Below are 116948 nucleotides of genomic sequence, written 5' to 3'. Positions count from 1 at the left end.
GAGGGGCTGCTCCTTCCCACGCCTGCCCAGGTGTGGGTGTCGCTCTGGCAGAGAGCGCAGCACAAGCTCGCATCTGGCAGCCTTGGCTTGAGAGGTTGCAGGGTTGCAAGAGATGAGGCTGAGCTTTCCACATCCTCCAGTAGCACTGAGGCATGCGGCTCCCTTTTCCTGGAGCTTCCGTGCACCTCTCAGCTGCCCTGGCTGCAGCCCTGGGGTGGAATTTCGGCTGTTCCCTGCCAGGGACAAGGGCTGATTCCTTCCCCTGAGGCTCTGTATGGGTGTCTTTGTGCTTTTTGGTAACCCTGAAAGCAGTGAGTTGTGGATAGCATTTGCAGCTTGAAATCCTTCTACTGGACAATTTATTTCTTGCTATTTATTTTAGTCCTATATTTATGTGCTCTGTAAAAAAAAAGCACTGTTGCATCAGCAATGTGACCAGATGACACTGTGCCTGGGGGAAATCACCTCTACTGTTTCTGAAAGGAGTAGTTTGACTTTTCACTTCAAATGTGGAGCTCTGAGGGTTAACCCCAGGGGAGTCCAGAGCTGCTGAGTCAAGCAGTGGTAAGGACCCTTCAGTAGCTTTGTTTTAAAGTGTTCAGTCCCTTCTGAAACTGTAAGGCAAGTGACTTATTAGGAAGCACTGATCTTTTTCCTGCTTATTTATTTTTCCATGTATCTACTAGAAATGTTTTTATCCTTTTTTTTTTTTTTTTCAAATAGAGACAAGGAACGAATAGAGACTATTTTTACAATCAAGTCAAGCTTGCAAATGTATGAAGTTCAAATGCTAAACCTTATCTCCAAAACAGCAAGCGTCATTCTCTTTATTCCCTGCTTAACAACTGATTGGCAGGATCACTGGAGTCAGGTTTTGGTGCAGCAGTTTCTGAACTCCCAGCAGACTCATGCCAGCAGCACAGCTTGCTCGTCCAGGACTGCAAGGCATTCTCCAGGGCTGGTGGCACTGTAGTGCACAAACCCAAGGCCTGATCTTGCAGACAGAGGCAAGTGTGTATTTCTGAGTGAAGGGCTTTTATGCAACTATATTCATTTTTCCTCTGCAATATTCCCCAGGTCTCACTTGAGAACTCAAACTGAGAGACAATATTGTGCCCACTGCATGAGAAGGGAAAGGAGAAACTGTTTGTCCACTGCTATTTTGCAAACCATGGAAACAGCAGCTGTCTGGTAGAGCTGGTGAAATGTCATGTGCTGTAACTAACCTCCAGCCTGACTGCTGACTTACCAACGGATTTTTCAATCTCTCATTTCTATCTCGACAGCATCCTTTTAAATAATTAGTTGTGATGAAGTATCAGATTTCAGAAAACAAAACAAAAAAATCATAAACAAATGTCTGTCAAAGGTTGTTTGGGAAGGAACTGGACGTTCTTTGCCCCCCCTGTAGTTTTTTTTCTCTTCCATGTTTGAAATGTTCTTTCAGGCACAGAAAGTTATTTTTCCAGTTATGTGCCAGACCCTCTAACCACACTGGAGTAATATGCCTAAAAATATTACGCTTTTCATAGCTGTGCAATTTTGACAAGTGCTGTATTTATTACAATCATTCATATTTTCTTAACATTTTATTTATTTCCTAAATAAAGCTCGCTAACGTAAAAAAGGCTTGTGTATTATTTTAGCTGTGAAATTGGGAATTGGCTCCGAAAACCCGGAGGTATGATGACAGCAGCTTGCTGCAGGAACAGCTGAGCCACGCTGCAAACCTCCCTCACTCCTGCAGTAGCACCAGGCAGGTTTATTTGCACAGCACGGGGCCAGCTGTGCTGCTGCTGCCCGGTGACCTGGTGACAACCAGCCCTGCTCTGCAGACCCCAGGATGCCAACAGACAACTGAGAGGCACGGCGATGAAGTGGCTCACCTGCAGTCCTGTAGGGAATCTGTGGAAACTTTGGGAACAAACCCTAAAGTCTCTGCTCTGGAAGTTGGTGTGTTTGTACGGAAGGAGTGGCACCCAGCAGACGGGCTTCTGACCTGATGGAAAATTGAACAAAGGGTTGTGAGGACCTCCAGGATGGAGCTGTGTCTTCAGTGTTGACCCATTTAAGTGCTACTCCTCCCAGGAAAGGAGATGGCTCAGACAAATCCCCAGCATCGCCCCAGCCATGCAGAGAGGGGCCGGGAGGCTGCTGCCCCCCTCCTGCCTGTCCAGCCCTTGCCCAGCACGGCTCAAGGCCTCCAGCATCACCCCCATCCCCGGCTGGAGCAGGGCCCTGAGCAGAGCTGGATCTGTCACAGGGAGGTGCATGAGTGGCACCATCAGCCCCGCTGCTCTCAGAGCCTCTGCACCTAGAGCAGAGCAGAGGGAGGAGGCCGCTGATCTCCAGATCACTGCAGATTAAGATAGCGGCCGCTCTGCCTCGTTGCCATGAGAGTGGGAGCTGCTCCACACCTGGGGGAGCTTTCCTCAGCCCTCGCTGCCTCTCCTGTAGGGATTCACTTGGCGGGGGGGCGGCTGCCTCTGTGCTCCGCTCCCACTGGTTTTGTGAAAAGCTTCCCCGCAGAGCGGTTATTGCCCGAAAGTACTCGGGAGGGTTTTCCTCGGGTGTGACAGACGGAGGGGGGGAAACGGTGAAACCGTGGGTGGCTGAGAGCTGGGGAAAGAGAAAGTGCGTGGGAGAGGAGACAGCACGTGTGTGCGGGACAGAAGGCAGCACGTGTGTGCAGGAGAGGAGCTGTGCTTGCAGGGAGGAATTAAAAATGTGCGTGCACGTGCAGGTGGAGGGCTGCAGCCTCCCGAGGGACCCAAAGCCTCCGCGCCTTTGCCTAGCCTGATCCTACCATTAACAGCTCCACTGATTTTGTTCAAATCCTGCAAGCAGCCAGTATTTCACCGACTGTGGGGCCCCCGGTGCCACTCCAGCCAGGAGGTCAGAGCCAACGGGAGCAGTGCAGGAAGGCAGAGGCCTCCCAGCTGGCCGGGCAAATACCCTGGGGAAAGGGCAGGATGCTCCGGGCCCCGTCCCAGCCAGCTCTGGGGATGGTGCAGGCCTGGGTGGCAAAGGCCTGTGAAGGCAGGGAGCCAGTGCCTGGTGCCACTTGGTGCTGTGCAGCGTCCTGGGGACAAGACACAGATGAAGCTTTGCTCGTTTGCAGCAGGTAGGAGCCAGCCTTGCAGGAGGCAGGGGCAAGCTGAGCTGTGAGAGCTTGTGAGAGCGGCACGTTTATTGCACTGTGTGCACACAGCCACCAGTACACCCAGGTCTTCACTCCTTTTCATGTTGTCCCTGGAATAAAACGGGCTTTTGTCTCTTTTTTTTCTTTTTTGGGGGGTGGGAGTGGTATTTTCTGAGCTGAGCTCAGGAACTGCAGACGTGTACATAACATATCTGTGTCAAAATTATGTAACGGCTCCATTAATATAAACCTTGCACAGCTGTAAGAACACTTACAAGCCCTTCACGTCTTATGCAATTGCATGGAAGCACGCAAAGAAAGTTAAGCCTAAAAAAAAAAAAGGATACGGATTAAATTCATGCTAAATAAACAATAAAAAGACATGAAACCCGACGCCTAAATGCTCTTCCTTTTAAAGGCACAGCTGGCATAAAGCAGCTGAACGTCGGATTTAGCTACCCTCCTTCTAATTACAACCATACCTTTGTTTCAGCGTGCCCTTTGGTAGATCTCTTTGCTCGGAGAGGGCTCGAGCGAGCACCGACTCCCCCTGCGCCGCGGCGCGCGAAGCACGGCCGAGCATTACCGTGTCCGTGTGGAATGCGCCGAGCCGCGGAGCCTTCCAAGCACGGGGCTCCGCAGCAGGCTCTGGCGTTCCTGGAACAGCCTCCCCGCTCCTCAGCTCCAGGAACAGCCTCCGGTCCTCAGCTCCGAGGCCGTCAGCCACGCGGCCTTCTCCATAAGGAAGCGGATTCCCCTTTCTGGGACAGCAACTGGAATGGGAGAAATAGCAGGAGTTTGCTAATCCAACAGATTGCTCCTGCTGGGCAAATTGTCTGCTGATTTTTTTGGTCCTCACATGATGAAAAAAAAAAATAGAGTTCTAATGAGCTAAATTAGGATGGTTTGCTCCATGATTAATGGTAAGACTGGCAAAGAGCAGAAGTGCTTGTGTAGCTTTGAGGGTCTAAAATAATCAAGGACAAGGTTTGTAGGGAAAGGTAGTATTTTTTGAATCAACTAATACCAAAAAATATATTATAATAATTAAAAAGACCCACTTTAGCCCTTCGTCAGGACAGAAGCAGAACTTGCAACCTCACACATGGCTGCTTCAAGCTTACTCAGCTTGATTGTGTTGGCCAAGGAGATATTTTGGAGCAAAGGTGGCAGAGACCTGGGAAGTGTTGGCCAACGCTAATTAAGTCAATAGCCTCAAATTATGTTTTTTGTGGCTACTTCTATTTAGCATGAATATGCAATATTTTATCAGCTGAACCTCCAGATGGAAACAGCACCTGGGAATTGTTTCGGGGAGCAAACGAGAGCCAGGCTGGGTCTTGAGGTCTCCGTGTGCTGCAGCCCCGTGCTGCTCGGCTGCAGGAGGCTCCTGGGCAGCTGCAGGCAGCTCACGTCGTTTCTGCAGATCCTATCTCAAAATCAGGCCCGGAGTTCATAGGCAGCTTCGTGTTTGGGTTTCCATTCAATATTCCTCGGCTTCGGTTTCCAAGACTACAAGCCAACATACAACCCCTCCTCCCACTCCTGTTTTCAAAGAAAGAAAAACACTGTGAAAAGAAGCCACCCGATTTCTGGGCAGTTTTCAAAGCGCCCTTGGAAGAAAGGCAGAGCTGGGAGCTGGGAGCTGGGAGCTGGGAGCTGGGAGCTGCTCGCCCCACGCTGCCCCTGTAAACTCCCGGCCGGGACGTGGCTGCAGGAGCCCCTCGGCCCCGGGGGTTTCACCCAAGCGCCTTCCCTGCCTTTGGAAGCGCAGGGTACGATGAAAGGGTTCTGGGGACAAAACGAGGGAGGGGGGGAGTAATTAACCACCAAGGCTTAATTCAAACCACTCTGCAAATGCTGTTTTTGTTTGGAGATCCAATGGCAGGGAAGGAGCCGCAGCGACCTGCCGTGGCGTGAGCCCGGCTCGTCCGAGGGAGGCGGAGGGCTGCTGGGGCTCTGCATGAGCCCAGGCTGTGCTCCCACCTCGGGGCCTCCATTTCTGCAATTTTGCTCCCAGAATTTTGCTGCTTTGCCTTAACCAGCATCGTCCCACCAAGGTCCCCACGGCCCCGACTGTGCAAAAGTGGCCACTCAGCTGTGTCCAAGCCCTGAATTGGGCTCAATGGGGGCAGCACAGCAGAGGCCCCCATGGAGAAACCAGGAGAGATGCTCACGTGTGGCTGGATTGGTGTTTGGAAACAGAGCATCCACCTCAGGTTCCTCTTTTATTCCTGTTCTTTGGGACTTTTGTTAACAGGCAATGTTAACGTGCTCTTTCCACTGGCAGGCCCTGGGCTTGGGGTGCCCTCTCCCAGGATGAAGGGAGCTGCTGCATGCTGGAGGGGGCTTGGTGACATTGTCCCCACTTATTAACGGGGTGAGCGTGACCCAGGGCTCGATGCAGCTGTCACACCACCCACATTTCCAGGACGCTGTGATCATAAACCACGATGGTTGAGGAGCTCATGAGAGGATCCCTGCCCGAGCACCACCGGGAGAGCGGCTGGCAGCACGGCACTGCCCCCCCGTCCCACACCAGCCACTTTTGATCCAAACCAGCCCCAGGCACTGCAGGGAGGTGAGCAGCGGTGTTTGTCCGTGAGCAGGGTTATGGTGCAGGAGTTATTTTAATCCTGCCGTGACTCATGGCGAGCACACCATGACTCACCGCGGAGTTTGGTCGTTGGGCTGTTCTGAAGATGCGTCAGGTTCCCTGTGAAGGCACAGGATGGTGTTTCATGCAGGGAGAATGAGCTGCCAATTTTTTTGGCTGCCTAAAGCTCTGCAAACATGGGCCCAGCCTTGGGCAATTGGGAGTAGGCACGGCACGGCACGGCACAGCACGGCACGGCACGGCACAGCACGGCACAGTGCGGCCAGCGCGGCACAGCACATGGTGCCGCGTGGTTCCTGGCCCCCAGGAGGACAATCCAGGACTATTCAGACTATTTCTGCATTTCTCGGCAAACCCTGAGCAGGGTCCCAGGTGCACTGCAGAAGTCACGTTAGCCACTGCACCCATGTCCAGGAGCTTTAAAACGAACGTGGGCTTCATCGTGCCCCGCGCTCTGACATTGCTCACTGCCCGGGCACTTGGGGGCCTGCAGCGCTGCAGGCAGGATATTTACTTGGGAGGCAACACGGGTTTACTGCTCAAACTTTGGAAATCAGCCACCAGCACTCCTGCAGTGCCCCACATGTGGCAGAACCCCTCAGGTTCGCACAGACGGTGCTGCCTGCCTGCTGGGCCAGGTGCTCGCAGAGCGATGCCGTTGGTTTGTAGGGAAGTTTGAGCTGCAGAAAACCAGCTCTAAGATGACCGAATTGTGCAGAGACCTTCAGGAGGCATCTTAGCACCGTGTGTGACGCGTAGGGGAGCAGCTTGTGTGCGGGGGGAGCTTTTGGCAGGTGTGCAATGAGCCCCGGCGTGGGGAAGCCGCCCTGCGGCACTGCGCGGAGCTCATTGATTACAGCAATAAAATTCGGATCCACTCCGCTCGCGCTTGGCTCTGACCCTAAATCGGGAATCAGCTTCTCTGCTGTCTGAGCAGGCCTGAAAACATTTCTGTTTTGGCAGCGCTCTCCGGCAAATAGCAAATCCTTCAGCCTCCTTCTTGGCACCGGCCGAAGCATTTTTGCAGTGATGGATTTTCTCTGCTGAGATTCAGAGAAAAGCGACCCCCGGTTCCGGGAATCCCGGCAGCACGGGTCGTTCCCTGGCGCGGGCAGAGCAGCGCGGGGGGCACCCCTGCCCACCCCCTGCCCGGGGGGCTCTGGGGGTGCCCCAGGGCCCCCCAGGCGAGTGGGTGCCAGCAGAGGCGCCCCGGTTAGGGGCAGGGGGAGTGGGGACACGGCGGGGTGGCACCTGCGTGGGGCAGCTGCAGGCTCCCCACGGGCTGTGCGTGCACTGGGGGGGTGCCTGCAGCGGGGGGGGGCACCGTGCCATGCTATAGTGTGCCGTGCCGTGCTGAGCTGTGCCATGGTGTGCGATGCCATAGTGTGCCGTGCTATAGTGTGCTGTGCCATGGTGTGCTGAGCCGTGCCGTGCCATGCTGCACTGAGCCGTGCCATGCTGTGCAATGCCAGTGTGCCGTGCTATAGTGTGCTGAGCCGTGCTGTGCCATGCTGTGCTGAGCCGTGCCATGCTGTGCAATGCTATAGTGTCCTGTGCCGTGCCGTGCCGTGCCGTGCCGACCCTCCCGTGCCGAACCGTGCCAGCCCGTGCCGAGCCGTGCCACGCTGCGCTGTGCCATAGCGCGCCGGGCTACGATGCCCCGTGCCGCGCCGCTCCGTGCCCACCCCCCCCAAGCCGTGCCCGTCCACCCCGCGCCGTGCCGAGCCGTGCCAGGCCGAGCCGAGCCCTGGGAGGCGGCGGCGGTGGAGGCGGCCCCGCGCTAATTGCATAATTGGGACGTCAATGCCCGCGGGAAGCGCGGGAAGATGGCGCCCCGCGCCCTGCCCCCGCCGCACGCCGCCGCTCCCCGTTGCGGCCCCGGCGGCCCCCGGGCGGGCGGGCGCTGACCCGGCCCGGCCCGGCCCGACGGCAGAGGGGCGGCGCGGCACCGAGCGGTAAGGGCACGGCTCGGCACGGCTCCGGGATTAATGGGATGGGGGGGGGGAGAGGAGGAGGAGAGCAGCCCCGGCGGGGAGGGAAAGGGGGACGCGGGCGGTGGGAGCGGGAGGGATGCGGGAGGGATGCGGGGGGAGCGGGAGGGATGCGACGGGACGGGAGCGGGAGGGAGCGGGAGGGACGGGACGGGGCTGGACGGGACGCGACGGCGCCGCAGCTCCTTTGAATGAGCCAATGGCGGCTCCTCGCCGCCGCCCGCCGCTCCCCGCCGCCGCCCGGCAGGTGCCGCCGGGGCTGGGGGAGCCTTACGGGGGGGGGGACCGGACGGGGCGGCCCCGAAAACGGCCCCGCGTTGGGTTGGAGCTGGGGCTGGGGGCGCAGCTCGGGACCCCCCGGTTGGGCGCTGACACGCGGCGGGCGGGCGGGGGCAGCTCCGGTCCCCGGGGGGGTCCCCGCGGCTCGGCCGCTGCCGGCGCTGAACGGGTGGCACCGGGACCGCACCCCCGGGGAAGGGAGGGAGGGAAGGGGGGGGGGGGGAAGAGGCTTGGGGCTGGTTTAGGGGTGGCTCAGAGCGGTGCGAGAGGAGCTGCAGGGAGGCGCAGCTGCCGGGCGCAGCCTCTTTGCCTCTTTTTTTTTTTTTTTTTTTTGCTCCAAATCTTTGCGGGGAGCGAAGCCCGGCCGCTGGGTTTCACTTGCAGGTTGGGGCTCCCGGCTCCCCCCCTCCTCCGGCTTGGGGAGCTTGTAAAACTGCAAGGAGACCGTCAAGTAAAAATTCACGTTAAGTTTAAAGCTGCAGATCCCCCAAAGGCACCCTCTGCAGGACGCGCTGCGCTCACGGAGCAGCTCGGGGCTGAGGGCGGTCGGGGTCCCTTTACCCCTGCTGGACAGTGGCGAGGACCGAGGCTGCTCCGGCTGATTTCACGGAAATCACCCGTGGCTCAGCCCAGCTCATCCCTGTTGGCTCTGTGGGCTCCGAGCACTCCCTGCAGGGGCTGAGCCATCCACAGGCTCGGTGCCCACGGGCAGAGCCCCCCGTGGGGCCGAGCACCTTGCCCAGCCGGTGGGTGCCTCGCATGACGGCGCGGTGACGAGCGGCTGCGTCCCCCCCCCAGGCTCTGCTGATGGAGAACAGCAAGCTCAACCCCATCATCCGCGATGTCTACGCGGCCGCTGGCCGTGTCCAGCAAGCGCCGGCCGCCACCTCCGCGCGGAGGGGGGGCAGCTGCAGGGAGCTCATGGTCAAGCTGACGGAGGGGCAGTACGTGCTGTGCCGCTGGACCGATGGGCTCTACTACCTCGGGAAGATCAAAAGGGTAAAAGGGGGTCCTCAGAAGGGGAAAGCGGGGTGCCCAGAAGGGAAAGTGGGCATCCAAAGAGTAGCTGGTGCAACGGCCATGCCGTGGGGTGGGTCACAGGGGTGCTGGCCTGTGCTGCACTGTGTCTTTGGTCATTTGGGAATTTTGGGTTGACATCCCCTGGGTATCACCCCCAAAACCTGCCTTCCCTCAGCTCTCAGTCAGGGCAGTCAGTGGGGAAAGCAGGAAAGTGCTGGAAATGGGAGTGGGGGCTCACCGATTCTCCCTACTCTGTTCCCGCAGGTGAGCGGCTCCAAGCAGAGCTGCCTCGTGACGTTTGAGGACAACTCCAAGTACTGGGTCCTCTGGAAGGACATCCAGCATGGTGAGTGCCGCCCCCTCCTCCCCTGCTGCCGGCATCCCCTTCCCTGCACCCCCAGCCAGTTTTGGAGCAATGTGGGGTGCAGGAGCCTGAGTGCCACAGGCAGTTGTGCAGGGATGTGGCTGTGCCCTGCATCTCTCTGACCCTGCCATCCTTATTCCACAGCCGGCGTCCCCGGGGAGGAGCCCAAGTGCAACGTCTGCCTGGGGAAGACATCGGGGCCTAGGAACGAAATCCTCATCTGCGGGAAGTGCGGGCTGGGTGAGTGCAGGCACATCCCCCTGCTTCTGCTGCATCCCATGCACCGTGGGTCCGGCCAGCCCGGCGGTGCTGATGCTGAGCCCTCCTGTAGGTTACCACCAGCAGTGCCACGTCCCGGTGGCAAGCGGCGGCGAGGGCCCGCTGGGGACACCGTGGTTCTGTCGCCGCTGTATATTCGCCCTGGCCGTGCGGGTGAGTGGGGCTGCCGGGGGTGCTGGCTGCATGTGCTGCCTGCTCTCGGTGGGGCAATGCAGGATGCAGCCTCCCCGAGTGGCCGTGCTGATCCCCATCCCACTCGGTCCTGCAGAAGGGGGGTGCCCTGAAGAAGGGAGCCATCGCCAAGACGCTGCAAGCCGTCAAGATGGTGCTGTCCTACAACCCCGACCTGCTGGAGTGGGACTCCCCGCACCGGACCAACCAGCAGCAGTGCTACTGCTACTGCGGGGGCCCCGGCGAGTAAGCACCCTGCCTGCCGGGAGGGCTGTCCCACGAAATTTAATGTGCAAAAACATTTGCAACAGCCAGATGGGGTCAGGGTGGGGATTTTTCCTCTGAGGGAGAAGTCCCCAGCTGGGGGACCATTCCCTGAGGCTGCCCACCCTGTGTCTGCGATCAGGAGGCACCGTTTGCCTCCACCCCTCTGGCTGCAGACAATGCCAGACTTCAGCTCCCTGGCTGGGGACGCCGGGGTGGTGGCTGCCACTTGTGCTGCCCTCGCTGTCACCCGTCTCCTCTCCCTCCCCAGGTGGTACCTGAAGATGCTGCAGTGCTACCGCTGCCGGCAGTGGTTCCACGAAGCCTGCACCCAGTGCCTCAGCGACCCCATGATGTTCGGAGACCGGTACGTCCTGGGGTCCCGGGGTCCCATCTGCATCTCCCCCATCCAGCTCCAGCACCAAGGCGGGTGCTGCTGCAGCTCCATGCTGGGGCAGGGGGAGAAGGGGTGGCCCCAGCCCTCAAGTCCTGTTCCTCCTGGTCACAGTCACCCTCAGCACCCAGCACCACCCATCCCTAGGCCCCCTTACGTGTGGGGACGATGCCACCGCTCCTTACGTGCTCCATCCCTGCTGTTTTCCAGGTTCTATGTGTTTTTCTGCTCGGTGTGCAACCAGGGACCTGAATACATCAAGCGCCTGCCCTTGAGATGGTAAGGAACAGCCCCGGCTTCTTTGTGATGCTTTGAGGTCCCTGCTGTGGGGTGGCTGTGGGGCACAGGGCTCACTGGTGCCCGGTGCTGCCAAACCCTCGCCTTGGGGCCAGCCCCAATGCCGGGTTTCAGCAGTGCGAGGTCGTGGAGCATCTCCCACACAGCGTGCTCCAAACCTGCTGTGTTGTCTGGGAGCCAAAGCACACGTTTGCCAGAAGATAATTGCAAAAAGCAATTAGGGGACGCGTCATCAAATTTTGTGATTAAATCCCAAGCTCATATGGTACCTTATGCTGCACCTTGGTGGTCCAGAAGCACTTTATAAAAAGTACTGATGGTGCCAGCAGCCCAGCTTTTCCTTGCGGATGCGTTGGTGGTGTGAACGGGCTGTGGGGATGCTGCAGGGAGCGACGCAGGGGAGCAGGCTGGGTGAGGGATGAGGGAAATCCTCCAGGATATGTTGCTTGGCTTTCATTTTTGGAGACGCAAGTGTAAAGTCCCACAGGGGAGGCGGTTTTGTAAACAGTCTGTCTTCATGTGAGTGAGAGCCATCCTGCTCTTGTACTTAACGGCAGCAAGAGTGCGTGGCTGGAGCTTATTAAAACACCAAAAATCTGGGTGTTTGTCCTGGGAGCAGCACGTCCTTGAGCTCCTGGCCTCAGGGAGCTTGCTTTTTGGGAATGTCCCCGTCCCTGAGGCACAGGGGTGCTGTGCTCTGGGCCATCACGCTTCCCACAACTGTGGTCCCGTAATGTTGGGAGTGGGCTGTGGAGGACATTGCACTGGGAGTGGGCTGCTGACCCCTGGCCTTGGTCGCTCCCGCAGGGTGGATGTCGTCCATCTCGCCCTCTACAACCTGGGTGTGCAGAGCAAGAAGAAGTACTTCGACTTCGAGGAGATCCTGGCCTTCGTCAACCACCACTGGGACCCTCTGCAGCTCGGAAAGGTAAATGCCCATGCTTGGGCCGGGCTGGGGGGCAGCAGCATGAGGGAGAGCTGCTGATGGGGTGGCAAGTCAGGGCTGGCTGTCCCCATGGTCAGGGTAATGGGGCCTTCCCTGTGGTGGCCGGGCTCGTGAGGCTGAGGCATGTTGGCCGGCAGGTGACGGGTGACCAAGGGATGGAAAAGGACATGTCCATGTGTCAGTGGGGCTGTGGTGCTGGTAGTCCTGCCCCAATGAGCGTGGGCATCTCTGCAAAAACCTGTCTCATGGCACGGACCTGAAGGAGCCCGCAGCCCTGCTCATCCCTGCAGCACTCGGCGTGGGGAGCTCATGCTCCAAGCTCACTTAATCGACTTTGCGATGGGATTTTCCTGTTTGTGATGTACCTGACAAGCTTCCCAGTCAGGGCTGGAGCTGGGAGCTGTGATAAAAGCGAGGCGTGTTGGACTCTGTTACGCCGCCGGCGTGGGTTTGCTTCCCTCGCTTTCTGCCGAGGCAGCCGGCGTGCGGGTTCCCCCGTCTGTTCGGTTTTTGCATAACGGCTGCAAAAACGCTGAGCCCGGCCTCTCCTCTGCCCCCACAGCTCACCGGCACCCCCGTGTCCGAGCGAGGCCCCCACCTGCTCAACGCCCTCAACAGCTACAAGAGCAGGTGAGCCCTGGGCATGGCCTGGGGGGGAACAGGGCCCGGGGGGGGGGATGCAGGATGCTCCTGTGCACCCTGTTGCAGTCCCCACCCGGGCTGAGGGCTGTTTTCTCCCCAGGTTTCTCTGCGGGAAAGAAATCAAAAAGAAGAAATGCATCTTTCGCCTGCGAATCCGCGTCCCGCCGAACCCCCCCAGCAAGGTGCTGCCGGAGAAAGCCCCGGGCGCGAGCGAGAGCGGCTCCTGCGAGCTGAAGAAGAAAGGAAAGGGCAAATACGTCCACAAAGAGAGGTGAGCGATGAAAGGCGCCCGGGACCCCCACTGTCACGGTCCCACAGCCTCACCCCCCCCTTGCCTTGCAGCCTGCTGCCACGGCAGCTCCAGCAGCAGAAGCGGCGAGCGGCGCGGCGGAAGCGGGCCAAGTTCCTGCTGGAGGACGCCATCCCCAGCGTGAGTCCTGCGATGCCCAACCCTGGGTGGGGAGAGCCCCCGTCCCTCATCCTGGGGCTGTGTGAAGCCCACCGGGTGCTGTAGGGCTGTGGGAGGGAGTGAGGTGGAGGCTGGGTGCTGAGCCCGGGTCCTGGGCCATATTGAGGGTGCTTGTTTTCACGGTGCAGAGTGACTTCACCTCCGCCTGGAGCACGAACCATCACCTGGCCAGCATCTTCGACTTCACACTGGATGAAATTCAGAGCCTGAAGAGGTGAGTGCCGCCGAGCCAGGCTTGAAGCCCAGGCGTGGAGACCCCAGCTGGGTCCCCTGCAGGAGCCTTCCCCTCTGTGGGGTTGGTGCTGGGGCCGACGCTGCCTCCCCTCCCCAGCGCCAGCTCGGGACAGACCTTCCTTTCGGATGTGGACTCCACGGACGCCGCCAGCACCTCAGGCTCTGCCACCACCAGCCTCTCCTACGAGTCCAGGTGAGGGCTGTGCCCGCTCCACCCCCTTTCCAGTGGGGTTCCACAACTGAGGGAGAGGGGAGTGAGGGGCTGTTATCTTTCCCCTGAAGCACCCTGACACCCTCATCCCCTGCCCTGTGCCCCTCTCTTGCAGCCGGAGGACAGTGGGCAGCCGCAAACGCAAGCTGGCCGTGCCGGCCTACGCCTCAGCGGGGGCGAAGCGTCGAGGCGGGGAAGCGGGCGGGCGCCCGGCCGGGGGCACCCCTGAAGGCAGCGAGGCGGCCTGCGGCCCCGAGAGGCCGGACGATGGCATCGACAGCCACACCTTCGAGAGCATCAGCGAGGACGACTCCTCGCTCTCGCACCTCAAGTCGTCCATCAGCAGCTACTTCGGGGCGGCGGGCCGGCTGGTCTGCGGCGAGAAGTACCAGGTGCTGGCGCGGCGGGTGACGCTGGAGGGCAAGGTCCAGTACCTGGTGGAATGGGAAGGCACGACCCCCTACTGAGCCCCCCCGGCCCCGATTCCTCTCCTGGAGCGAACGTTGGAGGTGTGGGGCATGGTGAAACCCCTGGTGCACTGCAGAGGAGGCGGCACTGGCACCACCATGGCCGGGGTGGGCTCAGAGCCCCCCGTGTTTGGGGTCCCGGCTGCCTGGAGCCATGAGGGGTGCAGGCAGCGTCCAAACCTGCCCCCATGCTGTGGGGTGAAACCTGCAGCCTTATTATTGTATTTCATTGACAATTTTTACTTTATTGGCCGTTTATACGCGAAGAGAGACGCTTTCCTGCTTCAGCCTCTGGCCAAGCCAGAGGCACCGCTGCAGCGGCGGGGGAGCGGTGAGCGGCTCTGGTCTTTCCTGGCACAGGGGTGCTGCCCCGGGGCTGTCTGTCATGCAGGCAGGCTTCTTGGGCCTCCCAGTGCATCCCAGTGTTGCCACATCCATGCCTTAAACAGCAGCTTGGAGGGGGTCTGGGTGCCAAGCACCAGCCACCTCCACTGTCATGCTGAGGAGCCCGACGGCCTGTCTCTGCGCCCCCAGGAAATGGTGGGCGACTCTCGCGGCAGCTGTTGCTTGGGGTTTTCCTTCTCATCGTGAATCCATTCGTTTGAGGAATGCGGTTTGTTCTAATTGAGGGGAAGGTGCCCTGTGTCTGCACATGCAGATGTGTGTGGCGGCCCTCATCCCACGGCTCGCACCCTGCCTGACAATCACGTTTTGGAACTGATCAGCCAAAACACACGCGCTTGCCTTAAACCACAGCGGGCACTGCCCGGACTGGAGCCCGAGGCCTTTATTGCTGCAGGAAACCCTGTCCTGCAGGTGCCAAACCAGCAGCCAAACCAAAAAGGCAGAAGAGAAGAGGAGGGGAGGCAGCACCGGGGCACTCCCCCCACACGCTGTTACTGGTGTGGGGTTGGTTCTTGCAACGTGGGTCTCTACTGACGGAGAATGAGCACCCCCTTCTTGTCTAAAGCAATACTGTCATGTTCAGGAGCAAACTGTTGTCTTTTTTTAAAAAAATCTAATATCAGACATACCTGTTAGATTTTTTCTAAGATATTTTTATGTGTATTTAATGTTGCTCTCCTCTCTCCCCCACCACCACTGTGTCTGCCCCACAGTGTGGGTGAGCCGTGTGGTCCTGCTCTGTCTGCACGCCCTGTCCTTGTAGCATCATTGTTTGTATGTGTGCTTTTGTGATCTGCCAGCCAGAGGATGAATCGAAAAGGTTGTCTTATTGAAGAAGTGTTACCTAAACTACTCGCCACGTGGCCGGGTGGTGCACTGTAAAGTTGCAGGGTGAGGTGAGGCATGGGGCGTGAGCTGTCCTGCTGCTTCACCTCCAGTAAAGGCCAAAATCCACCGGTGTGACCAGCACTGGAGAGCAGGTGACGTTTGCAAACCAGAGGCCAAAGCATAGTCCTGGAAAATAGACGGCTGCTTCAGCTACTGCCACAGCAAGGTGGTGCGGGAGGCTGGTGGTTGGATGGGGAGGTGCCCGCAGGGCTCAGGCCAGGCGTGAGCTGCTTCAGCAGCTGTGCTCTGAGCCTGAATACTCAGCACAGCAAGTAAAAGCCTTTTAATTCCCTTCTGATGAGTTACCTGGCATTCTGCTTGGTGGAGAAGCTGCTGGTGCAGCATGTGGCTGGGACACGAGGCTCTGCCCAGCTCCAGCCACAGGACAGTTTGAGCCAAGCAGGGTAAGGCGAGCTTGGGGAGAGGCTGCTGGCACCATCGAGGTCTGCATCCCAGCTCTCAGGGCTGGGATATGCTTCTGGGGAGCCCCTCGTCTTGAGAGGCATCACTGCTAAGCCCCCCATGCCTGGCAGGGATGGTGCAGCTCAGCTGGGTCCCTCCCCATCCTGCCAGCGTTGGTTGCTGGAGGAGCACTTACAGTATTTCCCTTTCACGAGTGCCTATGAAGCCCTTATTATTGTCCGAATTGCTGCCCTGGGGAGGGGCTGGGCGCTGCCAAGAGCCATCCCAAGGCCAAGCAGGTTTATTCCCATGGGATGTGCCAAGGGGACATTGCACACATGGGAGCACCCATGCTGTGGTGGCCCCAGCTCAGCAGCTCCTCCTCTCCCTCTCCTCTCGCAGAGAACTGAATGTGGAGCCTTTAAAAATATTTTTGTTCCAGAATATATTTTGCATTAGTTGTAATAGATATTATAATGACTCTGTGCACCTTCTAAAGATTTATGATTTCAGGTTGCTGCTTGTAATAACCAACTCTTGTTATATCCAAGTTGTAATTAATATGTCTGATGTACAATTAAAAAGTCTCTTTTTTTAACATCACTGGTTCTTTGTGGTACCAGGATTACTGAGTTAGGGCAGCTGGGGGCTGGGGGTCAGTGCTGCTGCTTTCTTCATGTGCTTTGCTCTTTTTTTGCCAGACAAAGTACCCAGCTGGGATCCTGCCGCTCCTGACTTAGCACTGGGAAGTTTCCAGCTCTCAGAGCTCAGACTGTTTACCCTGTCAACTTCTTTCCTGCACCTGCTACCCCGATAGCTGATGGGGCCATGCAAATCCGTGGCCCAACACCTGCAAGGCTCCCTGTACCGCTTCTGTACCACCTGAGATGAGCAGGTCAGAGCCAGCAGAGCATCACCTGGCATCAGGCTGCAGGGAATTGCTGCAGAGCCCCAAGGGACCCTCCTGCCCTGCTCACTGTGGATTTGCACCCGCAAACTGCAACAACTCACGCATCTGTGCAGGTAGAAACACTCCCATTTATTCCTTCCGCTGTCACATAACTGACTTGGTATTGGTTCTTAAGTTGCATCCAATTACGCTACATGAACATCTTTTTACAAGGCTGAACTTGGCCTGGGTGGAAAGCAACCATCCAGGCACAGGTGGGGGATGCAGCCCCTGCAGCTGGGCAATGCCCTGCTCCAGCTGGCACCCGGGTTCCCTGATCTGGCAGCGGCTCAGCAGGAAGGGCACTGTCAGTGTGTGCGCTCACTGGGGCTCCTGGCAAGTGCCTGCAGCCTCTGCTCAAGTTTGCTCTCTGCTTGGATTTTGTCAGACGAGCCAGCAGGCTGGATGACAGCAGGAGAGGGCGTGAGCCAGTGCCTCGCGGGGTGCCTGGCCACATCCTGCTGCCTGCGGGCTGGGGAAGCAGGAGGCAGAGCGGTGCAGATGCTGTGACAGCTGCTGCAGCAGAGCCAGGGAAGGGTCTCAGGCGCCGGCTGCAGGACGCCTGGGGACTGCCAGGCCACGGCCACCACCTGGCTGCTGGGGGCCTGAAATATCCCCGGGTGCTGTGGGGTCTTGATGTGAGCACCTCTGGGTATCCGTGGCTGCGACGCTGCAGCCCCTTGGTGCCCTCCCCTGCTGCCTCCAGGCTCGGTGCTCCCTGCAGCACAGTGTCAGGCCAAGGAGGGGACATTTCAAGTGCAAATAAAACTCCCAGTCCCAAGTTTCTGTGCCGTAGCAAACCCACAGGGATACAAGCTGCCTCCCTGCGTGTGCCTGCACAGGGACACCAGTGGGACAAAGCACATTTTGTCTCATCTCCCTGAAAGCAGGCTGGCTTCTGCACTCTTCCTTTAATCCCGTGGGACGTTTTCTTCTATCCATTTGAGGTAGAGAGGGTTTCCTTGGTCAATAGGCAGGCTGATGACTTCGGGAATTTCAAAGGGATGGATGGATCTGAAGTGGAACCAGATGCAGAGAAGAGTCACGGACCCATCCCCGTGGCAGGAACAGCCCCGCGCTGGCTCACAGGCGCAGGAAGCAGAGGTCTCTGCTCGCAGCGGCGCGTGTCAGCCGTGCCCCACGCGCCCCACCAACTTCAAAGCACTCGCCTTTCCTTTTTGCCATGTGAGAATTTTGTTTTGAGTTTGGGGTTTACCACAGCCAACAGCTGACTGCCAGGGGCCCTGGCTGTGCTCGGCGCTGGGGAGGGCAGGAAGGCTGCCGGGAGGCAGCCGGGCAGTGACCTGCGTGAGCAGAAGCTTGGTTGGAGCCCAGTAGCTGATACTCCTGCAAACCCGGTCTGAGCTGATGCAGTGTCTGGGTTTTTAGGGCTCACAGGGTACATCCTGCAGCACTTGAAACCCTCCTAGGTGGGACCTGGCTCAAGGAGCCTGAATCCCAAACCCCAAGCATGAGCTGGCAGTGTACCTTAGATGGAAACCCCGTGCTCCCCAGACCCAGAGCCTCACCTGACGTAGTTGGACAATTCACCTATTTTGGATGTCCTTGTTTTCACTAGCTGCAGAGAATAAGAGAAAAAAAAAATTAATTTGCCGTACCCACAGTGGAGTGATTGGGATCCCTAAGAGCAATCCCAAATCTCAGGCAGATTGGTGCCACCCTCCCCAAAACACCCTGTAGCTCCTTTTGGCTTTTGGCTTGGGCTCTCTAGGATGTGTTTTTTTATGAGATAAGGAATTGTCACTTACCAGCAGTATTTCTGTGGATTCTTCCAGTTCCCCTTTCCAGAAATACCTGTATTTAAAAGAGAAGAATAACCAGTGAATACAGCTATAGGTGCAGCCATGCTGATCCCCCTGGGGGGTTCAGTTTCCCTGCTTGGTGCTATCTGCACATATCCCCTAAAAATCTGCTGTCCTTGTGACTGAGCCACCCTTGCTGTGCCAGGTTAAGGTTGCTGGGGTCAGCAGGACAAGGCAAGGTGAGGGGCTGGGACTGGAGCCAGGGACTGCGATGTGGGCATCTGGCTCCCTTTGTCCAGCAGGGCCAGATCAAGAGTGCTCCTACTGGCTGTTTTGGGGCTTTGCTCCTTAACCTCTCTAAAACAAGGGCAATCCCTTTGCACGGGTGGCTGGGGATACCTAAGGTGCCTGGCTAGCTTTATTCTGAGGTAAAAGATACCATTCTTCCTTCCTGAAGGTGCTGCTTAATATCGCAAAAGCCTTTATGGTCCCTATCCTAGCTTCTTTTTAGGTTGTCTACAAACAGGAGCTGCGTCCTCAGGACCACAAATCACCCTACTGGATCTCTGTAGCTAAGTAACCAAGAAATAAATGGTCCCTGATGGCAGTCAGAGCATCTGTGCTCCTTAATAAGCTCAGTGCACTCCTCACGGGTGAGGAACATCTCAGCCACCCCAACAACCACCAGAACATGTGCTTCCATGCCCCGGGAGCCTCAGGGGCCCTCCTCCTCTTCCTCCTCCCCAGCAGCCCGGGGTTGCCTCCTCCTTTGGGAATCCCCAGCCCGACTTACAAGGCCGAGCTCTTCGGCAGGATGTTCACGTAGGCAGCCAGTCTCTTGTCCATGATGCCCCTGGGTGAAACAGGAGGGAGTCAGTGCCTGCCCCCGGCCGTGACAGCCGGGGCTGGGATGGAAGCTGAGGGGTTTGTCTCCCAGCCACGTATATATGTCAAGCTGTGCTTCTTCCTCGCAGAGCGAACTAAATGTGGAACTTGTTGATTTAACAACATCAAGGGTTTTCTACCCAAAATGTCCTAGAAATCCGAAGCCTAAATAAACTCCTTCCCCCGTGCTTCCTCCTTTAGTTGTGGGCTGATTTGTTATTGCAGAGCTGCTTGGCCTGCCAGCAGAAGTGGTATTTAAGTGATTAAATAGTATTGAAGCAAACTCGGGGTGGAATTTTGGAAGAACTAGGTCAAATGTTGCATTTGCTGACCGCAACAATGTCTGGGCCCTTCTGTCGGTGGTGGCAGCCTCGTCCCTCCTGCAGGCGCCTCTTACAGGCTCTGTGCTGGTGCCTTCACCTTTCTTTAACACTGGCCTTGCTGGGAACTGTTCTGTACCGAGGGCTTGAACTGTGCAAACGCTGAACTATTGAATGATCTTGAACTGCAGAGAAGATGATAATTATTAGATATGGGAAGGCTTGATTCAACACCCTGCAAAAATTAACCCTGAGTGAGCTAAAGAATCGAACCCATTCTGTTTAACTGCTGCTTCAATCCTTACACCCAGGTTATGATACAGGCTGAAGGTGATGGCAAAACAAAGTATAAGAAATCTTAGCTTTCAAAAAGACAGCCTGAACTGTAAAAACGACAGACTCGGTCAGTGGCGAGTGTGCTGCAGGAGACGAGCAGAAGACAGCCCGGCGGGGTGCTAATGTGCAGTTGCATCATGTATTGTAATCTGGCCTCTGACCCAGAAGGAAGGCTGGGCTCTTGTCTGAACGTGTATTAGCTCCTTGCACATTGGTGTTAGTGGCCTGCCCTCTCTGTCCTTTTGCAGCACTTCATACCTCGCCCAGGTGAGCCTGTGAGGCACAGGGAGGCAGCGGGAGCAGCCCTGGAGCTGTGAGGAAGCAGCTCTTCTCATGGCTCTTACACAGCCTTGCCACCACAGCAGTGACTCTGGTCACGATAATGATCTTTGGGGTCTCGAGTGGTCTCCAGAATTGCCCTCCTGGTCTGTGGCTGCCAGCTGTTGTGGCAGGGAGGCTCCGGGGAAGGGGCAGCGTGGCCGGTGGATGGATGAACCCTTGGCGGTGCTGACACCACAAGAGGAATCCTACAGCAGCACAATCAGAAAGTCACAGGATGGGTAAGTCCCTGGCAGTGCTCCAAACCCAGCAGCACCCTGAGACACCTGGGGAGGGGACCAGTGAGCTCCCTGGTGCATGGCCACAGCTCAATTACCCCTTGGATTTAATGTCAAAGCTCGGCAAGGTGGAGCTGGGTGTCCCTCTGCTGAGGGGCCGCGGAGGAGGACAGCTGTCCCCGCAGGCCTGGGTTGTTTGCTCTAACCACGTGTAGCCTGCACGAGTCATTTAATGCTTGTAAAGCATCTTGAGTTAATCTGTGGACCAACAAACTGCAGCAGCACACAGGGAGATATCCCCGCTGCGCTTATCATGTCAGACACATGGCGCAAATCACTTTGTTTTGCCATCTGCAACTTCCAAGCCACTTGAGCGCAGGAGCCTTTTCGATTTGGGTGAGTGCCTCCTAATTACTTCTGCTTTGCCCCCAATAAATGGTGATCTTAACCGATATCTTGAACTTTGTTCCAGCAAGCTGAGCGGAAACGAGCAGCCACCATGGTAACGGGAAACACTGTAAGAAGCTGAACGTGGTCTGTGGAAAACGTCTGCATAATAGATGGTATCTTTGGGTTGGGTACTTAATGCGTGTTTCTTTGTCCCTGCCTGACTAAACTACGGGCTCTGAAATGAGACAGATGAAATATTAATAAGCAGAAAAGACAAGAAAAAAGATACACACAAGTCTGAGGCAGAGCCAGAGGCTCACAGGCTGCTCAGGTGTTAGATGAGCTACGTGAGATGCAAGAGGCTGCACCATCCAGCCTGGAGGGGCCAACTTCTCACAGCGGGCACAGGGGAGAGGCTGGATCTCCTGGGTGGGCTAGGGCTCTCTTCTGAGGATTTTAAGTTATCTCATCCAGATAAACTGGGTTGGAGATGGTGCAAATGAACAAGCCAGGTGCTGAATTTTACCTATAGTTAGTCTGTTTTCACAAACCCTGAACTTTTCCTTAAAACCAGCAGACAATTTCCTTGCAGTCTGATCCTTCAAAGTAATTGCTCCTCCACTGAGCAACATGAAAGAAGAATAGACATGACAGTACCAGGAAACAGGTGGGTGGGAAAATGAGCGTAGAAGCCCTGTGTCATCTTTTACAAATGTTACTCATTCCTACAAATTCCAGAACAAAAGAAGAACTACTCCACCAGTAAAAATGCAACCAGAGTACATAAATCTCAGCAATGGGGTGTGATTTATTTCCTCTCCCTTCCCTGCAGGATAATGATCAAAGAGTGGAAAACTTTTGCAAAGCTGTTAAGATTAAACATTTTCAGGAACTGAGGGATCTTTTCAGCAGTCACGTACAGTTACTCGTTTTTCAGAAGACATCCAGCAGTACAAATATAATTCTAGTTGAATTTCTTAATACAGTTAAAGTATTTAAGGTGACACAAAATCCCTTTCAGTAGCCGGTCAGCTCCTGAACGGCTGCTTGGGAACGGTCAGCTATTACAGAAGACGGAGAGAGTTTTTGGCAAGCAGGAGCGCAGCAGGAAAAACAGCTCACAGGAGGTGTCGCAGGAAACTTAATGGTCCATCATAAACATTTCCCCAGTCAACACAGTTTCAGTAATTTGAACAAACCATCTATTGAGTCAGGGACTGACGGCTATGTGGAAAAACTGCATGCAAAACATCGTGCAATGCATGTGATACACTGAAAGAGGGAAAAAAAAATCAAGGTAAAGCCCTCATTCCTTGAAGTTTGTTTGGTGAGCAGCATGCAGACTTTCAGGTGGTATCTCACAAGTGCCTGCTCTGTGTTTTCTGTGGACCACTTCTGCTTTTATTTATTTGTATGTTAGTGCACAGTGCTTTATGGCTCTCCATAAACACTTATTCTGGAATTTGTTAATTGTGTTGTTTAGAGAAGAAGGAAGATTATAGCACATCAGAGAACATGGGGCTGGGGCTTCATCCGAGGACCCAGAGATTTAGGGACATGGCTTTAAAACTGATCTTGAAAATGAAAGGCAATGGAATAAATTAAGAATTAGCTTGATGTGTTACTTAGCACTGACTTCAGAGGTAATTATCAGCTTGCTTTTAGAAAGCACAGCTCTTGTTAAGTGGATATGTGATACAGAGAGAGAAAATGAAAGGGAGTATAGGAGAAAAGGAGCACTTTTCGGGCAGAAATGTGAAACCCCTAAACCAGCAGAGAAGTGCAGCTCCTCTCAAGGGACAAGGAAAAGCTTTATTCCACAAAAAGCTACTTTCGAATAATTCAAGCAGACAAGCAGGGGAAATTTCTCTGTACCTTGCAATGTCCTTGGCAATCTGCTCGTTGAGACAGTTGATGAAGGCAATGGAGTGGGTCCCAGAGATGTAGCTGCCAGTGATGGCAGCGTGCATCTGGAGAGCAAGACTTCTCAGCACTGGATACATCAGTAAAGACAGAGTCATCACCTAAAATGCAAAACATGAGTGCTGGTGTAAAGTAAATTGTTGCATTTCCTAAAAATAAGCATTTACCTTACCTCTGGCTCAAAAGAAGCTTCCAGTCTTCTTTCTTTCAACATTACAGTAATGCTCATTGAAATTTAAGTGAAAACATACGGAGAGATTTATTCCCCTACAATGGGGCCAATCTAATACTGTGCCACGCTGCCTCTGTTAAACTGTGGTTCTGTTTCAAAAAGGAGCGAGAGGGGAACCACACGAGGCTTGGCTCCCACACCAGGCTCATCTACTTTCCTGCTCAGGACACATCCCGCAGCCATCTGCTTGCTGTACGTCCAGGGTGAAGCACATTGGGTCCTCTGGGAAAGAGGGGGGACAGAACCTCAGCCTTGCTGGGGATGTGGAAAGAGGAAAGCAGTATTTCCAGGAGAGGTGGGAGTCTGGATAATAGATTCTGTGCAGGCCCTGGAGAGCTTTAGTCCTTTCCTGCAAACCCAGAACAATTACTGCATTCTGCTGACAGATGCTTCACAGTCCACCCAGGCTATCATGCAGCCCTCGCGTAGCAGGCAAGGGAGGGCAGGACTTAAATGTAGGTTTAAAGTTCATTTCATCTTAATTAACAGATAAGAATAGTACAGTCAAATTCAATCCTTTCAGGCACAGAAATCCTAATTGACACAGCCAGAGCCTGTAGGGCTGCAGAAACAGTACTGCTCTTTCTGTGTACTGCCAGTACAGGGGCAACAAGTTGTTTTGCTGTACATCACATCCCATTCCTGGCAAGCCCCTTGGCTGCTCTTTCTACTCACATGCCACAGACACGGTCACACAGAGATGGAATACATAAATTATCTTGGCCGGGACGTTGCTGAAATAGCAAGGTTAATTTGGTGTGCTGAGTAACAGCAAAAGGATGGGTGCCTGCGCGCTGGGTTGCAGCACTCGCTGTCGCTGCACAGCTGCTCTTCTCTTTGTCTCTTGTCTTGTTTTTTAAATAAACAGCATCTGGCCCTTAGTCAACGACAATGATGAAAAGGTTTTGATCAGACTAAGAAGACACTTTTTTTTTCTTCCCCTTATTTCCACCCTCTGAAAAAACTCGCATTACAGGGCTAATGTCAGAGATTTTTTTTCTTTCAAGATTGAATTAAAAAAAACCCCTCTCTTGTCACCGCAAAGACTGGAAGTCTTTTCTGTTTGTAAAATGACCGATGCTCTTTATTAGTTGTCTCCTCTTTTTCAATCCATTTGAGGCAATACTCTTTATTATCACAAGGTTTCTCATAATAATTTTTAGAGCTTCTTTTGTGTTCTTTTTTTCCACTAAGCCGTTTTACAAGTACTGCGCAACAAATCCCAGAACCCACTCAGAGAGTTACAAGCCAGACAGAGATATGCTGGTGTATCTACTTTTCCAGATTAGGATGTAATCATGTTCTCTGCTTAGGAAAAAAATCTGACCCGTTCAGCATGGCAATCAGTAATCTTCTTGGAAAGATGAGTGTGCATGTGACGAGGAAATCCCCTTGAACATTTGCATTGAATAGAAGTATAACAGTGAGCACCCGCTTGGTTTTTTGTTTGTTGGTGTTTTGTTGTTATTTGTTTTCTGGAAAGAAAGATTACAGCACTATTTGATTCTTTTCTCGGAATAGTTGTATTTGCCAAGGGATGGTGCAAAAGTGAAGGATGGAAACTTCAGGATTCCCACCTGATTAAACCAGATATACTCATGACTGCCAAGAGGTTAAAGCGAACAAAGCTGACAAATCCACCGTGCGATTGTATTTTCACTGAAAAGCACTGACTGGCACAATGACAGCCGAGTTTACAGAGACGAAGATTTTTGCAAGATTTATTTGTTTTGGCTTTAGCGAACCACAAACAGCTCCGGGGACCAAAACCACCAGGTTAGGGCTTTCCCTAAACGCCTCTAGCTTGGACGAGACACTGTACAAAAAAAAAAAAAAAGAAAAAAAGAAAAAACAAACCAAACCAAACCCGCCCCAAACAACACCGCAGCTGGTGGCAACCTCCAGACTCCCTCAGCACGAGTGGAAACAAACCCAAAATTCTCTTTGAGACAACGCCTTCGCCCCTTCCCCTCCGTGCACCCCCAGGCTCCGGCTGCAACCCCCCCCGGCTGCCCCCGTTCCCCGCCCGGGCTCCCACTTACCAGCAGCACCGTGCCGCGGCCCGGCCGGGGGCAGCCCTGGGCGGCGGGCAGGGGGCAGCGCTGGCTCAGAGCCTCCATCGGCCCGGCCGGGAGGGAGCCGCGGCCCCGCCGAGCCTCCTCCACCTGCTCTGCCCGGCCCGGGGCCGCTGCCCGGAGGGGGGGAGCCCGGCCATGGCTCCTCCTCCGCGGCCGGCGGGCGGCTGCTGCCCGGCGGGGCTGGGGCACGGAGCGGCCACCCCCCCACACACCCCCCCTTGCCTTCATCCTGCCGGCCCCCGGGGGGGTTTTGTGATTCTGGGGGTGTTTGCTTGGGGTTTGGGGTTGTGCTTTTTTATGGGGTTGTTGGCTTTGGGTTTTGCTTTATGTTTTTTTTCTTTTTTTTTTTTTGGGGGGGGGGTTGCTTTTTGGGTTGGTTGCTTTGGGTTTTGCTTAATGGTTTTTTGGGGGTTTGACTTTTGGGGTTTTGTTTTGTTTTCCCTCAAACTTATTTTGTTTGTTTGTTTGTTTGTTTGTTTATTTATTTATTTTTGAGACTTAATATTCTCGGCGCTTTGCATCCTTTGGGCATGAAACTGTTTTGGCGTTTTATTTTGTTTTCCCTCAAACTTATTTTGTTTATTTAATTATTATTTATTTATTTATCTGTTTATTTATTTATTTGTTTGTTTGTTTATTTTTGAGACTTAACATTCTCAGCACTTTGCATCCTTTGGGCATGAAACTGACAGAAAGCGTTTTATTTTGCTTGCCCTCAAACTTATTTTGTTTATTTATTTATTTATTAATTATTATTTATTTATTTTTTTTTGAGACTTAACACTCTCGGCGCTTTTGCATCCTTTGGGCATGAAACCGACAGAAAGCCGGGACCTTACCCCGACCTGACACCACTTGAACACCACTCCCACCAGCGGGGGGGGGGGCTGCCATCTACCCCCCGTACATTACCCCCTGTCCCCCAGGGTGCCTACTCTCCTCCTCAGCCCCCCGAGGGGGGTCCCAGCCCTAACCCCGGCAGCACCGAGCCCCCCACACTCGGGGCCGGGCCGTCTCCTAGCAACGCCCCCAGCGCAGCCGCCCAATGGCCGCGGGGCGGGTGGCGGCCGCCATTTTGTTTCCGGCGGCGGTGGCGGACGCGAGAGAAGCCCTTAGCAACGGCGCGCGCGGTTGCCAGGGGAGGCGGCTGCGGCGGCTGTGGCGGGCCCCGGGGCGGCGCGGCCAAGATGGCGGAGGCGGTGGCGGAGCTGCTGGAGCGGGCGGCGAGGCGGGGGGCGCCTCTGGAGGAGCTGCGAGCCCTCCGTTTGGCCCTGCAGGCCGTGCCGCCCGCCGCCCTGCGTGCCCGCCTCAGCGACGACCACCTGGGAGCGCTCTTCGGCCTCCTCAGCGTCAACGACCGGTGAGCGGCCCGGCCTAGGCCTGTTGCTGTCGTGCCCTGCTGCCTCCCCTGTCCCCCTTCCCCTGCTCCCTCAGCGCCTCTTTCATGTCCTCTGTCCCCTTCCCTGCCCCCCTCCGCGGTGGCACGGACGAGGAGGTGGTGCTGAAGGCGCCGTGGGTTTCTCTGTCCCGCCCAGGGAGCAGGTTTCTACGTGTGTTTCCATCCTGGAGAGGCTCCTGCAGGCCCTGGACCCGCTCTACGTGATCCAGAACCTGAAAGAAGAGCTGCAGAAAGGGCTTTTCCACCCCGACGACTCTGTGAAAATTCTCACCATATCTCAGGTACAGGTTTTGCTCCAGGGTGTTGCAGAGCTGCGTGGTGGGCCAGGCTAGGTTTGTCCCAATCTGTTACTGGTGTTTTGTGGCCTAAATTGTGACTAAAACACTACGTCGTGTGTTATCTGGGGGCTTGTGCTCTTATACATGGTTTTGGATAGTTACTGTGCGTTATGTCAGTATATAATGCTTCATGGTATATCTATTAAACATAATATTTGAAGCTGTGTCTTGACAGAAGTAACTTGTAACTGAGTCTTCTGTTTGTTGTGTGCTGTCATGTGTTCTGGGTTACGCATTCTAAGCCAGCGCTGACAGCAGGTGCTGTAAGAACTAAATGTAGCAGCGTTTTAATATTCAGGATGCTTGGAGCAGCATCAAACACTGGGGAGGAAGGGAGGAAAAGGCTTAACTGAGTTCATATTTGTTGTGTTGTGTTGAAAGAACAGAAGTGTGTAATGGTGTGCTTTGGGATGGAGCTCTGGTGGTTTCAGGTCCAGCCCTCAGCTTACAGCAGGCTGCTCAGGGTGTTGTCCAGCTGAGTTCTGGGTGTTTCCAAAAATGGTGATTCCATCTGACCGGGTAGCTATTCTAGTGCTGGCATGTCTGTGTGGAAAAACTTTGTTTTGGTGTAATTCAACATCATTGCTTAATATTGCCCTTAGATTGGGAGGATTGTTGAAAATTCAGATGCTGTTAGAGAAATTCTCAACAGTCCTGAGCTGTTACGGCAAATAATAAATTGCATTGGTGGAGAGAAAATAGCAGTGGCTAAAGAGGTAAGCATGGCTTTCTTTTTTTTTCTTCCTTTACAAATTAATGTAGACAGGGCATAGGATGCTTTTTCTACTGTTACTGAAACAGCAGCCTTTGCTCTCCTTTAAAAGGAGAGATCATGTGGCTTGAAAGATGATGTTGTAATCATGTAGGTGGCTTAAGCCCAGGAGTTTCTTAAATGTGATTTAAAAAACTTTACTCAATCCTGTTATCTTCCAGTAGCTGTTGATGCAAAGATGAACTTAGAGGTCTGCATCTGATGCCAGAGGCTTGTATCACAGTTACTATAACTAGCCCTTGTCAGCAATATGAAAACTTTAATTGAAAAGTGAAGGAAAACTAAAATTGTAGATGTTTAACATGGTTTAGTATCTTCAAAAGAACACTGAAACTGTCTGATTGTTCTGGATTTTCTTCCCTTTGTGTTATTCTTGTAGTAAGCTACTGTTTTTGTTTGCAGGCCATCAAATCTCTCTCAAGAATAGCGCAGACACAAGAGGGCTTAGAGGCTTTATTTGTGAGCAGTTTGTTGAGCGACTTGAAAAATGTCATGGCAACGAATGATGTTGTTCGATACAGAGTGTATGAGGTAGGAACGAGATCGATGTTATCCTTTTGAATGAAGTTGTCATTCAAAAAAGTTCTCTTTGACTGTGGTTTTGAATTAGTCTGGCTTTTGCAACATGCTTTTAACTTAGCATTCATCACTTTTTAACTGCTTCACAGCGTTTTCTTCATGTCTGTGCTTTGTCGAGACTAGAAGAGAGCAGGAAGGGTACTGCACTGTTGGTCTTCAAGTAATGTCAGAACTTCTCTTTCTCAGTTTATGGTAGGAGGGTGTGAAGAACTGTTTACATCTTTTATTTTGTAACTTGTAGTGCTTAGAACATCGGAGGGGCGACACAATGACTAGCGATGCAATTAAATGCTTGCCTCTCTGAAAGTGAGGGTAAAATACCATCTGTGATCTCATTACCACTGGAGGTATAGAGCTGTTGAAAGCTCAGAAGGGGGAAGAGGCAAGATACTAAGCATGTTGATCTAGATATGTATGACAAAAAGAAATAATACAGTTCAGCTGTTCTAGAGCTTAATGAACATAGCAGTGACGATGCCTTGAAGACAGTTTAATAGAATCAAATGTCAACTCGGAATGCTGTATGAGCCTGTTTCAGACAAACATTTAGATAAATAAAGAATTTCATGTTTTCATAATTTAGTATTTAAATAATCTGTATTTTAAGATGCATTTGGTCGTTATTGTAAATTGTTACCATTATAATATTTTTATAAACCAGCCTTTTTTCCCCCGGTGTTTTTATTTAGTTAATTGTTGAGATTTCTTCAGTGTCAGCAGACTCGCTCAGTTATTGTGCAAACAGTGGATTGATATCAGACTTAATTGGAGAGCTGACTGGAGATGATGTACTGGTCAGGTATGTTACAGCGAGTTTGAGATTTCCCTAACTGCTAAACAGTGACGTTTGGTCTTATTTTAAATAATTCTTCAGACACAGTTGTGTTCGTTTCTCATTAAACCCTTTAAATTTGAGAACCAGGATGAAATTTCCTTGATATACTGTGGTAGTTGTAATGTTGGGTTGCAATGTAAATACTCCTGGAAAGTTGTCTGTCTTTACATATATCATCAGAAAGCAGAGAGAGCTTGGATGAGTATTTCACAGCTGTGGTTTTGTTTTTGTTCTTTGGTTGGTTGTTTTTTTGTAAGGGTAGAAAAACTTTGTATGCTTTCTTGATCTCTCTGTACTTCAAAAATCTGTCTGAAGGAGGTCAAACGAATTTTTTGTCTATTTCAGAGCTACGTGCATAGAGATGGTGACCTCGCTGGCCCATACTCCGCATGGACGTCAGTACCTTGCTCAACAAGGAGTTATTGATAAAATTTCAAACATCATCATCGGTGCAGAGTCTGATCCTTTCTCAAGCTTCTACTTACCAGGTTACATCATGCATTTCTTATTTCCATTGGTTATTGCTTGTATTCATTAGTATGTTAAATGGGGAGGACTACCAAGCCTGTTCTGGAGGCTCATGAATGTTTGAGTAGTAGAACACATGTTGGGCATGCACAGCGTGCTGAAGGACAGTCTAATACACGAATCATTCATTTAGAGTGGGTAGCAAAGGTAAGATCTGGAGGGACTGTACCAGAGGTTTGAGGTTTGTCTTCTTGTAGAGGTTTTTTAAGAAGACAGAAGTTGCATCATGAATTAAGTAGCTTTTAAAAGATGAATACATCTTGTCATAGAAAAACTGTACTCACCTGGACTGTGCAAAGACTGTGTCCAAGTTGTGATGCTGTCTTTTGTAGTCTTAAGCTTCTTTTGGCTTGTTCTTAGTTCCTTTCACAGTGTTAATAGCATTTAATAGTGAATCAATTAACAATTAAATACAGTTATAAGTGAATAAGTCTTATGTTCATATATAGTTAATTTTGACATTCTTACGTTGTTACTCCACTCTGAATACTTTTGTTTTCTCTTTTTCTATCAGGTTTCGTTAAATTTTTTGGGAATCTGGCGGTTGTAGATAGCCCACAGCAGATCTGTGAACGATACCCTATCTTTATGGAAAAAGTCTTTGAAATGGCAGAAAGTCACGATCCAACCATGATTGGAGTGGCTGTGGACACATTGGGAATCCTGGGATCGACTGTAGAAGGCAAACAGGTTTTACAGAAAACTAGTTAGTATGATTTTTTTATTTTTTTAACAAAATAGTCTCAGTGTATCATACAAGAGCAAGCTGATAATGGTGTAATGGTGAGAAAAGAACTGAAAAACATTTGTCTAATAATCAAGGGGGTCTCTTCGAATAGCTGTGGTGTAGCAGATAAGATGTCTTCTAATGGTCTTGCCAGGCATGGCAGTCTTCATGCGTAGCAGGGAGAATTCTGGTATCACAAGTGCGATTCAAGTTACTCCTTTCCAGTGAAGTGCATCATATGAATCATCAGCAGTCTTGTAATTTTAGCTTCCTTTGTTTCTACTTTTGGAATGGCCTTTTCACAGGGTTAGAAATGTAATGGCACATTCCTTACAGGCTGCATTTATTTTCTTAATATAAAACGGTTCAGAGGATTCAAAGCAGGTGATAATTTTTTTGTTGTTTGGTTTTTCTGATTGTCCAAAGTGAAAAACTTTTAAGTGAAAATGTGTGAGCATATAACTATTGCAGATTTGTAGAATGAGATTGGACATATCTTAATCACAAATATACTAGGGTGTGTACTTCCCAAGATGACTCAATTATCTGTGACAAATAACTTCCTTTCTGACAGTCTTTGGATAGTCTAGAGAATGACCGTAAAGCTTTGTATTCATCTACTGTAGGTCTGTATGAAGTAAAGAGAATCTTTATTCTTTTTATTGTAGTGGGTCAAAAGCAATCCTTTCTCAGGTTTTATGTACAACCTTTATATACTCTTTCTACCAGTTAATGTAGTATAAAGTGACTGATATAATGTACTTTTTTCTAAAGTATATCTGAATTACTTAGAACTCTTTTGTTTATTTTTTCTTTTCCCCAAAGGAAGCAGATTTCAAAATTTGTTAAACAAAATAGGGCACCAGGCAAAGAATGCCCCTACAGAGCTACGACTTCGATGTTTGGATGCCATTTCATCTCTTCTTTACTTGCCTGTATGTTTTTGTTTGTTTTTTGTTTTTAAAATCTGTAAGAATGAAATAATTGTGCATATCGTTAGCCGTGTGAAAGCTTTCTGCAACATTTAGCTTAGGTAGTAGTGGCAGCTTTCTAATACTGTGAGTCACTAACTTCACGGTCTTGAAGTTCCCTGGTTTGTTTGTTTGCCTAAAGTTTGAGTTTGTAAGAGACCACATGTTATGAAATATATTTATAAAACTTGAGGTCAAGACATTGTTAGCAATGTAATGAGAATAAATAGCTTAATATTCTCGTGCTTTAAAGGCAGACTGCTCTGACTGTTCTTTAGATTCATGACCTAGCTGTAATAATGGAGCTCTAAGTGAGCAGTTTGTATCTTACCTTACTGTACTCCAGCACAGCACTTCTCTCATGTATTAAAATCAATTAATTTAATTCTGTCATCCAAGCTAAATGAAATGTAGATAGCTATTTCTTCATTCTTGAAAATATGTTGAAAACAAAGTATTTCAGTTTATTTTGCTGGTGGTTTGTTTTAAATAACTTCTTAAATCTTTGAGCATGTACTCAAAACTTGAAATTTGTTTGTAATCCTAACCAAACTCTTCCTTTTCTGTACATTTTTCTGATGTATGTAGCCAGAGCAGCAGACAGAAGACCTTCTAAGAATGACTGAATCATGGTTCACATCCTTGTCTAGCCAGCCACTGGAACTCTTCAGGAGTATCAGTACTCAGCCGTTCCCTGATCTCCACTGTGGGGCTTTAAGAGTATTTACTGTAAGTTTCTTTGCTTTTAAAGATCAGATAGTGAATTGTACTCAGCCTCGCATTTTTCAGTGGCGGTCACATGTTGTGTATTTTTTTTTTGTTTGTTTGTTTTGAAGTCCTGAAGCAGCCAGAAATAATGTCATTTGCATTCACCATTTAAATAATGGGTCGTGTGTGCAGTGCTTATTTTCTTATAAACTTTAATAAGTGCTATACTGTAGGTCACTGCTTTGATAATTTACTTAAAACATTAAAGAGAAGCACTGCACTGTGCTTGGTTTCCAGTGATAAATACTGCTGCTTGTATGGTGGTTGCAGAATTACAGTGTAGAATGAATATCCCACTTCATTTTTTTTCCGTTCTTTGACTTTTATCTTAACAGCCTTCTGTGTAACAGGTTTTTGGGTGTTTTCTAAAATGAGGTGTTCTTCCCCCTCTTTTTGTCTTTGCATATAGGCTATTGCAAATCAACCATGGGCGCAGAAGTTGATGCTGAACAGTCCAGGGTTTGTGGAATACGTCGTAGACAGATCTGTGGAACCTGATAAAGCTTCGAAGGATGCCAAGTATGAACTGGTTAAGGCCCTTGTAAACTCCAAAACAATTGCGGAAATCTTTGGAAATCAGAATTACTTGAGGCTTAGGGCTTACTTGCGTGAAGGCCCCTATTATGCTAAGGCAGTTTCTACTACAGCTGTGGAAGGAGCAGAATAATACCACTGATGTTCCCCTTCTTACAAACCATGTTACTGAAATCGATATTAAGATGTAAGGTGTAAAGGCTCTCCACACGGGAGTCATCTTAGATTGTCTCTTTAAAGGAACACGAAGCACTTTGACTCTGTTTGAAATGAGTCATGAGAGCAAATCAAAACCTGTAGGGCACAGTGTAATTTTCCACAGAATCTCATGGCAGAAATTCTCTGGGTACTGTCCTGAGACAAGTAAACAAGGTAAGCATTCTATCAACTGCTGGCTGTTTTATTTTGCAGAAATTATCAGTGTTTACTTAAAAACTGTTATTGGGTTTGGAGTTCCTATCATGTTTTCTCAGTAGATCACAGTTGAATTAAAAAAAAAAAAAAAAAAAAGCCAAAAAACCTTGAGGTTTGTAACCTCCAATGCTGCCATGGTTTCTCTTTTTAAAAAATTTTATTATTACTTTTTTCTATCTGCTGAAGTTGGTCCTTGCATAGAAAACACTTTAGCTAGATTTAGGTCTGCCAGAAGCTCAGGTGGTAAGCAAAAGCTAGTAATATTCTGTCCACATGAGGGAGTACAAACTGGCTTCTCTTCTCTCATCAACTTGCTGGATTTAAGTCTTGTTTGAATAAGTCCTAAATATTGTTTACATTTTATACTGAGGATTACAAAAAACAAACAAACAAAAAAAACACTTAGCCCTTTTAAAAACAAGTGAAAGCAAACTCTAGTGTATAAAACCAAATTGGGAGCTTTGTGTCATTAGCTGTCACTTTTCAGCAAGTAAACTGAGCTGCCAAAGGAGCATGAGCTACAAATCTACTTCAGAACCAAATCTTAAACAGTTTACACTTTTTTATCAAAGATGATTTTTTAATTTAAGTGTTATATATAAAAAAAAAAGTACCAATTTTATTTACCTGAGTTGGAATCAAATGGGTAAGAACATTAAAGCTTTCATGTTTAAAGGCATGAACTGAATTAGGAGGCTATAAATGTAGTACCTCGTGAGGCTTTGTCTTCTCTGAAGATGCTCAGCTAGCACGTGGGTGAGGTACAGGACTAGCCGGACCACTGGTCACTTTACTGACTTGTGATGTGCTGGTCTGTAAACAAAGACCACAATGTACTTTATACGAAAGGTTTATATTGTTTTTGCTGAGAATGTAAGACACAAATCTGGGGATAAGTTGCGGGGAGCATAATAAAACATGAATTCACTACTTTGGGGCTTGCTTTAGTAGTGTGTTAAGTCGGGTATGCCTCTATGGGAAGTACTTGCCCTGTGTCCCTGCTCTGCCAAGTGAAATGGGATGATTTAGTCATGCAGTGACCCCTTTATTGCTTGTAGTAGCTTCGGGATGCAGCAGAGGTGATAGCATTGCCCACAGAAAAATTGCTGGCAAGGAATTGAAGTGGGCTCAGAGAAGCAGGGTAGTTGGAGAAAATCTGTTGATGTTTAATAAACTATCTGAATGCAGGTGATCTGCTTTGTTGCTTGTGACCTAATATGTACAAAAAGTTGTCATCCAACGTTATACCGCTGCTCACACTTTCATTCTAAATATGCATAATAAACATCTGCTAGTGGAAACGGCAGTATGCAGTGTCTCGTTTGTGAACTAAGGGAGCAGAGAAATTCAATGAATCTCAGCATCCAGAAAAACATGGAAGTGCTAAAAAGGAAATGGAAAGGATATAGAAATCCTTGGTTTGCACTTTTACTGGGCAGTTCAACTTGGTTATTTTGGGGTGGCTTTGTGTGCAGGTAGCTCTGTATGAGCTGTATGCTAAAATCTCAGCAAAAGAAACCAATATAAGCCTTTTCTGCAGTTCATGAGTCTCTTCTGTGCGTGTTCTCAGTAGTTGCTTACAAAAGCTACTATGTGCCAAGTCTTTAACATCTGTTTTGCATGGTACATGTGCCAAATAAAATATTTTAAAATACACAAAGGTGCCAAACAAGGGGATTTTTATGGATGCACATGCACTTTTTGTTGAGTTCAGACTCTTACCCCTTGTTATCCACGTGTATTCATTATATGTGAATACATTCCATCCATAGCCATATGGTTTACGTGGTGTCAGTGGTGTATCTTGTACACAAAGGAAAACTCAATTGCATGCCCCTCTGCGTAACACGATGGGGGGGATAATTAAGGCAAAAGCAGAAATGGAATGATGGAGAATGAGGATTGAGGTAATGTGGTAAACTGGGTGAATTTGATTTAAAATCAAGCAAAAAACCACCGCCAACAACAAAAAATCAACTAATCAGTTGACCCTGGTTAACAAGCAGCATAACTTGATATTTAAGAACTGTGGAGTTTTGGGGCCCACATCTGATTCTTTCCATCACACCGGAAAGAGCAGATGGGATCCTCGAAGGTAAGTGTGTGCCTCTTTCCGTGTGTGTCTGTCACAATTCTAGCACATCTGTCCAGCTAATCTTTTGGCTTCTGAAGGAGCTGCTATGGAAGAGTTAATCTGGAGGATGCAGGCATGGGTGGGGTTGTGCTCTCTGACTTGTTCCTAATTTAGGGAGTTTTTACATTTTTAATGAGCTTGGTGTCAGCAGCCCACTGGTGAATTTGTTCTGACTTCATGGCTGACCCCATTCTCCAGCACAACTTTATGGCATGGAGATGGTTGTGCCAGTGTCTTTCTGATGCTGGGTGTGACAAGTACAGGACTGTTTCACAGGTAAGTCAGATTTCTGGTCCAGAACCTTCCCAGGCTGTTTACCTTAGCAATTCCCATGATAATTCAATGTTTGTTGCCTCTCTAAGATGTTCTGCGGTGTCACTGGTACTGCAAAACGGGCTGTTCAGAAATAGCTCCCTTACCTTGGGTGAAGAAATTCCCCTTTGTTACTAAATAGTGTGGAAACAGGCGATGCTTAACTCACTTGAATCTGATCAAAATACAGGAAGAGTTGTGGGTTCAAGTAGAGACCTTCAAATATCTGGAAAACACACTACAGACCACGTTTCTTGGAATACTCTTTACTTACATGCATGCACTGGTATGTACAGGTGTAAGTAGAATACAAACAATTCTGCTACTGTAACACTACAGCATTTGAGAACTCATTTGCTGTTGAAGAGAAAAAAGCTAGCTTGAAGAGGAAATTATTACTGACTATGTACAGGGGAAAATGGCTGGTGGAAGAAAATGCAGACCTCCTTCACAAAAGTTAAATTTTAATCAGCGAAATGAAGAGCCTCATTTTTTATTCTATCCAAGTTAAACTGTTTGAATTTATCAATATAGGTCAAAACCTTGCAGGACACTAGGCTGTAGTATGTTTCCAGTAGCGAGCAATCTTCCCCATCGTTTGTTTCCTTCCAGTCTTTAAATAACTCATCCTCTTTCACATTGGAAGAGGTAAAAATGAATTTATAGCAGCATCGATTGTAGCTGATGTGCTTTTCCCCAGAGAAGCGAGAGCTGTGAATGGGAGTGATGCCAGCTTTCTTAGCGCAGATTCCAACAAAGATATCAGGGGGCATTGAAATCGGCACCTCCTTGGCGGCCACGTACACCTTCCGAACGACGTCCTGGGACATGACAAACGCTCTCCTGTCGCAGTAATCTGGGTAAAACTCCTCTGAGTATCGATGGATGGGAACAAAGCCAGGGCTTTGAGGCGCTCTGTCAGGCACTCTTTGATGAATGACCCTCCCGGTGTAGACGTCCTCCAGCTGTGTTAAGCTGAGCAGGTATCCGGCCAGACTTGGAATACCGACAAACATTTCTTCATCTGTTTTAAGAATATACCTCGCGTGAGGACAGAAAGTTACTGTCCACTCCACAATCATCAACATCTTCTGCGTCTGTGCCTCGGGCGAATCGATGAAGCTGCCTTCAATAATGTCTCTGTGCTTTTGAGACTCTTCATCGATCTCCAGCTGGGCTGCTACTGAAGTTGGCTTTCCTAAAGCAAACAAAGTAAGGACAGCGTAACCTCTGGTGTCTGTCACGTTGCCCCATGTCTGCCTGATCACGTTGCGCCTTGTCCTGTTTTCTGGGCTGCTGCAGACGAGAACCAGCAAAAATATCTCTTGGTCTGAGCATGCTGCTGCACTGCTGATGGTGTAAGACTTGGAGAGATTGGCCTTCAGAGGGTCCATATCCAGCTTCCTGGCCTTCTCCCTGATTTCGAGAGTCTTTGCATCAGTGTAAGAGAGAGGTAATGACCGCAGGAAGTATTCCTCCAGTAAATCTGCTCCGAAAAGCAGCATGTGGAAAAGCAAGACGTTAAACAGAATGAAGCACCACTGGTGAGTCCGGAGCCTGCAGAGAGTCAGCTGGGGAAGAAAAGACACAGGCACTGAATGCTCTTGCTACTAGCCTGGAAAGGCTTTTATTTTATAACACCGTTAGAATACATTTTATAGTACATTGAGGCAAAATGGAACCGTGACATTTAGATTTGTACATGTACTAAGTGTAAGGCTTTTTACCTCCTAAAAACCCGACCAGCCCTACTTGTGGTGCAGTGAGATCTCAAGCTGAGAACATTAACATGCTGTAGCTTAAATGGCTCATCCCTGCACATCCACCTGGGGAAATACCGAGGAGTAACTGACTGCTCTAATGCTTTCTGGGTGGTTTTAGCCTGTTACTGAAGGCCTGAGCTCCTAGTGAGGACCTGTAAGGACAGTCTACATCCTCAGATGAGAGCCTTGGCACTGGGTCTGACAGCACCTTGTGAGACCTGGCAGGGCAAGAGGGGAAAGGGGAAGCTGTGGCCCCGTAGTGATGGAGCAGGACTGAGCCCATCTCTGCCCAACACCGACCCCGACCCTCCTGCTCCTTGGGTGCTGCTGGTTCAGCTGAGCCCCCTCTCACAGACCCCAAGGAGGGATTTTGCTGAGACCCCTGCACCGCCAGGCTCCAGCTCAGCCTCGTGCCATCATGCACAGCCACATAGGCACAAGACTGTGTGTTTGCTGCTCCCCTTCCCCTTACACAAACAGCAGCTGCGAGCCCAACCTCATGGAGAGGAGGGAGCCCAAAGCAGACGCCCAGTAGATGCCTTACAGCGAGGCTGTGCCCAAGCCCCAGCACTCACCTGCATGGCCGTGGGGAGCCCTGCGTGCGGTGGGCTCCACGTTCCCCTCGGAGGCAGCTTCTCCTCGGCAGCAGCGTGTATCTGGGGCTGCAGGATTGAGTTACCGCCCGAACCCGCACACGGCGGCTTCCACCTCGCCTGCCTGCGGGGAGGAAAGATGATCCTGGGGGCGATCGTGTTGCAGCTGCATGAAGCACAAAGCAAGCGAAGCCCGAGCTGTTGCCTTTATTAACTCCCAGCCTTTAAGTGGGGCTTGCGGTAAAGTCTGAGGAGTAACAAACTGAAGCCACTGCTGGGGCCACCTTGGTAAAAACAAGTCCCTTGGCTGCGTTGAGCTGCGTTAGGTCTGGCAGTTGGTTGCTGTTTGCCTGGGTTTTTGTTTTTCACAGCTGGGCTGTGTTCCTGTTGGTTCCTCACCCCCGTGCTGGGTGCTCTGCCCCTCCCCAGGCAGAGATTTGGCACACAAAAGCTGCTGTAGGATGAGGTCGGTCTATCCTGGAGCTGGGAGCACCCTGTTGGTGGTGGGGTGACCGTGCAGGGGGCTGGAAGGGCTCCCTCTGGACATAGGGGATGCCCTGGGCACTTTGGGGTTTGGGTGCTGCTGGGCCAGGCTCTGCAGTGTCCTGGGGGCAGTCTGAGAGGGGTGGGGGAAAGGGATTTTCCCTGTGCTGGGGTTCTCGGGAGTCAGGGAAAAGCAGGGCATCATTTGATGCCAGTGTTTTTCAGTGGGTCCCATGGAGCAAGGCACGAAGCAGGAGCTGTGCACGAGGAGCTGATGGTGTGCAGCTGGGGATGCGTCTTGAGGGCCCATGGCTTGGAGACTGGGGATGTTTTGGTGTCCCCCACCCTCCTGCCTCCTCCAGCACCCATTTACCAGAGTGGGAGTGTGAACCCTAGCAAGATGACTGCGTTGTCTTTTCCTTTGCTTTCTGCCCACCCATATTCTGCCCTGACTAAAGGTATTTGTGCTCTGGTGGTGGCTGCACGTCCTGGTACAGAGCTGTGATGACCGCCCCCAGAGGGACCTCGGGTGGCGGCCTAGGCCGTGCCGCAGCCTCTGTGTGTTGACGTTGGCTCGGCCACGGCCTTCACTGGGGCTTACTGGGCTGGGGAGCCGCGGGGGACTGGAAGTGCTGGTGTGGGAGGTGCCAAAGACACCACAAACAGGACGGAGGTGTCAGCGGGGGGAGCTGATTTTGGCAGCAGCTCCGCGAGGCCTAACGCCTGCAGAGCACCGAGGGGTGCACGGGGCGGGAGGGTCCCCAGCAGCTGTGTGGGGAGGGCTGGGGGGGAGCAGGCGGGTGGCAGCCTCTTTCTGGAGCGGAAAGATCATTATTTTTTAATTTTAAAGAGATTTCGCACAGGCAAGGGTGTGTTTCAGTTTGTGAATCCCAGGTTGAAGGGGTGCAAGGAGGGTGTGCTGCTGCTGTGGTTGTCTGCAGCCATGGGCTTTGTGAGACCCAGGGTGTGCTGCTCTGACCTTCACACCATCCCTAAAACATCCCTGGGGGAGCCAGCACCAGGTGAATGTCCCCAGGAGAGGGAGAAGAGCTCGGACTTCTCGCTTGGGTGACCAAAGGTTTCCCCCTCCACCCCTCCAACTACTCCTGGCAGCAAAATTTTCTCTTTGTGGGCAAGGAAAATCTCGTCTTCTTGGGCAGCTGATGCAGCCATAGCAGGGAGGTTCACCGTGCCCCTCTGAAGAATAGCCCAAACACAGCACATGTGCCCCAACCAGAGCTTTAGGATCTCCAAAAACTGGGAAACCTCCTTTCATGTAGGCTGTGTGTCAGCTGGGCTACAGCTTTGTCTGGACGAGCCTCGAAATCACTGCAGTCCTCTGAGAAGTTGTGCTTTGAAGCTTGGCAAGCTGTCAGCAGGGGAAGTGTCAGTTAAATGTGTTCTCTGAAATAAAAAGCTAATAGGGAAATATTTTTCATGTATAATAATATAGCACTGTAGCCCCAGATACACATTCTGAGAAAAAAAAAAAAATCCTCCTTTGAAGATGCTCTGTCTCCAGCTAAACTGTTTAATAAGTAAATAATACTAGTATTTGAAACCACTTCCATGAAAAATATTGGCCTTCCCAATTGTGCGTTTCTAAAATAACAATGAGACCCACATGTGTATCAGCCCTGTTGCAATTTCACGCAGCGTGATGCTTGCAGTACATCTGAAGTCATTGCTTTTGCATGGCTTTGTGGTGGCAGCAGTAATTTCACATAGTCACGTACTCATGTGCATACAAAATATATGCATACAAAATAGACATGTACTTACATTATCCAACCAAAGCTGTTCCATGAGGTTCAGCTGATAAATTTTATCCACAGAGCCTGGTGGGGTCACATTGGGAGAGGTCTGAGGACCAGCGTTGAGCTCTGGGGGTCCCATAACTGGTCTGGGTGCCACAAGGGCTGTCAGCTTTGTAGGGTTTGATGGGGAAAAATCAATATGCCTTTAGAAACCCAGGGTTTGGGCAAGTGTAACATATGGTGTTTTAAAACGCAGTGGTTTCTTTATCAGCCTATCTTGCTTTCCAAGTTGCTGAAGTCAAACATGTTCAGGGAAAACCTTGCTCCCTGAGAGATTCATGAGCTTGCAGGAGAAGTGGGAATTCAGGATCCCTGCAGGGGCTGAGCTTGGGTTGGTCTGGGTAAAATATTTTGTTCATGCATCTTCACTTAAACCCTAGGAAATCTTGTGGGTGTAAATAAGGGAAATGACCAGAAAAATGGTTTTTCTTGAGGCACAGGGTTGTAGCTTGTTTCTTGTAAGAGATTTTCACGTTTTCCTTATTTTATATCCAAGGGAACCTCATAACAGGAGCAGGGATGCACTGACAGCACTGTAGACAACTTGACCTATCTGAATGGCAAGCATTTAGAGCAAAGGGTGGCTGGGATTTGGGTTTGATGTTTGAGAGGACAGGACCACGGGCTCCCGAAATACGGGAGGTCAGAGCCCAGCGCGTGCCCGTTCCTTGTCCCACTGCAGGGCGCCCGGTGTGACGTGCTGCAGGGAGCAGCCGTGCCCACAGATTCCTGAAACGCCTTTCTGAGTCTCCTGGCTTCCCTCCTGGTGCTCGAACATTTGGGAAGGGGGAGCAAAGCCCATTCTGCTGCTTCTCTGCCTGAGTCTGCTTCTTGAGCATGCGAAGGCTTTGGATGACGCACAGTTCTTGAGTGATAGTGCAGGCGAGGGAGGGCAGACAGAGATTTTTTGGGGGAAAATCAATGAAAACTGGATTTCAAACACACATTTGTTCAAATATGAGAACCCAGGCTCTATCTGTCACATGTCCTCACGTAGTCACTCTGTGCCATGTGCTGCCCTTCCCTGCAGAGCCATCAACCCACCTGCCATCCACCCAAAACCTTCCCCAAAACCAATTTGATTCATACAGGCAGGCTTTAAGCCCTCCGCTTGGCTGATCTGGCTCCAGAGACATGCCAGATCCTGTGTGTGTGAGCCATGTGTAGGCAGGCTGCTCTTCTCAGCCTCCTTCCACAATTTTCACAGGGAACCAGAAGTTTCTGCCCTGTCTTCCCCCTGCTCTGGTGCAGGGTGCTGGGGAGAGGGGACAAGGATGTCTGTGCCTGGAGGGGCTGCCAGGAGCCGCCTGAGCCTGAGCCTGTCCTCTGCTTGCTGCTGAGCCAGGGTTTCCCTCTGCTTTCTGGCACCCAGGTTAACATCCCATGTGCTGCAGGTGGCACTGGTTCCTCCTGGACTAAAATTAATAGAATAAAGGGGGAAAAATACAAAGCTTCCATGTGTAATGCAAAAAGGAGCTGAGAGCAAGGTCCCATGTGTGTGTTTGTGGCAAGGAGAGAGAAGGATGCAGCCTTGGGTGGTGCTGAGCCCCCAAAGACAGCAGTTTGGGACACCCGTGGCAGGACATGTTCCCCTTGCTGGGACCATTCCCCTGAGCTGGTGCCCAGCCAGATTTTTGTGTCTTTTGCTGTGTTTCACCAGTGCACGCAGAGCAGATAGCGCAAGGGGCTGGAAAGGGACATGTCTGGTTTCTAATAACAGCATCAGTTGCAATAAATAACAGAAGACAATTGTTTTGGTCTTAGTCACCTAATAGCAATGTTTTTGCTTAAAGATATGATTCAGATCCTGCAAGCAATGCTTTACCCTAAATTCTCCATGAAGCTTGGGAGGTGATGGAAGAGAAGGTTTACAGAAATACTCTTAGCGTGCATTTCATTTGTTTTTTGATATTTAATGTTCCTTAGGGTGTTAAATGGAGGCAGAAAACTTAAAACAACAAACCAGAGTGCTGACATATTAGACAAATAGATCGGCCACTCCTGGCGTACAAATGAGGGTGTCTTTTTTCCTATGCAATGGCTCAGTTGTCTGCATTAAAAACATGTTTTATAGCCAAGTTCCTAGCATTCATTCTTTCTTTGCATACATCAGTCTTGGAATTACAGAGCTCCATCTTTTTGTATGTGTATGTTTGATTATTACTTTTCGAGTTTAATGACAGCTTTGACAGCCAGCTACCACTATATTCTTTGATAAAGACAGCTCAAAACCCTCTGTGCATTCTCTAAGTGCTACAGTCGGCATCAGCAATACGGGGCTAAATGTAAGCTGGATCGAGAGAGCATTAGCTTGTGAAAAATGTCGAGCTGGGGGCTGCAGGGCTCCCAGCCCCTTGGCTGCGCTGGTTGTCTTTCTGCCAAGATGTCAACTTGTCAGAAAAGTCACCTATTTTGCTGTAGAGCAGAAGTTTTCCACTTGTTGCCGATTTTCACAGCACGCCACGCCAGTTCCACCTTCCCCTTCCATTCCCTGAAGTTAGAGACGCACTGAATTCATCCCTGGCGAATCCAGGTTTCATGTGAAATTTGCATGAGATGTGAAACATCTGAAACATTTGGAGCCTTGAATGAAGCTTGGCTTTGGCTGGGTTCGGCCCACGCTCTGACAGTGTTTGCAGTGAGGAACAAGCTGGGCTGCGTGGTCCGTGTCTGCGCGGGTGCTCTGCAGCTGCAGCGGTGCTGGCAGCGTCGGGGTCTTCATTCCACGTGTGCCGTACCCAAAAATGCAAAGTGAGGGGGCTGAATGCAGGCTCCTGGGGCTCAGGCCATGCCCCAGTGCTTCCTCTTTGTATCCTGCAGTGCCTGCGTGGTGCTGGATGGTGCCTGCTGTGTGGAAACGGGGGTGCCCCGGGGATGGGGATGGAGCTGCAGCCCCCCAGCCGTGGCCAAGTGCCCTCCGGGTGGGGGTTATCAGGAAATTTGGGCACATCAGGGCACCCTCTGACAAGATATTTATTTGGCTCCGGAGCACCGAGGCATGCCGGACTTCGTTAATTCATTCTTCAGAAAATGACTTTCTCTCCTTCGTGCCTCTGACTCATCCCCGCCGCCGCCTCCCACAGATTTATTTATTGCTCCTCCAGACACAAAGCGCCAGAGCCGGGCCCCTCCCTGGGCAGCCAGACCGGGGGGCTGTGCCCCCCTGTGCCCCCCTGTGCTTTGGGGAGGGGATGCCGTGGAGGGGCCTTTAATGAGCAGTGGTGGCGTTACCCACGGCTGCTGGGAAGGTGCAAGCTTGATCCCAGGGCACTGCGAGCTGGGAGCTGAACGCGTTTCCAAAGAGAAGGGAATCTTACTGCCATTAACCTCAGGGAAGTGCTGGTGGAGGGGAAGGGCAGCGTCTGAGTGGCACTGCTGAGAGCTGGGGAGCGGAGAGCCAAAACCAAACGCTGCCCAGCGGCGGGGGAAAGGCTGCAGGGAGGAGCAGGAGCGCTCAGTGAGCCTTTCCACAACGCAAAGGAAGAGGTGCTCTGTGGCAGCGTGGCTTCAGGGGAGAAAATATGGGGAAAGCAGGCTCCCGAGGCTGTGGGATGCCCTCGGGGTTCAGCTCAGTGAGCTCCAGCCCACATGGAGAGCGAAGGGGTCCCTGTGCGCACCGGGCTGGGGTTTCCACGCAGTGGCCACAGCATCCCCAAGCCCAGGAGCATGGGTTGGGGGCAGCTGGTGCCCGTTTGTTGGGATGGCTGCCGTTCGTTGTGCCAACTGTAATTAAAACGTCCAGGCAAAGTGGGGAAACCTTCGAGCTGAAAGCAATCCGTGCCTGAGCAAGGAGAGCTTCCTGCTAGCTGTTTGCTTCCTCTGTGTGCCCAGACACCGCCGAGATGTGACTCCTGGAGCTCACAGACGGCTTCAGGCCAGGGCAGGACGTCCTCTTCCACTCCCACCACCAGCCTGGCTGTCCCCGCTGCCCACATCTCGTCCGGACATCCTGTGCTCAGCACCCAGGCTGCTGCCTCTGCCTTGGCTCAGGCTGGGAGCACGAAGTCCTTCTCTCCCCCTCTCCCTTCAGCCTGTGCAGGTGGGTGCTTGGTGCTGACCGTACACACCCCCAGGAGGGTTTTCTTCCTTTAAACTCCCAATTTGGAAGCAATGGGGACAGTATTTTGGTTTTATTCCTTTAACTCCAGGCTGAGAAATGATTTGTTCCGGAGGCTCCCCTTGCACCCCCTCAGCATGAGGAGCCCGGAGTGGGGGTGCTGGGAGCAGTGCTGGGGCTGGGGGCACCCCAAGCAGCCAGGTGCCCCCCAGGGACAGGCGGTGGTGGCAGTGGTGTCCCAGCAGCACGTGGCCTCCACTCATGGACACAGCTCCTTGCAGACGTGGCTCTGGACCTGCCTTGCTGCTTGGGCTGCAGCACTCAGGTGGGGATGGGTTTCCTCTTCTGGCTCTTTCTCGTTCATTTTTTTTTCACTTCTTTTCCCTTACAATCCCCACCCCCACCGTAACGTTTTAAATAATTCCTCCTCCACGCCTGTGTTATCACCTCGCATGTCAATACGCCGCTGTGCCACCCGCCCCCTCTCCTCGCAGAGCTGCACATTAACATTTTGCACCCGATAATGCGAGGCAATTAGTGAATGAAGAATAACTTTCCTTCTTAAAAGCATGATGGGCCGGGAAGCATCACATGGAAGGATCGCACAGGCAGCATTAATTGCTTTTCTCTCAAATGCCTCCTAGTGTAGGAGAGCCCATATGGAGCGAGAGGAGGAGGAAGGCACGCTGCAAGAGAAACAAAGTCTCCGGGCCTGGCGAGATGCGTAAACCCCGAAGCATCTGAGCGGGCTCACCTGGAGCTGGGGGCTGCAGCGAGGGGGCTCCGTGTGCTGCCACATCCCCAGCTGGTGGCTGCCACCCCTCGGGGCACGGCGTGTTCCTGGCTGGTGTCACCCTCCCCTGGGTCTGATCTATCTGGCTGTTGGCATTTGGGGTGAGTGCGGGAAGAGGAGCATGGAGAGAGAAGGAGGAGTTTTTCTTTGCGAGGGTTTATTTTGGAATAAACAATGCTTGGTTTTGGGCACCTGGTCACCTCCGCAGGTTGGTCCCACAGCAAGCACCCCAACTGCATTACATCACGGGCCCTGGGAGAGGAATAAAGCAAGAAACCAACACAGCTGAGTGTGCCTGGGCTGGGGCAGAGCTGCTCCCCTGCCCACGGGGGCTGGCTGGGCCATGGCACGGTGCGTGGCACCGCACCACGCATGGCACAGAATCACACAGGACCGAGCACCCAAGGGACAGAAGGCTCTCCGGGCTCCCTTTAACCCTTTCCCTGTGGCTCCCGGCTCGTTTCCAAGCCCTTCTCGACCCGGGGGCGGCTCCGTGTTATTGCAGCGGGGCCCCCCCGGGGAGATCAGTGCCCGGCCGCCCAGCACGGCTCAGCACGGCCGGGGCCGGCCGCGTGCTTCCAGCGCGCAGCACAAATATTGACGCGGCTCTCGGGGCCAAAAAAATAAAAAAGACAACGAACCATAAAAAAAAAAAACAAAAAACACCACGCAGCCCCCAAACACCCCCCGGGCGCGGCCGGCAGGTGGCGGCGCGGTGCAGCCGTGCCAAGCAGAACCGAGCTGATCCGTGCCGAGCAGAGCAGAGCAGAGCAGTGCCAAACCGAGCCGTGCCGAGCCGAGCCCCCACGCTTCAAACAAGCCCCCTCCGAGCCGCTCCCACCCCCCGGCCGCCTCCTCCTTTTTATTTTTTTATTTTTTTTTTTTTCTCCCTCCCTTCCTCCATCCATCCCTCCCGGGCCCCGAGATGCGGAGCTCCCGCGGGCTGCGGCGGCGCCGGGGCTCGCCGTGATGGGCGGCGGGCACCGGGAGCGGCACCGGGAGCGGCACCGGGAGCGGCACCGGGAGCGGCACCGGGAGCGCGCCGGTGCCTGCGGCCGTGCCGTGGGCAGCGCGGGGCGCCCATGCCCTGCTCCGAGCCGCTGCGCCCATGCCGCTCGCGGGCGAGGAGCGGAGCCTGCCCGGCAGCTACCGGCCGGCCGAGGGGAGGGCGGCCGGAGGGGCTGCGGGGTGCTCCGAGTGCTACACCAACAGCACCTTCCTCTACGACGATGGCAGCGCCCACAGGTGGGGCCGGGGGCGGCGGGGTCGGGAGGGGATGGGGAAGGGGATGGGGAAGGGATGGGACAGGGGAAGGGGAAGGAAAAGGGAAAGAGAAAGGGAAGGGAAATGGGAAGAGAAAGGGAAAATGAAGGGGAAGAGGAAGGAAAAAGGAAGGGGAAGAGAAAGAGAATGGAGAGTGGAAGGAATAAGGGGAAGGGGAAAGGAAGGGGTAGAAAAAGGGAAGGGAGAGGGGAAGGAAAAAGGGAAGGGAAAGAGAAGGGGGCACCGCCGGGACCCCTCAGGGCTCCGGCAGGCCCTCTCCCCACTGTGATCCCATGAAAGTTTGTGCGGGACACCTTCAGCCCCTACCCTCCCACCCCACATCCCCCCTCTGGGTGCCATCACACCAGGAAGGGGGCAGTGGGAGGCCCGGAGCCCCCCGTCACTGCTGCCCCGTATGGAGGGGCCCCAAGGTGCTGCAGGCTGGGCACAGATTTGGGGGAGCTGCCTCGGCTAAGCCCTGAACTGAGCCCGGGTCGATGCCTGCAGAAGGGTCACATCTTGGCCATGCTCTGGCCCCGTGTGGTCCTTGGCCAAGTTATGGGGTGCAGGGCCCCCCAGTGTGCCCAGGAGGAGCCTGTCTTGTTCCTGGGCAGGGGCAGACACTCGTCTTACAAGGGGACGTGTGTTTGTTGCTGGAGTCTCCCAGCTTTTCCCGATAACTCCGTTATATTCTCATCAGTCTGATTGCATTTACTGGTGCAGCTCTTCTGACTGCCACACTCAGCCAATGTCAGCTTCCCCGAGCAAATCAAGTGTGTGCATCGGTTCGCTCTTGGCAGACAAGGACCTTGGCTGGGTTTGTGCCCAGGGCTGGACGACTCTGGTGTTGGTTTTTTTGTTTGTTTGTTTTGTTTTTATGTTGACATCTCCCTCTGATTGGGGCAGACCATCTTTTATTCCTGAAGGACTAGACAGAAACAGACGGAGCAGGGTAGTCAGTGAACTCTCTAACTTCAGAACATTGCTGCTGGCTGGGTAATCAGTAAAGTCCTTGAGTTGCTGGGGGTGAGCCCCCCAACACTTCTCCCCCTGCTGTCCTCTCCGCAGAGGTGTCCGATGCAGCCCAGGCACTGCAGAGCCTCAGGACCGGGACCACCCAACTCCCCAAAGCACCACTTGGATGTCCGTCTGTCTGTCTGCTGGGGGCCTTGGGTGTGCCGGGACAGCCACGGGGCCGTGGTACCTTCAGCTAAACCTGTTTCTTCATTTTGCACCTGTACTCGGTGTGTTTGCAGACATGATGTGCTCGATGAGGTTCCCGAAGGTGTCCGTGGGTGCGCAGAGAGCAGTCAGGGGAGGCGGCTGCTGGGGGCCAATGACCCGGGACAGCCACGAGCTCAGCCAGCAGAGCTGTTGCTCCTTTCTACTTGTTCTGCAATACTGCTCGGTGGAATTTATCCTCATCTAACACAACAAAATCCTCGTCCAAAGGTCCTCCCCTCTGCCTTTTTCAAGCTGAAGAGAAGAGCTCGGGTTTTTAATTATGATTACGCAGCTCCATGTGTTTCTAACCCCCCTCTGGCTCTGAAGAGGTTGAAATGCCATTGCTTTCCGCGGCTCCTCTCGCCTGCTTGCTGGGCACAGCCCTTTGCTGCCCTTCCAGAGGTACCAAACGAGCTGCCTCGAGCCCGCAGGACTCGGCAGTTTCCTGCGGCTGCCCGTTTCCCAGGCTCGGTGCAGTCCGGATCTCTAACGTAGGCTTTCAGTGCTGAAGGAGAAGGAAACATTCCCTGTAAACAGTGCAAAGAGAAATGTGCTGGAGCAACAAGCACCATCCCGCCCGCTGGGTGGTCCGGGGGCCCTCTATCTGCTCTGCTGCTTGGCTTCCCCCTGGGGCTGGGGGCGCGCATCACTGTGCTGGGTGCTCGCCTGTGCCGGAGCGAGACCTTCCTCCTCGCCTCCTGGGGCTTCTCCTCTGTCCAGCTGAGGTTACACTCTAGGACCCCTTTATGGGTTCCTGGCCCCGCTCTGTGTGGCTTTGGGGTGGGGGCAGATGAGCGGACCCAGCACCAGAGGTGTGTGCAAGGGATGTGATGTGAGAGCCGGGTAGAGCTGAGAGGCAAAGATGTGTAGCACGTTAAATGTGCCTTCTGCCTAACGTTCGTGTTCAAGGGGATGTCAGCTGGGCTGGCCCCATTAAAATGGGTTGATGCCTCTGTTGTCCCCTTGCTCTGCAAATCTAGGGGTGACTTGGGAGCTGGTGGAGAGAAACTCCATCTCCTCGGTCACCGGAGTGTGCAGGTGTGGGTGTAAGTGTCCGTGTGCTCTCTGCTGGTCCTTGTTGGAAGGGGACAATCGTCCTGGAAGCTGTCGGAAAGCAAGGGGTTAACCATAAAAGCACTTAAAGGACTGTTTGGAGAACAAATACACATTTCTGGCACTTAGGGTACACATAGCCTAAATTTTACTTTCCTACCTCATGGGAAACATGGGTAAATGTTTGTACAAGGAGCTAGGCTGTCACTTAGGGGAATACAGGATTTCCCCCTGGCCAGAAGCTCTGCTTCCTCCGCCTTGCCCATGTAAGGGCACTCTGGCAAGGAGCAGTGATGGATGAGAGGCCATATGGAAGGGCTCACGCGAAAATACCCTGCACAAGCGAGGGGGCCTGCGAGCGAAGCAGACGTGCAAGAGCAGACGCGGCTTTTCCACCCGCTGCCTCCCGTCACCATGGCTTGTTTCAGAAGAAAAAGGCGAACCGAGAAGACACGTGTGGCGGTACCTGGAGAAGCTGTTTAGGAGCATCGCGGCCGTGCCTCAGACGTACGTGGCTTTTCTTGTGTCTGGTTTTGCAGCCTCCTCCAGGAGCGCTGTCTGTGCGCCGCCCGTCCCGTGCCGGCTGGGCACCTCGCCACGGCCTTGGGATCCGATCCCAACGGGATCCGCAGGGCACGGCGGCACCGGTGCGAGCCCTGGAGAGGCTGAAGCTGGGGGCTGGAGAGCTGCAGATGGGGAGGGGCATTTGTGTCACTGGTGTGGCACCATGGGACCAGTCCCTGCACCATGGGGTGCGCTTCACCGCTGGGTTTGTTCGCTCCAAAGGCTTCTCAGGGGCTGTGGTGGCTGCCCCCGTTATGGGGCAACGTGTCGGTCCTTTACGCATCCACTGTGCCTCTCTGCTTGCTGCTGCCCTGGCTCCCGGGTGTCCTGGGTGGAAAGAGGCAGCCGCTTTCTGCTCCGTGCTCATGGAGGGGGCTTGGTCTCAACGGGGGCTGTGCTGCAGCGGGGTCTGCCCCCAGTCCCACCGGGCTGGCAGCCAGGATCGTGCTCGCTGTCCTGGCAGTCGCGGCCAGGCTGAAAGCAAAAACAAAGCGGCAGCAAACACCGCCTGGAGGCATCGCCTGCCTCTCTGGCAAGAGCCTCTGCTGGGGCCAGGCCAGCCGGGTGCCCGCTGTCCTTGGCTCTCCAGGGCTTCGTCTCGATGCGAGGGCTGGTCCGAGTCCATGAGGGATGTGAATGCAACAGAAAGACATCGACTAAAACTGGGTTCGGGCTCAATGTGCACACTCCTCTGGGCACAGGATGGCTCTCCCATGGCTTTTTCTGCTCCACGCTGGGTCTGTCGAGTGACCTGGCTCGGTTCAGCGGAGGAGTGGTGCCCGTAGCAGGCAGCCTGCAGCTCTCTTTCCACTTCCTGGAAATGAGTGGCAAGATGCTTCCTTGGCAGGGCTCGCGCTGAACCAGACTCTGTAGCTAATCAATGACCAGCTCTGCCAGGCTAGATTACCAGCTTAGACATTTATCAGCTTCCAAAAAGCCAACCTCGTGGATTGCAACAACCGTTGTGGCTGTGGGGATCTTGGCCTCCCTGTTCCAGGAGAAATTGCAATAGGGAGCCATAAAACTCCAGGGCCAAACACCACGTATTTTCAGTGTTTATCTAGCAGAGATAAGAAGGAATTCTGCTCTTGTTTTCCTCAGCTGCCTAGGACGGGGCAGCACGCAGGAGCCTGAAGTCCAGGGCTGGGCACGTCTGTCAGCAGGTGGTGCTGCTAAAACCATCCTGCAGCACCCGACCATCATTGGAGAAGGGTTTCTGAAATGTCCTTGCTGTTGCATTTAATTAGAAAATGCCATTGGGGTCTAGCATGGCTGTGTCACCCTTCGCTGGAGGGCAGCAAAGTAGGTCATCGCCTGTGCTCAAGGCTTTTTCTGCTCTGCAGAAATATGTGCAGCATCTATTTGGATCCTCCCAGCTCTCCAACAGAGACCTCTTCCTGACCTCCACGCATGGTTCCCAAGTGCCGCACTCAATTTGTTTTGGAGCCTTGTTAATATTTCTCTTGCGGCCGTGCCAAACTGTGCCGGACTGTGGAACAGCTCATTCATTCTTCTTGTGAATAAAAACAGACAAGTGGCCGTGCTAGGGTGAACCCAGGTGCCTCTGGCCCTGTGGCTGGTGGCAGGCACTCGGGGCAAGCACAGCACAGCCCCCAGTTGTGCTGCTGGGGCTGGGACCGTGTCCCATAGCTGTGCTGAGCCACAGGGATGGATAACTCCCTGGGGACCTGCCTGGTCCCTCTTAAACCTATTACTTTCTGCCTTCACCAGAGGATGTGGCTTCTCTGAAGAGGTTGATCTGTGAAAGCTCGCTGCTTGAGCTGCTTTCTGCTTGAGCCCTGCTGCCCTGTAATTGCCCAGGGCTCCTGCAGCTCCAGTGATGTGCTCCTTGGTCGCTCTGTCTGATCTCACCTCCCTTTCATCGCGTCTCTTTCCAGGCTTAAGGCTCCTCCTGATCTATTTAGTCTCTCCTTGTACCAAGTGCTTTACATCCCCGTAGTCAGCTCTGTTGCCCTTCTCTGTGCCACATCATCTCTGAGGAGGGGAACCAGAACCGTGCGTGGCTCAGTGCGGGTTTGCCTGCAGCCCAACAGCCTCTGCTCGGGTTCTGCTCCTCTCCTCCGACCACCACTGCCAGGCAGCTGCTGACTCTGTGACATTCTCTGCAGTGACTTTGGTCTTTTCTGGCTGCTAATTTGCAGACCTTTTAGTGCCTGTGCAGGAATATGTTACCCCCCTTCCTCCCCATTTGGGATCAGTTGGCATTTACTGATGCTAATTTTCGTTGTTATTTTATCGTCAGGTCACACAGTACTGTAAGATCCTCCTGCAGCTCTTCACAGTCAGGTCCAGGCTTGGCCATTCTGGGTAATTTGGATTCCTCGCCATCACTTCTGAATTCGCGGAATAGCAGCGAGCCTTGTGGGACCCCACAAACAACGTTTGCTTCATGTTGCCCTCCTGTTTGTTTCCCGTCTCCTAATCCAGGAGATATCCCCCCCTTCGCCCCATCACAGCCCTGGTCTGGCAGGCAGGTTGACAAGCCTGCCTCTTGGGGTTTATTCCTGTAAGCCTTTGTATCCCCGAGCAATGTGCAGAGACTCTTCCTCCTCCCACGCCTCTCTATTATTTTCTGCTCTCAGTAAAAGGGAGCGTTCTGCAGGGGTCTGGAGTGCCGAGAAGTTTCTTCTCTGTGCTTTGTTCCTGGCTGCTTAGAGCGGAGGGGAGGATTTTCCCAGCAGATCATTAGCAAGAATTAGCAGTGTCCTGATTTTGCAGCCTTTTTTTTTTTTTTTTTTTTTTGAATATGAGCCTGAAAAGTGTTGGGCACTGGCAGATTTGGGAGGGCATGTAAGAGCTGGGAGCAGAAGGGCGAGCGAGAGGATCCTGTGCTGTGGGATACCAGGTGTGCCGTCAGTTCCTGGGAATAACGATGCTGGGGATTAACGAGCTCGGCCTGGAGGGGCTCTCCTTGCTCATCCTGATGGCAGCCGGGAGCAGGTAGCTTTCTCCTGCCTGCAGCCAGGCATCTACAGAGATGAGGCTTTTGGCTGGCTCCCAAGGTGGGGTGGATGAAATCGGTCCCAGGTAAGCTCCGCGTGGGGATGGGAAGCCCCAGGAAAAATTAATAAATAAATAAATAAATAAAAAATTGGGGCAACAGCACGAGGGCAAAGGACTATCAAGGCTCTGTCAAGGCTCAGTTTGGCTGGAGGAAAGCTTTTCTGCACCCCAGGCTGGAGGGAGGAGGTCTGCCTGTGTCGTGCAAAGGGGCGTGCTGGTGCCTGCGATGGAGCAGTAGGGTCTGTGGGGGATGAGAAGTGTTTGCATGGGAGAGCTGAGACCCACTCGGCCTTCTGGCCTTCCTCGCAGTGTCAGCAGCTGGAGCAGGGTCCCCAGGGGCAGCTGCTGGGTGATGTGGGAAGGGTGACACGGGAAGGGACACAGCACAGCGAGGCTGGGTGGCCGAGGAGCACTCAGGCTGCAGAGCCTGGGCCAGGAGCGTGCCTGCAGCCAGAAGGGTTTTCAGGGCATCCGAAAAGACCTGAAACCTTAGAAAAAGGGGGACAGAGACCTGTGGGCGAGGCTCCTTGTGGCATCTCCAGCTCGTGGACAGATGGGCTGCCCCGGGGCTGGGCACTGAGCGTGGCTGCATTGAGAAAAGCGACAGCTAAAGGAGGTGAGCAGAGGAGCCGCTGAGGTGTGGGGGCTTGTGGTGGTGTCGGTAGGAATTATATCCCCTCCTCACACAGGGAATAGTAGAGGGTCGGCTAAGTGGCTCCAGGAACAGAGCCGGGGGCTGTGACGAGTGCATTGCTGTCTTTTTAGTTTAATAATCTGTTTCGGTTTAATTTTTTGTGGTTTGGTGTGAATTGTGAGCCTGTTGTCCCTGCCCGTGGCAGCACCCTGTTGTCGAAGGCCTGGTGATTTCAGGGAGCCTGGGGTGCAGGCCTCAGAAATCCCCCCAGTGACACCGAGGGGCCTCGTGGCATGGGATCGTGAGGGAGGGATCGCTTCTTACTCCCAGCAGCATCTGTCCTTGTTGCTGGGCTTCTTGAACTCTGGGAGTGATTCTACTTTTGGATGAACTTGCACGTGCTGCCAGGCCACCTTGCAGGCCCAACATCATAAAGGACGAAGGCTCCGGTCCTTGCTGGGAAGGGCTGAACTCGGGGAATCCTGCTCTTCAGCAGCAGCGTGCGAGGGGAAAATCCACTCTAATGGCGAAATCCATAAATAGCCCCAGAGATCACCGGGTCAGCAGCTTCCCGGCAGGGTTAGCGACCTCAGCTCGCAGGCTGGGAGCATTTTGGGTCTGTCCTTCCTGCACAGGCTGTGGTGCCGGGAAGGGCTGGGCAGGACAGGCGGCCATGGGCTGGGACTGTCCTGGCCTAGGCCGTTTGTGTCTGGGGGGCTTCATCCCCCCAGATATTAGCTGTAACTAGATGCATGTCACAATTTGGAACCTGTTTCTGTGCCTCGGTCTTGCACCACTGGTGTGGCAGCCCCAGGCCAGGCTGGCAGAGGAGGGAGCTGGTCTGTGCCCAGGGCACGCGGCCTCTGCTCCCCTCCTCCTTCCCCCCAACATTATTTTGGCTCCTGGGGCATCAGCCCAACGTGTTTACCTCTACCAGTGGCAATCACTGCTGGTGAAAAGGCCTGGGCCAGGGGAGCTTGGTGCTGGGTTGTGCCACTGGTGTGCCCGATGGGACAAGGGGGTGACAAACCTCCTCGGCGGGGCTTCAGCTGCGGGGAGTTTCACCCTGTGGTACAAACTGTACGTGTGCATCAGGCCAGAAGGGAACGGGGATATGTGGCACTGAATTGCTAATACGGGGTTGTCTAATAAGAAAAACGACTCTGGACCTGGAAGGTACAATTTATACTTTTATCTTCTAGAAAATAGCATTGCCAGCGGGGAGAACGCTTGCGGAGTTGTGCACTGACTCACGCTTCCTGTTAGTTTTCAAAGTGAAATACACAAAATGCTAAATTTTCTGCAAGGCCTGTGGAGCTAAATTGCCTCCGCTTGTTGAAAGCGAAGCAATAGATGGATTCGTCAGAGGTCTGAGCGGTTTTATGTAGAAGTTTTGAGCAACTGCAGCCCCTGCCATGGGCAGTGTGGCTGTTCAGGGAGATGCAAATGTGGGTGCAGGAGTTAAATTTGGGGACCGAGCACTTCACATCTTGCATGTGTGTGTGGGGATGTTCTGCACCTGCTGTACCCACTGAGCATGGCCTGGGACAAGGCTGCCAAAAGCAGCTGGAACAGTGGCATGGGCATTATGAGGGGCCTATTTGTATCCTTTGGAGCGCTTAAAACTCTTTTTGAACCAAGAAGTGTGACCATCCTACAAGCAACAAGAAGCTGATAAAAATTGAATGACCTGGAAGCTGTTTGCTTGTAGACACAGAAATGTTTTATGAAGAAAATGGTCTTATTGAGGCAAACAGATCCCCTCTCACCTTTTCCTGATTCCCTATCTCTGTGTCAAGCTGAGGGCTGTAGTGCCTGGGTCCCCAGTGCCGGTCGTTTGAGCTCTTTTTCATGTGTGGTCGTGGAGTAGCACTGCAAGCTCACCAGTTCATCACTGCTGCCCCCACGCTTGGTCTGTGGGGTTGCCCTCAATGAATGCTCCTTTGGAGTGGTGTTTCACGAGGCTGTGCTGGGGCAGGCTCCATTTGTGCATCCTGCAGCACTTTCGTTCCTCGTGGATTATTTTTAAGGCTGGGAGGCATTCTGATTGCAGTCGCTTACCTCTTGGTTACGAGACTTGTGCTTAGAAGACAGAAGAGATATTTAAAATGTGTTTTTTTGGGAGAAAAAACATGTCGTGTGCGTGCTCTTCCCCAGCATGGCCCCTTGCAAAGGGCACTCAGCTCCTGGCCAAGAGAGCGGTGCCCACGCGTGCCCAGCTCCGGAGGCTGTGCCTGCTCCCCACGCACTCGGCCATTAGGAGACCCCACAGGGATGTCACTCAGAAGGAAAAAAAAAAATAGAAAAGAAAAGAAGGGGTAATGACAACTGTAACCCGGTAACCATAAGAGCTGTGGGAGGAGAAGCAAATAAATGATGATTATATATATTTTAATAAATATAGAAAACGAAAGGGCAGAATTTCCTGCAGGGCTCTGTTCGCAGGCAGCAGCTGATGGGATCAGGGCTGGGCGTGGGCCAGGAGCTTGGAGACCCACATGCTCTTGTGGGACCTCACTCTTCTTGCTGTGGGGGAAGAGAAGGGGATGGGACTCACCTTCTGGAGGGGGAGCTCAGGGCCCAGAGAGCTCCTGCTCCGAGGGTGAGAGATGGCACGGGCTGGCTGCCAAGCGTGTCCTGCGCAGCATGCAAGGAAGCATCAGAGGAACTTGGGTTGTGTCCATCCTCATCATTGACGTATACACTCAAAAATAGTGGTAAAATCCTAAAACGCACTGCAACAAGCTACCAGCCTGTGGGGTGTCCTCTGAGGCAAGGCTGTCTCTGGGTGATAAGGACCAGAACCGTGTCTGATGAGCTCTGCAGGGCAGGCACTGACGCTGGGTGCAGGTGGGTGCCTGGGCTCTTGCTGCTCTCCTGCGTGTGTCTTCAGTTTCTGGGGACCATGCTGCCAGCAGCAAAGCTTTCCTGTATGCCCTCTGGGGAAATAAAGCAAGGGAAGAAGGAAAGAGGTCGTTACAAGCCCATGCATGAGGACGCTTACCAAAGAAAACCAAGGCTGGTGCAGCTCTGCGACCTGGTGGAGCATCCTGCAAGGGGCAGTTGTGTTGCTGAAATGGCCCTGTGACTGCGTCAGGCTGCAGTTCAGTGGTAGAAGAGAGCGACGGCGAGGTTTCAGGTGGCTCACGCTCAGCTTGATCCCAGCTTCTGTGTTCCCAAGGCGCAGAGCAGGAGGGTGTCCCCCTCGCAGCGCGCTGCTTGCTGCGGGGAGCCGGCCAAGCTGGGGGAGAGACGGTGTGGTAGCGATGAAGTGGAATAGTGTTGAGGTTTCCATATGCTGATTACAGCGTGCATTTTTAGTTGTACGTGGCTCTGGAGGAAGGAAGGAAAGGCAAGATAAAAATAAAGCTGCAGTCCTGTATTTAGCTATAAACCACTTTGGGATTTTTTATTTTTTTTCCAGTAGTATTTGAAGACTATGCAATAAGCAAGCTTGTTCATGAATTTTTTATTTTATACCACTATTGCTTGGAAGAACTGTCTGTGTTGCTGTGGCATTTCTATAGCTCAGAATCCCAGTGTTTGGGCGGAGAGGAGGGTTGCAAATTCTCTGTACCGATGTAAGGAAATCTGGGTGCACTGCAGTAGCACTTTTTTTCATGAAACGTTGATTTGCAGCACATCTTAAAGTCAGTGTGTAGGAAAGATGTCTTTATCAAATAGGTGCATGTGATATTTGTCTTACCAAACCTCCATCTGAAGCCAGAATAAAGAAATGTGCCAAACTTTAAAAATTCTGAATGATTCTGTACGTGAGAATAAAAAAGGAATGTATGCAAAATGTAGGTGTTACTGTGGATGTGAGAACAAACTCCGATGCAAATACACAGCAGAAATTGTGTTTCCAAAGATACTGTATCGCTGGATTTTATTACAATTTCTTAGAAGCAATAAAGTACATTGGCAAATATTTGCTTTGCTTCATGAATTTGATGCATGGTCTGAGGCCAAAGGAGATGGATTAATTTGGTTTAAAAGGAGTGATGTTAGAGAAAAAAATCAAACAAAGGCTTGACATTTGAAGAGGATGGCCGTGCACAGGTAAGGGTGCCCTGAGCTTCCAGTGGGTGCGGGGTCACGGCAGCCCTGCCTACCCTCACCCTACCCACACCAGGAAGGACGCGATGGCAGCGCTGCGTAAAGGTGCCCTTTCCACATGGCAGTCAGTGCGTCCAGAGCTGAGCAGCCTTAGCTTTGTGCCTTTCCTCCGGGAAAGGAAGCAACATGCTCACTCCTTTAAGCAGGCACCTAATAATCAAAGGCGATTGCTGTGTGTAACAATCCACTTCAGATGCAAATACAATTGCCCACGGCTGGAGTCAGCACCTGGCTCTCCATTTTAAAGCATGCAGGATAATAAGTATATAAGTATGCAAGTATAATGATGATTTTTCTTATTTATTCTTATTTTTTCTCTCCTTGAAAGTGCAAGTTTAGGTTGCTGTCCTGGCCTCACAGCAACAAGTCTCAGCTGGACCTGCACTCTTCTAGGGGTGCCCTGGTGAAAGAAGGCTTTTGGCATAACTATGGTTGGGCTCTAAGAGGAAAGACTTAATTGTGGCTTTGTGATTAGATTAGCGTTAGATCCTCTTTTGCAGCGTGAGCTAGAGATGGACAGCTAACTTCTGTGCTTGTATCAATTGATCCAGAGGGAGTCCTTGAGTTGACAGGAATTTGGTCTGATTTCTCTTATAGACCAAGTTTCGGATCAATTTTTATCTTAGAATAACCTCCATGAAGCCCAAGGCCCTGCACGGATGCATTACTCAGCACCGAGCCTCGGCTGCAGTGTGCATATGGTAGCTAAAAGGAACTGAAAAGCTCTGGGGGTGTAGAATTAAGTAGCAAAAAACCTAGTGAAAATCATCTGAAGTGCTGGGAGCGAGCTGCACTGTCTTCTGGGGCTGTGTTCAGCAGAAATATTGCATGCTGGTTGCTCTTCCAGAAAGTTACAACCAGCAGCTGCTCAGCACTTCGGAGCCTCGTCAGCTGGGGAGTTACATACGGGGCTGAGTTGTCAGAGGTAGGAGAAGATCTGGGGAGCCTCAGATCTCTGCAGCCTGCAGCAAGAAGTTAGATGTCTGCTTGTTGATAATCTACTGTCAAGCTATTTGAAGCTTTTTTCTTTTTCTTTTTTTTTCTCCCCTGTATGAGCTTGTGCGCTATGTGCTGGAGGCCAAGGGAAGGTGGTAGGAGCGAGTCTTAGAGAGGCTTAGGGTGAGCCCCTTGGAAGTGCCCCTGGCAGGAGTTGGACCCTTTCAGCTGTTTGCATACCTCTCACTTCAAGCCTATGTGTGAGGGCAAAGAATTGTCTTGCTGCAGATGTGCCACATTCCCTCTTTGAGCTCTCCCCCTCCATCCTGCTTTCCACAAAGGGCTGTGAAACTGGAGTGACTCTCATGGTGCAGATTAATTTGAAATTGAAGTCAGGACCCAGAGGCTCGGGACCAGGGATCTTGCTTTGTGTGCCTGCACGTTGGCTCTCCAGGATTCAATGGCTTTGTTGCCTTGTGAAATGAGCTTAACTCCCATCAGCTCTAATTGGCAGCCCTAGATGGCATGGGGAGCGGTGCAGTACCCATGTTTGGTGAGTGTGGTTTGACAAAGGAGAACCAAGACGAGCCCTTAGCATCTCGAATGCCAGTCTGGGAGCTGGCTGAGCTTCGCCTCTCTGCCGTGTGGCAGGAACAGGCTGCGTGTAGGTGACCGTACAAAGCCCTCTTTGTCTGAACCACCGCTTTGGATCTCTCCCAGGCTCCGCGATCCCCCGCACCTCTGATCAGAGGCGTGAGCACGCCGAGGGACGGGTGATAGATCCTCTCGGCCATGACACTTGGCGGCTGGACAGATGACTGAGTCATCAGCCTTCGCGGTTTCTCATTTAATAGCGGGACTGTCCGGATGATTTAAGTGCCGGCAGGCTGGGGAGGAGGTTGTGCTTCTGCTCCCGGCACAGCCGGGGAGCCGTCTCCTTGTCTCTCCACCATCCTTACTTTTTTTTTTTTTCCTTGGGTGGTGGGGAGGGGGTTGAGCGGAGGGGGAGGATCCGGCTTTGGCTCTCAGCTGTAGAGCTCCCCTGCGAGCTCTTTTATTTCCCCTTGCCATTTCCAGGGGCTCCTCTCCTTGCGCTGCCCTGCGCAGCGAGCAGAGCCGAGCAGGGGGGGGGGGGGAGGCCCGAGCTTTGCCCCCTCCCCACTCCCGAAGCCGGCGGAGCCCCACGGGCGCCCCCATGCCCCCGGGGGGGGCGCTCTGCCGGGGGGGCGCCGCCGCCGGCCCCGCAATGTAAATGCACGGGCGGTGCGTGCGGGGCTGCGGGGGGGTGGGAGGAGGTACCGGGAGGGGGGGGGGGGGGGGGACGGGCAGGGCAGGGCCGGGCAGGGCAGGGCAGGGAGCCCCCCCCCCCACCCCAAACCCAATCTCACCGCCGCTGCCCCCTCGTCTCCCGCAGGCTTTCGTCGCCCGGCGGCTGCGGGGGCCGCAGGAGCGGGCTGATCCTGGACATCGCCGCCCTGAAGATGACGGAGCTGGAGTCCGAGGTGCTGCCCCTGCCGCCCCGCTACCGCTTCCGCGACCTGCTGCTGGGCGACCAGTCCTTCCAGAGCGACGACAGGTTCGGGGGGCTCGGCCACGGACCGGGGGGGGGGACACGGACCCGGAGGGGACGCCTGTACCGGGTGGAGGACGAGTACCCGGAGGGGGACGCACGTCCCCGGGGGGGACATGAGCACCCCGGAGGGGGGACACACATACCTGGGGGGGTCACATACCATTGGGGGGGACACGACCCAGGTACCCGGGTGGGGACACACGATCCTGGGGCCAGGGGTCGCCCCCCGGGCCCCGCAGAGCTCTCCGCGGTGCTGAGCGCGCCGGGTGCGGAGCTCTCCGCGGTGCTGGGCGCGGGGCTCTCCGCGGTGCTGGGGGTGGGCGCCGGGTGGCGTTGGGTACATCGGGGTGCTGGGGTGGGTTTGGGGGAGCCGGGGGGCAGGAGGAGGAGGAGGGTGGGCCTGTGGGCTCGTCCCGGGAAGCTGGCGCTGCGGTGTGCGTGGGCACGGCGCGGGTGGGGGGCACGGGGAGCGCGGGGGTATGTTGGGCACTGGGAGTTGTGGGGGTACTGGGGAAGTGGATGTGGAGACTTGAGGGTCTGTCGGGCAGTCTGCTGTCCCTGGGAGTCCTGATAAGGGATGGCGAGGATGAAAGGGGTTGCTTTCCGGGAGGTGGATAGCGTACAGATGGCGAGGTGAGGGGCTGGGGAAACTCCCCGTTAAGCCGTGTGCATGAGTGCGTACGTTTATTTCAGAAGTAAAGCTCAGCCAGCCTGTTCTCAGAGGCTGTCTTTGCGGCAGGGAATGCCGATAGGAGCAGATTGACTTGAAAGAGCTGCTGTGGATGTGGCACAACTCTCCCTTTCTTGGGCTGTCTAGGGAAATGGGCTTTGTGGCTTGAGCACCAAGCCTGCTGTTCCTTCCTGGCTGGCGGGGGCTTATTACTGGGTTGACTGAGCTAAAGCGAGGGGAAGAATGTCATGAGAGGCAAGTGAATTCCATAAGAGGAGCAATTACATGGAGAACAAGAAGAATAACTGTCCTTTCAAGTCTGTTCATATGATAAAATTCAAGGAGCTACACTGCCAGTGGGGAATCAAAAAGATTGTCATCATTTTCCATCAACTGATTGCACGATGTGACCAGGGAGAGCTGTTGAAAATCCCTCTTCCAGTGCTGCTGAGTTAGCTTTTGGGTAGCTGCTGTGTATTTGGTAGACCTGAAACAAAGCTTTTGTGCGTCTGTGTTAAAAGGTAGTCTGATTAGTTCATGCATAAATGTCAGACAAAATATATATATGAATTTGGGTTTGAGAATGTGGGATTTACAAATGTTCTAGATAAGCATTCCTAACTTTTATAGCTGCATAAAAATCGGTCTTTCTCAAAAATGAGTCTGTGATCCTTATGTTTTTAAAGCCCAAATTTCCCTACCAGGCATTTAAACATTAATATAGTCTTCTGGTATCAAGTGACAGGTTGTTTGGAAATTCTTGCTGTAGAAAATATCTGAATTTCAGAATGGTTACGATACGGATCATTAGAATAAGTTTGAAGTTCAGCATTTCAGTAGTTTTCATATGTAAGTATTTTAATGGAACAGAAGTGCAGAAAATAGCAATTATAGATTGTGTTTCTTCAGTGTTTCACTGTCATAACCCTTATTTTCCTTTTCATCTAGATTTCAATGTTTCTGATTCAGAATCTCTTTAATTTTGTTGTGGAGATACTCTGGGCTATTTTGGCAAATTCATTAGCCTTGTTTCTCAAGGTGTCTTTGTTTCACCGCCTTTGTGGGCTGTTATGTTTAGCTGTTTGGCTTTCCCTTCATTTAGAAAATAACAACTTCACAACGTGTTTGGGAGTGCAAATCTAGGAGCACACCTCTGCTGTTTGCATGTGGGCTTCTTGACCCCACTGGGAGTTTGGGGAGCCTCTGCTGAGGGTTTTTGGCAGTGTCACTGCTCGACCTCCGTTTCTGTCCAAGTCCATAGTGGTTCTGGGCCTTAGAGGTGAAGCAAAGTCTCCAGAGTAGCTGTCACTGTTAGGTTAATCTGTTCCAAACCAACTGGATCAGTAGCTGATTTAGGCCAGCAGAAGAAAAGCAGACAGCCTTTTAGGCTATGCTGTGCTTATAAATACCGAGCAGCTCGGAGATGTGCTTTGAAGTGCTTTGCTACAGCACTGAGATGACTGTGGTATATTTATTAATCCATCCTCATCAGAGAGGATGCTGAGGAGACACCAACCCTGATCCGAGGTAAAAAGAATGAGGTAATGCTGGAGCTTGAGGAGATTGCTGGAGCTTGATGAGAGCTTGCTGGAACAAGTGGGCAATTAGAGAGATGTGGTGTGGCAGGAGGAGAGATCGTGTCCAGACAACCCACAGAACTGAAAGAACTAATCAGTGAATAGGCAGGTGGAAAACACGGTGCCTATTTTACTTCTATTTTTGGACCGCGAAAGGTGAAGATAGTCAATCTAACCAAGTAAGGTTTATCCTTCGGCAGGTAGACCGATTGACGTGAAAATTAAAATAATACTTTAAGCGTTGTGTGGAGGATGTTAATAAATCAGCCGGGAAACAACTAGGAAAAGACCGTCTAGAGGAGCAGTGGGGGAGGTAAGTGGATTTGTGCAATGGGGAGTGAAAAGCCTAATGACAAGCAAATCTAGAATTACCAAATGGAAACGCTCCTTCCAACGTCGTCTTATTCGTGTTTGGAGCTCGCTGCCGCGAGGCATCTGGAAGAGTTGGGGCTTGGCTGTGTTTAAATGCAGTGCAGCTGTATTTAAATGCTGCGCTTGGCATTTTTGCAAGGCAGGTCATTTAGTTTATAGAAACAGGATTAACTGCCATTCAGCTCTACGTTTCCAGAGGATACAAACTGCTGTCTCGAGGCAGAAATCTGACTAATAGGGACTGGGAGGTATTTTCTCTGGGGAGACTTCTCTTTGGGAACACAGGAGCTGCCTCACTCGCCTTTTCCCAGCCCTGTCTAGTTCAGAAGTTTCTTCCTTTCATTTTGGAAGGTTCTGTCAATGTCAAAGATAAAGAGATTGGTTCTCCTCTGGGATGGCAGTGCTGCGTGTCTTATCTCACTCGTGTTTTGCTGTCGTGAAAGTCAATCAGAGCCACTGGAATAGAGCAGCGAAGGCAGAGCTTGCGGTGTCGGGCCTGTACCAAAACGAAGGTGAAGAACCAGGGGAACAAATCCTGCTTTCACCTGGCTACCCTTTCACCCACTTGGCACACAACTCTTCGGATTATGGGAATCCTCTGTGCTGTGGAAACCCTGTGTGTGTAGGGGCAAGGCCAAGGGCTGCTGGTGGAAGGGAGAAGGAGCTGAAGGTAGGATCCCACCAGGGCTGCAAGGAGGGCTTCTGTTCCGAGGTGATCCCGGTGTTTGCTGATTAAAGGCAGCTGAGAAAGCACATTTCTGCTGAATTGATAAATATTGTTTCATACTGCAAGCTGTGGCATCCCTTTGATCTTTGCTGCCCTGACTACAGCAGTTTTTGATCTCTTGTGTTCTCTTTTCTTGGGCAGTGTTGACAACTGGGTTGGGGCATGCTTAAAAAAAAAAAAAAGCCCATAAATAAAATTAAACTATCTCAGAGCAGCACCATTAGGAACTTATTGTTGCCTAATTTAAATAGTCTGAATACTTTCCAGAAAATCGTCATCATCACAAGCCACAGTCCTATTTACAGTAGCAAGAATTAATGGATATCACTTTGATTAAGTGCATTTTCTGAGACTAATTATCAGCAAAGAACCATTTTCATGGGTGAGAAAGCTTGGAAGAGCTGCTCGTGCAGAAGAATTCAGCAACATCTCTATAAAATTTTTAACGTCTCTTTTTCAAATCAAAGATTTTTCATATGTTGCATAACCAGGAAAAGAGAAGGTTTTAGCAACTAGGGCGAATTCTTTTAAATTTCTGCTTCCAAGTTAGATAGATTTTGAAAGCTTCTCCCTCTGTTAAGAGGTGGCAGGTTGGATTATACATGGCAAAAGCAAGCAGTAGTGCTGAAATACCAGACTTGTAGGATATTATACTTGTAGTTTCATGCTAACATGCCCAAAGTGACATCCTCATCGGATGCATCATTACATTAATGAAAATGAGCCCAGTTCGGTGTCTTTCTGTCAGGTTTCCTGAATATATCTGCAGCTGAATCCTCACTTCATTGCCATTTGATTTAATGGGTAATTTCTCTCATTTTATTTGGCAGATGTGGATCGTAATTGAAAAATCTCCATTTGCGTCCAAAAGCTAAAGACATTTATTTCTGTGATGGTGAGGTAATGGTCAATATTTTAGGTTTTGGCCTGCAGTGTCAGCTCAGGCTGTACTGGCTGTACTAAGAGGTAACACTTTTGGCTTGGATTTAGGAGATCCACCTCTGCTGCCCCTCTCCGACACAAAACTCCTCTGGCTGAGGCTCTCCATTTGCCAGAAATGTGGTCACTTGCTTGAGAAAGAAAGATTTATTGCCTAGTAGCCAGGTCCACCAATAAGTCACTGTTAAGACCCTATTTTCCACCAGCCCTGTGTGCAGAATCTCACCAGGGGTGACTCAGTCTCACTTGTGACGCCCGAGCCCTGCTCCAAATTGAGTAATAAATAACTGGGGAAGATGCTGGGATCCAAAACCGAGATGTGCAAGTGCCTGTGTGACCACTCGGATTGAATTGCATCTTCTCTGCTTTTGCCACCTGGCAAAGGAAAATCAAAGCCCGTATTAATGGGATTAAGCTGTTTTCCTGAGTCAATGCTTTGTCAGGAAGCCTTGGCCTGGTGGTGCTCGGGAAAGTACGGGCTCCTGGAAGCTCAGGCAGCCTGCGGCCCTAACACCCCTCCCCGAGCCAGCCCCTAGTGCCTTCCCAGAAAGGGCTGGGCGGGTGGTGAAGCTGTTTCCAGAGAAAATGCCAACGTGCCATCATGCCTGCACCCAAGTGCATTGCCATGGGGTCCTCAGCCCGGCTGCTGGTGGGCTGTGTGGGAGGGCAGAGTGTGTTGGGAGCCTGGGGCGGCTTTATAAAACAGATCTGGCTTTCCCTCTGTTTGTAGATTATTGTTTTTTTTTATGATATATGTCTTTCTTAATTGCGGTTTGCTTTTTCAGTTGTTCTGCAAGGCCGTAGTGATGGTTCCTAATGGGGTGTCTTAACTGATGTGGTGCTCAGGGTTTTTTTTGAACTGAGGTTTCCTTGTACCCATTGATGTGCCGCTGAGTATTCATCTTAAGGCGAGAACCCCTGGACATCAGCAGGAATATTAGTAAAGTTATGAAAGTAATAGAGGAAGGGAAGAAACGCACTTCTCTTACAATTATATCTATTATTTTATAAACAAAATGTCATTACTCTTTTCAGGGATATTGCTTTTCCTGTCAGCAGCGGGCCCTTGCTGGCAATAAAAGCGAGCGCGCACAGCAGCCTGGTGGAATGAGCGGAGGTGTCCCCGGGGTGATGCAGTGCGTACAGCTGGGCCGCGATGAGAGGGAAGCACAACATTGATTTTCAGTTATTTAGCACAACTTAACACTAAGGGCTCCAATTTCCATCCCTCCCTGGTGTATTTTCTCCGGCTTAGTTACTTTCAGCTTGGTTTCCGTCCAATTTGTTGGGAGCGTGGGGAGCAGAGCGCCCTGGGGGCGGCTGGGCTGGGCTGGGTGGCACGGTGCGGGCAGTGTCACCATGGATAAGGATCCATCCCCCAGCTCCCACTGTGTGCTGGAGCAGAGGGGAAGAGCAGGGACCTGGGCACGCAGGATAAAGAACCACGCTGACAAAAGGAGGGTTTTTTGCTCCTTTTGACGAGTTTTTAGGGCAGAATCGCCTTTCTGCTTGCTGCTCCTGGGCACGGCTTGGCAGCCACTTGAGCGTGCTGGTACAGAGCAGAAATCACACAGAAGCCAGTGAAAGAAGCTTGGCTGTGTGTAAGATCTCGGCACAGATCTACGTGGGACCTGGCTCCCTTTTGCACCAGGGAAGCATCAAGAATATGAGTCTGTGCCCGTGGATCTGGCCACGCAATGATGCTGTTTGTCATCGCAGCAAACCCTCTGCCTGCAGGAATTAACGGGAGGGCTGCGCCGGCTTTGGGGAGGTTGGGAGGTCAGAGCGAGACCGTGGCTGTCACATCTGCTGCAGTGACAGCACGAGAAACAGCTTGGCAGCTCTAGCTGTAATTGCAGAGAATGCATTACGGTTTTTTTCTGCTGTGTTTTCCCACCACTTGAAGTCACAGTTGCATCCTTGCTCCCGAGGGAAATAATTCACTGCCATTCTGAAGGTGGTGCTCGTGCCTTTTCCTCTGCACCGCCTGCTCGGGGAGACGGGTGCTGGAGCCACGGCCTCCTGCAGCCAGCCCGGCCCCTCTCGAAGACCTCTGCGTGGTCACAGTAAAACGATCACGAGCAGATCCTAAATAAATCGGTCAGAAAATCCCCGTGTAAGGCAGCATCTCAGAAACCTCATTTTGCGCAGCACACAGGTTTAGAGAGAAAAAAGGGACCGCAGTTTGAACTCTCTCCTTCCGAGACGTTCCACTCAGGGTTAATTTTATAGTCTACTATTTTCAGCTCTGCTTATCAACAGGGAAGTGAACACATTGCCTGCCGAAACCCTGCAGCTAGTGCAGATTTCCTTGCCATGCTGCATTTGCCTCTGCTCCGTTGGCACCAGCTTGGATCTGTAGCAAGAACTACGGGTATTAACGTGCAAAGAAAATGCTTCACGTTCCTCGTTCCTGGCGGCTGAGTTAATGGGTTGTGCAGGCACCGTACAAATGTGTCACCAGGTAGTTGTGAAGCCGTGCTGGCTGCACTTGGCACAGGAGGGCTTGGCAGTGCTGAGCAATTTGAGGCTGAGCAGCACCAGCCCAGGAGCCACTGGATCCAGAGGTTTCTTCTGGCATCGTTTTGTTACCGGCTGGATTACGCTGGTAGGAGATAACTTATCTCACATTCCTGCTCATCTGTCAGAGGGTTTGGAGTTAAGGATATACAGGTGCCTCTCACTTTGTATAAAAAATGATGTTGAGCTTTGTGTGCTGTCATTCCTGTCTTTTTGGGAGCATTTAGCTGCTGTTACAGCAAACACAAGCTGCCTGTGTTACCACAGGGGGCTGATCAGAGCCCAGCCAGCACGAGAACATTGCTCCTGTGGGGCTGACCTCCCTGGGGAGGCAGCACCTTGGTGTCCCCGTCCCAGCACCTTGCTTCGTGTCCTCACATCTCCCCTGTACAGCTGGGGGAGGAGGCTCCCTGGGCTGCAGGTCCCCTGGGTGCATTTCAGCATCACCCCCTCGGTGTTTCTAGGTGATAAATACTCGGTAATGAAGGAGTTGGTGGTGACAGAGTTGAAATACGGGGCTTAAGCGTTGGAAGGGCAGATAGGCTGTGAACCTGAGTGCTTGACTAGAGGATTAAAGTAAAAAAAGGGCATGATCTCCCAGTCTCTGACTCAGAAAACCTCTCCTTCAAGCAGGTAGCCTGTGATACAGGATCAAGCAATGCTCTGCACCGGTTACGTTACCTTTCAAGCATCCTGAAGCATTATTTTCTGTTCTGAAGATTACCTCAGACCATTCATTGTGGGTGACAGATGTGCCCCGCAAGGGCCATCTGCAACTTTCTGGAAGAGCTGCAGGAGCTCGGGGTCACTTTGCGCCCTCGGGCTCGCTGTGGGGCCTCTGGTGCACGGTCAGTGCTGGTGTCCTGCAGGAAGGCAGAGCACACCGCCCGGCTCCCCTTCCATCAGCTTGCTTTGGGAGGTGTCCTGGGGCCGTGGGGTTTCACCGACAAACAGGACACAGAGCTGGTGTTTTACGCTGCTTTTCCTTGCCTATTTTTTGCAGCCGTTGTGTGGGTGTGCAAGTGTGCGCCCGTGGTGTGCAAGAGCCGTGGCTCGGAGAGCTCAGGGCCAGGCGAGGGCACGGCTGCAGGGAGGAGAAGTGCAGGAGGCTGGGGTCAGCGGAGAGCCTAGGTACCAAAGAATTGATTTGCTTCAAGGGTGAAAGAATTAAGTCTGGTGAGAGAGGGGGAGCACGCAGCTGGCTGTCAACTCAGCAAGGCAGAAAAGGGAGGAAGCTGCTTTGGGTGGCAGGGGGGCTCCTGTGTCACAAATGACTTTTGCTGCTGTTCTTTCATAACACCGTGGCAGAGCCCTCTTGAGGACAATGCAAACACGGCTCCTGTCGGACTGAGCTCCCCGGGCCCCCCGGTAAAACTCTGATTTTGTTATTCTCTCCGGAACACCTCAGTCATCTGTCTTCTAGCTTCTGGCTGCGGCTTGGCACACAGCTGGCAGCAGGGGGTTGAATTCGCTGTCTGTGGCGTGCAGGGGGAGCCTGGTGCTGGTGTCGTCCTGGCTGTGGTTGCTGAAGCTCTTGGAGTTAAGCGTGGAAGTGGAGCTTGTGCTCCCCCTTCCTCCTGTGCCTCCTGCTTTCCTTCACGCGTTGGGTATTTGTTCTAGACGGCTGTGATGGGAGCCCCGGTGCTGTCCCTGTAACACTGATAAGATGCTGCCTGTCACAATAGTAGGAGTTAAAAAAAAAATAAATCATTTTTAGGTTGGGTTAAACCCTCCCATCTTCTGTGACTCAAGATCCTGGGAATTCAAAGAAAGACTGAAGCCGCTGGGAATTCAGTCGCGTTGGATTTTCTTTAAGCAGACGCTGTTTGAGTGAGGATTTCACCTGTGTGCGTGCTGTGATGCTCTGCTGGCACTGCTGCCACGTGTGGCTGTTACCCGCGGTGCCACACGTCGACGGCCCCGGCTTTGAGGTGCCCTGGGGCAGGGATCCGCGGGGGCGCACAGGGAGCGACTGTGCTCCAGCGGCTGCGCTTGGATCAGTGACTGCGCCTCCTGCAACCCACGCAGGCTCGAGCAGGAGCAGGATTATTGCTCGGCGCACGTAGCAGCTACCTTCAGGCAGGGAGTGATTGCTGTCTGGGCTGTGAGTTTCCCTTCGGAGCCGCGGGTAGGTCGGTTGCAGAGCTGTTCTGCACGGCTCACGTCCGTCCCCTGGCTCTGGTGGTGGCTGTTAGAAAAGTCATTGCTTTTATCAGTCCTTGCTGCGCTCCGTTCCTGACCTCGGGTCGATGCAGGAGGGGTTGATTTGGGAGCAGGGCTTCAGGATGCTGTGCTGCTGCTGCCAAGCAGGAGGTGCAGCTCCCCGGTGGCAGGAGCTGCCGAGGAGAACGTCCCCCCTGTCGAGGAGAGGAGCGTTTCTGGGGAGCAGGTGGTGAAGATGCTCAGCAAATGTCAGCTTGAGACCTTGCCATTCTGTGGGCAGGAGTGACATCGCTGAGAAATGTGCTATCCTGTCATAAAGCAGCAAAAAAAATAAAAAAATAAAAAAAATCAAACAGCTCAATGTTTACGAGGAAGGGAGGCCTTTGCCAGAAGCGGCTGTTTTTCCACCCCTGGGACTGGTGGAGCGAGCGCTTCACGTGGGAGCCCCGCTCCAGCAGGCAGCGGGCAGGACACAACATATCAGTGGCCACACCAGGCACCAGCCCCTCGCCATGGGGACAGCTCCTCTCCTTGTTTTTTCTTGCTCCCAGCTTCATCCAGCTCCGTCCTTGGTGCAGGAGGCAGCTGAGGCTCGGGTGGCGCTGCCGCTGGTGGCTGACACCAATGTGAGACCTGTGGCTTCCCGTGGGGCAGCTGGCGGCTCGCACCTTCGAGGAAGGCTCTCGGCACGAGATCTTTGGCTTTTAGGACATCAGCATCAGGCCAAGATGTGCTGTCGTACTTTTGAACGCCGTAATAAATCACCACGAGCTATTTAATTGGAAATTAGCCCTCTCGCTGCACACAGCATGCTACTCGGTGTGTGTGTCAGAAATCTTAAACAGAAAGCTCTCCTGTGGACAGATGCTAAATACATTTTTCTCAAAGCTAAAATGCTTTCTACACTGTCTAAAACTTCTCCTTTCAGGCCGGCTCTGGGTGTGATTGCGGGACTGGGGCAGGGGAGAGCTGCACAGCCCGAAAGAAACTCATCCACCCCGTGTCCACGTGTCAAAGTGTGAAGTGTGTAATTGCCTCTGGGCTAATAGCTCCGTATGGGAGTATTGCTTGAAAAATTTCTAATTTAATAAAACGGGTAGTAATTGGTTATTAGAAGAGAGCTTAATTGAAATAATTGCAATGCGTGCTAGTGTACTAATTTAGCTTGGTATTTATAATGCACAGTCACATTGTTTGCTCAGGGCTAGAGGAAAGGGTATTAGGAGGTGCTCATATTTCTCAGCAAGAAGTTACAGCTGGTCCCTGGAAAGACATTTATTCGGTGAAGCTATTTAGTCACTGTTCCCAGGCTTGGGTTCTGAAGACGGGCTCGCTTCATTACAGCTTGATGCAATTACGCCCACGCTGTTGGGAGTGGAGGCCTCCTCTGACACTTCAGTTCCCACTTCGGATGACTTTGGGTTGGTCTTTCCAGTCATCCGGAGCAGCGCCGCCTCTCCGGCACGGTGACATACGCTTCCTGACACGCTCACACAGGCGTGCATGAGTGTGCTCGCCCACCCGCCGGCATGCAAGCAGGAAAGGGGCCGCTTGCCTTTGCTGTGCACCTTCTCATCCCCAGGTTCGTCACTGCCTACACACGTGCCTTCGGTTCCAGTTCGCTAAATTGGCACCGCGAGGTTTCCCCGTGCAGAGAAAGGATTTGGAGAATCCCTCTGGGCTGGGCTGATGCCTCGTGCTGCTGTCACGGAGCTGTTGTGCGGGTGTTTCTGAGAGCTGGGAAGCTCTGCTGTAGGAGCTGACGGCCTGCTGGGTCACCAAAAGTGCTGCGTGGCGGAGGGACGGTGGCACAAAGAGCCGTGAGGTCTCATGAGCCTCAGCCACAGCTGGCATCCAACGATTGCTCCTCTTTGTCTTTCTCCAAAGTGCTTTTAACGCTCAATATTGTCACTTCGCTCGGACTTCCCACAGCATCTGCACTTAGACCGGCCTGGTGCTGATGGAGAGGTTTATTGCCAGCAGCCATTGGGCTAAAATTGAGAGGAAAAACAATTTCTGGCCTGCTCTTGTTATGGTCTCTAATGGGAGATATTTCTTTCTTACTAGGAACTTTGCTTGTAAATGCATTTTAATGCCGGATGCAATGCTTTGTGGCTATGAAACGTTCAGAGCTGCCTTCCAGGGTCAAAAGTGGTGGTACGAAGATTTCGGCTCACGGACGTGCACAGAGCACATTGCGTATGTGTGAAGGACAGGCGCTTCCCGATGGCGTGAGATAAAAACAGAAAAACAAAAAGCTGTGAAAAAGAGCAAAGCCCAACTATCAAATCCTTGAGAAAACTGAAGCCAACGGGTTGGATTTGATACCCAGGGCCATTCCGATGGCTCGTGGCAGGGATGACAGGCACGGAGCTGGGGTGTGCAGGCTGCAGCAGCAGGACGCTGCCAAGGGATGCTCACGCTGCCCGTGCTGGGGCTGCAGAGCTGGTGCTCAGCTTTGGGATGAGGCAGAAATCCTTCCTGGCATTTGCACCGTGCCCCATGGGGTTGGTTAGGTGCATCCAGGGAGATCCTTTTCACAGAGAGGCTGTTCCGCCTCTGTGCTGTACAGGGAAGTGTCGTCGTCTCCTGTGATGTGCGTTTTTTTTTCCAGAGCTGGGGATGCGCTGTGCTGCAGGCAGGCAATTCCAGCTTAGGATTTAAGGCACAAATTGTGTTCAGCGTGTAACTTCGCTGAAGCAAATGGCACCACGCCACGCAAGGATTTGCCCTGCCGAATACTGCTGCTCCCATCCCCACGGATCGCTTTGCTGCCTGGTTCTGTGCGCGGCTGAGATCGCAGGGACCGTCCTCCGGAGCCAGTGGAGCGGAACACGGCCCCGCCGGGCTTTTGGGGAGGGAGGAGGCAAAGGAGGGCCCTTTGGCTCTGCTGCAGGGGAATCTTTGGAATGAGGGTAGAATGAGATGAAACGCATGTTTGGATGAGTCCCATGCCCTTTGCCGGCACCGCGGGTGCTTTTTGGTGTGCCCATGTTCGCTTCTAATGATGTAAGAGAGCACAGCGGGTGCTGCTGCTGGTCGGGTGCGTTAGTGAGCGTGGGAGGGCACGGAAATCGGCTTTGGGACCTGGTGGCTGCTTTCCTTGAGCAATTTTTAGGAGTTTTAACTATTAAGACACCTTCTGAAGCCTTTTTCCTCGCTAAGCTGCTCTGTTTCTCACTGCCAGGTCTTAGGGAGAGAAGGGAGAACAACTGAACTGGCTGGTTCAGATATTAACAAATTCATGGTATAATTTAATCTTGATCACATTAAACAAACTTAACGATCAGAGAGTTTCTCACTTGCTTTAATGGACTCATTTCCAGATGATGAGGCTGCGAGATGAGAGACGTATGTTGTCGATGTCTGTTTATTAAACAGCTTTTCTTCCTGAAAGCTTCTGCCTGGCGAGAACGAGTGTAAGCGGAGGGACGCTGAGAAATAACAGCTTGCAGCTCTCTGTGGAGACACTGTTTAAAAAATTGGGGTCTGTTGCTTTTTATTGACGTGTGTCCTTATACGAGATATGAGAATAGGCCAAGACTTTTACCTTTTTACATGGTTCTTATGGCCAAGCAGCACACAGGGAATGTTTCTTCTCCTTTGCATGTCCTGGTGCTGATCCCTTCTTTAGGCTGTGGGTGTGAATAAATAGATCCTGTTTGTGTCCCCGGTGGTACCTGGGCACAGCACGAGCCCTGACATTGCACATCGCCTGGGCGTTGAGTGATGCCTGGCTCATGGCAGAGCTCAGCTGCAGCGCGCTGTTTGGTGGGAAGCAGAACTTCCTCACTGAATTTAAAATAAGAAATGTACTTGGAGGTCAATGGTCTGGTACAAACCCTGTTCTTGTCCTTCCCACACAGCCCGATGAGGCTGTCAGAAACTCCACAGAGTTCATGCCTCATTTCTGCAGCGCATCCTGAATCTGTTTTCGTAGGGACTTGCAGTTTTCTCTACCTTATGTAATGTATTAGAAAAATGAGCGGTGACAGATACTGGAAATATATGGTGAATGGTACGTCAAATGATCCAGCAGCCCTGGGGACAGAGGAAGTTTTTATTACCGTGAGACACAGCTGGCAGAGCTGATGGAGAGTCCCAAGGCCTAAGTTTCTCCTTTGAAGATTCATCTTTTAAAAAAGAAAAAAAAAAAACTTTAAGGAAGGCTTCTAGGTACTAAAATTCTCCGCATTTTAAGCAGAACCTTGGAGCCATTTCCTCAGTAAATAGTGTTTTGCAGTTTAAAGGTCATTTCATTAGAATTTTAATAGTTTAATTACAAAGTTTCTGGGCATTCTGTGTTTGCGAGGCATCCTCTGCTTCACGGGGAAAAGGCACCGCATGAATTCTCGGGGTAACAAACACCAACAGTGCAAAGTTCGTTAGGGTGGCAGGCAACGGGTTGCAGCTGATGGCAGGCAGTGCAGGGGGAGCGGGTCTGCAGCTACCGTGCCGCCCGTGCCATGCGGGGATCGCTCTCCACGAGCACCACCGTGCAGCCCCGATGGTGTCGGCTCCGTCACTGCTCCCATTAAACCCTGAGAGGTTGGCAGCAGCCTTGTTACGTGCTCTCCTGGAAAAGGAACTCAGCCGTGCCGGGTTGCTCTGCACTAGCCGGAGAGGTTTTCATGCTTTGCTTGCAGATATATATTTAGATTTTACCCCAGGGCTTTTAATTTCCTCACTGACTCCAGCAGCTGTGACGAGTATACAGATACGTGCCCCTTTTCCCCTGGCCGTTTTAACCTGGCATCAGCTTTGTCAAGAAAATTCGGAAGAGATCACAAGGCCCTGTCAGGCTCCAGGGCCTCATTGCTCCGCTCCTGAGCATGTAAAATGCACCAAGAAACAGGAACCCAGTGCCAGAGGCATCACGGCTTGGTAGGGATATTTATTCAGCATCTCTTCACGTCTGCTCTATTTCTTCCTCCGAACGGCTCCGCCGAGCAGTCCCGAGTTAACATGCTGGTTTTGCAGCTTTCATGCTCGTCGCTGACGAGCCACACTTAGGGAGGTAAAAATGGCTTTGTAAAGGCTGCGATGACAGTTTTGGGATTCGGCACACGCGGCGCTCACGTCCCTGCTGTTATGTAAGGCCTGGCTCTGCGGGCACCACAGCCGGAGGCACCAGGGACCCCCCAGCCCCTGGCACGGAGCCGCGGAGCCCGGCTGCACAGTGCTGGGCACTGCCAGAGCCCTGGGCACCCAAAGGAGATGCTCTCCCCTGTTGGACCCATGGACATTTGGGGATTGTTAGCGCTGGAAATGTTAATGTGGAGAAGTGGGGAAGAGAAGTGAAATCAAAGGCTCTTCTGCAATCAGCCACACCGTCCCCCTCTGGGCTTGCAGCCTGCCTGCCAGCCCTGCGCGCGTTTTCTTGCTGTACGTAATTTTCCCATCCGTATCCAGCAGCCAGGCTCTTCAAAGGCTTCCTTCTATTTCCAGCCCTCTCGCTGCTGCTAAAGATGCTTCCCTCCATTTTTGAAGTGTTATTCCCCGAAACCACAGCACTCCAGTTTATCCCAGAAGTCTCCCATCTCCTCCAAGCAGACCCCGCCAGGCGGAGAGCCCCTGCTTGAAGCTGCTCCCGGGGCTCTGCAGTCGCCTCGGCTGGTTGCTCTGCCAGGATTAAATGGGGAGAGAGAGCAAGAAAAGAGCATCCTGCACAGTCACACAAATCTCCTGTGCTCCTGTGAGTGTCCGGTGTCTGCTGCGGTACCGAAGGCTCGGGCAGCTGCCAGGGGATGTGGTGGATGGTGGCAACGCAGCTGCTCCGGGCTCTCTGGTCGGGCTCTTTTGGGTACCCCCCTTACCAAATCCCAGTCCTAGTGGGGGCTGATCCCCTGGCACAGCATGGGTAAGGGGCTTACAGCTTATCCTGGCACTGTCCATTCTGCCCCAGGAGAGGCTGCTGAAGGCAGCGGGGTCTTGTCGCACGGCTGGCGCTTTTGGCAGTACCGCCGAGCTGTGCTGCCCTCCCGGCAGCCGCTGCGACGCCCGAAATCCCTGGGGTTTTATGAACTTCTCCTGAAATGCTTCTAATGACAGTTTAATAATAACACTTAGCGCTCTGAACAGAGCTTCTCAGGCTGGGTACTTAAACGCTTTGCTGAGAAGGGTAAGGGCCATTATCCCCCATACTCGCAGAGGGGGGAGTAGCTGGATTTTATTTGTGAGAATAATTAGAACAAGTGGAAGTAATCAACTTTTCATGTGAATGGCGTTGCTTTTAAAAAGACAAACGTCAGGAAGGAGTCCTGGATACAAAGGGGAGCTCGCAGTGGTGTAGATCCGTCCAGCTGCTTCTCAGGGAACTTCTCGGGGTCCTGTTGTGCGCAGGAATTAACCCTGCCAAGGCAGTGCCTGGAGGGACCAGAAGCTGGTGGAGATGGCTGCGAGACCGGGCACACCCCGATTGCTTGCTTGTGCTTTAGGGGTTGGTGTGCACGTGCTGCAGACAGAGCTGCTTTGCCCCAGTCCCTGTGAGCGTTGCTGCCCTGCACCTTGCCTCTCCGGTTGCTCCAAGCCCAGCTTGAAGTCCCTGGCACTGAACGTCCTCGTGTGGGGAGCAGTGACACTGAAATAATTGCTGGCTTCTTAGCTGGAGGGCTCAAAGAGGCCAAAATCTCTGAGCAAGCTCCTGGGAAGTTTTTTTTTTTTTTTTTTCCCCCTTCTCTCCCCTGCCCTGAATCCCACCCCAGCCCTGGTCAGAGTTCAGGCTTGCAGGGGCCTGGCTCGCTGCTCTGTGCTTGTGCCGAACCCAGGAGAGCCGAGGCTTGTTTTGGCTGGGGCCTCTCGGTGTGACAGTAATGCAAATGGAGAATAATAATGCCTCTGTGCACAGCGAGCACAGGGGGACAGTCATTGAAATGCTTTCTCCTGCTGCGTGCAGCCCATTGCCGGATCTCTTTATGAGGCTGCCAAGACACGGGGTCACTGCAAAGAAAGGCAAAGTCCTGGGAAACCCCCCCAGAACCTCTGGCAATCTGCTGCTCGGGAAGAGAGGGAGGGTTGGGAGCTGCCGTGTGCTAGGTGTGGGGCTTCACATGTGCTTAGCTGCAAACCATGTCCTAGGTGCATTGAATTGCCAAGTGCCGTGGTGGCCTCGTCCCCAGCACCCCTTTGGCATCCCTGGGTGCTGTCTCGGAGCCTCCAGCCATCTCCTGCCTTTCCCCCAGCCCCTGCAGAGAGGGTCGGGTTGTTTCTCTCCTGAACCCAGTGCTTGTGGTGTGCTCCTCGCCCAGAAGGACCTGCTGGCTCCCCACAGCAGCTGGGTGCTGGGCTCCTGCTCCATGGTGTGCCGGGCGGGCTTCCTCACCTCACTGATAGGGGAAGTGGAGAGAGGTTTTCAGGTCGATCCAGGATCAATATAGGCTTTATTTTCTAAGCCTGGTTATCAATAGACAAGCACATCCTCGCTGTTCAGGGAAGATTCCCAAGCATCTCCTGCATATTTTAATCTCTCTGCAATTCTGGAGCAATCAATGTATTGATACCATATTCTCAACTGTAAAAGGAACCGAGGCTCTTTGGCTTCAGCCCTGTCATTAACCACAACTCCACCTACCGTTGGATGGTCAAAAAGATGGGCAGGAGGATCTGGCTTGGTTGGAAAAGAATTTCTTGGGCCAGCGCTGCACGTGGTGAGCAGCTCGGGTGCCCCCGGGGAGCCTCTGGGCTCACTGCCCGCAGCGCGGCACTGGGAGGATGAGAAGCGCTGGCACCCCACGGAGATGGAAGGGATGCGTCCCACGCAGAGAAAGAAAAGGGAGCATCAACACATTTTATTTTTTTTTTCTTTTTGACAAATTTGTCGTTTTAACTGAAATGAATGTCAGAGGAAAAAGATATTCTAGCGAGGAAGCCAAACCTCAGCCTTCTGCAATTTTAATTTCCCTTTGGAAAAGAGAGAAAAAAATAAAAAAAAGGTAAATAAAAAAAAAATCTTTAAGTCTCCTGAAAAATACTGACATTTGCAGCCAGCTCAGTTGGAGAGAGGTGCCTGTGCCGGTGTTTAGCAGCTCTTCTTTGTGCCTCTCCACGCCAGGCTGGCTGCAGGAGCCTCGTGGAGCCGCTGGCTTTGCAGGGCTGTGCACTAACCTTGGCAACCTTGAGGCATTGGCAGGTTTTGAAATGCTGTTTGCAAAATGCATTGTGGAAATGTAGGGCATTCCCCGGTGACTAACGGGCGGATCCGGCCCGGGTTCGCTTCTTGAAAAACACTTCAGCAAATGGGTTGGCCAGGGGAAATCTGTAACGTTTGTCAGGTATTAGTGGTGCTCTGAAGTTTACCAAAATGCTAATGTCGTGCTGTTAAACTTGCAGGGCCCTTGATATTTAGGTAGCGCTGCATCTGCTGAAGATGTTGTGGTGGTTAAAATTTTGTGGGACCTTGCTTTTCCTCGGGGTTGTGGCACGAAGCGGTGACGGCTGCACTGCGAGGGGGCAGGATGTGGCCTGGTGCAGAGCTGGGCAGCCTGGGCCAGCAGGGGTGGTCCTGGGGCAGCACCCAGAGCTCCCCAGAACCTGGGGGTTTGCTAATGATCCCATAACGAACCTTAATGAGTCTTCATTTCCCTGTAGTCCTGCTGGCACAGCAGCCCCTTGCATGGGGCGATAGGTGCTGGTGTTTCTCCGGTGTGGTGCTGCAAGGCTGAGCATGGGGGTTTTGTAGCAAAATGTGCACCCCTACACGAGCCAGTTACCTCGTGTGGTTTTCTGAAGTCTTCCTGCATGGAGTCTCTGCCTTTCAGGGCAAATTCTCAAGGTTTTTAAAGGTATTAAATTGGCTTTTCTTACAGAAGGCTGTCACGCTAACACTTTGGGGTTCTGTCTCAGCATAACGGGTTTATTTGCCAGAAGAATTTGGGGAAAAAAAAAGAAAAAAAAAAGAAAAAAAAAAGAAAAAAAAGAACCACCTTCTCATTTCATCAGCTTCTTACAATAAGCTAGATCATGCTTTATTATTAATACGTTGAATCGGTGCGTAAAAGGAGTTTTGGCAGTTGGGACTGAAAGCTACCTAGATAAAAGGGAAATATCTAATGAGACAGTTGCTGTGGATTCAATTAAGACTAAGGAAAAATCTGCTGCTTTTTTTTTTTTTTAAATCCTATCTTAAGAAATATTATTATGACTGCAACTGCTGCTGAGCAATTCCGAGCCATTTCCCTAGACCCTGGCGCAGCAGTGGGCTCTGCATAATGCAGGCCCCGGAATGAGAGCTCAGCAGTTTGTAATGGGTTCTCAAACGAAAACGAAACGCTGGCTTCCTGGCTTGCAGCCAGACATTTGGCACTCGTTTAGCCGGGCAAATATTTCTGGGCCAGGGGAATTCTGGTTCGGCCCGTGAAGTTGCTGGGGCTGTGTTTCGGTGGCTTCCCTTCCCCGTGGTCCCGTGTTTGGGGGTGTCCTTTGCCTTCTCACACCGTGTGCTTTGGGCTACGTCTTACAGCCACTGCTCTTTCTAGGAACATGCAACTTCCCAGCAAGAACGGGCATTCTGGACGCCGCTCGTTATATATTGAGTGCTGCCTTTTGGCTGTTGCTTTGCCCGAATTCTGGGTAAGCATCCATCAGCCATAAACCGGCATCAGCAGCACAGGGGACCTGCAATTAGTCTTCAGCATCTTTTGCTGAGTAACAGACCTTCGCTTTCCGAGCTGCAGCACTCAGTGCGAGCCCTTCCCCTCTCACAGACGGCATCGTGCTCCACCAGCGACCTGGCAGCCGAGTGCTTCTTTGCTTTTTTCCCTTGCCAGCAGCTTCGTGTGCTGCAGCCTGAAGAACAGCGCACAGCCCTGACCTGCTCTGGAGGACCTGGCAGCCTCCAGGAGGTTTCCTCAGTTTTGGGTGGCCTCTTTCCTGCCTCAGAAGGGAAGAAGCCGGTCAGAACAGCAGCCCCGTGTCCTGTTTCTTGTGACCCTGCCTTGGATCTCTCCTTTCTCTCCTGTTTCTTGTGTCTTGGCTCACGCTAAGTGCTTAACGGAAGAGGTGTCTTCAGGTAGAGGCTCCCACAGGCAGGAGCTGAGTTTCTCAAGGGGCTCGGCTGCGTGCTTTTTGTCACCTCCTGTACAACAAAAGTGTGACAGGAGGGCTTCAGTTTTCTGCTCAAATTCCCCAAGCCTTTCCCTAATAATTCCTCTTTATCCCCAGTGCCGCTGCTTGATGGCATTAGCGCCAGGGTTAGAAATTCAGCATAAGCCACTTTTCCCATCAAACCTCGATGCTGAACGTCTTATTCCTCTGGTGCAGAGCAGAACCAACAGGTCGTTGCCTGTAGGAGAGGAATTGTCCCCCAGCCCCAGCCCCTGGCCCTTCTTGGCCAGGAGGGCACGAAGCAGAGGACGCAGTGTGGGGCAGGGCAGGGGCTGGGGGGCTGAAGCAAGCCCCGAGGCAGGCAGGAACGGCTCAGTGAGGACCTGGGCGCATTGATCTGATGAATCATTTTGAGGCAAAAGGAGAAATTAAATGTGTGCTGAAAGCTGGCACATCAGTAAATGGGTTGCGGTTTTTTTATCCATTTTACATTTCAAGATGCTGAAATAAAACACGTCTTACGGAGAAATCCCATTAAGAAATTACTTGCCGAGTAGGCAAATGTGGGTTTTGTTAACAGGAGGCAGGGACCTGGTTTCTCTTCCCCACCAGCCTGGGACTGCCTCCGTGTCCCGGGACGAGGCCCCTCGAGGCACTGGCAGTGGGGAGGGGAGCAGCCAGCAGAGCCTGGGCTCGATGGGCCCCTGGCACGGCAGAGGAAGGAGGTGGCCGGATGGTTTTGGGATGCTCCATGGGGTGGTTTTGGGGCTCTCCATGGGCGGTGTTGGGGTGCTTCTGTCCGTGGTGCCGTGGCACTGTCCCCATGAGCTCCGGCACTACTGAGGCCAGCTGGAAGATGCCCCCATAGCGGGAGCAGCGATGGGCTGGTGGCACCCCCAGAAAGAGGACGAGATGCAGCCCCAAATGGGGGGACCTGATGGATTTATCCCCTGCCTGGGGCTCCCCTGGCCATGAAGATTTCCCTGCTCTGTTTGATGTCTTGAGAAATGGGGCTTCTGGGGAGGGAAGGCTGGGCTGTCCTGGCACAGCACCCTGCTGGGGTCTACTTGAACACCTCCAGGTGGGCGCAGGGGGTGCCCACTGCCTGCTCAGAGGGACGCAGCAGTGGGTTCCCCCCTCTCAGCTCACCACGGGTACGTTTAGGAGGAGCCTTGCTCTGCTGCTTGGCGTCTGCGAGCCAAGCACACTGCGTCTGTTCCCTGGCATCCCGTCCACCCTGCTCTTTACACAGAGGGATAAGATAAAATAGCTTCCTCCCCCTCGTGTCGCTACTGAAAAAACAGGGATGGGGAAAAAATAATCCCTCGTCCCCTGCCCTGCTGGTGGTGATAGGAGTAAAGCAATCATCTGTTTTTTAAAGGAGGCTGCCAAGGCAATTGCATTATTCACCGAACAAAGCCATTTCAGAGCTTTCTGCATTGTGAGCCTTTCCCCGGTCCTTTCGCACCGAATTGGTTGCAGCAGCAAGGCCGGGGAGTTTGCCTGGACTCCCCTCACTACCAAAATAAATGCCCAGGGCAGGATTGTTCCACTGGGCTGCTGCGAGTGGGGAGAGGGAAGGAGGAAGGAGATGGTACGTGCCGCCGGCTCTGAACTGAATGCGGTGAGGATTGCGATGTACGGGAGAGTTCAGGGGGGAAAGAGGAGGGAGTCTCGGAGCAGCCGAGGCTCGCAGGATGGCGAGAGCCAAGCTGAAGAATTCCCCTTCCGAGAGCAACTCGCACGTGAAAACCGTCCCACCGGCAACCACCGAGGATGGCCACGGGGTGAGCCCCTTGTTACCGGCTCGGAGGATGGGATCCCTGGGGAGCGATGTCGGACAAAGGTATTGCAGGACTGCAGTGGTGCGTGGGTGTTTTTTTTTGGGGGGGGGGAGGCAGCAGGGTTTATCTTTTGAATAAGGGGAAAAAAGGATTAGTGCCACCGGGGGCTGGAGGGGTGGCAGATGAAATCCTTCTGCGAGAGATGTTAAAGAGCCACAGGGGCTCTGAAGTTGGATTATGAAATGGGGAGCTGGGGCAGAGGAAAGCCAGTTCCTTTACATTTTTTATAAGTGTTCCATGTTTTTTTTAATATGCCATAAGCATGTGTGAATGGCAGCCCCAAGACTGTAGGGCTGCTACCTGACACTGTTAACTTGTACTGCACCTTCCCTGTGCGGTACAAGGCTGAAGCTTATTGACACTGCCTACAGCACAGCACGCACTGTGCAGGAGCACCATGTTTGCAGTTGGGAGAAAAGATGCTCGATCCCCCTTCCGAGGAATAATTTATTTACAACTGGGAAAAAAAAAAAAAAAAAAAAAGCTACCGTAGGAAATGCTGCAGCCTCTTTCTGCAAGCACACATCTGATATGTACAGGCAGAAACGTGCTGTTTTTTAGGAGGATAAAAACGATGTACATTGCACAGTGTTTCAGAAGAAGCTGGGTCCCCTCGTTACAACGAGGATGCATATATCAGCAATTCAGTTCTCGTTCTGTTTATTTTTATTTTTTATTTTTATTTTTTTTTTCCCATCTCTCCAGCATTTCAGCCCATCCATGCTCTCTTCCCTCTCAGCAAAAATCGCCTCACCTGTGGTTGTGTGCTGTGTATCTCCCAGGATGTGATTTCGGTGCTGTTTCTAGCTCTGGTTTCCAGTGCAAATTAGCACAGTAGGGAGGCTCCTGCTCACAGTGGATTTTACTTGCTTGGCGTTAGGCTGGAAGGAATTAACTGCCTGGGCTGCAGCATCCTCCCGGAGCCCCGTGGTGGGCTGGCAGAGGTAGCAGCAAGCAAGGATTAGGAGGTGCAGCCCCTGGGGAGGGGGCGCGGGCAGGGTTGGCGGCGTGTCCGACCCCCTGGTGCCGTGATGGGCCTGGTGCCTGCTTTGGCACTGGGCCTGGGAAGCAGAGTCCTGCTGTGCCCACAGTGCTCCGAGTGCAGGGCTCTGCCTGGGCATGATGTGCCAGCTCTCCAGATGGCACCGGCGCTGATTTTGGGGTGGGCTTGTTGCCTCCTGACTTGGTGAGGCTGAGGCTGGCGCGTCCAAAAGCTGCGATCGTAAGGGAGGCTGCAGCCGCGTGTCGTGCGGGTACATGGGAACCACGTCCCTGATTTTGGGGGGTGTCATCGTGCTTCGACAGGCAATTTCCGTCTGTGCTCCCAGGGGTGCCTTCGCTGGTTTTGTGCCCTCCTTCCAAATGGCACAGACAGCTCACCCACCCGGCTCGGAGCCGTGCTGCTGGCACCATGCGCTCCCGGCACCCCTGCAGGCGCTGCGATGTGCCCCTCAGCACCGTGCCAGGCCTCTCAAACCCAGATGTGCCAGGGCTGGGACAAGGCTCATTCCTGCAGCTGGGGGACTTGTATGAAATCATCCCAACCCCTGTTAATCAGCTGCAGTTAAACATAGGGATTCCTGCCCAGGGCTTCATAAAGACCCAGCGTTGACCCCAGGTCCCTGGGTTTCCCTGGAAGTCACGGGTTTTGCTGCAGTCCTGTAGCAAGGAGCTGGTGGTGCTGGGGACAGTCCTGGCAAGAGGTTTCGAAGTTGATGGCAACACTTCTGTGCTCCTCTGGCAGCCGGCTGAGCCCAAATTCCTTGACTGCTGAGCTCTCCAGCGCTGCTCCTTGGTAATCAAGTTGGCTGTTATGAGCGAGGTTTGTGCACTCGTATGGCACTGCGTATGCAGGCAACAAAGGGAAGAAGATTGCTTCTGAAATTATGAATACGTCTGAGACGCTTCGTCTCCTCCAAAGCCAGACAGAAGCAGCGTTACCGAGTTAGCAGGAATTGTTGCTGGGAGTTGGGGCTGAAATTGCACGGTGGCGGTGGGAGAAGATGTGGGTTCCAGGATGTTCCCGGGGATGCAGAGCAGCTTTCCAGACAGCTGAAGCCAGGGAATTTTATTCTCACCTACTTTATTTGCCTCTTGTTCTGTCTCTTAGTCACTGCAGCGCCTCGAAGCTTTTAGGGGTTCTCGGTCACAACAAGAGAAAAGGATTTGGGAAGGGATCGGGGAGCAGAGCGCTCCATGGCCCCACACATTGCGCACGGTGAGGCCACCAAAGGGCGCACGGGGCTGGCCCGGGGGGACCAGTGCGAGCAGGCTGGGGCTGGCCAGGCAGCTCTGGGAGAGGTGGCTTCATTCCCAAATGAGATGGGGCTGGTGCTGGGGGGAACTTGGAGAGGGTGGGACAAAATCACAGGGAAGCCAAATTCTCCGCTGTGCTCTCCGTAGGGCGCTGCTGCGGTGCTGCAGGCTGAGGGCTCTGTTTCTGGGAGGCAGCTGCTGGCAGGCGTGAGGATCTGTAAATCTCCGTGCTCAGATCTCATTCTGTGGGCTGTTGATCTCTCTGTATCACCGGACGTGTGGACTTTTTTTTTTTTTTTTTTTTTTAATATTTTTACAAGATAATTGTGTCCTGTTTATGCAGCTCTGCTGGGAAGTAGGGGAAATCCTGGCCACTATGCATCCTGGGGCAAACTGATATTCTTAAGGGACTGTAAACACACCCGTAACGGCTCCGGGTTTGAGGATCTGCCCAAAAAGCTGGCAGGGCCAGGGGCTGGCAGTGGTCCTCCTGTCCTGGATGGTGCGGAGGTTGGGCACAGAGCTCCACAGAGCTTTGGCGTGCCCCAGGGTGAGCTCTCCGGGCGCTCTGAGCATTGCAGGAGCACGCTGCAGGAGTCCTGAACTCAGGCTGCAGGAGCACGAGGTGCTGTTGTTTGAAACCGAATGAAGATGCTAAGGTTTGGGGGAGAAAATGAGAACTAGTTCAGGTTGGAAGGGGCGGCAGGAGCTCTGCGCCCCAGCCCGCTGCCAGGGGATGAAGGCTGAGGTTGGATCAGGTTGCTCAGGACCGATCCAGCCGAGTTTTGGAACCCTCCCAGGACGGAGCTTTCTCAGCCTCCCTGCCTGCCCATCGCAGTGCTTAATCACTCCGCGGGCGAATATTTTTTCTTTATATCTAGTCAGAATTTCCCTTGCTGCGTCTCGAGACTGCTCCCTCCCGTCCTTTCCGCACGCGGAGAGGAGTCTGGCTGCCTCTCGCCCCGCCGGGGAGCTGAAGGCAGCAATTAGCTCCTTCCCTCACCTCTCCTCTGCAGGCTCCGCGGTCCCACCGCCCCCAGCCTCTCCTCGTCTGGCGGTTGTGGTATTTTTGGCACCGAGAAGTGGGGCTTCGCTTCAGCCATGGTACAGGGAACTGAGCAGCAGCCCGGCGAGGAATAGCAGCACGCTGGTGGGAGAGTTTAACCAAGGCTTCTTGGATGCAGAGCGAGAAAACCTCCCAGACGGGTTTGAAAATGTAATTCCTGAGCAATCGATGCGTGGTCTCCCGGGGGGCTGCCAGGCGTTGACAAACAGCTCGTGCTGGGTGTGTGTTTGTCGCCTGATGCCCAGACACGAGCAGAGCTGTGGAAGGGCTCGGTTGGGCTGCTGGGACCATGAAAACCTCCCCATTTAACAGCCGGGTTGCTCGGCGATGGTCTCCATGGCAGGTCTCAGGAACAAGCGCCGGGTGCAAGTTTCACCTGCAGCTTGTGTGTTGCCAGGCTGAACCCCCCTGGGGGAGGACAAGGAGCCAAAAGCGATATTTTTCCAAATTTCTTTTGGCTTTGCTTTAATAAAAGCCTGTGTTGTTTGTGCACCAGCTTCAGGTGAGGTGATTCTGGGGAGAAGGGCTGGCTGCAGAGGGGATGGAGGGTCCTGCCCGGGGCTTGCCCACCTCTGAGGTCCCTCCTTGGTTCATCTGCTGGTGCTCTTTTGGATTTGGCCCCCAGAAAGGAGCTCTCAGGGGGCTGTGCTGGCGGGTCTGTGTGTCTGCCTATGTCTGGCTGTTTGAGCACTGCCTTTGCCATGGCAAAAATTTGCCCCCCGCCAGCCCCAGCTCTCCGCTACCAGGGCTGAGCCCCACTTCTCAGAACCTTCTACCAGAAAAAGAGCAATGCTGGGGCAGGAGGCACCCAGACGGTGTGCTCAGCAGAGTGTTTTTGCATCTGTGCTGGGCACAGCTCCTGCCCTGCTCCTCTGGGGGCTGGGACCGGCGGTGCCAGGCGGTGCGGGCGGCGCTGAGATGTGCCCCCGCAGCGCTGGGTGTGCAGAAAGCCGGAGTGCTGCAGGCTGTGCTGCTGCGAGCTGTCACGGAGGCGACCTGAAAAAAAAGCCTGGCTGGCTCCCTAGGGTTTTGCCTGGGAATCTGGGAGGGATTTGCCCTAAATGGGAGTGGTGGGGATGTCCCACAGGGCTGAGCATGGGGCATCTCCGCAGCCTGCCCCGGCACAGTGAGCGCACCGGGGGTGTTCTCCATCTGGGGTCTGCCTCGTGTCCAGCATCCTGGGGATCCCACAGCACCTCTTCATGCTTGGGTTGTTCTCCTGTGCACTGCTGGGATGCTCTGCTGGGGGTTGTGCATGGCAAAGCAGGGCAAGGGGCTGGGATGCGCCCAGCATAGGGACTGGAGGGGCTTGTTGTGGGCCCCCCTCTCCAACTTGGAGACTGTTGTTGTAAGGAGCTGGTTTGTTTTGCTTGAGCATCTCCTTCCTCCAAGGGGCAGGTGATTGCTCTGCCACCCCAGCAGCGTGGCACTGAATGGGCTCCAGCAGAAATGGGTGAGGTGCCCGATACCTTAGATCCCGAGCAGCACCGGGCTGTGAGCACGCTGTTGGTCCTGGAGGAGAGGCAGCAGCCCCAGGTCCCAGCTGGTGGCACAGGGAGCTGCCAGCAGTCGTGCTGAGCAGAGGAATCGTAAACACAGCCTGCGACTGTTGCTGGCTCAAGCCAGGTGGGTTTGGGGCTGCCTGGTTCCTGCCCTCACCCCAGAGATGCTCCGTGGTGGTGCTCGCCATCTCTGCTTGGTCCCCAAGTCCTCATGTCCTGCCCAGGGCTGAGCTCCCGGCTCCGTCCTGCAGGGTTTGGATGTGTTTCAGTCTGTGTCTGTGCTCCCCGTCCCTGCAGGTCCTGCTGGGTTCCTCGTTCCTGCTCCTCCTGCAAGGTGCCGTGCCCTATATAGGCACCGAGATGTGGATGCAGTGCCAAGCCTAAGGACGCCCACGCTCGAAACGTGCGCTTGGGTTTTTGCCCTGTTTATTTTTGGTCCCTTGTCCCCCGTCAGGGCCCGGCAGGGTGTGGGGGCAGAGCATTGCTGTGGAGGAGGAGGCTGAGCTGCTCGGTGTGGTGTGAGCGAGCAGGACAGACCCTGAGCCTCACCACGGGAGCATCCCTGCGGGCGGCACAAGCTGTCCCCACTGCCAGCCCTATTGCAGGTGGCACAGGGCTGCAGCAAGCAGGGACCCGTGGAGCTGGGGTGCAGCACTGCCTCCCCAGAGCTCAGCAGGGCCACAGGGACCCACTCAGCCCATCAAGGAAGGCAGGGAGACGTGCATTAAAAGCCGCCTCCGCCTCTCAGGGCTGCTTTGCCCAGTGGGCTTGGCACACGGGCGAGCCAAGCATTTCTGCAAGGTCAGGGCTGGCAGTGCCAGCAGATGCTGGGCACCTTCTGCAAGTGGCTCGTAATTCAGTCCCCATCCCAGCCCCCGGGCTCTGAGCACGCTGTGAGCCACGGATCCACCAGGGCTGCTCCGTCCCATCCCGCACGTGTTGGTGGCCAGACGCGTGCCTGCTCCGCTCGCTTCTCCCTTCCTCTTTCTCACTCTTTCTCCCCCTCTTTGCTTTCCTTTTTCGTCTCCTCCCATCTGTCCTTCTCACATCGGGCTATTTTTGTGGATTGGTTTCTCACTGTCAGTATGGTAAGAGCCGTGGTGCATCTCCTGTCTCAGAGCATGCACAGCGCTTTGGGAAGCCTTCCCCAGCGGTTACCTCGTGTGGTTCACTTTAGTCCCCCTGCCTTGCCCCGTCCCCTCCCCAGGAGGACAGCCCTGTCCAGGCTGGGAGTTTCCTTAGCTCCTGACCTCGAGATGCCTCCGAGCCTGGCAGGTGATAACTGAGCAGCCTGAATCTGAGTGCGGTGCTGGCGGGTGATCACTGGTGCCCTGGGGTCATCCGGGTCCCCCTAGTCGAGGCAGGGACTCTTTGCTTGACAATGATGGGAAATTCACAACCAGAAGTGAACTTGCAATACCCATCGTTTACCAAAATACCTCCCAGAAAGCTGCAAGATGGCAGAGGATGCGCTGGGAACTGGCTGGGGGGGAAGAGACCTGAGCGAGCTGAGCGCAGGCACCGCGTGTGCCTGGCAAAGCTGCGCCTTTCCCCCATCTCCTCCATCTTCAAGCACCGTACACACAACGTAGGTATTTATCCCCAAATTACCTGCATGAGGCAGGGGACCCGAATGCCTCCACGTTCCCTGGAGGTGCCGCAGCCTCGGGTGTGCAGCTGGAGCAGGACAGTGCCGAGCAGCTGCGGTGCGGCGTGGGCAGGCGGGTGCCTGCTCGCTCCTGTACACAAGCACGGTTCCTCGCTTGCCTTTGTTCTAATAATAAACGTGCCGCTGTCTCTTCCCCTCCCAAAGCCCTGCCCTCTGCGAGGGGCTGCAGCTCCAGGAGCAGATGACAGAGCTGTCTGCGGCAGCGAAGTTCCTTTCTTTGCTCTGCCTCTGCTCTCTGCTGGCACTGCAGGGAGCCGGGGCTGAGCACCCTGCTACCCAGCCAGGGATTGTCGGGTTACGGGCAGGAGGGGTGCAGCGATGCTCAGGAAGGCTGATACGGAGGAAATAAACAGGTGAACTCAAAGCAGGCTGTTTAAAACCCATTAAAACCTATTAAAATACAGCCTGCAGAAGCAGTGCTGTGCCCTGTGGGTCCCCCTGTCCATCCTCCCTGCAGAAAGTGGGCCCGGCCCTCCCGCAGTAAGCTGAGCCCGCCAACTTTTTGTTAAGTTTTTGGTGTCTGGAAAACAACCCTTCTTCAGGTGAGAATTGGAGTGGGGTTTAGTTTTCCTTACAAATTATTTTCTGTATTTTCTCAGCAATTAGACGGGTTTTGTGAATTCAGGTGCCTGGGGGGAAGATGGAAAGTTTCAGCACAACACCTCGGGGTTGCCTCTTCCCTCTGTGAGCCGGGCAGGTGCTGCTCGGGAGCCTTCGTCCCCTGCCATGGGGAGCGGGGTCTGGAGCAACCCCCCCTTTGTGCCAGCTTCTCACCGTCCAGCTGCCAGCTGCCGGCAAAAGGAGAATTAGGAGAAAATCAATTAATTTGCTGTTTCTTGCCCACAATGTGGCTGCAAGGCATGGACACATCCTGTGCAAAACCCAACGTGTGCCAGGGGGCTGGGGCAGCCCCTGCTGCTGCGTTAATCCGATTTTATGCGAGGGGAGCGGGGCTGGCTGGGCGCCTTCCTGCGCTCTCCTCGCCTCCGCTCTGCAGCTGGAGGAGCTCGGGGATGTTTGTCCCCAAACCTGGGGTCCATCAGTGCTGGGATGGGTGTGGGTGAGAAGCTGCAGGGCAGGGAGTGGGGCTGTGGGGGGCCAGGTCTGCATCCTGGGGGCATGGGGGGGCTGCTCTGCTCTTGCTGTGTCTGGTGAGGGAGGGCTCCAGCCTCACACCTCGGCTTCTCGCTGTGCCTGCTCGGACATCCTCAAACCCTCTCGGGGCAGCAGTCGCACAGATAACAAAGGCAGAACAGCAAACTCAATACATGGCAGGGAGGCTTCTCTGTTAGCTGGATAGCTGGGGAGTGAATTAGCTGTCTGTTGGGCTCGCATTTTAATTGAAATGAGGATTTATTGCTTTTATATTGTTTGGACTCTACTAGAGCGCTGCGGGCTCATAAAGCGTGAGGAGAAATGAAAGAAATCCTCCCCAGGCTGGATCTGCCCCTTTTTCTTTGCTGGTATCGCCTACTTGTCCTGATCGGGTTAAACAAGGCTGCCTCCCCCAAAAGGCAGGAGGGCACTGGCTGTGCGGGGGCTCCCACAGGGTCGCATCCATCCCCTATTGATAGGGGATCATTTTGGCACAGGGGATTCTTTCCTTCGCAGCTGTATTGCCCAGCACCATGCTGCTGTGTGTTATTTCGGTCCAGGGAAGGGTTCTTGCCATGGATGGCAGCGGGGCAGTGCTGTGTGGGGCTGTGGGGCTGCTCCCCAGCTTGGGGGGGAATTTCCTTCAGCTGAGGTGGGCTCTGCTGGGACCCTCAGGGACATCGCACGGCGTGAAGCTGGAACCTTCTGCAGCACCCCATGCTCCTGCCCATCTTTATACTCTCTCCCACCATGCCATCGACACCCCATGTCACCATCATCTTTCCTTTGTGTTCTTTTATTTTCGTTTATTTTCCTTTTTATCATCACCAACCGTGAGCACAAGCTCAGCTCCCTGAAGGTGCGCAGGGATCCCACGGTGCCAGGCGCCCGGCAGCACCCCGAGCGGCACCTTCCCGAATGGAAAATCTTTGCACAAAGTGTGAAATTGATTCGAGGCAGAGCAGAGGCTCATCAAAGAAAACCCAAAGAGCACAAGTAAAGGTTTTTATTTGCAGAGCTGAGCCCGTAGAAGAGCCGGGCACCCACAAAGCCACCCGAGCATCCCCGGGTGCCCGAGGTGGGACCCTGGGGTGACCCCGAGCAGTCCCAGGGCTCGGTGCCAGCTTTCCCTGGCGCTGCCTGGCCACCGTGCCATTTGTTGGACACTGACCTCGCCCCTTGTGATGCTCTCGCCCCGTAGGCCCCACGCCGAGGATTTCAGCGTGGATTCCTCCTTCTCACAGTAAGTGCCGTGCATGCCTGCATGTCGTGTCGGGAGCGGCGCGAGCAGGACGTGCTGCCATGAGCGGTGCTCGGGGTGCTCCAGGCTGCCCCAGCTCCTTCCTTGGCTGCTCCTGGCACCGAGGGTCACGGGCAGCGCCTGCAGAGCTTCCTGAAACCGAAATGGGTCACACCACGGGGAGCAATATCTGCTCGGCTCCTTCCTGGGGCAGGAGTGATATCTTGGCAGCAAACTGGTGATTGCCCATTAGCGATGAGCTCCGTGCGCAGACTCTAATTAAACAATCCAGATTCATCAGCAGAAGCAATTATCGGAGCAGATTCCTGAGTGTCAATCTCCAATGTTGCAAAACAAATAGGGCAAACAAAGCGCAGCATGTTATTCTGTTGCATCTTCTCTTTCTGAATTTTCATATTTTATTTTATTTTTTATTATTGAGAGCAACAGTGTGGCTGCGGGGCAGTGCAGGGCTGGGTTCCCCGTGTGGTCGATGCAGGGACGAGTGTGTCCCTGCCTGGGCTCGTGCTGCCCACGTGTGAGGAGGAAAATCCCTTCCTCACCACCTGCAGCTATCACACCTCGAGGCTGCAAACTCGGCCTGAGGCTGAGCGCCACAGGTGCTGCATGGAGCTGGAGAGGAACCGCAGCATCCTCCAGGGCACGACGAGCCGGTCAGCTCCTGCAGCACAAAGCTCCCTCTTCCCCAGCAGCCTCCCCAGTGAACGGCAAGGAGGAAAATAAGTTCAGCAGCAGATTTCTGCTCTGTTGGTACAGATTTTCCTGCAGCATGGGCAGGGCCTGAGCCATTCTGCCTGGTGGCACGGAGACATTTGTGGAGCTGGTGAATGGGGCCGTGATGGGTGGCTGGGAGGACCAGCCCCACGAGGCGCAGCTGCCCTTGCTGGTGGGCAGCCCCTTTCCAAAAGCAGCTGCTTGGAGCCTGCTTTTTACCAGAATCTTAACAAATCTGTAGTGTTCCCTGTTGGAGCCAGGGTGGCATTACCCAAGCTGTGTTTAATTTGCCGCGGAGAGGTTGGCAATATCGCCTCATTCCCTTGGGCACAAGGCACAAATCTGTAATAATACAGGAGATACCTTGTGGGTTTTTTTCCTCGGTTTATTCCCATGGTAAACAGAGAAAATTCTGAGGAAGCCACTGCACAACAGAGCCCACAGGGCTCCGTTTCGAAGCCGCTGCCTTGCCTGCTCCCGGGGCTGAGCTGTGCGGGCGGTGCGGAGCCGCGACACCCCCTCCTCCCAGCAATTGTTCAATTAGTGCTGACGGAGCGCGGGGGCAGCCTGCGGCGCGCATCTCGCTCTGGCAGGCGCCCAGGTGCTGTAATTGCACCTGATGCATGCACCCGACGTGCACGCAGACGTGCGCCCATCTCCCCTCCGCTGTCCCCAGCAGCTCCCTGTGGTGGCTCCCGGTGTCCCCACGTGTGCTGGTCACCTCCTCCCTCATCCTGAGACGTTCCCTGGGTGTATGGTGCTCCCCAGACAGCTGTAGGAGCAGGGATTGGAGATGCAGAGAGCTGCTGCTACCTCTTCCTCTCTTTCAAGAGCCACGTTTATTCCACGACACATTCACTGCAAAATATTTTCATCCTCGTGAAACAGAACCAAAGCATCCCATGCACGTAAACCCCTCCTCGGGGAGCAGCGGCGAGATTTTGGGCAGCACCCAGGCGGTGCTGGGCGCTGGGTCCCTGCTGGGTGCCGCTCCCGGAGCCGTCTCAGTTTTCAGGCAGCTGTCAGCCACGGGGCTGGAGAGGAGCCGCTGCGCCCACCGTGCCCCCCCGGGCCTCATGGGGACGAGGAGCTCGGGGTACGGCCGCGGCCCCCCAGGGTGAGCCCCGGTTTGGAGCTGCGCTTGTCGCCGTCACGGGTGGGTTGGTGGTGGGGTACGGGGTGTGTGGGGCCTGGGGGGGGTGTGGGTGGGGGCTGGCAGCTGGCCGGGCTCCTCCTTGCCTGTTGTAACGCTGTTGAACAGGGCTGTGCCCGTTTCGGTCTCGTACCCTGCGCTTTTCAGAAGAAATTATTGTGTCTTTTTTTTCAGGAGCTCATCGCCTTAGAACAAATTGTCTCTAATCTTAGATTAATAAAGCACAGTAAATAACCGGGCGAAGAAAATGAAATTGCTCAGGCATTATGGAGTGCATAATAGCAGTAATTACACTGCCAAGCGAGGGCTTGTAACCAAACTTGTACCTCGATGCTTATCGGGGCGGCTGGCGGGGCTGAGCTGCTGCCGCCCCCCCAGGGCATGGCCCCGCAGAGCTGCCGGGTGCTGGGAGGGCACGATCTGGTGCAAACCCTGCAGATGGGGGTCCTGGGGGGCTGGGGATCCTCACTGGGTGCTGTGGGCATGGGGGCTCTGGGGAGAGTGGCTTGGGTGAGCCGGGCAGTGGGGATGCTGAATTGGGGCTGCGAGCAGCGTGGTAGCGCAGCCGGGGTGTGCCATGGGCACGCTGATTTTTATTTTAAACTGAATTCTTGATAGTGAAATTAGAGGATGTGCTCTAAAGGATCGGATCTATTAGGTCCCTATCTGGAAGCGGGATCTGTTGTGCTTTCCTGTGACTGCTGCCCAGTAAAGCCACCACTCGCTCGCCATGGGTGGGACTCAGCCAGTGCCCACCCCAGCCCCACACTGGGGCTGCCCCATGGCAGCAGCCAGCACCCACCTCCCCCCAGGGCCATTTCAGCTGCTTTCCCAGTACTCCTTCTCCCCATTGCCTTGTGGTTCTTACTGGAGGTGTACGGCAACTTCACCGTCAAAGGCAGATCTCTCCTAATCATTCACTTCTTTTATCCACCAGCGTTTATATTCACAGTCCTGCTTTGGGCTGCAGGACTAACTGGCTGGCTGCCCCCAGGGATTTGTGCTGCTTATGGCAGGGAGATGAGCGGTGTCCCCGAGGTCCCCCCACGCTGGGCATTTTGGGGTTTTTAACACGGAGAAGGAGCAATTACCTTGGCGGGTGGCATTGCAAGCTGCCTGATTTATGCCCTGGCACAGCCGAATTATTTGCAAAGTCTGGCTTTGGAAAAGGTTAATGTTAACGTGTTTGAGCTGTGCTTGCAAAGTTCCTCATCCCTCCCTGCCAGCCCCTGAGGTTCTGCTGCCATCCCATCCTGGCCGTGCGGGGTGCAGGCGTTGGGGTTTGCGTTGCTTCGGGGCCAGAGGGACACATTTGGCAACTGAAAGTTTGATAACTCTTATAAAACATTATCCCAACTATCATGCCTGAGGCGATGGTTTTCTCTCCATGTGCTTGCTTTTTGTACATAAGAAGCTTGTAAAGTACAAGCCTGCCTCTCCAACCTGACGAGCAGCTCTCGAAGGGATGCCACGTTCCTGTGGGCACAGCTGGGTGCTAAATGCCGGCATCACAGCACAGGGTCCAAATATTGGGGGCTCCTGAGCCTTCCCCAGCTCCCTGCCCGCCCAGCTCGGTGTTCACACACGGTGAAGGTTTGTTTTCCCGTCTACCACATGATCCTGGCAGCTGCTGCCCCATAAATCACGTCCTTGGGGCCGTGTTTGGCTGCAGCCCGTGCCACGTGGGCACAGGGACTGCGGAGGAGGAAGGCACGGGGCAGGGAATTCGGGGTCTGACACCGTGGTTTGGTGCCCATGGTCTGCGCCTCGCCTGGCAATGCGCCTTGGTGACCTCCAAGCAGTTAAAAAATAGTAATTATAGCAGTGTTTCAGGGGCTTAGAAAATAGAGTGAGAGAGGGGAAATTGCTAAATCTTGGCACTTGACCCCGTTATTAGCGGTGGCACTGAAGAATGGGCCCTGTCCTGCCGGGAACCTAAAGCAGAGCATCGGGCTGCACTGAGCAGGCAGTGTGCCTTATAGCCCTGCCCACGGGAACGATTTGGGGCTGGATTCTGGTTTTGGGTGTACAAGATGGAGCTGGAGGGGGGGGATGTGTCTGGGATGGGAGCGGCTGTGCCCAGTGGGGCTGGGACGAGCGGGGTTGGCTTGGTCCCTCGTTCCTCCTGGTTCAGACCCTGTCTGGGAGAAGCCCCCGGTGGTGGCTGTCCCTCACCTCACCCCAGTGCCACCAGCCACCGAGGGATGCTCAGGGCTGGCTGGCAGCTCCTGGCTTCTTCTGGAACGGCCAAATGCGGTTTCTTAGCAACAGGGGGAATTTTCCTCCTTTTTGATCAGATTTGGTTCTTAACAGCTTCGCTGCCGAGTGTTGCTCCGGCACGGGTAAGGCTGACGTGTGGGACATGGCCCTGGCTGGCTGCAGCCCTGCGAGCGGGCAGGGGGACGGAGCTGGGGGGATACAGCCAGGGGGAGAGCAGCATCCCAGGGGGTGCAGAGAGCTGCACGGTGCACATTAGGGGAGGTGTTCGCCCCCCAGGCTCTAGCTTGGTGCACCTGAATGAGAGCAGAGCCCTTCACCCAAGCTGGAGCCATGCCATGGGGCACTGGGATGCCACCAGTGGGTGCTGGGTTGCCCTGGGGGCAATGGGGCTGCTGGGGATGGCTCCGGGGAGATCCAGCTTGCAGGGGCCAGGGCTGGGTGCTGGGGTCCTGCCCATGCCCCCCGCACTGACCGTCCCCACGGGTGCTGTCCCCGCAGGGTGCAGGTGGAGTTCTACGTGAATGAGAACACCTTCAAGGAGCGCCTGAAGCTCTTCTTCATCAAAAACCAGCGGTCGAGTGAGTGATCCCTGCTCGTGTGGCAGTGGGGACGAGAAACCATTGCCATCTGCTGGCAGCCGGCCCCGTCCGGCCTTGGTGCTGAGCCAGGATTTGGTGCCCAGCCTGGGGCTGTTGCCACCCCCTGCCCTGTCCCCAGCTGGAGTTGGGCACCCCCATGGCCCCTCAAAACCCCTCACCCTCCCTTCGGCCCCGCAGATGAGCTGCCCCTTGACTAATGCTGTTGGAAGCTGTTTTCTCATCAGCTGTCCGGAGGGAGCCCGCTCGTTAATTCATAAGCCCACATTTTCCTTTCCTCCCTGCATCCTGCCGGCTCGTTAAAATGCTGGAGCGTGGCACAACAGGGTGCCCACGGGGAAGTTTTTAATGAAAATGTGATGAATTCCTCACTTGCACTTTGAGTAATAACCCGATCAGCTGGCTGGGGAGGGAGAGCGGATGGAGAGGCTTTGCTCGGCGCCCCTCCTGCACGCTGCCCGCAGCCCAGCGAGGGGGCTCTGCCCATCCCGTGCTCTTCTGTGTCTGCTCCTTTTCTGCACCTGCTGTGCCATGGGGCCATGCCATGGAGCTGTGCCATGGGGCCATGCCATGGGGTGCTGCCTTGCCCACGCCGTGCCCCCTGTGCCACAGGTCTGAGGATTCGCCTCTTCAATTTCTCGCTGAAGCTGCTCACCTGCCTGCTCTACATCGTCCGTGTCCTGCTCGACAACCCGGAGGAGGGCATAGGCTGGTGAGTGCCACCCCACCTGTGGCCAGGGCTCTGAAACCGGGGGCGCACAGCCCAGGCACACAGCGCATTGCCAGGCAGGTGTTTTCTGGATGCCGACGCCCTTGAAGACACACACGTCTGCTAAATCCCATTTAAGTGTTAGGGAATGAAATGCGTTTTGCCAGTCAGATCCCCGAGGTGACGGATGATTCCATCTAGCAGCTCTGCTCCGGGTTTCGGCAGAGCCCTGTTTTTAATATGTCCTTGCTTTGTTTATCTCACATGCAGATTTTTATTTTTATTTTTTTCAAAGGGCTAGGGTGCTCTATGAGAATTAGCAGTTTGATTTTCTCTGTGTAAAGGTTGCAGACGGCCAAGGACATTTGCACTGCCCACAAGTGGTTGCGACTCCGTGAGAATTAAGAGCGACACGGGCAGGCAGCCTGGTGAGGTTTAATGCAGCTGCAATTTGGGGACACCCCCCCGTTAGTTGGGGGACATCAGCCCCTTTGGGTGTGCACATGGTAAAGCTGATGCTGGCCTGTGGGAGCGCATCCCTTGCCAGCAGGCAGGGTGACTGAAGTGTTTAATACTGCTCGGGCGAGGTAGGGTCCTGCAAAAACCACCAGGATGGGCACCAGCACGAGCCTGACCCCATAGGGTGTTGTTTGAGGGCCTCTCCCAGTATCAGGACAGATTGGAGATGCCATCCCCTGAGCTGGGGAGCCAAAGCTTGCACCCCTTGTCTGTCCTTCTGTCCCTCCACTGTCCCACTGACTGCTCTCCCCGGGTTTCTGTTTCTGTTCCAGCTGGGAATGCGAAAAGCAGAACTACACAGTCTTCAACCAGTCCACGAAGATAAACTGGTGAGCTGTGGGATGCTCGTGGCGCTGGGTCTGGCTCTGCTGTGACAGCGGGGACGCAGCGGTGGGCGCGGAGCCTCCCAGTGAGGAGGGGGCTGGAATGGGCTGGGGGCACTGGTGGGACAGGAGCTGAGCTGGGTGGGCTCACAGGAGCTCAGGGACTGTCAGACCCGGCTTCAGGCTCTGCATGGAGCAATGCCAGTAATGAGCCCGCCTTAGATGAAGTCAGAGATGGCCTCGGGCTGGCAGGCAGTGAGGAGTAAAGGCGCTGCTAATTAGGCTACGGTTCGGATCCATCTGCTGTGTTCTTTGCAGGTCACATATCTTCTGGGTGGATAGAAAGCTGCCGCTGTGGGCTGTTCAGGTGAGTTCCCGGCCACGTGGAGGTAACGGTGCTGGGTGCCCACCGACGCACCAGACGGGTGCAGGAAAACCGAGCGGGGAGGCTGAGGCTGAGGTGTGCAGGAGCACACCCCGAGCAGTGCCTGCTGTCTGTCTCCGCAGGTCAGCATAGCTCTGATCAGCTTCCTGGAGACCATGCTGCTCATCTATCTCAGCTACAAGGTGAGCACCACGCTGGGAGGCTGCGGTCACTGTGGCCATTTGTCCTCCGTGCGCCTGTCCCGCTGCTGCCAGTGGGCGCTGCCCCAGGGGATGGGGGTGTGCTGGCTCCCTGAGCTGGCCAAAGGCTGGGACTTTAGCAAACAGCATCTCCTCACAGTCCTCGGGAGGGTTTTTGCATGTTTTGTGTGGCTGGTGGAGATATTTCTCTGGCTTGGGCCCATCTGTGGCTGATTCTCATCCCTGGGGGCAGAAAAGGTTCAGCTCCGGCATCCCCCACATTGTTTGAATCAGAGGTTTGTGTTTGTTGCTGCCTCAGTCCTTACACAAAGCGTTGCTGTCCCCAGCTTTTGTCAGGGACAGCCACTGACAGAGGTGCCACCCATCTGGGAAAAAAATGGGTGTTTTGGGAAGTTTTGTCTGGCACCAGCACCATGACTGCCAAGCAAAGCGCAGCATCATCCTGCCTGCGCTAGCATCCTTCGCACGTCTAGCAGGGGCCGGGGCACTGGGAGCGTCTTAATTGGCCTTTGGCATGCTTTCAAGCTTTTTAATTAATTGTTGTTACTTTTAATTCCTCAGGGGAACATCTGGGAACAGATTTTCCGCATTTCGTTCATCCTGGAGATGATCAACACAGTGCCCTTCATTATCACGGTGTGTATTCCCCGGGGTCGCTTAAAGCAGCTTTAAGTTTAATACACACTGCGGTTTTGGTGGTGAAATATAGAAAAGCAGGTGCCTGGCCAAGAGTATTTACAGCTGGCAGTTATTTTTGGTAAAGAACTCCATTGCTCCGAGTCCTTTGCAAGTCAGCCTGTGAGAAACTCTTGCTTTTCTAGATATTCTGGCCTCCTCTGCGGAATTTGTTCATCCCCGTTTTTCTGAACTGCTGGCTTGCCAAGTACGCCCTGGAAAACATGATAGTAAGTGACCAGACACATCCCTCCCGGGCATCCCAGCTCCTCTGCCATAGGAACTAAAAGGCTGCTGTGCCACAACCCGGCACTGAGGTGCCCGAGGGCAGATTTTGGGCAGGTTTTCAGGTGCTGGGATGAAGTTTGTGGGGTTGAGGCTTGGCTGGCCGCCTCCTGGTGAGGCTGGGCTGCGGGTCGGGTCCCTTTGGTGTGTGAGCAGGGGATGCCCACCCCTCCACATGCCCCTGGTCCCATGGCACAGCTCAGCCCTGGGCTGACCATCGTGGCTTTGTGCAGAAATGCCCGACCCTGCCAAGGGTTTCATGTTTCTGGAGCCTGCGGGCAGCTGCAGGGGCTGTGGCTGTGCTGCTGCTGAGGCTCCTGTCCCGTCCCCAGAACGACCTGCACCGAGCCATCCAGCGGACACAGTCGGCGATGTTCAACCAGGTGCTCATCCTGATCTGCACCCTGCTCTGTCTCGTTTTCACGGGGTGAGTGTCACTGAACCCCCGCCACCATGCCCCTGGGCAGCTCATTTGTAGGCCCAGCTGATTAACAGGGCCCTTACCCTGTGCTCAGCCAACAGCAGGGGCAGGTTTCCGAAAGGAGCCCTGCTCCAGGTGGGTGCTTAGCTCTAAATCAGGCTTCTGGGGCTTTCCTCCCATCCCCTCGGTCTGGATTTGAAGCATATAATACCAATTCAGTTGCTGAGAGGACAGGAAATGAAGCTTTGGGGCTCGTGAGTCCCTGTCAGTGAAGGCAATCTTCTCAGCTGAGTGCTCGAGGGCCCTGTGCTTTCCCCCTGCAGCACCTGTGGCATCCAGCATTTGGAAAGAGCAGGTGAGAAGCTCTCCCTCTTCAAGTCCTTCTACTTCTGCATCGTCACCTTTTCCACGGTGGGCTACGGAGACGTGACACCAAAGATCTGGCCTTCCCAGCTCCTCGTCGTCATCATGATCTGCGTCGCCCTGGTCGTGCTGCCGCTGCAGGTCAGAGCCAGGGCCGGGGAGGCAGGACAGAGACCCTGGGCTGGACACGGGGACGTTCCCCACGTCCCCAGGGCCCCTCCAGCTGCCTGCTGCCTTCAGCCACCCCACAGACCGTGTCTGGGAGGCAGCAAAGCACCGCGGCCTGCCTCCCCGCCCTGCTGCTGGGACATCAGCACCCTGCTTTTGCTTGCAGTTCGAGGAGCTCGTCTACCTGTGGATGGAGCGACAGAAATCAGGAGGCAACTACAGCCGTCACCGGGCCCAGACGGAGAAGCACGTCGTGCTGTGTGTCAGCTCCCTCAAAATCGACCTCCTCATGGATTTCCTCAACGAGTTCTACGCCCACCCGCGCCTGCAGGTCAGGGCCGGGCCTGTGCTCGTGCTCACGGCTTCTGTGTTTTGCCCGTGCTGGGTTTCAGTGGTTTTGGGCATGGCCAGGCCGCACCAGCTGAGCACAACGAGCCTCTCTTTCAGGACTACTACGTGGTGATACTGTGCCCCACAGAGATGGACATCCAGGTGCGGCGGGTCCTGCAGATCCCGCTGTGGTCGCAGAGGGTCATCTACCTCCAGGGCTCCGCGCTGAAGGACCAGGACCTCATGAGAGCCAAGTGAGCAGCGGGACGGGGGGGGATTGCAGGCAGCCACTGGGGGGTACAGGGCTAGGGCCAAAACACTGCTGCTGGGGATGCTTGGCTGCTGCCTGTGCTGCCCACTAATCCCTAAACATGAACTATTCCTCGGGGGGATGCAGGACGGCTGCAAGCACGGTGTAATTCAGCCACACGCGTCCCCAGCAGTGTCACCGGCTGGGTGACGATGGCCACGCTGACATCTCTGCGGGCGCCCCGGGTGGTGCCTGCAGGCTCCCGGCGTGGCCGGGCTGGGTGGTGCACGGGCGCTGCTCTCTGTTTGCAGGATGGACAACGGGGAAGCCTGCTTCATCCTCAGCAGCCGCAACGAGGTGGACCGCACAGCGGCGGTAAGCTGCTTTGTAGCTTGTCCTAGCCGTGGAAGCGCTGGGGGAAATAAGCAGCCAGGAGCTAGCCCGGGCTTTGCTCTTCTCTTAGGACCACCAGACCATCCTGAGAGCATGGGCTGTGAAAGATTTTGCTCCAAACTGCCCTCTCTATGTTCAGATCTTAAAGCCGGAGAACAAGTTTCATGTAAAGTTTGCCGGTGAGTCTAGGGGGCTGTCCTCCACAAGCTGGATCTTTTCGGGAGCAGTTGATGTTTCTGGGGGTGATCCCATGTCTTCAGAGCCCGTGAGGGGTGGGTTTGCAGGTCAGGGGTTCAGAGTGGAGGAGGGAGGGAGGTGTATGTAGGGAGTGCCGTGGGTCCCCATCCCGTCTGGAGGGCCAGCATGTTCCCCTGTCCCCTTCCACCACCACAGTGTGCCCTCCAGACCCCAGCACCTCTCTGCCCTCCTTGGCATGTCCCAGGGCACCGTGATTTGCTTGGGTTTGCCACCCTGAAATCTCCAGGCAACACAAGCAGAGGCACCCGGTGCCCTAGCCCTAACCCCCTAGCCCTAGCCCTAGCCCTAACGCTAACCCCCTAACCCTAACTCTAACCCCCTAACCCTAACCCCCTAGCCCTAGCCCTACCCCTTCTCCTACCCCTACCCCTACCTCTACCCCTAAACTCTTCTTCCTTGCAGATCACGTTGTCTGCGAGGAGGAGTGCAAGTACGCCATGCTGGCTCTCAACTGTGTCTGCCCCGCCACCTCCACGCTCATCACGCTGCTGGTGCACACCTCCCGCGGCCAGTGAGTGCTGCCCACGTAGGGTGGGGGGACTGGGCACCCATGGCACAGGCAGCACCCTGTCTGCGCCCCCGGGGCTCCTGTCCTGGCAAAACACTGCCCGAGTTGCAGCCCGGAGTCTTTTCCTTCCAGCCAGCAATTACTGGTGGGAGGTACTGGGGGCACTGCCTTCGGCGGCAGCCCGGGGCACACAGCCTGGTTGTTCCCGTGCAGATTGCCTTGCTGGAGGCCAGGAATAAAACATCTTGTTTGTATTGAGCTGATCCCGCTGGCAGGAAGCTTGATTTACCAACCGCGAGGCTGGAGCCTGCAGGTTGTTCTGTGGGGCTGTACAAAGTGCAGCTGGAAGCAGCTAGGTGGGCCCTGGCGCGGGCCCCTTGCCCCTCAGCAGAGCCAGGACTTGCTGTGCTTTGTTAAAATGAAATCACAGCCTCCCAAAACATCCTTCCCAGAGCTTCTCGCCCCATGCTCTGAGCTGTTTGCCAACACTGGCTCTCAGCCCTGCCTCCGCCGCTCCCCTGGGAGCCCTCATTAAATAAAAAGGCACTTAAAGTCGGAGATCTAAATGAGCTCAGCCTCGGCCTGCAAGCGCTGACAGCTCATCGCCGCCACCTCCCCGCTGTTGGACCCGGTGGCAGCTGCTGCACCCCTGGGTGCTCTGGCTCTGGCTGTGGCCCCGTCCCGGCACACGTCTCTGTGCTTGCAGGGAGGGCCAGGAGTCCCCAGAGCAGTGGCAGAGGATGTACGGGCGCTGCTCAGGCAATGAGGTCTACCACATCCGCATGGGCGACAGCAAGTTCTTCATGGAGTACGAGGGGAAGAGCTTCACCTACGCCGCCTTCCACGCACACAAAAAGTGAGGACTGGGGGGCAGCGGGCAGAGCTGGGGTCAGGGAGAAGGTGCTGGGAGCAGCACTGGGGCTGGAGGGTGCTTTGAGGTCCCTTCTGCAGGGACGAGGCCCTTGGAGGGTTTTTTCTCTGGCTTTGAACGCCCGCACCATGCTCCCCTCGCAGGTACGGTGTCTGCCTGATCGGCATCCGCAGGGAGGAGAACAAGAGCATCCTGCTGAACCCCGGCCCGCGGCACATCATGGCCGCGTCCGACACCTGTTTCTACATCAACATCACCAAGGAGGAGAACTCTGCCTTCATCTTCAAGCAGGAGGAGAAGCAGAAGAAGAAGGGCTTTGCGGGCAGGGGCACCTACGACGGCCCATCCCGCCTGCCCGTGCACAGCATCATCGCCAGCATGGGTGAGTCCATGGGGCCCCCTTCTCCACCCCCTCCCAGATCACCCCATCAGCAAAACACACACAGGTCCCTGCTCCTCGTGTCCTGGGTGCTCTCAGCAAGCCCAAAAGTCACCATCAGAGCTCGTGATATCCATTACCATTAAGGATATTTGCAGCAATCCCCCGCCTCCTGGCTGGAAGAATGAATGCTGTTGGCCTCCTCCTAAAACATGTTTATGATTCACAACCAGCGTGGTTTGCTCTGCAGCGAGTGGTGCAGTTTCCCAAATAAAAAACGCCATGAGTCATTGCTCCCAGCCTGCAGCTGGGAAGACCAAGTTGTGGGGTTGTCCGGAGAGGCTGCGCTGCAGTAGCACATTGTACTTCAGGCAAATAATTCATGCATTTATATTCATGAGCAGCAATTTGCATGATTATCCCACAGCAAGCCGCAGAGCGCTTTGCTGAGCAGCGCTCGTCAATGTTCTCATTAGGTGGCTTGTTTGGCTTGTTCGCAGAGGGACTTTTTCAGAAAGTGCAATGAGAGAGAAATTGCCCAAGGGCGAGCGGGTCCAGCCCCACGGCTGCAGGGGGAGGAGGGCACCCAGCCCCATGCTTGGCTTGCTGTGGAGCTCCTGGCTTTCACACCCATCTGAAAATAACTATTTGGTGAAGATTTAGAAGACAGCTCTGGCTGGGGTTTCCAACTGAGGCCAAAACCTTGATGGCCATGATTAAAACTCCATAAATACATCTGGTTTTTAGGAGGTGCTGGAGCAGGGGGTCATCCAGCTTCTCTGGTCCATGTTGAAGGTCTTGGGCGGGTGCAGTGCGTGGTCCCCCCAGGGCTGACGGGCTGGATGCTGTGCTGTCTCAGCTCCCTTCCCCTTCTCATAGAGCGCGCTGTGCTTCCCTCCCCGCCGCGTCCAGGTACAGTGGCCATGGACCTGCAGAACACCGAGTGCCGCCCCGCCAACAGCAGCAAGCTGGCGCTGCCGGCGGAGAATGGCTCGGGCACCCGGCGGCCCAGCATCGCGCCCGTCCTCGAGCTGGCCGACACCTCGTCCCTGCTGCCCTGCGACCTGCTCAGCGACCAGTCGGAGGATGAGATGACGCAGTCGGATGAGGAGGGCTCGGCGGTGGTGGAGTGAGTTGCCCGCATTCGGTCGCGCCGTCCCTTGTTGCAGAGTGGCACGGACGCCTTTTAATTCGTGCCCATCTTTAAGTGAAAATTGCTGCTTCTGGTTAATCAGAAATGCACATTACGATTTCTTAAGAGTTGTTAACCAAAACCAAATCTAAAAATGGGCCGTGAGGTTTTTGCTTCCTTGTATGGCTTAGCGTCCCCCTCCTCTCCTGCAGCTCTCTGTCCTGTCTCCCTTGAGCCAGGCTCCTACTTGCTGTGTTCTCTGCCTGTGCTGGGAACGTTGCCTATTTGCAATCTCAGGACCCTTTGCATAACAAAAATCGTTCCTAAGTACATGTTTTTTTTGGACATTTCTGTCTGATACAGGAAACTTTTGCAAAACATTTGCCACTGATGTGTTTGAGTCCTGGGTCTGTGACTCTAAAGGTTTTTCCAAAGGTCTGAGTGCTGTATGCACAGAAAACTCTCCCCGTGTCCTTATAGTTCTGCAATTTCTGCTGCAGGTACGTGAAAGGCTACCCACCGAACTCCCCCTACATCGGGAGCTCGCCGACCCTGTGCCACCTTTTACCCGAGAAGGCCCCGTTCTGCTGCCTGAGGCTGGACAAGGTGAGCGGCAGCGCTGGGGCCGAGGCGGGTGATGGCCGGGGGCTGCCACGGGTCCCCGAGCTGCCTCCCCTCCCTGCAGGGCTGCAAGCACAACAGCTTCGAAGATGCCAAGGCCTATGGGTTTAAGAACAAGCTGATCATCGTGTCGGCAGAGACCGCAGGGAACGGGCTGTATAACTTCATCGTCCCCCTTCGTGCCTACTACCGGTCCCGCAAAGAGTTAAACCCGATTGTGTTGCTTCTGGACAACAAGCAAGTACTTCTCCGCAGATGCTTCCCATTGCACCGAGCCCTCCCCTGTATTAATGGGGGCATTTCACACCGCGTGGGGATGGGGCAGTAGGGGAGGGGAAGCAGCGGCACCGCCAGGGTGCCCCTCAGCTGGTGGTGGGGATGCGGCTGTGCGCAGCTCCATGGAGCTGCTGACCCCCTTGCTTTCTGTTGCTCTCCCTGCAGGCCAGAGCACCACTTTCTGGAAGCCATCTGCTGTTTCCCCATGGTTTACTACATGGAAGGCACGATCGATAAGTAGGTGTTTCTGCCCGTGGCCGTTGTTAATTGTGTTGCTGTCTAAAGGCACCGCGTTCACCCAGTCCTGACACCCGCATGCCAGGGGGGCAGATGTGCCCCCAGCCCCTCGCCCTCCCATCCCATGGGTCGGCTGCCATAGGGCTGACCCCGCCGTGGGCTTTTCGGGTTGTGGAGCGAGGCTGGTAGCTGGGTGCTGGTGGCGAGGAGGCGGCTGGGTGCGCGTCGCAGCGCGCTGCCTCCCTGTGTCCTTCCCAAGGGCTGACCCCGCGCTCTTCTCTTTGGGGACTGCCCAGCCTGGACAGCTTGCTGCAGTGCGGCATCATCTACGCCGACAACCTGGTGGTGGTGGACAAGGAGAGCACGATGAGCGCGGAGGAGGACTACATGGCCGATGCCAAGACGATCGTCAACGTCCAGACCATGTTCAGGTGGGGTGGGCAGCCACGGCCGAGCCCAGGGGGTGCAGGTGCTGCGGGGAGAGGTCACAGCAGCACTGGGAAAACACAAATCTATCCCACTAGGTCTGATCTCAGGAGGGCACGGGGGAGGTTTGGGTTTTTTGGGTTTTCCTCGGGCTGTGCACACAGGCAGCCCCTCGCTTCTGAGGCGGCCGCTGGACCACAGGTCTCTTCCCATCGCAGGCTCTTCCCCAGCCTCAGCATCATCACGGAGCTGACCCACCCGTCCAACATGAGGTTCATGCAGTTCAGAGCGAAGGACAGTTACTCCTTAGCCCTTTCCAAGCTAGAAAAGGTAAGGGAAGGCTTTCGCTTCCTGGGAAGGCAGTGCTGGGCGCAGGGACGCTGAGCAGTGGCCTCTGGGCTCCTCCTTCAGCTCAGTGACTGTGCTGAGGGCTTCTGGCAAGGGGGAAATTCCCCTAAACCGCACCCTGAGGCACCTGAAAGCACCACATCCAGCCTGTGTCCAAAAAAAAACAAACCGATGATGATGTCTCACACGTTTCCATGGAGAAAATCCCTCTTTCACCCAGCGTGAGGGATGCTTCCCTGCCTCCCTGCTGGCACCCCCAGAGTCACTCAGCTGGTGCCCACCCATTCGCACTGCGCGTGGGGGAGGCTGCGGGGTTTTGCTTTGCTTAATACCCCGGGAGGATGGGAACAAAATCCCACCAAGGGTGCTCCCCAGACCCTTTCTGCTTCCAGAAAGAGCGCGAGAACGGCTCCAACCTGGCCTTCATGTTCCGCTTGCCCTTCGCGGCCGGCCGGGTCTTCAGCATCAGCATGCTGGACACGCTGCTCTACCAGGTGAGCGCCGCGGGAGCTCGGCGGCGGGGGACAGCGCGTCCCCCAAAGTGCCCCTGCAAACTTTTTCCCCGTCTTCCTGCCCAAACGTCTCCCCGCAGTCGTTCGTGAAGGACTACATGATCACCATCACCAGGCTGCTGCTGGGCCTCGACACCACGCCGGGCTCCGGATACCTCTGCGCGGTAGGCACCAAGGCTGCATGCAGTGGGGGCTGTGAGAACGTGGATATAGGGGGGTCCCCTTCTGGGGCAGCAGGGAGAGAGGCAAAATTGAGCAGAATGGGGCAGAATGGGGCAGCTCATCGCTCCTGGCATCGCGTGTGGGCAATCTCAGGGCTCCCACAGCCCCAAAATCACCTCTGAGCCGTGTCCCAAGCCCCACAGCCGTACGTCCTCCTTTCGGACGGGAGCTGCCCCTGATGTTTTTGGGGCTTCCTTTCGGGTCTGGCTTCCTTCAGGGGAAGCCCAGAGGTGGCCCCAGGCGCTGATGCTGTTTGTGCTCTGCTGCTCAGATGAAGATCACGGAGGACGACCTGTGGATCCGGACGTACGGCCGCCTCTTCCAGAAGCTCTGCTCCTCCAGCGCGGAGATTCCCATCGGCATCTACCGCACGGAGTCGCACATGTTCGCCACCTCTGAGGCAAGGGGCAGTGGGCGCAGGAAGGGGCTGGGGGTGTTTCCATCCCCATCCACAACTCGGGGGCATTTCCTGGCTCCTGGGGCCAGCTCGGTGCAAATGCTCATAGCTGGGAGAGATGCTCCTCAAAGAGGTGCCTGCAGGCAAGCAGGGATTGCTTTATCAGCAATCCAGCGCATCACGTCATTAAATTCCCAGGGGCCAGGGGATGCTGCACAGCAGGGATTCACATTTCCTGTGCTGACCCATCTTTCCCCTCTTTTTTCCCCAATTGCAGCCCCACGACATCAGAGCGCAGGTGAGTACCATTTGCTCCCAGTCTTCGGGCATTAGGTTGGTGGTGGGGAATTCCCTTGGGATTATCAGCTCTGCCAGGCCCCCCCCAACACAGGCACTGCTCCGTGGGTGGTTTTGGGGCTGGTTTGTGTGCACCTGGAGCCCCCCCTCGCCTTGAGCCCCTCCTGCAGCTCCGGCACGGCCCCGGCAGCCGGGAGGTGTAATTACGCAGCACGGGGAGCAGGAGCGAGCCTGGCCCCGCTGTGAATACCTTTGGTTTTGAGCTTTGTAGAAGCAGCTGCAGGGAGCTGAACGCTGACATTTAATTAAATGTGATCCTGTTCGTTCTTAGAGGTGCTTTAATCCACTTTATTCGAAAATTAGTGCTTACCAGCGGGGCTTTCTGTCTCAGATGTGGCAGCGCATCTGCTGCAAGATGTCGGAGAGGAAGACGAGGGCAATTCTGCCACTTGGGCAGCCAAGGGAGAATTGTGCTAGCAGATACCAGGCGCCCGTTATGCCCCATGGCCGATGGTGTTCTGGAGAGCTTACCCCAAATCTGCTGCCCAGGCAGCTTTAGCAGCATGGAGATGATGTGCTGGAGGAGCATGGAGGTGGGATCCCAGCCCACCAGAGATGTCCTACCCTGTCGGAGACAGGACTGGCTCTTCTTACATGGCCAGGGTGCCACAAAGCAGCCGTTCCTGAGGCAGGCTCCGTCCCTAGGACGGGTCCCATGGTGCGGGGTGGGCCGGGAGGCAGCAGCCCCCAAATGTGCCCCTGGGTGCTCCGTCACCCTGCTTCCCCCCGTCACCTGCCGGGCTTCCAGTCACAGATCTCCATCAATGTTGAGGACTGCGAGGACACGAAGGACGTGAAGGAGCACTGGGGCATCAAGACGAGCCACCACAGGAACTCGTGCTCCAGCGACCAGTCCGAGCACCCGCTGCTGCGGCGCAAGAGCATGCAGTGGGCGCGCCGGCTGAGCAGGAAGGGCAACAAACACTCCAGCAAGACGGCCGAGTGGATCAGCCAGCAGCGCCTCAGCCTGTACCGGCGCTCGGAGAGGCAGGAGCTGTCGGAGCTGGTCAAAAACCGCATGAAGCACCTGGGCCTGCCCACCACCGGGTACGGTAAGTGCCGCTCGGTCGCGCTTCCCCGCAGCGGCGCGCCCCGTGGGCTCTGCAGGTAATCCAACGTGCCCAAGCCCTGTGGATGGGACCGGGGCCGTCTCCATTTGCAGTCCCGTCCCTTGGGGTGGGCGAGCTTCTGGTCAGCCCTCCTCCTGCACTCCCAGCGCTGCTCCAGGCAGCGATCACCATTCCTGGGACAGCCCCAGTGGGGCTATGAGCCACTGGATGGATGGGGGGGACACCGGGCACCAGGTTGGCTCAGCATTTGTCCTGGTAGAAATGGCATTAAGGAGACTCCAAACCCACTGCCCTCAATTCAGCAAAACCCGAGGGTCTCGCCCCGTAGCGCTTCAGGGAGAGGTGACCCCCACCATGGGCTGGTGCAAGGCCCCCAGTGTGGGTGTGAGCTCGGCCTCCTTCACCAAATGTCCGCAGCGGGGATTTCGGTAGCGGCAGGGCCGAGGGCTTTGCTTCATTGCGTGTGACCGCAGTGTGTGTGTGTCGCTGTGCGTGCGGCTTCGTGGTGTCGTCAGCGCTCAGGGACCCTCTGTGCGGCCGCCTTCCTCGTGGGGTCTGCCCCCCAGCACCGCTGCTGGAGCCTGTCTGCCTCCCCGGGAGGAGGGGGGAAATCCCCGGCCCCCGGTCCCGACGAAGCCCTCACCCCGCGGCTTTCTTGGTTCGTTTCGTCCTCTCTTTTTTCCTTTGAGACCATCCTGTGCTGCTGCCTGTCTGCTCCATGCTGGACGAGCTTCCATCGCCACGGCCAGGCCCCCCGCGCACGGCGCCGACCCCGGGGCCAAACCCTGGGGTTTTGCTGCTGGCTGATCCTCGCAGCCCGCAGGCCGTGAGGGTGGGGAGAGGAAACGTGAACGACCGCGGGGCTCTGCAGGCTGGGTGCTGGGTGCTGGGTGCTGGGCACTGGGTGCTGAGCGCTGGGTGCTGAGCGCTGGGTGCTGAGCGCTGGGTGCTGGGCACTGGGTGCCTCCCCGCCCCAGGGGAGCAGTGGGGACAGGTGGGTGCAGCTCGCAGCGTAGCATTCGCCTCTTTTTGTCCCCATCTGGTCCCCGAAAGCTCCCGCGGCTCATCCCGGGAGCCCCCCAGCTCCCTTCAGGGCTCTGCTTCAGGGCCTGCAGCACGGCTGATGGCACTCGCTGCCCGAAACGCTGCCCCGGCCCTGCAGGGAGCACGGCAGGGAAGGGCCGATGGTGGGGATGGGAAGCTCCCCGGCCACCCCAGGACAGCGCAGGGACACAGCGTGTCCCCTGCCAGCCTGGACACCGTGGCGTTTTGGAAGAACACCTTGCTGTGCCTGCTCCCCCCCTGCCTTGGTCTTTTTGCTCATTTAATTGCTGAAGTGCAGGAGCTCGTCTCTAATATTTGCCGAATCATGGCTTGCTGACCTCTCTCTCTCTCTCTGTTTATGTCTGTGCCTTTCCCTGTATGTTCTGTAGAGGATGTAGCAAATTTAACAGCCAGTGATGTGATGAATCGGGTAAACCTGGGATATTTGCAAGGTAATGCTCTTTCCCTGGGAGTCACGCGTGACTCACGGCGTACAGCGTCCAACAAGATCATGCCAGCTAAGCCCAATCCACACCCTTGCCGTTTTTCACCTTAGATATTCGAGCCTTTCACGCACTCAGTTGTTGGGTGGAGGTGGAAAACCAGAGACCGTCCTGCAGCCGCGGGGTGGACGCAAGGCTCTGTGAAGTCAGGAGACAAACAGCACGACTTCCCTAGCCCAATTCATGCAAGGAGCCCGCTGCTGTCTCTAACAGCCGCCTCCTCGCAGTGCTCTGCGAGTTGGTGTTGATCTGTAAAATCAGAGGCATTTCTAGGAGGGGATTTTGGGCTCCTGGTGGGCAAACCAGCGCCACGTGCGCTGGGGATGGAGCGGGACGGCAGAGTGCGGCCGCTCGCCCCCGTGCTGCCTGCATCTCACTGCGAGCTCCATGGCTCTGTAGGGTTTGGAAAGCCCTGCTTCATCCCAGGTTTGTGTTTGGGAGAACGCCGAGTTTGGCAGCCCGTAGGTCCCAGCAGTTGCCCCGGGCCCAGCTCGGGGCTGGGAGGGAAGGGTCGTGGGGCAGCCGTGCGGTCCCAGCCCTGCCGCGGGCGGCTCGGCGCTGCGGGGCTCGTGCTCGGCACACGGCTTCACACAGCGGGGCTCAGGAGAGCCTAGAGGTCAGCCACAGCCCAATTGATCCATGTTTTAGGCTTCGCTAGCCCATGCTTAAGGTGAAAAGTTGGCATTTTCCTACCAACCGTGTCCATCACCAGAGAACCAGCCCAGCCGTGGCTCATGGAAGCCCCGCGCCAACTCGGTATATTGCCAGCTGCTCTGCGGAGCTCACACCTCGCTGCTTTTCCCCCCCTCCCTCGGCAGCGTTTTGGCTCCGTGAGCCACGCTGCGGGGTCCTGGCACCGGGAGCCCACCCGGGAGCCACCCCCACCAGCACCCGTCTGCAGCGGGCGCGTCGCTAGCGTGGGAGCAGGAGCTGCAGATCCCCCCCTCCCCAAAATCCTACCTGAGGGTGCCGATGGGCTGAGCCCTGCCTGGGTGCAGGGGACACTGTGGCAATATACGTGGTGGGTTTGGCAGCGCTGCATGGGGGTGGGGGGGGGGCAGGACAAGGTGCTTCCATGGCGCAGGAGAACCTGCGGTGCCCTGGGGACCCCCGTCACGGTGCACCCCGCGGGTCCCGCGCTCTGTGTGCGCCCCAGCGTCGCCATTCCCCATCCCTGCCTCGCTGTAAGGCTGAGCACTGGCACGGCCGAGGGCTCTCAGCGGTGGTGGGACCGGGGAGAGCAGCAAAAAGTGGCCCCTGGGGAGGGGGTGAGCAGCAAAAAGCAGAAGGGGGGGGTCCATGAAGGGGGACCCTTCCCATTTCCCCTGCCTGCCCCGTGCTGGAGGTTTCGGCCTGGGCTCAATCCTTGCCCACCGTGCACCACCAAGCAGGTGCCCCGTGGAGCTCGATGTGTCCCATTGCCCCCCAAGTGCTGTTCGGGGAGGGGGGGGGGTCATGCAGAGCCACCCGTGCCAGTGTCCCGGTGAGCAGCCTTGCAGCGAGCCCGTGTCCCGCCGCGCTCATCCCGCCTCCCCAGCACCCGTCTGTCCCCTGCCATCCCCTTCGTCCTGTCCATCGCACGCCCTCGCTGTGCTCCCGCTGCTACTTGTGTCCCCTGCCCCTCCCTGCTGCCTGCTCCCCCCCCTTCCCCATGATCTTGTTTGGTAGCGAAGGGCCCCGCGTGCTCGGGCTGGCGTCGCGGCGGCTCCGTGCCTTAGGGCCATCCCCAAAGGGGACACACGGCGGCCGTGTCCCCCGGGCAGGAGCAGGGAGCGATGGCTGAGCTTAGTGCTGTTGCTGGAGGGTGACAAATTCAGCAGTTCAGCGAGGGAAGGAGGTGGCAAACCGTTGTCGTGGCCCTGGGGTGGGGGGGGGGGTGCTTGGAGGTGACCCCCGTGGGCAGGTGCTTGGAGGCGTCGTGCTGTACCTAACGCGGCAGAACTAACATTTTTCCTTTCTTTGCACTAAAACAAGGTAAGACACCTTTATTTATTTCTCCTGGGGCGGGATTTTTTAAGTGAAGAGTCTGCGAGTCCCCTGGCTGGGGAGTGGCTGTGGGGCACGGGAGGAGGTGGTGGCAGTGCTCCTGGTGCTCGCCCTGCTGCGGTGGCACGGCCCTGCAAAGGGACCGGCGTGCTGTCCTGGGGACTGGCTGCGACCCCGCTGAGCTGGGGATGCTGCAGGGGGCTGTGGGGGCTGCCAGATTCTCTGGGTGTCCATTGGGATGTCCATTGGGGCATCCATTGGGACATCTATTGGGGCATCCATTGGAGCATCCATTGGGGCATCCATCGGGGTGCCCGTTGGCACATCCACCAGGGCACGGTGCCGGCCCCGCTCACCCTCCCCATCCCCTTCCCTCCCCTGGCAGACGAGATGAACGACCACCAGAACACCTTGTCCTACGTCCTGATCAATCCGCCCCCGGACACACGGCTGGAGCTCAACGACATCGTGTAGGTACCACCCACCGACCCCAGTCCAACCCCAAACTGGGGTCTCCACGCGCGGGGCTGGGGTGCAGCCCTGCAGCGTGCCCGGTTTCTGCCCCGCAGGTACCTGATCCGCTCGGACCCGCTGGCGCATGTGGCCAACGATGGGCACAGCCGCAAGAGCAGCTGCAGCAACAAGCTGGGCCCCTGCAACCCCGAGACACGGGACGAGACCCAGCTCTGAGCACACCCCCGGGGCCGGGGGCGAAGGGAAAGGAAGAGAAGGGAAGGAAAGAAGGAAGGAAGGAAGGAGGCTGCTGCCCCGTGCTGGGGCCAGGCGATGCCCAGCCTGGCTGTGAAATGCCCTGGAGGGACAGGACAGATGGACAGACAGCCGGCAGTCACCCACGTGGGTGTTTTTAACATTTTCTATGAATACCGCAACTAGTGAGAACGCCTTCGCTGGTGCTGGCGGGATGTGTCCGAAACCACAGCTGAGGCTGCTCAGCAGGAGGGTGCAGGTCGTTGGCAATTTTTGGGGCACCGCTGATACAAGAGAAGCCACGCTGTGCTCATCCTGCTCCTCTCTCACCTGACATCCCCGAGGGATACCCAAAATGTGGCTCTTTCACCCCAGTTTTCCCCCCGTCGGCTTGCTGGGTGCTGCCGGGAGCTGCGCGGAGGCGCTGGGGAGGACGGGGCGGGACGGTGCAACCCCCTGCAGCGCCCTGGCGGCATCTCCAGAAACCAAACCACACCAAAAAGACAAAAACGGACCCAAAGCCATGCCAGACGTCTGCCACGGGCCTTGTCGCATGTGCCCAGGCGTAGCCAAACCCTGGCTCCAGCAGCTGCCACGCCGGGTGTCGCGGTGGCTCTGGGCAGGGCGCACAGGGACGCGGCGCTGGCACCAACCACCGCTCCTGGGGCTCAGCACCAAAGGCACTGAGGGCAGGGACGTGTCCCCAAGCTGCCCCTTCCCCTCGCCCCCTTCCCGGCTCCTCGCAGTGCTGTTTGGACCCAACCCGCCCCGGCTGGGCGGCTCAGACCTCTGCAGCAGAACAGGAGGTGGATTTTCCATCTATTTTTGCACACTTTACAATGTTGACGTGTAAAGGTTTTCTTTGACTGCCAAGTAAATAACCGAGTTGGTAACTTTATATACTTCTACATTCATATCTTAAAACTTCAATGTGATTTTTATTTTGTTTTCTTTTATTATTTTTTTTGGCTGAGAAGCCTGTAAAGCACAATGTGGCCGTGCCATCCCGGCAGCACCCCAGACGCTGGCAGGCGGGTGGGATTTTGCCGTTACCATCTGCCAGTCCTTCTCCATGACACACAAGCAAAGCTGTTTACAAAAACCTGTTAAAAACTGCGGCACCTCACCAAGTGGGTTGAGACAGGACAGACCTTTGTGGTACCTGAAGCAGGAGGAAAAGTCCAGTCCCGTGGAAGCTCTTGGAGGCCTTTGGGAGGAAAAAAAGGCCAGCTGGTAGTCACTACAGCTTCTGCAGGCTGATGGTTGGACGGGCTCTGGGCTTGGAATTTTTGTAATCCTAATTTTTGCTGGTTTGCTGGCCAGGAGACCCTGCACGACCTGCAGCCAGGCAGCCCTGCCCCTTCCCCTGCGCTTAGACGTGGGCACAAACAGAACCATTTCTGATGCTTTTTACATTTTTTTTGTTTGTTCGTTTGTTTTTAACTATATTTGATCTTGCTGGCTCTGGCAGACACGTGTTTTATTTATTTGCATTTGTACCTTGTCATGCCAAAAAATCTGAAAAGTTTTGGCAGGCTGAAGGGGGAGAGCAGCTGGGGGACAGCAGGACGAGGGGGCTGCACCAGGCGAGCCTCGCGATGCTCTGCAACCACCACTCCACGTGCTGGTGTGGTTGGGGGAGCCTGGGGAAGAGCCCGGAGAGTTTCCAGCCCTGCTTAGCCATGGGGACAGCGGCGCAAAGCAGAGCTCCAGAACCAAAACACGGCGTGGGCGATGTGATGCTCCACGTGCTGCCCCCCTCAAAGGGCACGTCCCGGCCCCACTGCGGTGTGTGCAGGGCCAAATGCCCCCGGTCAGCCCCACGGCCCCAGGCTCAGCCACATCAACCCTCCTTAAACCCTCCCAGCACGGTGGGGGAGGCTGCAGGGGCTTCGTGCGCGTGCCGAGACAGCCGCCCTCGCCGCCGATGCTTCTGTTTAATGTATAAATACGTGTATTTAAAGAGAAAAAGCTGCGTGTATAAATCCTACTCATTTTGCATACATTATTTCTATGGTGTAAATTTATAGCTGACATTCTAATGGGATGTTTAAAAAAAAAAAAAAATCCTGTAGATACTTACCTGTGGTCGATGCAAGTCTGAGAACAAATGTTTAATTTTTTTCTAATTCTTTAGACTCAGTTACAATACTAATGTAAAAACAAGAATATTTATTTTTGTAACGGTCCTGGAAACACTGATGCATCAAAACGAGTTGTTTCTGCTTATAAAAGGGCTGTCGGAGAGGGGCAAGCACTGATGAATTCCCACCCTTTGGTGGGGTTTGTGTGCTCTGGTGCTGCACGAGCAGCACTAAGGAGGTCGGGTGCATGGTGTGGTGGCATGCCAGTTTTGCTTAAACCCAGTGGCTAAGCCATAACTCACCACAATACAGATATATATATATATACGTTATATATATATCTGTATAAATCAGGAGGATATTCTCATTTTTTTTCCAGTTTACCTAGTGAAAAAATGGGTTAACTATTGATGTTCCAAGGGATCAGCCTGGGAACAGCCAGTGCAGTCCCTGCAGGTTGTCGCAGGTGCCACAGCTTTGGGTAAAGACCAGCTGGAAATGGTAACCAAACGCAGAGCACACGCTGTGGGTGGCTGCAGATGTGGGGTTTACCCCACCTGGGGTGTCAGAAAGCAATCCTAAATCCTGGGGCCACCTGGGGTCCCAGGAGAGCTGCGGGCACCCCAAGGCAGCCTCGTCCCTGCTGCAGCTTCTGTGGGAGAGGAAAGGCCCTGTTATTGCTCCCAGTGCTAGGGAAAAAAATTAGAAAAATGAAACTTTCTGAACGAAATATTTGTGCTTTGATGCAAACACAAAAGGGCCCTGGGAAGACAGGACTAGGCAGGAGCCGGGTGGGTGCGATATTTTGGGTTTACTGGCAAACGACCCCGTTGCATGTTACATGTCCACTAACAGCTTCATCCTCCAAATATGGACTAAATCCATGTATCATGCATTAAAGCAAAACCAAGTATTCGAACAACTGTTAGGATATATTTATCTCCCGTTAACCCCCTTTTTACTTCAGCCTATCTGAACACGTTTTAATTTCCCGAGTGAGGGACCTGTCATCTCTCCAGGTCAGCTCGTGCATGGGTTTTTATCAGCCGTGGCAGATAAAAATCACCTCTTTCCCTCTCTGAGACCTAATTTTGTGACATGTTCTTCTGGGATGCACTGTAGACAGCCAACTGGAGATGTTTTTGTACAATTATTGTGAAGATGCTTCACATTTCTGTAAAGACAAATTGAAATAAAAGAGCTGCATGCAGCAACAATGGAAACGGCTGTCCTGGCTGATGGCTTCGGATTTTTATTTTTTTTTAAGACGTTCTAGAAAAATACTGCAAAAATTACAATATATTTATTTACCGCTGTAGAGGACACAATACTGAAGATGATTTGAGGATTAACAAACATGTACAAGGGAGAAATTCAGCGACACCATCAGGTCACTGTTGTACACTCTGCTCTGGAAACCCAGGAGCAATCCCATGGGGGTGGCGTCCAGGTGGTCCCCACTTTGCTCCCCCGTTGTCCCAGCTGGGAAGCAGCAGCAGGCAGGCAGAGCTGCGTTTCGAAGGACTCCAGATCATGCAGAAGCTTCAAACTTCATTAATTCTGCCCTTTCCAGCAGGGGGTGGGAGCTCTCCCGAGCACTGTGCTCCTCTCAGAGCCCGGAGCTCTCGTCTCAGCAATTCCTCATTTCGCTTCACGTCCCACAGCAACAGGCACAGGAGGAGAAGAGGAGGAAAGAATTCTGCCAAGTTAACCAAAATTAAGTTTAAAACTTTGCCGCAGTTGAGAAAAATTAGTTTAACACTGAAAACTTTCAGACAAGAAAAATCTAGGGCGCTAAAATAGACATCAGAAAGAAAAAATAACAGTATGTTATCGAGAGGCAAAAGGCAAACTAAAACCATGAAAGATTTTTCACTTTAGTGTAAATTCGTTTTTAATAGCGTTATTCCCTGAAAGACGTACATCCAAAGGAAATGGTATTTCCTCAGTAAGATTTTGGTGTAATGCTGTGGTAATTCTGGGGTTTTTCTAAGCTTCAAACCATTCTTTCAAGGGGCTGATTTGAATTTAACAAATGCAGTATATTGAATCTTTAATCATCCCTGCTGCATACAGCAGGTTAAGAAGCTTTCCCCAGAGGTTTTGTTCCCCCATTATAATAAATGTTATTTCTGAACAAGTTCAGAGACTTTATTAGACATTACGGTATAAGCCGGTATTTCAGCACCAAGACGTAATTTGAAAGTTGATTTATTTTAGAACAAGCAGGGGACGGTCTCTGGGTGGTGATCTAAAGAAAACAGCAAACTTTCGGCTGCAGCATGTGCGAGGTACTCACATGTACGTTCCTCTGGCAACTCACAAAATTCGAGTCCTGTTCTTCTCTCTTTGCACTTTTGGTACGTTTGCCCTGAGAGTTTGCCATGCACTTCTGTCAGCCAGCAAGTCGAGGCTCACTGCTTTCATCCCGGAGTTTCTGAAGGCCACGACAGAGGCGGATTAAATTGGGATTAAATTACCTCCGTGTTGTGAGCGCTGATGGCTGCCTGGGGAGAACCTCGCAGGATCTGGCACATCTCCGCTCCTGGGTGCTGCAAGAATGTGTTAAAACTGAAGCCAGGGTCAGAATCGGCATCCATAGAAAATGTAGGTCTCATAACAAATGTGTAAGACAAGAAAAAAATCAAAGGTGAGATGAATTCAACTCTTTTCTCCCATTTTTAATGCTCATTCTTCATAAATATATAAATAACTATTTATATGATTCAACAAAAGAACATCTGATGGATGGAGGCGAGAACAAGGATTCGGTTCTTCTGGCTTTACCGTACTGAAGATGCATTTTTAGACATCTAAAAAACATACTCATCAACCACAGGAATAGCTCAAATTATCTCAAAGCGTCCTGAAGAGCGTTATATAAAAGTTTTTAGATGCACACACACAACACCTCCCCCACAAAACACCTCCCAGATTTCTCAGTCCTGCACGTGTAACACCGCAGTGAAACGGGTACGAAATCAGTCCCCAAAACCCTCTTTGCACCTCGCTGTTGGGTGATGCCCTTTGAGTGCCCCAGAACAGCAGCTTCGTCTCAGCTGCTGGAGTTCAGCTGCTGCCTGCCACCTCGCCCACTACGTCCCCTGCAGATATTTAGTGCCATTTAGTGCCATTTAGTACCTGGCAGCTTCTCCCCACCATCACCGCCTTCAACCACACTGGGAGACCCCAACCACCTGCATCTCACTGAATTGCTAAAAATGAATGTAAAACTCTAAATAAGAGAGCAGCTTCATATGTAAGCATAACAAGAGATTGGTTATTCTAATTGAAGAGCGAAGAAGTAAAAGCCTGGCTGTCATCCTGCTGTCAGGAAGGGCGCTGGATACCCAACCCCAAGGAGAGCAGGGTCTGAGGGAAGGCACCGTATCTCGTGTGCCATGTTTAAGTGGTGCTGGTAGGGGATTGTTGGAGGTTTTGTACTGCCTCTTGTGTCAGACCTGAAGAAATTCAGAAATTCAGGTCCTGAGAACTCATTCACATTTCTCTGCCCTTCCTCTATCCCCAAAGCATCGGTTGCAGTGACAATTCCCAAGGGAGGAGCAGTTCGGGTCCTCCTACCTCTCCAGGGTAACAGGGAGGAAAGGCAGGTTTATTTTTCTGTGCACTCAACCTTCCTACACAACCAGTGTTGAACTGTATGAAGGTTTTCAAGATGAGTAACTATTTTCAAAGCTTGGATTATTCTTGCTTGAAGGAGGGCGCATGATGAAGATGAGACACAGACACATTAACCACAAAAGCAGAACAGCACCCTTAAATAAATACACAACACACTGAAGTATGAAAGTTTGAAAAAAATAAGTTGCACTTAAAAGCACTTTAAAGATGTACATTCTTGTATTTATTATTAAAAAACGAGTAAGAAACTGAGAGGTCAAAAGGCAGATTCATGTTGTTGCTGCTCTCTGTGCTGAGCTGAGAGGCAATGCAGCTCCCTTCCAGGGAGCGCTACAGAAGTCTCTGAAGGTTCAGGGAAACAAAACACTTGTTTTCAGAGAGCTGGTGAAATTTATTTCCCTTCTCCTGTCAGGAGGCAGAAGTTGGTACCGCAGCTGAATCCCAGCTCCCATCCTCCCCTCCTGCCAAAACTCTTGGGAAGGAGCTCAGTCATTGAAAGTTTCAGTCATTTAAAGTGATTTCACTAGAAATAATGAGAAACACGGTATATCCAGAATTTGGGAAACTTAACATTAAGAACACTAACAAAGATAGTCATGGTCCTACACTCACATTTTATCTCAGCCTGACACTGAACACATTTGACATTCATAGCCACAGATTGTGCAAAACATTTTGAAGTCTATGAATTATTCTCCCTTCTACAAAGCTCGGCCTGTTTGCCTACACAAAGCTCTGCTCACACCCCCACCGAGTCAAGGTTACATCCTTCACCAACAAGCTGCCTGCCTCTTGGACTGAATTAATGCACCACGTTCCTTACCAAGCTATTAAGGATT

At 53.8% G+C, this 116948-nt stretch overlaps 5 protein-coding genes across 21 annotated transcripts; 3 read left to right on the top strand and 2 right to left on the bottom strand.

Moving 5' to 3' along the window:
- The first annotated feature begins 7269 nt into the window (after window positions 1-7269).
- PHF19 (PHD finger protein 19) lies at window positions 7270-16077 on the top strand. 2 transcript variants are annotated; one of them, XM_068656638.1, is made up of 15 exons: window positions 7270-7714; window positions 8828-9028; window positions 9314-9395; window positions 9558-9653; window positions 9745-9845; window positions 9961-10109; window positions 10399-10494; window positions 10732-10800; window positions 11626-11746; window positions 12327-12394; window positions 12507-12677; window positions 12749-12836; window positions 13004-13089; window positions 13207-13302; window positions 13436-16077. In XM_068656638.1, exons 2-15 carry the CDS (start codon window positions 8837-8839, stop codon window positions 13785-13787), a joined length of 1767 nt encoding a protein of 588 aa, XP_068512739.1. In that variant the 5' UTR covers window positions 7270-7714; window positions 8828-8836; the 3' UTR covers window positions 13788-16077. The 2 variants fall into 2 exon arrangements, with proteins under 2 accessions (XP_068512739.1, XP_068512738.1); XM_068656637.1 differs by lacking the exon at window positions 7270-7714 and adding an exon at window positions 7917-7997.
- A 423-nt stretch (window positions 16078-16500) lies between these two features.
- CUTA (cutA divalent cation tolerance homolog) lies at window positions 16501-25078 on the bottom strand. Its single transcript, XM_068656640.1, has 6 exons — window positions 24880-25078; window positions 22558-22706; window positions 18988-19047; window positions 18201-18246; window positions 17961-18010; window positions 16501-17445 (listed from the first exon to the last, which is right to left on the bottom strand). The coding sequence occupies exons 1-6, from the start codon at window positions 24955-24957 to the stop codon at window positions 17343-17345; spliced, it is 486 nt and encodes a 161-aa protein (XP_068512741.1). The 5' UTR covers window positions 24958-25078; the 3' UTR covers window positions 16501-17342.
- A 936-nt stretch (window positions 25079-26014) lies between these two features.
- PSMD5 (proteasome 26S subunit, non-ATPase 5) lies at window positions 26015-34086 on the top strand. The gene is made up of 10 exons (XM_068656639.1): window positions 26015-26275; window positions 26451-26595; window positions 27255-27368; window positions 27827-27955; window positions 28693-28802; window positions 29184-29326; window positions 29881-30072; window positions 30919-31028; window positions 31653-31793; window positions 32242-34086. Exons 1-10 carry the CDS (start codon window positions 26103-26105, stop codon window positions 32497-32499), a joined length of 1515 nt encoding a protein of 504 aa, XP_068512740.1. The 5' UTR covers window positions 26015-26102; the 3' UTR covers window positions 32500-34086.
- Window positions 34087-35476: 1390 nt separating this feature from the next.
- B3GALT9 (beta-1,3-galactosyltransferase 9) lies at window positions 35477-38003 on the bottom strand. The gene is made up of 2 exons (XM_068656825.1): window positions 37565-38003; window positions 35477-36797 (listed from the first exon to the last, which is right to left on the bottom strand). Exons 1-2 carry the CDS (start codon window positions 37568-37570, stop codon window positions 35691-35693), a joined length of 1113 nt encoding a protein of 370 aa, XP_068512926.1. The 5' UTR covers window positions 37571-38003; the 3' UTR covers window positions 35477-35690.
- A 7664-nt stretch (window positions 38004-45667) lies between these two features.
- KCNT1 (potassium sodium-activated channel subfamily T member 1) lies at window positions 45668-113690 on the top strand. Of its 16 annotated transcripts, none has more exons than XM_068656591.1 (32): window positions 45669-45977; window positions 58964-59125; window positions 93410-93489; window positions 94120-94219; window positions 95008-95064; window positions 95377-95425; window positions 95566-95625; window positions 96205-96279; window positions 96465-96548; window positions 96936-97030; window positions 97348-97528; window positions 97722-97886; window positions 98003-98139; window positions 98447-98510; window positions 98599-98707; window positions 99189-99297; window positions 100001-100150; window positions 100309-100547; window positions 101457-101673; window positions 102177-102282; window positions 102362-102534; window positions 102739-102810; window positions 103107-103241; window positions 103455-103566; window positions 103977-104078; window positions 104177-104260; window positions 104590-104718; window positions 104993-105013; window positions 105821-106124; window positions 107576-107638; window positions 110061-110145; window positions 110245-110435. In XM_068656591.1, exons 1-32 carry the CDS (start codon window positions 45841-45843, stop codon window positions 110363-110365), a joined length of 3777 nt encoding a protein of 1258 aa, XP_068512692.1. In that variant the 5' UTR covers window positions 45669-45840; the 3' UTR covers window positions 110366-110435. The 16 variants fall into 16 exon arrangements, 15 of the variants coding, with proteins under 15 accessions (XP_068512682.1, XP_068512692.1, XP_068512681.1 ...); XM_068656592.1 differs by lacking the exons at window positions 45669-45977; window positions 58964-59125 and adding exons at window positions 79499-79977; window positions 88765-88806; XM_068656593.1 differs by lacking the exons at window positions 45669-45977; window positions 58964-59125; window positions 107576-107638 and adding exons at window positions 79504-79977; window positions 88765-88806.
- Window positions 113691-116948: the final 3258 nt, after the last annotated feature.

The sequence above is a fragment of the Anas acuta genome, chromosome 20, assembly GCF_963932015.1.
Source record: "Anas acuta chromosome 20, bAnaAcu1.1, whole genome shotgun sequence".
NCBI lineage: Eukaryota > Metazoa > Chordata > Aves > Anseriformes > Anatidae > Anas > Anas acuta.
Note: the sequence above shows the minus strand (reverse complement) of the source record. Positions and strands in the feature narration are given on the sequence as shown.

Bases quoted from the DNA above. Each gene is read 5' to 3' on its own strand.
- PHF19 (XM_068656637.1), top strand. From the start codon at position 7,950: ATGGCGGCTCCTCGCCGCCGCCCGCCGCTCCCCGCCGCCGCCCGGCAG. The intron at 9,029-9,313 runs GTAAAAGGGGGT...CTGTTCCCGCAG, and splicing joins ACCTCGGGAAGATCAAAAGG to GTGAGCGGCTCCAAGCAGAG. The intron at 13,303-13,435 runs GTGAGGGCTGTG...CCTCTCTTGCAG, and splicing joins AGCCTCTCCTACGAGTCCAG to CCGGAGGACAGTGGGCAGCC.
- CUTA (XM_068656640.1), bottom strand. From the start codon at position 24,957: ATGGAGGCTCTGAGCCAGCGCTGCCCCCTGCCCGCCGCCCAGGGCTGC. The intron at 19,048-22,557 runs GTACAGAGAAAT...TGTTTCACCCAG, and splicing joins ATTGCCAAGGACATTGCAAG to GGGCATCATGGACAAGAGAC. The intron at 18,011-18,200 runs GTAAGTGACAAT...TATTCTCTGCAG, and splicing joins AATCCACAGAAATACTGCTG to CTAGTGAAAACAAGGACATC.
- PSMD5 (XM_068656639.1), top strand. From the start codon at position 26,103: ATGGCGGAGGCGGTGGCGGAGCTGCTGGAGCGGGCGGCGAGGCGGGGG. The intron at 30,073-30,918 runs GTTAGTATGATT...TTTTCCCCAAAG, and splicing joins ACAGGTTTTACAGAAAACTA to GAAGCAGATTTCAAAATTTG. The intron at 31,794-32,241 runs GTAAGTTTCTTT...CTTTGCATATAG, and splicing joins GGGCTTTAAGAGTATTTACT to GCTATTGCAAATCAACCATG.
- KCNT1 (XM_068656578.1), top strand. From the start codon at position 90,162: ATGCACCCGACGTGCACGCAGACGTGCGCCCATCTCCCCTCCGCTGTC. The intron at 98,708-99,188 runs GTGAGTCTAGGG...TCTTCCTTGCAG, and splicing joins GTTTCATGTAAAGTTTGCCG to ATCACGTTGTCTGCGAGGAG. The intron at 100,548-101,456 runs GTGAGTCCATGG...CGCCGCGTCCAG, and splicing joins CAGCATCATCGCCAGCATGG to GTACAGTGGCCATGGACCTG.